Genomic DNA, 144,179 nt, shown 5'->3' with positions numbered 1-144,179 from the left:
TCAGCTTGACGTAAATGCCAGTTGGATTATGCCCTAAGTTCTTTACTGAGGCTGCCCTCATGAGGTTGCCCTCATGACAACAGATGGAATGGAAGCCTTCCCCAAAGGGGCTGGAACACAGGCAGTCCCTCCCAAGTGACATGGCTTTTCTGCTTAGAGACACATGGGAGAGACCTCTTTGCCATAGCTGTATTTTCAGATTTAAATTGGCTGAGTGGTGAAGAGACCTGATTGGCCAGAGAACAGGAAATTGACAGAAATGCCTCTCCAAGTGAACTATGCAAGTTCATAAAAGTATAAAATGTCTGTGGGACAGAAAAAAGTGTGTGGCCTTGAGATTTTGGAGGGAGAGATTAAAAATTGCTTGACATTCTCCTTGAGAGAGCTGTGCCCCAGTAGCTCTAGTGGACCAACTCCACTGATTGACACAATAATAGTCCACTAGTGGGAGATTTATTCTGCTTTACTTTGTTCTGCGATCATTCCTCAATGTTACTGCTGTGTGGAGGGGCTATACTGCAACAAAAGCAGGACAAAAATAAACCAGAACATTTGTGGTAAAAAAAAAGTTACAGGATTTCAACAGTTACAGTATATGCACTGACTGGAAATGAAGCAGTGCAACCACCCCAAAATGTTTGCAGGCACAAGCAGTATTGAAAGTGGGATCATGTGTAACCACCTCAATAGCAGCATGAGCACAAACCATTATGAATGCTCAATAAAAAGGACATCTGGAAGGATCCTGAAAATCAGCAAGAAATGAGGCATTCAGGAGAACAGAACTGAAAAGCATCTTGTTACAAAGAAGAATCCAAAACAGGATATTTTAGAGAAATAATAGTTGTGCTGGTCACAGAGTGTTTATTTTCCTTGATCTGTGTTGTTAACCTTCAGAGTGCTGTGAGGCCTGGCACAGTTTGAAAGAAAGGATATTTTTAAAGCAATTGGTTTTGCATGTAGAACGCCAGACTTTGCTTCAACTGTTTACATAGTGTACACGTTACATGCATGTCCTATGAAGGGCCAGGCACAGTACTGTCTAAGGTATAATAATAATAATAATAATAATTTATTTATTGGTCGCCTATCTGTCCAGGTTAGTGGACACTAGGCGACTTACAATAACAAAAGGTATCTATTTAAGTAGACTAGAAACCCAAATATTGTGTCCATTCCCTAGCAAAGTAAGGGCAAAACTGCATGTTGACAGAAAAACAGAATTCCTGAACCTATATTATCTTTGAGTCAAATGCTGTGGTGGGAATGTTTTTAGGGAAAATCAGTGGGTGGGAGCAAAAGCTCTTTGCCTGTCCTGTGCTGGCCAATTCTCCCCCACAAATCCCCTAGGCCCAAGTTGGACTTACTTTCAGTTTTGAAGCTCAGCTGGAGGGGGGGAGCATTAAAATGGCTTGGGGGTGGAACATGCAAGGAAGAACTGGTGGATAAGGAAAGGGTTATACAACCTCTTCCTTCCTACTAATGCTCTCTTTCTCATTTGCCTAATGAGGAAAACATATACTGAGCACAGTGGCGTCACTAGGGCTGGTGTCACCCGGTGCAGTAACTCCTTGGTGAGCCCCCAAATCTCCTGCTGCGTGTGCGCACTCACAAGGCCAGCCAGCCATGCCCTTGGGAGGGTGCGTGCCGGAGGGTCACCCAGCCGGAGAAGCAGGCCTGGGAACACCGGTGCGCCTCCCTCGCCCCGCCGACGCTGCTCCCAGTCTCACCTGCCTGCCTGCCTGCCTGCCTCTGAGGAGGAGTTGGCTGCTCTGACGCCGACCTGGAGTGCTTCTCGGCTCCTTTGCCGGGCAACGGCACGGGCGCCCTGCCCAGTGACGGGGCGGCTCTGGGTGTCACCCCCCTCATGGTGTCACCTGGGTGTGGTCCGTACCCCCCGTACCCTGCTAGTGACGCCACTGACTGAGCACACTAGTTGCCTACAGCAAAGCGTTTCCATTGGCAACAGGTTGATCTGCCAATCAGTTGTGAAATCTCTTTGAAATGAATTATAAAAAAATGCACTCAAGCTGATCCCACCAGGTTTTACAATAAAAAGAGGCAACGTTTGACTAGTGTCATGTGCCCCCGTTTTTAGAAAAAAGAGGTGGAGACACACTGGAACTGCCAGAACAGTGAGTGTGTACCCACAGTTAGTGGAGAGTAAACAAGTGAGAAAGTGGGATTAAGCACACTAGGACGGTGAGCAGACTAGTCACCTACAGCAAAGTGTTTCCATGGACCACACCTGGCAGGCCAATGGATTGATTTGCTGATCAGTTGCAAAATTTCTTTGAAGTGAATTTTTAAAAAATGTAGTCAAGCTGATCCCACCAGGTTTTACAGTAAAAAGGGACAAGGTTTGACCAGCATTGTGTGCCACCATTTTCAAAAGAGAGAGATGGAGATGCACTGGAACTGGCAGAACAGTAAGTGTGTCTCTGTCCCAGGTCTGCACACCCTCTGCCACTGTTTTCCTCATACTTCAGTTCACAGAAGGTAACTGTCTTCAGCAGCTAGCCTTTTGTATCTGTGGAGGCTCCCCATGCATTTTCGGACCCTGATTCTCCAGGGTTACTGAAATAATTGCACAAACATGCTAAAATTTAAAAAGGGCTTTAGTGCAAAATAAATAGTGTTTTTTTTTTTTTAAAAAAGATCAGATTAAAGAAAAAGTGTATTCAGATGAATTTGTTCCTTCCCTGCCCGCAGAGCTGTGTCATTCTCACTTGCATGGACAGTACATCACAGGATGTACAATAATACCTCAGTTAATAAAGTGGATGCATTCCTGGTCATTATTTCTTTAACAGAAACTTTGGTATAGGAATAATATGAAAAGAATAGGGATAGGTTCTTATACTTGCTCAGAGATGGTGGGAGCAGCTTCAACAGGAACTTTAAAGGATGCCCACTCGGCACCCTTCCCCTCCTCTCCTCTGAATATTATTGGATCCTTTCCTCTCCAGCCCTGGGAGAAAGCAAGAGATCTCTTTAAAGCAAAGCAAACACACAGGCTTCTTAGTTTCACCCTAGAAAAACAAAGGCACAGGCTTATCAGTTTACTGATAGCAAAGGAAAGTCACAGGATGGTCAGTTTCACCTTAAAGCAAAGGCAGGGGCTTGAAAGTTTATCCATAGCAAAGCAAAGCTGGTCAGTTTCACCTTTAAAAAAGCCTTCCTTAAAAGGAGCTTTGTTCCTGGAGGATTCCTTAACTGAGGTATGACTGTACTCAAAACAAACAGAAAGTGCTATGCCCCTGAAGTTTGAAAACTCAGTGTCAATTCTGCATGTAGCAACAATTTGGTAGCACTAGGAGCCACTGGACTAGAATTACTCCAAGCCACAGTCTTTAGGGAAAAGAGACTTCCACAGCTGAGACAATCTCTCTAGTGCCTACTCGCTATCACTCATATTAACAGAATGCCAAGCAGTTACGAATTCTGAGCCAGAGATGTGCCTCATGAGAGACTCTCAAGGTGTTTTTACTAATTTGCCCAACCTACAGTTGCATCCATTGCGTACATTATATATAGGATTTTTAAATCTCTCCCAGGTTTAAAAAGTCACAGGCATTGTTGCATTGCAGGGTGCAGGGAAAGTCAATTTAGAAACAAAACAAAATACCCATTTTGTTTCCATCTCACTTCACTGTCTTGTCCTAAGAAATAATGCTATTCCTTTTCTTCCTTCCTTAAATATTTTCCCCATACTCTGTTTATCCTGCCAGTGTTGTTCTTTAACAAAATGTAATAGGAATTAACATATCGTTAGGATCTGCCAATTGACTTGGAGTCTGAACAATTTTCTGAGATTTGAGGCATGTTTTGCTGGACTGGATATTTCAGTTACAAATATATTTGAAATACCTCCAAAGTGCTTTTTTAAAAAAGCTTATGGGATTTGTGGAAATAGAATACCTTACTAATAATAAGTAAGGCTCCTTACTGGGAGGAAGGATGGGATATAAATCAAATAATAAATAAATAAAATGAAAGGAATTGTGAATTTGCATGCCTGAGCTGAATAATCTATTTTTATTTAGCAGAGAATTCTAATTCTGTAGAGAACACTAGGCACTAGAATGAAAGTTTTTAAAGGTATTTCTTTTAAAAAAATCAATAAAGAATTGCATTTGTTTATTGGAGCTGTGGATGTTCTCCAAGTAATTAGTTACACATGTTTCTGGTTGTGCCCCAGGGTTAGTAAGTCCTGGGATGAGGTAATAAATAGATTGAGTGTGGTTTTGGAAACTGACAACCGCAATACCCACAACATCCAGTAAGAAAGAACATTTTAATCTTTAAGGACTTGGAAGTCCAAAGAAACCACAGTGGAGAAAAGAAAATCCAGTCATAGCTGTTACATGGCTGTTCTGTGAAGGAGCAGTACTATAAAAATGGAAATCAGAACCAAACTTTCTCTCTAAAGATCTGAAAACAAGCAAGTGATTATTTGCCAGTGGCTTTTTACCCCAGCACTTTGGTGTAAATGATTATATGTAGCTATGGCAGCCTAGTTCCTGCTTGGACTTTTTGGGGAGGTAGGGAGACAAATGGTTGTCAACGCTAGGCTAGGTTGCCTAGGTCTCTCCTCCCGAAGCATCTTCCCGACAGCAAGATACCTTGAGGTTATTTGGGTCTGGGGGCTTCCCTGTGGTAGTGAATCTGCAACCATTAGAAAAGGATCAGGGTTCCACTCACTGCTCACCAGATGTGTTTTGCACTGGTAACACTTTGCATCTCAGCATGAATTGCTAGCCATGGGATTAAGCCACAAGGTTTAGAGTGGCTCCTGATTCTTTCTACATGCACTGTATGAGCCAGGCTGCAAGTCCACAGCACACTAAGCAAAGTCTGGGGGAAACTGAACTTCAGCAGGAGCCATCCTATAGCACAGGAGTCACCAATGTGGCACTTGAGGGCACCAGTGTGCCTGCCAGTACCTCTTTTGGCAACCACAAAAGATCTCAGTAAATATCCCCATAAAAATCCACAGTGGATAAACAACTGTTTGCTCTTTCTGCTCAGTTCCAGTTTGCATTGGTTCAGCGTTGTCTACACTAAACACATGTACTTCACCATGCCCAGATTTCATTGGATACCAGAACTGGGACCCACCCTCCCTGGGACTCACCCTCCCTTCCATTCTGAACAGAGGAGAGGTGCAATGAGCTTCTCCCTGTGAGCAAGTGTGGCAGTCAGTGATGTAGGTGCCTGGTTCCCCATGATGTGGTGGGGGGCATGGCTGCACAATTTTTTCTTTTGTTATTTTTGATGTAGCATCCATTTTGTGTTATGCTACTTCCCCACGACAGCCATTTTGTGACTGGCATCCACCGCACTTTCTCAAAATTCCAAATGTGTCCACTGGCCCAAAAAGGTTGGCAAAGATCTGCAGAACTCCTCCGCTACGTCCTTATATTCCATGCAGGACTAGATGACTGCCACAGCCCTGCCCACCAAGCAGACCTTTGGAGATTTAAAAGGGCAAATGGCTCCATTGAATCGCCTGACACTTATGTATTTGTTTATTGGATTTATATTCCTCACGAAGGAGCCCAGGGGGACTGACATAACATCATTTAACACAAAGAAGACATATACTAAAAAAAGGTAAAAACATTCCAAAAACACAATTACAATTGTAATTAACATTCTAAGACACAGTTAAAATATAGTAAAACACATTTAAAAATATTCTAAATACAGCTTAAGAACATAAGAAGAGTCTACTGGATCAGGCCAGTGGCCCATCTAGTCCAGCATCTGGTTCCCACAGTGGCCAAGCAGATGCCCATGGGAAGCCTGCAAGCAGAACCTGAGGACAATAGCACTCCCCACCCCCTGCGATTTTCAGCAAATGATTTTCAGCAAATGGTTTCTGAACATCCTGCCTCTGAGTGTAAAGGCAGAGCATAGCCATCAGGGCCATTAGCCTTTGATACCCTTGTCCTCCACAAATTTGTCTAATCCTCTTTCAAAGCCATCTAAATTGGTGGCCATCCCTGTCTCCTCCGGGAGGGAGTTGCACAGCTAACTATGCACTGTACGAGGAAATATTTTCTTTTATCTGTCCTGAATCTTCCAGCATTCAGCTTCACTGGATTTCTACAAGTTCTATTATGAGAGAGGGAGAAAAACTCTCTCCATGACATGCATAATTTTATAAACTTCTATCATGTAAGCTCTTACTTACCTTTTCTCTAAACTAAAAAGCCTAAAATGCTGTAACCTTTCATCATAAGGGAGTAGCTCCATCCCCTTGATCATCTTGGTTGCCCTTTTTTGAACCTTTTCTAACTCTACAATATCCTTTTTGAGGTGAGACAACCAGAACAGTACACAATATTCCCAATGCGGTCGTACCATAGATTTGTATAATGGCATTATGATATCAGTAGTTTTATTTTCAACACCTTTCCTAATAATCTCTAGCATGGAATTTGCCTTTTTTACAGCTGCCGTACACTTGGTTGACATCTTCAGCGAGCTATCTACTACGAAGCCAAGATCCCGTTCCTGGTCAGTCACTGCCAGCTCTGACCCGATAAGCATATATGTGAAATTAAGATTTACCTTAATTACCTGTTAGCAGAAAACAAACCATGGTTAGTGTGCTATACTTGATTTGCATGTTCATACAAACCATAGTTAGGCTAAACAAACCATGGCTTAGCAATGGGATCACTAAAAAGGTGCCTGTAGGTGCAATAGAACCCTTGAGAACTCCCCCTGGTGCCCACAAAGCCTCTCGCTCCCTCACACCACTACTGTCACCTTCACTGTGAGGTGATGGGGGTGTTCCCCCCCTTGAAAAGTACACTGAAGGAGGGCAGCAATTCTGAAAATGTCAGAGCCATCTTCTGCAGTGAAGACAGTTTCCCTGCAGTTCCTTGTCTTCCGTTAGCATGCCTTTCACTGCTTTGTCACCCAGCTATTTCCTGTTGGTCTTAATGGTTTGAGCTGTTCCTTAAAATATTTTTGTTGCATCCATTATTGGCTGCTTGCATTTCTTCAAGTTTGCATTTCTTTTTTGTTTTCCCTATTTGGGCAAGATTTGCCTTTAGTTGAACCTGTTGAATGGAACGATTCGTTTGCCCAAACTAGATGTTAATGTTTCAGAATCCAGGTGAAGGATTCCATGCCACTGTGCCTATAGCACACCTGCAAAGAGGTAGCCATCAGTATGGACTGAGGTTGCATTTGTCAGTTGAAAAATATGTCCTTGCAGGGGGGTTTTTTCATGAGTGTAAAGGTTGTAAGTGTCTTTGTGGGCTATTTGCCTCCTGCTAAAACAACAGATCATAGTCAATTATCATTTGACTGAATTGCTTTGGCACTGGAAAACATCTATGGGAGATTTTGCTTCCTATATACTCTTTGTAGGTTTACATTTGGGGATTAAAAAGAGGGGCCATCCTCACAAAACACATTCTTTGCTCTCTTTTCTCTCTCTCTTTTGAGACAAATGAATTCACAAGTTTTCTTGCAAGGTGACATGGTATGTTGACATTTCCTGTGAAATGGAATGGAGGGGTGTGTGTGCCCCAGAATGACAAAAAGAAAAACGTAGATAGGAAAATACCAAAAGTTTAATGAGGAGCGTGTATTTTTAAAATGATCTTGTAAAAAGCCCAAATGCAGGTGCACCATAGATTTATACACTGGCATTATGATATCAGCAGTTTTATTTTCAATACCTTTCCGAATGATCCCTAGCATGGAATTTGCCTTTTTCACAGCTGCGGCACACTGGGTTGACATCTTCATCAAGTTATCCAGTACAACAACCCCAAGGTCTCATTCCTGGTCAGTCACCACCAGTTCAGACCCCATGAGCGTACATGTGAACTTAATTTTTTTTGCTCCAAGATGCATAACTTTACACTTGTTTACATTGAATAGCATTTGCTATTTTGCCACCCATTCATTCAGTTTGGAGAGGTCATTTAGGAGCTCTTCACAAACTCTTTTTGTTTTAATGACCTTGAACATTTTAGTATCATCAGCAAACCTGGCCACCTCACTGCTCACCCCTAACTCTTAACCGTTTATATAGAAGATAAACAGCACAGGCCACAATATTGATCCTTGGAGTACTTCACCTTCTACATCCCTCCATTGGCAGAACTGTCCATTTATTCCTCCTCTTTGCTTCCTGCTGCTTAACCAGGTCCTGATCCACAGGAGGACCTCTCCTCTTATTCCATGACTGCTAGGCTTACTCAGGAATCTTTGGTATAGTACTGTGTCAAAACTTTTGTCCAAGTACACCGTCAACCACAACCAAGGACACCATCCAAGTACATCCTGTCAACCACATCACCTCTGTCTATATATGCTTGTTGACACTCTCAAAGAATTCCAATAGTTTGCTGAAACAGGACTCACCCTTGCAGAAACCATGCTGGCTTTGCTTCAGCAAGTGTTGTTCTTCTATATGCCTAGTTATTTTATCTTTAACAATGCTGTCTACCAGTTTTTCTGGAACAGACATTAAGCTAACTGGCCTGTAATTTCTGGGTTCCCCCCGCATCTCTTTTTAAAGATTGGTGTTACATTGGCAACTTTCCAGCCCTCAGGTATGGATCTGAGGGACAAGTTACATATTTTTGATAGTAGATCACCTATTTTATTCCACTAGGGGTACTGGGCCACAGCCCTCACAATAAGAATGTAAAGCAATCCCCCCATCTCAAAGCCACACACTCTTTTCTGCTCCCCACCCACATTTTATACTTCCATGAATTTACAGTAGTGGAGGCATTTCTGTCAATCTCCTGTTCTCTGGCCAATCACCTCTCTGTATCACTCAGCCAATCCTAATCCAAAAGTATTGTTATGGTAAAGATGTCCCTGTGTATCTCTAGGAGGACTGGCAGTTCTTTAGCCCCAGCTGAGGAGCTTCCTCCTCCTTCCTGTTATTATGAGGGCAATCTACATTGATTCAGAAAGACTGAGGCCCTCAACAGCCCTGCCAGAATCATAATCTAGTCTGAGCATGCTCAGAGATGTTTCCCTAAAGGCCAGATTTCCTTTTAGCATGTTCTGGTAGTGCGTCCTACTTTGGGGAGCTTTTGTTTTGCTTTGCTTAATATTTGTTTTGTGACCTTGCTAGACAGAGAGAGCGAGAGAGCAAGCAAGCAACACTGGACACAGTGTGAGTGTTTTTCTATAATAAATATCTGTTTTTTCCTCAATCATTTTGCATTGTTTTTGTGAACTGGATTTGGGACAGCTATGGTGGATGGCTTGTGTATGTGTTGTAACAAACTCTGTACTATTTCCCTGCATATACTCATTAAAAGCTGCAGCAGCTGCTGGCTCAGCAGGTTGATCTGAGCTATGTGCAATTCCAGAGTATTTTCCAGAGTATTTACAGAAAAGGTGTGTGGATCTGTTTCCAACAAGTCCCTCCCCTAGTTTAAGTTCAGAATATCTTGAATGCAGAAGAATGGAAGAAAATATTGTTGCTATTATTTCTAACTTGTTTTTTGTGAGTTTGTCAGTGAATTTCTAACACAAAAGTATGGCTCTAGGCCTGTCTTGGTATTGCACTGACTAACTCTACATCCTTCCCCAAACCTGGAAGATATTCTCACTACTCTCGAAAATAAGAGGCTGATTATGATTAGTCTGTGTTATGTACTCGTCACATGAGCAGAGATTGTTCACATTTTCAGGACTGACCCATGCAATATGTTCTACTGTGCTCTGCAGCACTGGATTAACCATTAAGCAAAATAAGCATGTGCTTAGGGCACCAAGGGAAGGGGGGCACCACAGAGATTTTCCCCTAGCTATCATGCCCTTAACTCTCACCACCTTTTACACAATTGTTGACAAACTAGAAACCCAGATGAGAAGAAGAGGAGAGGTATACAAAGAAATAGCGGACAGATTTTCTTTTCAAAGTGATGTGCCAAATAATGTCACTTCATCTACTGAAACTGAAAGGTACTCTCAGTGTTCTCAAAAGCTAATTGATGCTTACCCAGAGGACTTGGACACTAATCTCTCTGCTGAGCTTGAGCAGTTTCACTCATATGTGCGCCATAAGTTCAGTGCAACAATAACTGTAAAAAACAGATTCAGTCATGCTGAACTTTATAAAATAATTTTAGAAGACAAAATGAAGTGTGTGTTTCCAAATGTAGACATTGCCTTGCATATATTTTTAACATTAATGGTCACAAATTGCACAGCCGAGCGTTCATTTTCTCAGCTCAAGCATATTAAAAATCTCAACAGAACAACTATGTGACAAGACAGGCTGGATGCCTTGTCTCTGCCAAGTATAGAAGCAGATTTGTTATGCCAGACTAGTTTTGAGGACTTGATCAAAGACTTTGCAATTAAAAAATATAGGAGAAAAGTTTTAAAAGTATAAATAAAGTTATAAGTAGGCAACAATGTCAATAAGCATTATTTTGCATCTTTTGATCCATGTATGCTGAAATGCTATGTATCTTCAAGGTCAGAAAGCAATGGAATAAAATGTTTTGTTTTGTACAAATAATGATATTTCTCCATTAGAATATCTTTTTTAAAAATTGTCCACCAACATTGATTTCTGTACAAAGAGGATTTTCAAAATTGAAAAGTATGCTCTTGAGATCACATAATTTCAGTAGAGATAATATCAGATCTTATTTTGCCTTATAATGTTTGGGAGGATGATTAAAAATCATTTTCAATAAATGTTTGTATTTGCATTTTTCCCTTATAACAATTGTATTAAGAAATGCATAAAACAGTGATGAAAAATTGCATTTTTTTCTGTTGCCCTAGTTATAAGTAAATAATTTGCTTAGATTGCTTACTGCTATTTAGTGTTAAATAAAATAAAATAAAAAACAGTTTTTATTTAATATAGTTGTGGGGTCTGGCCTGGAAGAAAACTGAATTTTCAATCTCTTATTTCAGCTTCAGCACTTATTGAATCTTAATGTCTTGTCAGTTAAGCAATGGAAGGGCCGAGGGGGGCACCATTGTTGGGCTGTGCTTAGAGCATCAGTTGGCCTTAATCCAGCCCTGATTCACCTGGCCACTAAAAATCATTGAAGCAAACCATCTGCAAAGACGTGTGGAGCAGAGTGGAGCCGTATTGTTCTAAATTTTTCGTATTATCAGCAGATTGGGTTAGCATGGATTTACAGAGGGAAACTGTGTGACATGTTCTGCCTGTCAGTAACATCATGTGAACCATGCAAATTAAAAGATGTGAATACCATCACACAATAAACCACCAAGTAGATGAGCCCTCTGTTATTATCCATTATATGGCAAGTAAGGAGGGCAGCGGACTAAGGGGAAGAACTAGAACGCCTGTGTTCTTTTTTGCAGTTCTTTCGAGAATCCCCAGGCATCTTGGCCAAGGGAGTTAATAACATATGTCTCTGTTTGCCTAAATGTGCATGGAGATACTTGCATGATAATTCTGCCATTTGTGGGGCTGCTTCTATGACAAGCCTTTAGTTTCATCTCAAGGGAATGTAGAAGTATCATGTAAGCCAGGGGTGGCCAAACCGCGGCTCGCGAGCCACATTCGAAGAATTGTGCTATCCTTACAAATCAACACCTGATGAAGCTAATTCGTACATCCTTGACAACATATCAGCCGGATGTTCAACGACTCACAGCCAAGATGGAGACTCATAAGACCTCTACTAGCAGTAAATAGCCTGATAATTGCAGCAATGTCTGCTTATCATAAAAATATTATGATAAGACTATAATATTGTAAGGTGGTATCTGATTAAAATATCTCTAATTTTATTGGTTTACATATTTTCCTCCATGTTTTGACCAGATATTTACTAAGACAAATAAATATCATTAAAATATCTGTTTTTACCCCTTTTATTTGCATATTTTTCTTAGATGTTTCCGTAGTTCATTACTGTATTAAATATGCTCAATATAGTTAAAACACTATTGTAAATACACTCCCTGATTATGTAAGATGGTGCTGTCTCATGCTAAAGGCTTTTGTATAGCCTGGCACTTGATAGTGGATGATATGCAGAGCTTGGAAAAGTTACTTTTTTCAATTACAACTCCCATCAGCCCAATCCAGTGGCCATGATGGCTGGGGCTGATGGGAGTTGTAGTTCAAAAAAGTAACTTTTCCAAGCTCTGCTAATAGGTTTAATGTCTGGTGGTTACTTCAAGCCTCTGGAATTTGAATCACAGCCTACCTGCCTAGGTGGGGCTGAAAGAAACCATGTTTGCAGTTTGAAGAAAGAAATGGACTGGTTTTGGTGTTTATCGGGAAAATAATGCAATTACTAAGAGCTTTCTGGTTATCAAAAGCAACTTGTAGGCAGAGCTTGGAAAAGTTACTTTTTTAAAACTACAACTCCTATCAGCCCCAGCCAGCATGGCCACTGGATTGGGCTGATGGGAGTTGTAGTTCAAAAAAAGTAACTTTTCCAAGCTCTGCTTGTAGGATAATGGGGAGCTGAGTTAATGCTGGCTGTGGGCAGGCACTGATGGCATGAGTGCTTGTTTCCCATTTGCTCAAATTGTCTACTTGTAAATTACTTTAAAAATTATTTGTATTATTATTTTAAAAAGAACAATATGTCTCCAGTAGTCTGTCCTACCACGGAAGCAGTTCCTGAAAAATCCTGTCCTGGAACTTCCCACCTTTGAGGGCAGGTTGAAGTGAAAAAGTGATTTTCTTCAATTGGGGTTTTTTTTCCCCCTTTTTCTTTTTAAAGAAGACAGGATGTTCAATATGATGAATGCAGGCATGATATGTCAGATATATGACTCACATCAAAGCTGAAAGGGAATTCCAAGAAAAATGACCATAAAATTGAATGACTTTCAGAATGCTGCAGCTTGTTTATGCCTGCAAGAAAACGGAACTGAGGGAACAAGAAAAGTCGCACTGCTGAACATCATAGGATGCATATGCTGATTTTTGTTTATGCCATCTTACAAGCCACTTTGGGAAGGATTTTGCCTTGAAAAGAAAGATAGAAATAAATAATTGTTTTTAGAAATGCAAAGAGAGATATCAAGCCAAGAGCACATTTGAATGTATATTGTCTGAATATAAATCCTTGCACTGGCTCTTAAATAGGTGTCTGCACCAAAGAAAGAGGAATAGCATTGCTTTGCTCCAGATACTAGGCTTGAGAACATGGGATAGTTATGATTGTAGTTTATAAGATATGAACTAGGGATGGGAGGAGAACATCAACTAAATTGGACTTGGTACTGGATTCCGACTGAATTTGACAGTTTGCTATCCTTTCAGACAGGCACCAATTTCTTGCCGTGGGCTGCGGCTGTAAGCAGCATGGATTTTACAGCTGCTATCAGCAAGATTTTTAAAAATTTCCTCTCCTATTTTATGTAATTATCTTCTAAATCAAAGCTGCTGCATTCGTAACTGCAGGTATGGTAATGATTGCCATTTGTCCATTATATATTATGAAAAAAAGTGTGTTATTGCAATATAATGTAAAAAAGATTGGCTGTCTGGTCTGCCCTAGGTTATATATGTCCATGAATGTTAAGAGCTTCAGCTATGGGGCGGTATATAAATGTAATAAATAAATAAATTGCCAAATCATCCTGCAATTTCATGTTTTTCAAACAAGACATCTCAGACATTTTGAATCTCCATCCTCTTGCATGGGAAGCATTAAGATTGTGAGACTGACCCACACTCTCTGCTTTCATGGCTGCTCTCCTGAGCTAACCAAGGGCCCTCCCTCTCTCTTTCTGTGCTAAATGTGTATGTGTGTGCGAATAAAAATACAAGGTGGTACTAGTGGTGGTGGTGGTGATGCCGCTGCAGTACTGCTGACAAACTAATTCAAGAATAGTGAATAGCAAAAGGGAGGGGAATCATTAAGCAGCACATAAGTTAGCCCAAGGAAAGAGACAGACTCAAAGGCAATTATCTGCCTCACTTATATGTAAATACAAAAACAAACACGTGGAACACTCTGATCATTCACATAAGGTACCTAAAAATTACACAATTTCCCCCCCGCCACCAAAACACCACATGGAACACTGTGACCATTCACTTAAGTTACCTAAAAATTACACTATTTTTCCAGCTGCCAAAAAACTATGCCAAATACAGTCATCATTTTCATTATTTACATTAATAATTATGATTTTTTTTTGCCACTGAAAAAAATCCTGCGGATCGCATCACCCAAAACACACACACAGCAGATCAAATCGGCAAGTGCCAGAGCAAGCGGGAACAAAAAAAGGATGGATCAGGATCAATGACGGACTATTGGAATACAAGCGGATCGGAACCATGCAGCACACTCCATCCCTAATATGAACTGCCATTCACCTCTTCCTGCCCACTCAGGAAAGTTGATGTCACCCACCTCAGTGCCCACCCAAATGGGGGCAGCTGTCTTTCCCCCAAAGAATGCTCCTGGTGTCCTTGCTCCCACCAACAGATTCAGATTCAGAACTCTCGGCTTGGTTCTTGCCAATCGCTTTAATCCACAGGTTAGTACATGATTGGAGCATAGATCAAATTACAGTTCATATAGGGTTAAGACCACTGCAAGCCACTACTTGGCATGGCCACACAAGTGAAGATGTCGCAATGCTTGAGAAGCTCCCTGAGTCTGCCTAATAAAAAACAGAGCGGGGATAACTACTTGCACAGGACTTGTCTCCCAGTTTAGGACTGGGCAAGCAAGCAGGCACTCCTATGAGTAGGGATCAATATGTTCACACCTGCGCAACCTCCAGCACATCTGTGGTGACGGAGATCACTCAGCCAGATCTTCCTCCTGCTCCATCTTCAGAATCCTCTCCTGAACTGGAGGTGTGTCAACAACATGTGGCTGGCCAGGAGGTGGAATGACTGCTGGAGGGCCTTCATCTGTGTCGGCCAACACCTTGGAGGAGGAACTGTTGATGGCAGATCGTTTGGCCTCACCCCGGCATCCTCATCCATCACTCTGACCCCTGGATCCTAGACCACCTCCTCCTCAGACCAGTCCTGACAAAAGGGGCTCATGACACCAAGGAACAGAACTATGTCATTATGTAGCACAGAGGATACTAACCTGTTTTGGGTCCATGGGGACATTTACGAAGTGTAGAAACAATCATGGGCATGACACACACATGGCAACCTATTTGATTGGCTGCAATATAATCCTTATTTCAAGCTTAATTTCAGCTGGGAGGTGGAGAGGTTCCTGTGGATTGTAGGATAGGACTCTGTGGATGGAGGGTGCCATATTGGCAACCCCTGATGTAGTGCCATTTCCAGGAGAATTCTGACCACATTTTCAAAAGGAATGGCTGCCAGGCTGCTGAGCGCAGCCAAGATACCACTTGGAGTATCAGGTTAGCTTTCCTTTTACTAATGGGGGATGGCTGGGTGGGAGAGAGAGATCAGCTCGCAGGCATACTGTCCGAGAGTGCTACAACTCCCTACTCCTAATATTAATAAAATCCTATGGTAGAGTTTCCTTCCCTGACCTGAAAGTGCTGAAAAATTCTGGACTAAATACTTCAGCCCAGCACTAAGACCCCTCTGGGGAATTTTAAGTAAAACAATATTGTGTTATTTTTATTATATTATCTCTGTTAGATATTAGGTCCTGGTATAAAAATATTATATTTACTAATAATACAAATGTGTGTGTTTGGTTTAATTGATTGCTTTCATTCTAGTTCTTCTAATTTGAATTGGGGGATGGGGATATAAGATTATAAATAGACAGGGCTGGTGAGAGGTGGGTGCAAGGGGTACTGATGTACCAGGCCACAGCCAGCAGGGCCCCAGAATCTGAGCTTTTTTTTAAAAAAAAAAAGTAAGTCTCTAGCCCTCTTGAAATAAAGTTATGAAACAAAATATGAAAGTATCCTAAGTGATTTCTGTAAGATGAGCCATCCTAACTGTTCCTGCCCTTCAGTGCTTTTAGTCAATGAATGAAGTCAGAACTATGATTGACAAGTGAGTTTTTGGACACCAGGTGGTAGGAATCCTTGAGGTCTTAACAAGCTGCAGTTTTCCACTTCCCTCTAGCACAATTCTCCTGCTTCTGCCTCATTTCCCCCCCAGCAACCAGCATGCATCTTTCCTGTGGTTGTTTTGTTTAAGATCAGGTACTCCCTAGAAGTTGTGTTTTTTTTGCAAATACTACTACACAATAAGTGCAGGGCTGTTTTGCAAATGAAAAAATAATTTTAAAGTGCAGGTGGATGTTAAAGACACAAAGGCAAATGCACAATTTGAAAACATTTCAAAGAGGCTTAGACATATCTCCTGCTGTGCAGGAGTTAAACACCATGCACTGATTAAGAATTCACTGTGTAGTTAACTTACAGTACAATGGCATACATGTCTATTCAGAAGTCTTGTATGTTTATTTGGGCTTATTCCCAGATAGGTGGGTAAGGATTGCAGCATAGGTTTAAGATTACAGTTGGCATTAGAGGAAAGCAATGTTCTTGTTCCTTTAACAGCTGTGCAGGAGGCAGAAATTCAACAAGTTACGCCTTTTCTAGTACTAAGTATGGTAATGCAATTGTGGAAAAAGCTTCATCTGTTCACATCCTGTCAGACATTTTATTGCATGTGTGGCAACTGATTTATTTTTGGGCCTTCCACGTCACCTGCAAAAGAGTACACACATTTGCATAGGACACAAATCACATGCTAATTTTATGCAAATCTATGTCCTTTTTTTGCGAATAGGTCAGAGGGACTAGTCCACATGTTTGCATCTCTGCACGTGGACACACAGTTCCGCTGCCCTACTTCTTTTCCATTGTCCCCTCCTCGTCCCAAACTTCCTATTAAGATAGCAAATGTTGCTTGGTTTGTTTGATTTGAAATTATTTCATAATAAATACAACCAGACACATTCTGGGAATAGCAATTCTACCTGTTCTGTATTACAAAAAACTCTTGTTATGGCCAGTTTACTTCACACACTCTGCTTAAAAGCCAGTGCAAGATAGTCTACTGCTATGTAAATGGAAAAAGCATATAGGAAGCAGAGGAAACCCTTCTGCAATGTGCAATGAGGTGACGGAATCGGGGTGTGAGAGTAGAGCTGTTGCAGCAGGTACACAAGCATGTTTCTGCTTTCAGCTGGGAAATACTGGAGGCTATAAGCTAACAGAATGCCTGTGCCAAGGATCAGCTGTGGTGGCATAGTGGCACTAGCTGAGGGCTGGGTGGAGAGGTAAGGGTAGGATATCAACTATATTACACTTCAGGGAGAGTTTGAAGGCTACAGCCCTCTTCCTCAACTGCTCAACCGAAGCTGCTGCCCCCCAAAATATATAATTCAGATATTTATTTATTTTATTACATTTAAATCCTGTCTGTCTTCATGGGAACCCAAGATGGAATAAATGTGGTTTCTCTGTGCTCACCCATCCAGGCAATGAGCAGACCTAGACCACACCCTGGGACCCTGGAATATTTGCCAGATGTTCATTCATATTTAATATGTTCTTTTGACATCTGGTGATACTTGAATGAAATGCTTAATTGCTGACTGCTCTTGATAGTTGATATGTTTTAGTATACGACAGCTGACATGCAATGTTAAAGAACTTACATTTCTCCTACACTCTTAAACACTGCTAAGCACTTATGAGATTTCATATTTTATACCTGCCAGAAATCAAGATAATCAAGATACGTCAGCAAGTTTAAAGCAATCAAAGCTTAATTCTAAGGTTACATTTTACATTCAGGATTTGAACTGAATTTTACATTTGAGATCTGCCATTCAAAATTTGGATAGGGAAAATTCAAATTTTGGCATATTTGAACATTTGTTAAAATTGCTTTCATCTTCAGTTAGCAATGCATACTCAACTCAGTCGGGAATGAATCCTGTTATGGGTGTTCATACTAACCTTCCTCTTGCATTAATGGGGGCAGCAGTGTTATGCCCAGCAGTCATGTGCCTCTGCCACAAACACGTGCCCCCCACACAGCTGCATGTTTAGTCAGAATGTGAAGTGGCCATATGCATGTATCGGCCTATGCACAAAGAGCACATCCACCTGATGGGAGAATGTGTACCAATCAGAACACCCTCTATGTGCAGAGGTGCTCTTTATGTATATGCCAGTACACACATAGGGCTGCTAAACATGCAGCTGGGGGGGGGATGTCTGCTGGATGCAACCCCATTCTATCAATGCATGAGGAGTGTGCTTCCCTACTGCATTCAAGATAAGTGGGACTGTAGCCGAAAACTCTTTTAAAGTATCTAATTAAGTTGGTGTGGTGTAGTCGATGCAAAGTCAGACTGGATCCAGGAAGATGTAGATGTAAAGCCCCACTTGGTTATAAAGTTCATTATCTCTCAGCCTAATCTACCGCAATAGGTTGTGGTGAGGATAAAATTAGAGACACTCCCACACCATGCTACTCTGAGCTCCTTAAAGAAAGGGTGGGCTGTCAATGCAATAAATCTGCATACTACTGTCATGAACTCTTCTGTTAAAATGACAAACAGATTTGCAAGCTCTGTACCTGTTTATATGGGATTTTCCCTCTGGTTTTCCAAGAAAGCAGCCTCCCTATTAGTCACGATGTACGAACACGAGCCAAGCTGGAAGGAAGACTAAACTCAACTCATAAAAACAGGCAATTCCTTCCTGTAATTTATAATACTTTTAGTCATCAGAGGAAAAAATAGAAATGCAAATGATTTCCAAATGGGTACATTCCCCCATGAGGACTGCATAGGGCCATTTAAATGTGCAATTGGATATAAAGGGTGTTAATGTATTAGTAGTTCTAAAAAAATGCTGCACTCTTAATAATTTTATTCCACCAATTTATTCTATTGTGCATGGCTTGGAATCCATTCAGTCTTTCCAAAGTCTTATTTACTGGGCTTTGTAAAAAGTTTTTGGAAAATGGCAAATATTTTAGACTGTTGATACTAATGAGAGAATATGGCCTTTGATCCTTGAAACACTGTTTAGATTTAAATCGAAATTAAAGCTTCTCCAAAATGCAGTACTGTGGAATTCCAATAAAGACAGAAAAATGTGAGCTGCCATTGGATAAAAGGATGGATTCAGATTTTCCGCACCTGGAAAGAACATTTGGATCATGTGCTCCAGTTCTGGTATTTCCATTTGAAACATAACTTTGAAATAAAAAATGCCATATGTTGCCTTTAGTCTGTCCTGTTCCTGGTACTGTTTGTTCATAGCATCCTGTACAATGCCAATCAGTACAGAATAGGTAGCAGATTGAACATGATGTTAGAACCAGCAGGTGAGTCCTGAACAAAGACAAACATTTCTAACACCCACTTTAGCAAAAAGGACACAAATCACTATGAGTTATGATACTATATCATCTGTAAACTTGTTCTCAGTTTCCTTCTAATAAAGCAGCTGCCCCTAATAAGGGTTATAGTGTAAACTGTAATAAATTTATTCACTAATAGGCAAAAACCTTGCAGTTCAAGAACGTACCTATAGCCCACAGATATTTCTATCAAACTTTAAAAAGCAGGGAAATTGGGCAGCTATAGTGAATGCACCAGGGGAGCAGGAGACCTGACCTCCTCTCTGAGACATTGTACTGCCCTATAAATTTGTCAAAATGCAAACACAATTTGGGTTGGTCTTTCACAGTCCAATCCACTTCCTGTGCAGCTTGGAAGAATTTGGTAACATATGCCTCTGAGCATATGGTGAGTGGTGGCATCACCTGCAATCAGCCCAAATAATAGAAAGAAGACATGTGCTGTGCTGATCTCGTTTTAGCAAGGAGGAAGCAGGGATATTATTAAGACGGTTGATATAGTTGATATGAACTCATTTGAAATGCGATGTTGGAGGAGAGCTTTGCACATACAAGAGATGGATTGATTCCATAAAGGAAGCCACAGACCTGAACTTACAAGATCTGAACAGGGTGGTTCACGACATATGCTCTTGGATGTTGACAATTCATAGGGTCGCCAGAAGTCGTAGCTGACTTGAAGGCACATAACAACAACAACACCTTCAAACATGGTCAGTTGAGCTTACTCCCAGGCAAATGTGCACTGGAATGCAATCTAATACTTGGGAATATGTCTCACACAAAAACCAGTGTGTCATATTTCTGAGTAAACATGCATAGGATTGCTTAACAAATTGCATACCAGGAAGTCATAAGAATATGAGATGAGCCTGCTGGATCAGGCCAGTGGCCCATCTGGTCCAGCATCCTGTTCTCACAGTGGCCAACCAGATGCTCATGGGAAGCCTGCAAGCAGGACCTGAGTGCAAGAGCACTCTGCCCTCCTGCAACCTCTGGCAACTGGTTTTCAGAAACATACTGCCTCTGACTATGGTGGAAGAGCACAGCCATCATGGCTAGTAGTTATTAATAGCCTTATCCCCCATGAATTTGTCTATTCCTCTTTTAAAGCCATCCAGGTTGGTGGCCATCACTGCCTCTTGTGGGAGCGAATTCCACAGTCTAACTATGTGCTGCAAGAAGAGGTACTTTGTTATGTTTGTCAGTTTCATTGTATATCCACGAGTTCTAGTGCTATGCGAGAGGAAGAAAAACTTTTCTCTATCCACTTTCTCCATACCATGCATAATTTTATAATTTCTATCATGTCGCCTCTGACTCACCTTTTCACTAAATTAAAAAGCCCCAAATGCTTCAGCCTTTCTTCATAGGGGAGTTGCTCCATCCCCTTGATCATTCTGGTTTCCCTTTTCCGAACCTCTTCCAACTCTACAATATCCCTTTTGAGGTGAGGCAACCAGAACTATACCCAATATTCCAAATGTAGGTGCACCATAGATTTATACAATGGCATTATCAGCAGTTTTATTTTCAATACCTTTCCAAATGATCCCTAGCATGGAATTTGCCTTTTTCACAGCTGCTGCACACTGGGTTGACATCTTCATCAAGTTATCCACTACGACCCCAAGGTGTCATTCCTGGTCAGTCACCACCAGTTCAGACCCCATGAGCGTATATGTGAACTTAATTTTTTTTTTGCTCCAGGATGCATAACTTTACACTTGTTTACATTGAATTGCATTTGCCATTTTACCTCCCATTCAGTTTATAGAGGTCCTTTTGGAGCTCTTCACAATCCTTTTTTGTTTTAACAACCCTGAACAATTTAGTGTCATCAGCAAACCTGGCCACCTCACTTCTCACCCCTAATTCTATACTATTTATGAACAAGTTAAGAAGCACCGGTCCCAATACCAATCCTTGGGGGAAACCACATTCCACAGCCTTCCACTGGGAGAACTGTCCATTTATTCCTACTCTCTGCTTTCTGCTCTTTAACCAGGTCCTGATCCACATGAGGACCTCTCTTCTTATTCTATGACTACTAAGCTTACTTAGGAATCTTTGGTGAGGTTCCTTGTCGAAAGGTTTTTGAATGTCCAAGTACACTGTGTCCACTGGATCACCTCTATCTATATGCTTGCTGACACTCTCAAAGAACTCCAATGGGTTGGTGAGATGAGACTTACCCTTGCAGAAGCCATGCTGGCTCTGCTTCAGCAAGGCTTGTTCTTCTATATGTTTTGTTATTTTATCTTTAACAATACTCTCTACCAGTTCTCCCAGGACAGACATTAAGCTAACTGGCCTGTAATTTCTGGGTTCCCCCTGGATCCCTTTTTAAAGACTGTGTTACACTGGCCACTTTCCAGTCCTCAGGTATTTTTGTTAGAAGATCAGCAATTTTGCATTTGTGTTCTTTGAGAGATCTCAGGTGGTTGCCATTCGGACCCAGTGATTTGTTGATTTTTATTTTGTCTAATAAGCCTAGAACTTCATCTCTCATAACCACTGATTGCTTCAGTTTCTCAGACTCCCATCCCGCAAAAGTTAGTTCAGGCACAGGTGGTACCTTTCCTGATCTAGAGTATACACTCCAGCTTCTAATGTTGTGTTTTTAAACATCTCCAAAGCATTTTGGAGTGATTTGACCCTCTGGACTTTGCTTTTCAACTTTCTTTTTACCAGTCCCTTCATTTCTGTGAAGTTTCCTCTTTTGAAGACAAATGTGACCAGGTTGGATTTTCTTGTCAATTGGCTACTAGCCATGATGGCTATACATCAATTAATAAGTAGGTCACTACAGAGCCTTATATGTATTTATTTTCTTTTATAATTAGTATTTAAAGCCATTTCTCGCCTCAAGAGCCCTCAAAGCACCTTATAATAAAATAATGAAAACATGAATATTAAGGCAAGAACATAAGATGAGCCTGCTGGATCAGGTCAGTGGTCCATCGAGTCCAGCATCTGGGTTCTCACAGTAGCTAACCACATGCCTATGGGAAGTCTGCAAGCAGGACCTAAGTGCAACAGCCCTCTCCCCTCCTGTGCAAAGAAAATAAAACGCAAACAGTAGGTCATCTCATAGTAAAACACAAACAGTTCTCACAAAGCCTTCCTGGATAGTCCTCTTAGAGATTGCAGGTCTTCTGAATTTCAGTGGAGAGGGAATTCTATGATGCAGATGCTGCCATTGAAAAAGCTCACTTTGCAGGCAAGCATAATCTTGCCACACCATGGTGGCAGTATCCACAGACTGATAGAGCATTGGCTTGAGCAGCAAGGCAATTCTTATGTATTTTAACAGCATATAATGGTGATGCCATGGCAGTAGAAGGAATGTGATATGGCATACTCAATTTTGAGATGTATGTGTGTGCTATCCCAATAAAGATAAATATGAATATATAAACAGAATACTCAAACCCAATGAAGAAGAAGAAGAAATCCTTCCCCTTAAGCCCCAAAACAGCATGAACTCTTTGGAACGCTTTTAAGTTTAAATACAGTAATAGCACTTTAAATAGCACAGAAGCCAAGAGTACACATGTTAACTTACTCAGTATGCTCCTCTTGTTTGTTCAAAAGAGGCAAACACTGTAAGCAGCAGCATAGTGATTCTAAAACAACTGTCAGCATTTGCCAGTGGTCCATGGACCAGATTGCTAGTAGCTGTAGTGTATGTAGAAAACTTAACTGAGGTTTAGTGAGCTTCTATAGTCTTGTGTGGGGAGGGCTTCATTCTTCAAACAGTGAGTTGGGAGCAATCAGCTTGATAATGAATCATTTGGCATCATCGTAAACAGTAAGACATATGGCATGACATATAAGTGTGTATCTTTTCAAACAAAATCCAAGAGAAAGGTAATATTAACATGTGGAATCGGTTTTTGCCCTGATCTAACTTCAGAAAATATGTAGTACCTACTTAGTAAGGTGACATCACATTTACATGAAGAGGTTAGTGTTGGTGTGTGTGGAAATTGCGTGTCCGGTTCTTTACAGGTGAACAGCAAGACGTTCAAGAAATCCACTGGAACAGCTTCCCCCACACTTGGCTGGCAGAGCTGTCCAGCCAAGTGTGGGGGAAGCTGTTCCAGTGGGGGAAGCTGTTCCAGTGGGGAAGGAGTTCTTGAAAGTGAGTTATTGGTGCCGTGAGGGAAAGAGAAAAGCTGTACTGTTTTGCTGACTTTAATGTCCAAAGTAAAGGACTCTTAATCAAGTTCTCTGCTTGTGTTGGATTTCTTGAACATCTTGCTGTTCACCTGTAAAGAGCCAGACACGCAATTTCCACACACACCAACAGTTAGAACTATCAGGTAAGTCCTGAACAAACAGAATATTTTAACGGAGACTGAGAGCCACCTTGGCAAACAGAATGAAAACGGCAATATGATTTTTGATTAGATATACCATCTGTACAGTTGTTCCCAGTTCTTTGTTTGTAAAGCCATTGTCTCTAAATATACAGCCACAAGAGTGGCTGTATACTATAGCCAGCGTGGATTTTTCACATTCCACAGTGTTAAATTGAAAATGCCCCCATGCCATTCTGATGCTTCCCATAAGCTCATTTCAAAACAAAACCTTACAAACCTTATAGTCCTGACCTCAGAAACGCTTGCTTTACAACCCTCTCAATTTTCATGGCAATACACAAAACAGTCAAAGAGAATAGAGAGTTCAAAGTCTAAAAAGAGAGAAAAAAACTCCAGAGCTATATTGGACTTTTTTCTGTCAGAGTTCTCCTAATCTGTTGAAATTCATTAAAAATCATCCTGTTCACAGAGTGCCTGTAATCCTATTACTGACCATGCCCCATACTCTGACCTTCATCTTCTGCACTTTAAAAGTTAAAAAAATGCCTGGCTGATTTAATTTAAGAAATTTTGAACTGAACGATAGTGTCAGGCATACTCTGTAAGAACCAACTGTCAGTGTTCTAAAAGCCAGACTCACAGCTGTTGGGCTTGCCTAATCTGGGCGCCACACCCACACCAGACTTTGATTTCACCTAAGACAGTTATGGCTTCCCCCAAAGAATCCTGGGAAGTGCAGTTTGTGAAGGATGCTGAGAGGAGACTCCTACTGACAGAGCTCCATTGGCCAGAGTGGTTTAACAGTTAGCCACTCCGATTGAAGATCTGTGAGGGGAACAGGGCATCTCCTAGCAACTCTCAGCACCCTTCACTAACTACACTTCCCAGGATTCTTTAAGAAAAGCCATGACTGTCCAAAGTGAAATAAAAGCCTGGTGTGGATGTGGCCAGGGACAGCTTTGGTTTAAATTTGAGTGGGAGGCTACATGTGCCTCCTGTAGAATAAACAGGTGGGGGAAACCTGGAAAAGCAATGATACTGCACACAGTTTTTCTTTTGGACAGTTTTACCTATCCTAAGCATGATTACACAGGAGTAAATCCCACTGAACTCAACAAACATGCAAATGATCAAACTTGTCCTCCTCCCCTCCCCCTCCTGCCTGTTTCCCTCCCCTTCCCCCCTTCTGCCCTTCCTCCCCTCCCTCCTCCTCCTCCCCTCCCTCCTCCTCCTCCCCTCCCCATCCCCTGTGGTCAGTTTCACCTATCCTAAGCATGATTGCAGGAAAGTAAATCCCACTGAACTCAATGAGCATGCAAATGACCAATCCATTCTCAGCAAACTTGCACAGGATCCCATTTCTTACCTCCCATATTAAAAAGCAGAGAAATTCACTAATAGGTAAAAAACCTTGCAATTTAAGAACGTACCTGTAGCCCACAGCTATTTCTATCAAACGTTACAAACAGTGTTCGGTGATACATCTTTGCATTTGAGGACCTTTTCAAGTTCTCTCACAGCTGCCCTCCCCAGTCTTAGCCTTCTTCTGATTTCTTAACTATTGTCTCCATTTTGGTTAAAGACTGTGCCGAGGTATGATAATCCCTGACAAGTTCAATGTCCTCATTGTCAACTGTAAAGTTACATAAATCTTCTGTTGTCATTACTTTAGTCTTTTTGACGTTCAGCTGTAGTCCTGCTTTTGAGCTTTCCTCTTTAACTTTCATCAGCATTCGTTTCAAATGATTACTGGTTTCTGTTAGTAGTATGGTATTGTCTGCATATCTTAAATTATTGATATTTCTTCCTCCAATTTTCACACCTCCTTCATCTTGGTCCAATCCTGCTTTCTGTATGGTATGTTCTGCTTATAGATTAAATAAATAGGGTGACAAAATACACCCCTGACTCACACCCTTTCCGATTGGAAACCAATCGGTTTCTTGATATTCTATCCTTACAGTAGCCCCTTGTCCAGAGTATAGGTTGCACATCAGCACAATGAGATGCTGTGGCACCCCCATTTCTTTTAAAGCATTCCATAGTTTTTCATGATTACACAGTCAAAGGCTTTGCTATAATCTATAAAGCACAGGGTGATTTTCTTCTGAAATTCCTTGCTCCGTTCCATTATCCAACGTATGTTTGCAATATGATCTCTGGTGCCTCTTCCCTTTCTAAATCCAGCTTGGATGTCTGGCATTTCTCACTCCATATATGGTAACAGCCTTTTTTGTAGAATCTTGAGCATTAGTTTACTTGCATGGGATATTATGGCAATAGTTTGATAATTACTGTATTCCCTGGGTTCTCCTTTCTTTGGAATTGGGATGTATATGGAACACTTCCAATCTGTGGGTCATTGTTTAGTTTTCCATATTTCTTGACAAAGTTTTGTCAAATTTTGGACAGATTCAGTCTCAGTAGCTTGTAGCAACTCTATTGGTATGCCATCTGTTCCTGTTGATTTGTTTCTTCCAAGTATTTTAAGAACACCTTTCACCTCACATTCTAGAATTTCTGGTTCTTCATCATACGGTTCCTCCATGAATGAGTCTGTCATCCTTGCATCTCTTTTATAGAGTTCTTCAGTGTATTGCTTCTATCTTTTATTTCATCTTGGTCAGACAGTGTATTCCCCTGTTGATTATTCAACTTCCCTACCCTTGGTTTAAATTTCCCTTTGATTTCTCTAATTTTGGGGAATAGGGCTCTTGTTCTTCCCTTTTTGTTGTCCTCTTCTATTCCTATACAATAACTATTGTAATAGTTCTCTTTGTCCCTATGTACTAGTCGCTGTATTGTTGCACTTAGGGTTCTGACTATATTTCTATCTTTTTTGCTTTGGTTTCCTTCTCTCTTTAACCATTTTAAGAGTTTCGTCAGTCATCCATTGAGGTCTTTCTTTTTAACTAGAGGTTTCGTCTTTTTGCATTCTTCCCTGATAATGTCTCTGACTTCACTCCATAGTTCTTCTGGTTCTCGGTCAACTAAGTTTAAAGCCTCAAACCTGTTCCTTATTTGATCTTTATATTCTTCTGGGATGTTATGTTTGACATTACCTCTGAGAAAACATGCACAGGATCAAGATGTTAGTCTGCGAGCCTATGTACACTTCCCTGGGAGTAAGTCCCACTGAACTCATTTAAGACTTACTTCTGAGTAGATCTGAATAAAATTGCACTGTTAGCCACTATTCTACATTAACTCTAATTCCAGGGAGATTTGGCCATTTAAACATACAGGTATAATTTAAGTTTAACAGCACCACATGTGTGTTTTGTATTTTGAATTTAATATTCAGGTATTTTTATATCTGTGTTTTAAATTCAAAGTGTGACTCATTTCTCAGTGAAGTTAGCAGGTCATAGGAAATGTCAAAGTACTATGTCACCTTGCAAAACTTGTGAATTCATTTGTCTCAAAAGAGAGAGAAAAAAGAGAGCAAAGAATGTGTTTTGTGAGGATGGCCCCTCTTTTAATCCCCAAATGTAAAGACCATAACCTACAAAGAGTATATGGGAAGCAAAATCTCCCATAGATGTTTTCCAGTGCCAAAGCAATTCAGTCAAATGATAACTGACTATAATTCGCTTAGATGATTTGTTGTTTTAGCGAAAGGCAAATGGCCCTCAAAGACCCTTAAAACTTTTACACTCATAAAAAAAAACACCTGCAAAGACATCTTTTTCAATTGACAAATGCAACCTCAGCCCAGACTGATAGCTACCTCTTTGTAGGTGTGCGCTATAGGCACAGCAGCATGGAATCCTTCACCTGGATTCTGAAACATTAACATCTAGTTTCGGCAAATGAATCATTCCACACAACAGGTTCAATTAAAGGGAAATATTGCCCAAATAGGGAAAACAAAAAGGAACACAAACCTGAAGAAATGCAAGCAGCCAATAAGGGATGCAACAAAAATATTTTGAGGAATTGCTCAAAGTGTTAAGACCAACAGTTTTTTAAAAAAATCCAAAACAAGAAACTGGCTGTGGAATAGGTTGCCAGGTTCATGACGTAAGACTGATCCTGTATCTTTAGGAGAAAAGAAAGTCAGCCAAGTGCAGGTGTTCTTGCAACACTGTAATGAGAAAAACCATAAGGTGGAATTCTGCCTTACCCCTGCACAACTTTTAAAGATACAAAAGACCTCTTGGAGGCCAGGCCTGGCAACCAAGAGGTCTTCTGCTTCTTTAAAAGTTGTGCAGGGGGAAGGGAGAATTCCACCTTGTGGTTTTTTCCATTACAGCATTGCAAGAACACCTGCACTTGGCTGACTTTCTCTCTTCCTAAAGATATAGGATCAATCTCAGGCCATGAACTTGGCAATCCTACTAAGGAAATAGCAGGGCGACAAAGTAGTGAAGGGCATGCTAAAGGAGGATAAAGCAACTGCAGAAAAACTGTCTTCACTGCAGAAGATGGCAGTGACATTTTCAGCATTGTCACACTCTTTCAGCTCTATGTACTTTTCAAGAGGGGGAAAACATCCCAACCACCGCACAATGAAGGTGATAGTAGTGGTGTGAGGGAGCAAGAGGCTTTGTGGGCCTAGGGGAAGTTCTCAAGGGCTCTATTACACCCACAGGCACTGTTGCAGTGATTCCACTGCTAAGCCATGGTTTGTTTAGCCTAACTATGGTTTGTATGAACATGCAAATCAAGCACAGCACATTAACCATGGTTTGTTTTCTGCGAACAATCCATGAGGTGGAGGCATGGTTTGTTGTTGGCTTACAAACCATAGCTAGTTTCAATGGTTTGGTGTTATGTCTGAACCCAATAGTCTTGCAAAAGTTGAACCAAAATAATCAAGGGACTCAAGCAACCTCTGCCATGAGAAAAGATAACAATTTCAGGGACTTTTCAATTTAGATAAAGAGGTTGTGAGGGGGACATGATATAAATGTATAAAATTATGCATTGTGTGGAGTAAGTTGATAGGGAGAATTTTAACACAAAATCATAACAAAAAACCCACTGTCATCCAATGAAGCTGAACAGTTGGAGATTCAAGTCAGACACAAGCACATACTTCATAGCTACTGAATATGCTCCTGCTTTATTTTAGTTCATTAAATAAAAATAAATAAACCACCTCCCCCCCCCCCATCTCACTTGGATGAAGAGCTAAGGGGGCATTTTCTCAGAATGAGGCATGAGGCATTCTAGGCATGATACCCAGCATAGCGCCTGTACTGCCGCATGGAATGCTTCATTTTGAGGAAGGACTCCCTTGATCCTTTCTCAGAAAAGACACTGAGGCAGCGAGGAGGAGGTAGCAGAGAAACTGCCAGTACTAATGCAGCAGGAGGAGGAGGAGGAAAGAAAGGAAGAAAAATGGAGGGGAAGGAATGAGGGGGTAGCAGGGGAGAAGGGAAGAACAGGGCTGTCAGAGTGGAGTATAGGAGGCAATAGGAAGAAGAGTGGGTTAGATGCAAAGCTCCCATCTGCATCAGGCACCACAGTCTCTTTCACCAAACCTGCTGCCTGCTTCCCCCGTGTAAAGTTAGTACATGTGTAAATAAACAGTTATTTCAAAAGCATAATACTTTTTCAATACTCCCTCCACACAAAGGAACTGACCCTGTAAATTGCTGCCCCTGATACTTCCTACCCAGTGCAAGGGGTGGGGGAGAGTGGGGACTGTGAAATCATATTTTCCGCAGGAGGATGAATGGGAAGAGCAGTCAAGGAAAGACCAAAAGGAAGGTCTGTTTTGTGTGACTGCTGGAAATCTTCTGCAGTGTTAACCTTTACATTTTGTTCATCTAATAAACATTCCAGTTTTATTCATTTCAGTCTAGAAATGTTCTGAAGCTGTGCATGCCTTAATAGGGCCAGAATTACTCAAGTGATCTATGCTTAGAAGATTCATCATTTCCTATGAAACCTTCACCTCTCACTGATCTTGAAAAGGAAGGAAACACTCTTTATTATTATTTTCCCCAATGGTAAAATTAATGTTAAAATGACTGATCCATTAGGAATCATCAGAATTGTGGTTAAAATATTGCACATTCTTTGGATACAATCCATGTTCATGAATAACAACAGAAATGTTGGCTATTTGACCTAATCTATTAGTTCTGATCCAACTAAAGTTAGGCTGCAATCCAATACATACTTACCTGGGAGTAAGTCCCACTGAACCCAATGGAGCTTACTTCTGAGTAGACATGTATTGGATTGCAGCCTTAGTTCATCAAATGCAGCCATATCCTATGCATATGTATTCAGAAGTGGCGCTGAATTCAGTGGGGCTTACTCTCAAATAAGCATGCACAGGATTGCAACCTAAATTGGGTTAAAAGCCCAAGGATTTAAATTAGTGATGACTAATATGTTCCATTGATTTCAATGGGGCTTAATGAGAACTAATTTTAGTTGGATCAATTGCTCAAGTGTATAAACAGGAAGCAGTCCTTAATAAACCAAAACTAGATCCTAGAGTTTCCACAACACGTACAGAAAGTGCCCTACATTCTTAATAGAATAGGTTGGGGGGAGGCATGGTTGCGTTTTACAAAAAGACACTAGGACAAACTTGAGTATGGCAAAACAATTAATGAAAACAGTTTCTCACAATGAAGAGTTTTTAAAATTCCCATACTGTTTTACAACAATGGGGAGAGGCTGCTTAGAAAAATTAATTGGCTTAGAAGAGACATTCCTTCAGTTCCTTCTGAAAGTTTGTAAAAACCTCTGGATAGGAAAATACTATTCAGCAGCCAAGTCTTTCTGAATTTGGCTGAGCCAGATGCCCAAAATATACAGAATGTGCAAGTTCACTTGGAAAGGGCCCCGGTACTCTTATCTGAATCATCGGAAAGCAAATAAAATAAGACTTAAGCAAATAAACTTGATTGCGCATGGAAACAAATCCAGTACTCCAGTTTGGCCACTGCTGTCTTTTTGTTAGTTTAGGGGCATCACAAGTAAAAAAAAACCCTGACTGGAACCTAATTGCCATTGCCAAAGATCCCCGTGATAGCTCACCCTTATTGCCATGTATACAGAATACTCTTATTCTAGGTTTTCAGTAGGGAGGGATGGCTCAGTCCATGTCATTCGTAAATATGTTCTGTCCCGTTTCCACATCAATCTGAATTAAAGCAACAACAACAACAAAGCATTTTTTTAGTGTATCCCCCTCACCCAAATATGCTTTTTACCCTATAACAGGTATGGGGAGTGTTCCAAATCTCCCTCCACCCTGCAGCCTGAAATATGTATTTGGAGCCTGAAATATGAATTCTTGTATGCAATTTAACTTAAAATATACAAATCCATCTGGCTTGGCATTGTTCCTTTCAGGGCTGGGAAGTTATCTAAAGGGCCTGATATGGGTAGCAGATTGCCACTGGCAAGTTAATGCCAGTGAGGGCAATCTTAAGGCAGTGCCGCATGTCATTTTACAACATGAACTGGAAATTATTTTGGTTTGTTTTCCTGGGTGAGACAGGGTGTGGTTTTTCTTTTCATGTGAGAAGTGAGAAGTGGAGGAAAGGTTCTTGCGTTTGTTGTGATAAGGTGCTGCTATATGATGATCTGTCATTGTTTGAGTGCAGTCTGTGTTGGGCTGTGCTACTGTAATATCTTACTGCCTTTGTACTTTATTGGATTAGCATGCTGTTTTTGATCACTATATGGCTTTACCACCTTCTTGTTTTGGCATTTCACTGCTTAGCTCTTCTTCATCAGTTTAGTTTCTTGTCATTTCCCAACTCTACACTTCACAGTTAACAGTGCATTAAGATCTGTTAATCTGCTGTATTTTTATTTTTAAGATGTTTTCAATTATTTCCCCCACTACAGAAATCCGCAGAAAAAGATCCACAAAAGATCCAAAAGAAAACGAAGGGTTCATACACAAAGCAATACAATAATTACTTATGCATTTGTCTGGTCTCCTGTATTTTACATTGACTCTTTAACTGCAGTCATCCAGTGGTATTGTAAATATGTGCCTGGGTAGGGAGGCTATTGAGAGGGAACGGTGGGACACACCTATTTCAGTAGTCACGAGAGGTAGGCCAAGGGAGGTATGGGTTGGATAAGTCAAGTCAAAAGGAAGGGTGCTGAGTCACCTAAAGGTCCCATCTGCACTATACATTTAAAACAGCCATGGCTTCCCCCAAAGAATCCTGGGAACTGTAGTTTGTAAATGGTGCCAAGAGTTGAGAGTCTCCTATTCCCCTTGCAGAGCTACAATTGTCAGAGTTTCTCAGGAAGAGAGATTGGTTGTTAAAACTAATCTGGGAATTGTAGCTCTGTGAGGGGAATAGGAGTCTCTTCACAACTCTCACCACCCTTAACAAACTATAGTTCCAGGATTCTTTGGGGGAAGCCATGACCATTGAAAGTTGTCTGATACTGTTTTAAATACTGCTTTTTAAAACTATATAAGCCATTGGTGTGTTACATCTATATGAAGCCACTGGGAGTTGTCATTAGGAGTTTTAGGACAAAGTGTCATCAGTGCGCTGATGATATGCTGCTCTATTTCTCCATAACATCTGAGTCAGGAGAGGCTGAGCACAGTCTGAAATGTTGTATGGATTCAGTTGTTGAATGGATGAGGGCTAATAAACTGAGCATGATCTCTAGGAAGATGGAGGCACAGTGGGTAGGTGGTTGCAGTGTCTGGGAGACTGGCCATTTGCCTGGTTCTGGATAGGGTTACTCTCCCTCTGAAAGAACAGGTGCATAGTTTTGGGGTATTCTTGGATCCATCTTTGTCATTTGAGGCTCATGTAGCATTAGTGGCTAGGAGTGCCTTTTACCAACTACGACTGGTATGCTGACTATGGCCATTCTTGGACAGGGGTAGCCTGGCTCCAGTGATTAATGCATTGGTAACCTCAAGACTTGATTACAGTAGGGCCCCGCTTTACGGCGTTCTGCTTTGAGGCGTTCCGCTGATGCGGCGGCTTTCGTTTTTAATTTAAAAGCTATTTTTTTCTTTTGTGCCGTTTTGCGCCGTTTTCGCGTCATTTTTGCACAACGCGGCCCATTAAAGTCAATGGGGTTCCGTTTTACGGCATTTTCCGCTTTACGGTGGGGGTCCGGAATGGAACCTGCCGTATAAGTGGGGCCCTACTGTACTACAATGCACTCTATGTGGGGCTACCCATGAGACTGAACTGGAAGCTCCAGCTCGTGCAAAATGCTGTGGTTAGACTGTTGATGGGGACAGACTACTGCCAGCACATAATGCTGGAACTTAAAAGCTTGCACTGGCTGCCCATATGCAACTGAGCCAGGTTCAAGGTTCCTCTATTAATTTACAAGGCCCTCAACAACCTTGGTCCAAAGTATCTTAAGGACTGCCTGTTCCCTTATATCCCAGCCTAATCACTTAGATCTTTGGGGAGTCTCTGTTGGTGGTTCCCCCATGGGGCAGATGCATGGCTTGCAACTACTAGAAGCTGTCCATTCAGTGTAGAGGACCCAAGCCTGTGGAACCCCCTCCCAAATGAGATTAGACAGACACCCTCCTTGTTGAACTTCAGGCACATGACTAACCCCTAATTAAACACACAGCATGTTTACATAGGATTCAAACCCGATTAAATGTGTGGTTGTCCAACCACTTCCCTTTTTACTAGGGTTGCCATATTCCAATCCCACAAATCTGGGCAGGTTAATTTGCATATTGTGCAAATTATTTGCTGATTATGCAAATCAAGCATATTAAAAGGTTACATTGTCCAGTTGTTTTTTGTGCCTGGTGTTAGGTCCAAACCCAACACGCGAGTCGTCTCTGTCAACCCCAACTCGCTTACACCCGAGAAAAGTGCGGAGTTGAGTGCAAATGAACCCACTATCAGAGATCAAATAAAGACCAGACAATTCCTTTGCAAAGGGGACCCAATACTTACAAGCCGAAGCAGGTCAGCATGGGAACCTCGTTTATTGGTGTCTTAAGGTTTTTATAGGTTCACCCCGAAGTTTACAATATCGGGTTCACGTCATAAAATACAAAGGAAGCAATTGCTAGATATTATAGCCTCAAGGCATGTGTAAGGAGGTAAAGGGGTACCGGGGAAAGGATAAGTAGAAACATTGAGACTATCTCTCAGACTCTATGTCTGCATACTTCGCATGTCCTTGAGATAAGCATTATGCAGCAATAGACAAAGGCAACTATTGAGGGGAGGTCCAGCTGCAACCGGGCGCCCCATAAGTTGGAGACAGACATGAAATTGCTTTGCATACATATCAAAGAGTTTTCACAAGTCAAGGTTTGTGGGGCAGTGGAACAACTTTTAACATTTCTATGTAGAGGCACATTTGCAACAATAAGCAAGGTTATAAGCATAGATGTGATACAAGAGATACATAATAGGGAAGTTTCCAGCTTAAACCGGCTTTTATTATGCGAGCCACTGGAATGTAGGTAAGGGTCAGGTCACCAGGAAATAAACCGACATTTTATATCAAGAGTCATCTAAAGGCCACTTTGGTCTTATTTCCCATGATGCCCAAGCTGGTTCAGGTAAGACAAGTGAAGTATAGATATACAGGCAACCAGGATTCAAATCCAATCCTAACACTGGTAATTACCACCAAAAACTGGGGGAGGGTGTGAGGGTTTTTTTTAAAAAAAATCCTTAAATTTTTATCCTTAAGTGCCTAAATTCTAGTTTTCAACACTGGAGTATTTATTAAGTAAATGCATATCCTGTTAAAAACAGCTCAGGGCAGCTTACAAACAATAAAAATACACAATCAGTGTAAAACATAACAAAACACAAAATGGAAACAAACATAAAACAAGTCAATGCAGTAGTATAAAAATCCAGCAAAGCATCAGTTCAAAGCAATATTGTGACTGAGAGGTTGCCTGTACCAACAATTAGGAAATGTGAAATGAACACAAAACTACAACTTGCAATGCAGATAGAAATCAAGGTCTCAATATTATCAGTTCAAGTCAATCGTTTTATCTAAAGAGAGTGTCTGAGCATCTGGGAAGTGTCTTTAGTACACTGGATCTCATATACCAGATCAGGGAGAGGGGAAACACAGCCTTCTATCATAAAGGCTGGAACTTGATGGAGACTTGAGTGCTGTCGCCTCTTAAAAAAAAAAAGCAACAAATTCTAGAAACCTAGCAAGCTGTGCTAGCATTAGGCATGGCAGCTATTCAATTCCTGTTAGTCTCAAGGGGGGAAAGCCATGACTGTTGGTCTTAAGGGAGGGAAGGTTACAGCCCCCACTGCACTGAATATATATATGTAGTCTGTGTCTGTGTGTATGTAAATATGTACGTGTGTGTATATATATGCACACACATGAACACACACACACACACATCCATTCCCTGGGGAGGAAATTAAGTAAGGTGATCTTTGGTGGGGAGATGCCTGCCCGTCTTTTTGAAGGATATGTATTTTTTGAATTATCCTTTTCTAAATTGCTGAACAGAAGTTCTGTCAGCCAACAGGGTGAGTGAGGCTGCATTCCAATGCAACTTTACTTGGGAATAAGCGCCAATTAACATGGTGCGGGCAGGGCCAAAAATGCAAATGTTAATACCTCAGCCTTTTCTAGACAGAGGTTTGCTTTTATATCTTGTGTTTGTTTGGTGGATTCAAACCCCTTTATTCCATCCTCCATGATGGCAGGCAGACTCTCATTCCATTCACCACTTAACACACACACACCTTGAGACACAGAGGCAATTAAGATGAAGGCTGCTTCTCCTTGCTGACTCAACCAGAAAGTCCATGGATAAAGGGCAGAGCTGAATATGTTGATCAAGTGAGCATGTGCAATTTTCTAAACTGCCTAGATTCTGCATATGCAGCAGACAGGAGATTAAAATTCTTGATTTTCCTATGACAGCTGCGGTGTCTCTTATTGACTAAAAACAATGGAAGGCAGGAGTAAGCCTATTTCTCACAAAATGGGCAGAAAACTGCTTCCACATTTTGCTTTGTATCTCTGAATCCACAAAGTCCAGAGACTTGCCATTTATCAAAAAATGAAAGCTGGGAATCCAGGCCACCTAATGGACTAAGCGGGCAGTGCACTGGGTAAGCACAGCTAGAATCTGGGTAAAACCTGGCTAACTGGGCAGTATGGCAACCCTACTTTTTACAAACCCAGATCCCTCCAGGTGGACTCGACCTGACCCAGGGTGATCTGGGCTCTTAACCTCCTCCAGATAAATCCCAGTCTAGATCAATTGGCCTGATTCAGTTCAGATCAATTGGCCTGATTCATTTCAGGATTCAGGATTTATCCAGACTTGGAGCACAGCATTACTGGGCAGAATGTTTCATGTCAATTTATTCAATTTCTCTTGTAATGTAATCTCAGAATATATTTGACCATAAGATTCCTGATGTATTTTTGCTGAAGATGCCCTTATGGACTTTGAATATGTGAAGACCTCAAAGTACTCAGTTGGGTATATTAAAATTAAATCTGACCATAAAAGAACTGTTCAGCTGCAGGAATTAACTTTTTTTCCTATTAAACATGAATTTACTCAGCTTAAATGCCTACAAAATACAAAATATCTAGCTAGTAAATTCTTTAATAGGCCAACAAATGATTTGATAGATTAGGCCAGATCAAAGACATTGCACAGAATATCCTGTATTGCCCTTTATATAATTCATTTAGGAATGTATCCTTCTATTCATTTCAGAATTTTCTAGGTCAATCAGATTATTTCAAAATTAGGTTGTTGGTTGATGTAGACAAATTTGTTACATGTGTTAGCATTGAGAAAGTTATAGGCTTTTCCCCCCCATCCAAAACAGTGTCAACTCCCACATTTAAAATCTAAATAATTCAGGGAACATTAACATTTTAAAGTCTTGATCATTTGCAGTCCTGAAAATCAGTATGCTTTAACTTTTGTCTTGCCAAATGATAAAAGCCAACTTTTTTATACATGTCTACTCTTAAGTAAGCCTCACTAAGTAAGTGTGCGTAGGTCTGCAGCAGAGCTTGGAAAAGTTGCTTTTTTGAACTACAACTCCCATCAGCCCAATCCAGTGGCCATGCTGGCTGGGGCTGATGGGAGTTGTAGTTTTAAAAAATAACTTTTCCAAGCTCTGGTCTGCAGCCTAACCAAACAAGTTTGTTAAGTGGGATAAATTATAGACATAATATATTTACTAATTATTTAAATATTTTTAACCCGCCCTTCATCACAGAGCAATACCACTGTAACACTGACTATGAATTGGCTTCTGGGCACAAGTCAAGGCGCTGGCTTTTAGCCTTCAAATGGCCAGGGTCCAGCTTGCCTAGGAAACTCCTTTCACCAGATATGTGTTCTGTAAGATCACTGGGAGAGATCCAACTATGAGTCTCTCTGAGAAGTGTTATCTGACTGGGTTAGGAAAAAACCCTTTCTCTGTGGGATGAACTTTCCAGTGACATACCTAAAGATAATAACACCATTTGAAAATATAGAAAATATAAAATTGATTACTTGTTTTCATATTTTGAGCTGTTGTAATGAAGACCTTTGTATATTGTAGACTCTACACCACACAATTGTTTTTGTTCTCAGACCCTCTTTGGGATCCTTCCTCCTTCAAAATCCTACTGGGCAAATAGAGAGGTCGAAGTCCTCGCATGAAAAATTTCAGACGGAAGGAACTATTTCCTACAAGAAGAAATCCATCTCACAACAGTGGAAAAACAGAAAATAATGTTGAGGAAAATGTTTTTAAGACATCTTGCTCTGAGCAAGAACAAGGTTGGCTTTTTTTTAATGGAAAAAGTAAAAAAAAAAAAAAGGCAACCCTCACATGCATCTCGTGGGCAGATGTTTTCCACACAGGTACGACAAAGTAAAATCTTTTTGATTTGGTAAGGAAAGATCAAGGGAAACCACTTGTTTGGGTGGGCAGGCTGACAGGAAAAATGTCACATAGATGGAGTAAGCAGTGTGAAAGCAATTGTCCTCCTAGTATTGATGTGTTGTTTGTAACAGATGGCGAGAAATGTGAGTAAGAAGTTAAAAACACACACCTATGCAGTTGTAAATGAAGTAAGAGTGTCACTTCTGCTAGACAGAAAGGGGAATTCCAGACAGTCCTGAAGGAGGAAGGAAACCAGTATCTTTGACAATGTAATTATGCTGAACCAGAGAGCACTTCATTCCAAGGAAACATGTTTAAATTTGGGCTGTTAGTAGCATCAGTACTAGCAAATACTATTACAAATATAGAGGAGTCCGATTAGCTGGCTCATGGGTAGACTTTCTGTGGCAATAGTGGTCTACAGTGGTGGTTCCCAGTTTTTCCCCCCGTGGACCACTTATTGCTGACGACTTGAATTTTCTGCCTGTTGTAGCAATTTTAATGAAATGTACTAGACACTGTATAACTTTTAATTGTATTTTTTGCTTTTGTTTCTTAGATTGCATTTTATTGTATTACAATTTGCATTTCATCGAAAATACAATTTAAAACAATATGAATATTTAATGTGGACACGCCACAGACCACCTAAATGAAGGTTGCATACCACTGGTGGTCCACAGACCAGTTTGGAAACCTGGGGCCTAAGAGTATACTGAGGGATATACCCACCACTTGGGAAGCTAGCCTTGGCTCCCTTCTCTCTCTCTCTCTCTCTCTCTCTCTCTCTCTCTCTCTCTCTCTCTCTCTCACACACACACACACACACACACACACACACACAGCCAATCTACTCCAAGCCTAATGGCTCAGGAGCACTTGTTTGGTGGTCCCATTTGTAACTAGTACTCAAACGTCCTAGCAAACTTCCTGGAAACCTTCACCTTGCATGTAGCAATTAACACATGAAGTACAAGTCATAAATTCATGATTGTGTTCATTTTTGTAACAGTATGATTACTGGTTTCCCATGGAGCTCTGTTATCTAACGAAACGAAATGAAAACGAAACGAAATTTATTGTTACAGTCATTTGACCATTTCAGACAGACAAGATACAAAAAAAAAATATGTCAATAGAATAAAATGGGTACAAATAATTTCAGTATTTAGTTTGACAATAAAATAGTTAATAATTGATTCACATTAGGAACTAGTATGCAGCTATATGTTTCACCATTGCTTTCCTACGTTGGATAGCAGCAGCACTAAATTTGGCGACTGCAAATGTCACCTCAGGTGAATAGTCTCCTAGTAAATAATCAAGATAAAATGATTCAGGTCTGCCTGGATAAGGCAATAAAATAGGTAAAATCAATTGCTGTCTTAAGTCACAATAATAAGTACATCTAAAAAAGACATGTTCATTGGACTCAATTTCTTCACCAGCACATGGACAAAGTCTCTCAGGATATGGGATTTTATTATATCTGCCCATAAGCACAGCAGACGGCAAGATGTTTAATCTGGCTAACATAAAAGCCCTGCGATAATTAGGTAACTCTAAGGTCAAAAGGTATGACATTAGAGTACAAAACTTCGGGTTGTGTCTTTGTTTTTTAATGAGCAATAGATGGTTCTGGAAGTCAATGTCATTAAGCCGTTGTTTAACTGTCCCACGAGCAGATTCATAACCCAATTGGAGAATATAGGATGACGAGAAACCTAAAGTTAGTAACTTATCATGTATCAGTTTTCCCCAAGGGGAGCGAAAGTTATTGGAAAGGACATGGGGAGCCAACCCAATAGGGTTGAAAATCAGTTTCAGCCATAGAAAAATTCTCAGCTTCCATGCACAGGACTCTATAGATGGAAGTCCACATTCTAACCTCAAAATATGATTAGGGACACAAGTGGGTACACCTAATATAGTTCTTAGCAAGGAGTTTTGAATAGCTTCTAGTTTTGAGAAATTAGTAAATATGGTAGTTTGAACACCATATAGAAGTTGCGGTATAATTTTTGCAACAAATATTTTCTTGGCCGGGAGAATGAATTGGCCCCCTTTCGTGTAAAAAAAAGATATTAAGGCCTTTGTTGTGCGTCTAGCATTCAACAAGCTAGAGGTGATATGCATCTGTTGTGAGCCTGATGATTGGAAGATAATTCCAAGGTATCTGATGGTTTTTACCTGTTCAATGGAATGAGTACCTATCCTCCAAACATGTTTTATTTTTTTTTTAGTAAAGACTAGGGCTTTGGTTTTCTGATGATTGATTGTTAGTTCCTCCTCTAGGCAAAATGATGTTAATGTCGCCAACAGTCTTTTAAGGCCAATAGGTGTCTGCGAGAGCAAGACTATGTCATCTACATATAATAAGCAGGATCTTGGAGCGTGGAACAACATTGGTGGGTGCGATGAAATAGGTGCAAGTTTAGTAACTAACGCATTTATATAAATATTAAATAATAAGGGTGCAAGAACGCATCCTTGTTTTACTCCCTTTGAGGTAAAAATTTGTTTTGTTAAATGGCCTTTGTTGTTACAACGGACTTGTACAGAAGTGTTATGATAGAGCCCTTGGATCAGGGTTAATAATCGCTTATCTAGTCCCAAATTTTCTAGTTTTAGCCAAAGTCTTAATCTAGATATTGAATCAAAAGCCGCTTTTAAGTCAATAAAAGCGGTGTATAAGGAACGGCCATTGATGTTACTATACTTAGTGATTAAATGCTGGAGAACCAGAGCATGATCACCTGGTGATCGTCCTGCTCGAAAGCCTGCTTGCTCTGGTGCTAAGAGGTCAATTTGGTTAACCCAGTCTAAAAGTTTCTTATGAAGGTAAGAGGCATAGAGCTTGCTTATTATATTGAGCAAACTTATTTGTCTATAGTTTGCTGGATCTGAATATGATCCTTTTTTATGGATAGGTATTATAATTGCAGCAGTCCATCCTTCTGGGATGACCATGGAGGTGTTAATGTTGGTAAATAGGCCCCCAAAATAGGAGCCCACCAATTTGCATTTACTTTGAAGACCTCTGAAGGTATATTATCTGGTCCTGGTGCCTTGTTTAATTTAAGAGTGGCTATAAGATCTAGAACTTCATCAATGGTGACAGATGGCCATAAAGGGAATTCCATTTGCGAGCCTATAGAGGCTTTCACCATCGTGGTACTATTATGGTATAAGGTAGCATAGTACTTTTCCCAGACTGCTGGAACAATAGCACAATCCAATTTAGAGTTGGTTTTAGGCCACTGTTGGTCTATTATATGCCAAAACAAGGTTGAGTTTTTTAATCTGGAGGCCTGGATAAGACTATGCCACGTTTGTCTCAGTGTGAGATTCTTTTTTATTTTTATTAGTTGCTTAAAACTTTTCCTAGACTCCCTAAATTTATCTAAGCATTCTTGAGATCCATATAATTTATATATTTGATGCGTGGATTTAACTTGTTTCCTAAGTTCAAAGCATTCCCGGTCAAACCAAGACCTCTGTCTGTAACTAGAGCTGGCTGGTATTTCAGTTGAGTTCCTTTTAATCAAATCTTGGATCTTAGAAATCAGTTGGTAAAAATGGTGGTAGTGAAGAGTGTCATAGGAAGCTGATATAAATTGATTTTTAATGGTCTCTATTTCTAAGGAATTGAGGCCATCTGAGATCCCCTTCTGAACTTTAGGAACCCACTTTGTTATCTAGTTATTCATGCTACACATTACAAAAGTAAGATCTTATAGTGCAATTATGATGTAATCTATTTTTATTATTTTCTTGTAATTTGTGTTTTTTGTACTTGAAGATTATGTTGGAATACCTTTACAGTTATCTTTGTATGAACTGCATGCATGCGACTCTATTTTGATGACATTTTTCCTTTGCTTTGTGTAGTGTGGACTTGTGCACATATCCCCCTCCCTCTTTGTGAGGCTCTTCAGAGCAGATCCATAAGCCATTATTGCCGTGTGCCATTTATTTATTTTATTTAAAAGTTTCTATACCGCTTAATCATTTGCATTTCTAAGTAGTGTCCATCAAAACAAACCATACATAAAATACACAATAAAATCATCAAAAAAAACAAACTGCCTGTCCCAAATCCATGATGCATTTGTACCTAAAAGAAAATGAAATAAGAAACTCATTTTGCTACTATTCCTGGAATTAAATACTGTAATGAGAAGGGGTTTGAGGGCTCTATCTAGTGGACAAAGGAAGAATAACGTTTAAAATGAGATTCTTAATTAAAATATTTCAGGGCAACTTTACAGCAAAGATAGGCTCCTACATGTCTACTTCAGATGGCTGTGGCTTTTCTCAACATTTGAAAGACATTTAGCTTTCTGAAAATATTCGGAACATGCGGAGGTCTTGGCCAATCATAGCACACGGGTCATGTTTGCTTCATGCTTTCAGGATGTAGTTCTTGTTATGTGCCTTCAAGTCGATTACAACTTATGGCGACCCTATGAATAAGCGACCTCCAAGAGCATCTGTTATAATCCACCCTGTTCAGATCTTGTAAGTTCAAGTCTTGGCTTCCTTTATGGAATCAATCCATCTCTTGTTTGGCCTTCCTCTTTTTCTACTCCCTTCTGTTTTTCCCAGCATTATGGTCTTTTCTAGGGTATCATTGTGTCCAAAGTACAATAACCTCAGTTTCATCATTTTAGCTTCTAGTGATAGTTATGGTTTAATTTGTTCTAACACCCAATTATTTGTCTTTTTTGCGGTCCATAATATCCGCAAAGCTCTCCTCCAACACCACATTTCAAATGAGTGGATTTTTCTCCTATCTGCTTTTTTCACTGTCCAACTTTCACATCCATACATAGAGATCGGGAATACCATGGTCTGAATGATCCTGACTTTAGTGTTGAGTGATACATCTTTGCATTTGAGGACCTTTTCTAGTTCTCTCATAGCTACCCTCCCCAGTCATCTTCTGATTTCTTGTCTCCATTTTGGTTAATGACTGTGCCAAGGTATTGATAATCTTTGACAAGTTCAATGTCCTCGTTATCAACTGTAAAGTTACATAAATCTTCTGTTGTCATTACTTTAGTCTTCTTGACATTTAGCTGTAGTCCTGCTTTTGTGCTTTCCTCTTTAACTTTCATCAGAATTCGTTACAAATTATCACTGGTTTCTGCTAGTAGTTTGGTATTGTCTGCGTATCTTAAATTGATATTTCTCGCTCCAATTTTCACATCTTCTTCATCCTGATCCAATCCTGCTTTCTGTATATGTTCTGCATATAGATTAAACAAACAGGGTGATAAAATACACCATTGACTCACACCCTTTCTCATGGGGAACCAATCGGTTTCTCCATATTCTGTCTTTACAGTAGCCTCTTGACCAGAGTATAGGTTGCACATGAGAACAATCAGATGCTGTGGCACCCCTTTTGTTTAAAGCATTCCATAGTTTTTCCATGATCTACACAGTCAAAGGCTTTGCTGTAACCTATAAAGCACAGGGAGATTTTCTTCTGAAATTCCTTGCTCCATTCCATTATCCAACGGACGCTTTCAGTATGATCTCTGATACCTCTTCCCTTTCTAAATCCAGCTTGGACGTCTGGCATTTATTGTTTCATATATGGTAAGAGCCTTTGTTGTAGAATCTTGAGCATCAGTTTACTTGCATGGAATATTAAGGCAATAGTTCAATAATTACTGCATTCCCTGGGTTCCCCTTTCTTTGGAATTGGGATGTACATTGACCGCTTCTAGTCTGTAGGCCATTGTTTTATTTTCCATATTTATTGACAAATGTTTTGTTAAAATTTGGACAGATTCAGTCTCAGTAACTTGTAGCAACTTTACTGGTATGCCATCTGTTCCTAGTGATTTGTTTTTCCAAAGTATTTTAAGAGCAGCTTCCACCTTCTAAAATTTCTGGTTCTTCATCATATGGTTCCTCCATGAATGAATGTCATCCTTGCATCTCTTTTATAGATTTTTTCAGAGTATTGCTTCCATCTTCCTTTTATTTTATCTCAGTCAGTGTCTGTTCCCGTTGATTATTCAATATCCCTGCTCTTGGCTTAAATTTCCCTTTAATTTCCCTAATCTTTTGGAATAGGGCTTTTGTTCTACCTTTTTTGTTGTCTTCTTTTATTTCTATACAATAACTATTGTAATACTTCTCTTTGTCCCAACATACTGTATTATTGCATTTAGAGTTCTAACCGTGTTTTTATCTCCTTTTGTTTTTGCTTTCCTTCTCTTTAACCATTTTAAGTTTCATCAGTCATCCATTGAAGTCTTTCTCTCTTTTTAACTAGAGGTATTTTTGCATTCTTTCCTGATAATGTCTCTGACTTCAATTCATAGTTCTTCTGGTTGTCTCTGAACTAAGTTTAAAGCCTCAAACCTGTTCCTTATTTGATCTTTATATGCTTCTGGGATGTTATTTAAATTGTAATTTGGCATTATGATTGCTTTGTTCTTCTTCTTTAGCTTTACTCTGATTTTCAATACGACCAGTTCATGATCTGTACCGCAGTCTGCTCCTGGTCTTGTTTTCACAGAAAGTATGGAACTTCTCCATCTGTTGCTACCAGTTATATAATCAATTTGATTCCTATATTGATCATTTGGTGATGTCTTGGATGCAACGTAGGAAGTGGCCCCTGAGCTTGAATTCATTTTATTTCAGAGATATTTGAACTTTAATGTATATGCAAGCATCTTCTTGAACACAGGAAAGTATGCTGGGCTATACTGGGTCATAAATATTATTCACCCATGTCAAAAGCAGGGAAACTTTTAACACTCTTTTCAGTTACAGCAAGACAAAGGAGGGCTTACCAGACCAAGCCAGCTAACTAAATGTCTGAGTTTGGAGATTAAATCTTCTATCAATTACTGTCATGGTACAACACCATTTCTTCCTAACTCAGCCCAATGTGTATTCGGCACCACAGTCTGCTGTATTCCTAAAAAGCTTAGAAATACAAATTTCTCAATAATGTGTGACCTTGCTTTAGCAAAACATGTTATTGCACTCTGCTGTCGCACAGCAGAGGCCAAATACAGCTGCTTTTGGTTTATGTCTGCCTGGGCAGCAGCATAATTGATGTCAGACTGACTGTACACAGTTCTTGGAAAAATGGCAGTTAATCATTGCTGGAGTGCAATGCAATAAACCTCACAAGTGGTTCTGGGATAAAAAACAAATACAAGCTACGTAAGTGGTTTATTTTCAGTTTTAAGTCTGTCAAACTGAACACATCTAGGCCAAACCTGTTTATCTTATTCCTCAGATGTACTACTGTGTATCAGACTCAGCAACTGAACACCCACAATCGCTACATACATTCTCATGCAAAGGTCTGGGCTCATGGCTCTCCATGAAAGCACTTTTTTCCGGAAATTTATTTGTGGAAGGTTACAAAAGCACACCACTGTGTCCTTGTCACATAGCAGTGTAGGAGAAATACCATATTGTGGATGACTCACTCACATAAAAAAATTCTCTGCTACAGTAATGAACATGCCTGAGAAATCTGGCAAGTAGTGATTCTACAGTTGAAGAGATCTTCCTTCTAAATCACCTACAAATAAGAGTGGCTACAAAATGGTAAAGCTATATATGTGTATATATAGTATCCAGTTAGAACTATTATGATCAAAAGAGAACATTTTTCACCAGCTTTTAACTTTGACACCTCTGCATTTTCTTCTGTTAAGCTCAAAGGGGATGACAAAGGTAGTTACAATGATATTTGCTTTTATGTTCCATTCAATGTGTGTCTGCTTAACTTTTTATAAGTTGTTTCATCCTTCCCTCACCCTATATCCTATTGGGAGGAAGGGCGGGATATAAATCTAATAATAAAACAAACAAACAAATAAAAATTTTTTCACACAAATGATACGACGTTTAAGGAAAGTTTTAAGGAAATCTTTAGGTACAGGTAGTACTTGTTGGCAATTTGTATCCTTTATTAGTTTGTTTTTTTCAAGTGAGAACTTATCAAAGTCACTGAAAGACACTGGTAATTAGCTGAAGAAAGCTTCACATCCAGGAATACAGACATACAATTGAAGAGCTGAGTATTTTCAACTCAGTCCATGCACAGGCAGCGCAACGTTTGAAGAGCACTAACGGGATAATGTAAATTGGAAAGCAAGAAAGATGACATTGGGGCCTGCTCCACTTGTAGTATCTCTCATCCCCTGGCTACCTGACACCAACTGAACTCTGAGAAGTATTCTGACAAGTTATTATGGTTCAATACTGTCTTTGTGTTTTTATTACTGGGTTTTGATTTTGCTTGAAATGAAATATATTCTTAAATGCAGGAATTTGGGGAAGTGACATAACTCAGTAGTATAGCACCTGCTTTGCATGTAAAAGGTCTTAATGTCCAGGCAGGGCTGAGACAGACTATAGACCAATGGTCTGGCTTTGTATACGGCAGCTTCCTATGTTGCTGATTAATTAATTCATGAAATTAGTACTTAGACCACGAATGGTCAACTAGCAATATACAGGTCATACTTAGCCTCCTAAGCAATTCTGGCTAGCTACGGGTAACCATACTAAATATTAAGTCAAGGTTTGGGGAAATAAATGCTTTCAAACAACAACAAATAACTGGTTTTCACATTTTAATATTGCATTTCATTTGAATGCTGTATGTAATTGTTTCCATATTTTAAAGCACATATAGTCTATGGAAGCAAAACCTGTATTATTACAAGCTGCCAGCTGACATTTAGATGTCAGCTAAATGTAAATGTACTGCCTTCAAGTAGATTCCGACTTATGGCGACCCTATGAATAGGGTTTTCATGAGGCTGAGAGGCAGCAACTGGTCCAAGGTCACCCAGTGAGCTTCATGGCTATGTGGGGATTTGAACCCTGGTCTCCCAGGTCGTAGTCCAACACCTTAACCACTACACCACACTGGCTCTCACGGATGTCAGCTAGTGGAGCAAAATATCCTTACAGCATATGGACCACTGTCTGGACATTAGAGTGACCTTTGAGAATACAACAGTTGGCCATTTCGTCTGCTTTAAATTGAATCCAGGCTGTGGAACAACAACAACAAAAGCACTGCCAAGTTTTATTTATGATTTATCTATAAAAAAATACTGCAAGAAGTTCCAAGAAAAGACAAAAAGCTCTGTAATGTCATTCAAAAGCTTAGTACACTTAGAGTACTAGAAAGCTTATTATACTAGAAATTCAAATGCATTCAAATAATTATTTTTGAACAGTTTTGCCCATTAAGAAGTTTTCTCAAATAAGAGTTGCTCTCTTAACAAAAATTAAATCCACAAAAACAAAACTTCAGATACTGCAGTTTATTTCTACATAAAATATAATTGATGTACATAATTCAAAACACCCACATACATGGAAACAAAGCAAATAATGGTTTGCCTTTTCACTGGGAAAAAACTCTCCTCTCTGTTAAAGTTAGGCACTACAATATATTTACTTGAAAGTTATTGGTGGAAGAACACTCTCAATAATTTCAATAGGACTTACATTCAAGTAAGCCATCTTTGCATCAGAAGCAGATTCATATTTGTATGATCCATTCTGCCCTCATTAATAAAAGAGATAAATAGCAGGGCTCTACATTCTATTTGAATTAAGATACAATGTATAGATATACAATGGTACCATTTTCCAAATTCTTAGTCCTGGTTAACTGTTTTTAAGACTTTATTATTCAATACACATTTATAGAAAAACAGTTGCATCATCTACACTGGTCATGTCCAATCGATATTCACCAAATCAATTCTCTTCCATTCTTTCAATGAAGAAAAACACAATTATTCTATTTGCTTAATTAGAAAACATACAGTGCAGTTTTGTTTTTACTACTAGGTCACTGGGGGGAAAGCAGGCTTTAACCCTTGACAGCCAGCAGCCTCTACTGTTCTGTAAACTGATACTGATAAACAAACTAACATGCAGAGTCCTTTTTCTGCATTATCTTAGTTAACCTGGAGAATCACTGATGGAACAAAGGAAAATACATTCTTTCTTGAAATCACAAGCAGAGAAGTCTTCACTTTCTTCCAAATGGATCAGACCACACTTTTAATCCTTTGGATAAAACAGATGGGAAAAACATTTTAGAAGGTTGTCAGAATGCTCCAAATGACACATAAGTCCTTTCATTTATCAGTAAGTGTGTGTATTTTCTACAACCTAGCTTCTCTCAATGAAGTTATACAATTGAGTACATGAAGATATCAAATCTTTTGAAAAACTGGACCAGCACTTTGTCTGCAGAGATTATGAAACCTGGGCTGCAATCCTGCTGGTCCCACATGCATAGGACAGTATATGGACGTTATCAGAAGCCACTGAGAGAAAAACCAACAGTGTTACACTCCCCTTGTGTCTCTCGTAACAGAAGTCATCCATCAGGGCAATCAAAGCTGTTTCTGCACCAAAACCGGGGCTGAAGCCAGACTGAAATGGGTCTCAAATTGTCTCATCTGAATAATCTCAACAGCCACCACTAGTTTGATCACCTTGCTCAAGAAAGGGATATTTGTGACTAGGTGACAGTTGTTGCAATCATCCAGCTCTAGAGGGACCTTCTTAAGGAGCTGCCACAGCAGCAGCTTGAATTCCCTCCCTTTAAATATTAGACAGGTGCTCTCTGTTATCTTTTTGACACCTACTGAAGACCTTCCTCTTTCAACAAGCCTTTAAGTGTAGATGTGTCTGTGTTGGAACTGCTTTTTAAGATGTTTTTAAGTTTTTTTTAAAAAAGATGTTTTAATATATTAAAAAGTCTGTTTTTATGATGTTTTAGAGTGTTTTTACTGTTTTTGTTTGCCACCCTGGGAGGCAGGGCAGGATATAAATGTAATAAATAAATAAATGTTATTAATTCAAAGTGATATTAACATTTTGCATGCACCTGACTATTTTACCAGAACTATATGAAGGCAAGAGGAGGAGTAAGGGCTGGATATCAATCAATCAATCAATCAATCAATCAATCAATCAATCAATCAATCAATCAATCAATCAAAGAAAGAAAGAAAGAAAGAAAGAAAGAAAGAAAGAAAGAAAGAAAGAAAGAAAGAAAGAAACAGTTTCATCACAGTTCTTCAGGGACCAAAGCAAGGGCCAGGTCTCACAAAATCTCTTGTACTTGAATATAAATACCTTAGTAGAGAATATACATGTTCTGTGCTTTCTATGAAGGGTATTTTTGTGCTTCCCATTAAAATACTTACAACAGTGCAATCTCTGTACAATTGCTGTTTGCTTGTTTTTGAAAGGTGGAACAGCAAAAAATACATACAGCTCCTTGACCCACATCTTGCACACTTTGCCTTGAGACGTTCATATTTATGTACATTTCTTTTTGTACAAAACAAATTCAATTTGTATTTGGCTAAGTAATCATTTTAGAAAGGTACTACAGGCCATTTGGATTAAGTCCAAATGAACTCATACAAACCCCAGGTTATTTGGTACTGGAATATTAACCCATACGTAATTCACACAAACATATCTCAGCTTAGCATTTAGAGACATACCTGTGGGCTGAATGTCTTCTTGTATAACACCAGCTCGATTTATTGCTTGCTGCTTTTCTGGTAAACACAAATGTTACAATAGATCATTTTACTCTAATTTCAGAATGTGAAAGGGTGAGAATTATTTTACCCTCAAAGGAGCTGATTCCCATGTTTCTGTAACCTTCTTCAGACATGCATCTCCCCTTGCAATTACTGTTGTATACAGGAGGAAGGGGAGACACACATACTCACACACTGTCCCCTGTCCCATCATCCTGCACAAATTGAAGGGTGACTATCTGCAGTGTGGAGCCTGCTCTACTTGTGTAAAAAGGTAAAGGTGTCCCCGCACTTATAGTGTGAGTCGTTTCCGACTCTTAGGGTGACTTCTTGCGACGTTTACTAGGCAGACCATATATATGGGGTGGGATTGCCAGTTCCTTCCCCGGTCTTTCTTTACCCCCCAGCGTATGCCAGGTACTCATTTTACCGACCACAGATGAATGGAAGGCTGAGTGGACCTCAACCCCTTTTACTGGAGATTCGACTTCCTCCTTCCGTTGGAATCGAACTCCGGCCATGAGCAGAGCTTCGGCTGCATTACCGCCACTTACCACTCTGCGCCACGGAGGGTCTTCTACTTGTGTAGGACCCTCTCAAATTTGAGGACCCTGTTCTGGATGTGCTTCCTCTGAAGGCATGTAATAGTGCTGTGTTTAGAATGACTGAATGATCCAATCACACATGATGCAGAAACAGCAGAATAACCAGAATAACAACTGAGACTCAATCCTGACAAGACTGAGATGCTGTTGGTGGGGGGGCTCTCTGCCCAGATGGTTGATGTCCGACCTGCCCTAGATGGGGTTACACTCCCCCTAAAGGAGCAGGTCCGTAGTTTGGGGGTCTTATTAGATCCGCTCCTGTCACTGGAGGCTCAAGTAGCCTCGGTGGCACGGAATGCGTTCTACCAGCTTCGGCTGGTAGCCCAACTACGACCCTATCTGGACAGGGAGAACCTCGCCACAGTTATCCATGCTCTGGTAACCTCAAGATTGGACTACTGTAATGCACTCTACGTAGGGTTACCTTTGAAGACGGTTCGGAAACTTCAGCTGGTGCAGAATGCTGCGGCCAGAGTTCTTACTTGGACTAAAAAATCTGACCATATAACACCTGTCCTGGCCCAGCTGCACTGGCTACTAATATGTTTCCGGGCCAGATTCAAAGTGTTGGTTCTTACCTATAAAGCCCTTAACGGCATCGGACCGCAATACCTGGCAGAACGCCTCTCCCGCTATGTACCTACCCGGTCGCTGCGCTCAACGTCGAAGGCCCTCTCCGGGTTCCAACGCATAGGGAGGCCCGGAGAGCAACAACTAGAGCTAGGTCCTTCTCAGTGGTGGCCCCCGAATTATGGAACGCCCTACCTGACGAGATACGCCTGGCGCCTTCTCTGCTATCTTTTCAGTGCCGGGTAAAGACCTACCTCTTTGCCCAGGCATTTTAAATTTTAAATCCTAAATTTTAAAGTTAATTTATTTTAATGTTATTTTTTTGTCTTAATTTGGTTTTTAAATATGTTTTCTATAGTGTATTGTACCCACACCCACCTGTATTTTAATATGTTTTTATTTTGTTGTACACCGCCCTGAGAGCTTGTCGCTATAGGGCGGTCAAAAAGTGCAATAAATAAATAAAAAAATTATTTATTTATTTACTATTTGATTTATATCCCGCCCATCCTCCCAGCAGGAGCCCAGGGCAGCAAACAAAAGCACTAAAAACACTTTAAAACATCATAAAAACAGACTTAAAATACATTAAAACAAAAAATCTTTAAACATTTTTTTTAAAAAAGCTTTAAAAACATTTTTTAAAAAGCTTTGAAGACATCTTAAAAAAAGGTTAAAAATGTGTGTTCTTTTTTAAAAAGGGTTAAAAACATATTAAAAAGCAATTCCAACACAGAAACAGACTGGGATAAGATCTCAACTTAAAAGGCTTGTTGAAAGAGGAAGGTCTTCAATAGGCGCTGAAAAAATAAGAGTCTAATATTTAAGGGTAGGAAGTTGCACAGGGTAGGTGCCGCCACAGTAAAGGTCCGTTTCCTAGGTTGTACAGAACGGACCTCCTGATAAGATGGTATCTGCAAGAGGCCCTCACCTGCAGAGCGCAGTGATAGACTGGGTATATAAGGGATAAGATGATCTTTCAGGTATTCTGGTCCCAAGCTGTATAGGGCTTTGTACACCAAAACCAGAACCTTGAACTTTGCCTGGTACCAAATAGGCAGCCAGTGCAATTCTTTCAGCAGCAGGGTGACATGTTGGCGATACCCTGCCCTGGTGAGCAGTCTTGCCACCGCATTTTGCACCAGCTGCAGCTTCTGGACCAACCTCAAGGGCAGCCCCACACAGAGCACATTACAGTAATCCAGGCTGGAGGTTACCAGTGCATGGACAACAGTGATCAGGCTATCCCAGTCCAGAAATGGCCACAGCTGTCTTACCAGCTGAAGCTGGAAAAAGGCACCCCCAGTCACTGAGGTCACCTGGGCCTCTAGCAACAAAGATGGATCCACGAGCACCCCCAGACTACGGACCTGCTCTTTCAGAGGGAGTATGACCCCATCCAAAGCAGGGAACTGACCAATTATCCAAACTCAGGAACCACCAACCCACAGCACCTCCGTCTTGCTAGGATTCAGATTCAGTTTATTGGCCCTCATCCAGCCCACCACCGAGTCCAGACATTGGTCCAGGGCTTGCACAGCCTTCTCCCTTGAAACAAGTGGAAGCTGATTGGAAATAGATAAGGGCAGAGCAGTAAGTCATTCAGGACTGCAGCCTCCTTTATAGATAGGTATTTTGGATGCACATTAATCTTTTATTATTTAAAGTTTATTTCTTGCCGCACACAGTGTGAGAATCACTGTAAGTACTAACAAATACTGGATTTTTACTAAGGTGGGCAGGAAACATTCCCAGCATAGTGAATGAAAACGCTGGAAAAAATTTTTAAATCAAGTAACAAGTAAGATGGAAAAATGGGCCTTCCAAAGAGCCTGAACTGTGTACTAGTGTTGCTCTGGCCACGTTCAACAACAATTTGTTAATTTTGCACTGTATTCTGAATATTTCTTTTTGTGATGCTTTCAGTTTTGCTCTCTCCAGAAATTGTTCAGTGTATGATTTTTCTGCAGCTTAATTTGTTTTTTTAAGAGAAGTTGTTATATTCTTTTTAAATTGTGATAGTTTGCCTTTTAGTTTGAAAAACCACCTTGAGCACACAGCAAGAAGGAAAGGCGTGGAACAAACCTTAAAGTAAAACTAAACAATTATTTCCTTAGTGGCCAAGAATTGGCTTCAGGCAGACAGGGGCAGAATTTTTTAAATAAAAATGCATTATTTATTAATTGCTTCCCATAAAACATCCCAAAGCAAATGAAGACTAAAAACATATACAAAACCAATTTCAGGTCCATACAGACAGCGACAGGATAAAAATCTCCATTTAAAGGGCTTATTGGAAAAGATAAGGAAAAGATAATAGAGACAGCACCTGTCTGATATGTGATGGTAAATGGAAATGGACTGCCTTCAAGTCGATCCCAACTTATGGCGACCCTATGAATAGTTTTCATGGTAAGCAGTATTCAGAGGGGGTTTACCATTGCCTCCCTCTGAGGCTGAGAGGCAGTGACTGGCCCAAGGTCACCCAATGAGCTTCATGGCTGTGTGGGGATTCGAACCCTGGTCTCCCAGGTCACAGTCCAACACCTTAACCACTACACCACACTGGCTCTCAATGTAATTGGAGGGAGTTCCAAACAGTAGGCACCACCATAATAAAAACCCAAGCTTTTTATCTGAATCCATTTTCAACTCTTTCAGTGATTGGGTCTGAGAAAAAAGCTCATGCCTTTGTATTACTTGCCATTCTCTCTCACCCTCTTTCTAATTCATTTTTTTTTTCTTTGGGATTTTTCCTCAAATTAGGGAGTGGGGGAGAGTGAAGACTGTATTGCGTATCACACATTTTACGAAGTTAGTATACCGAAGCCTCTGGAAACAGACTAAGAGTCATTGCTCCCTCTACTGGTGTTATAATAGAAAGCACTGTGTATATAGTTGTACACCGCCCTGAGAGCTTTCTGCTATAGGGCGGTCTAGAAATGTAATTAAATAATATATATATATATATATATATATATATATATATATATATATATATATATATATATATATATATATATATAATCATCACTTCTAGAACTGTCCCAATATACCATTGGCCCAACACATGTAGCAGGGCATACTCTAGACTTGGTTTCTGCAACTGGACATGGAGATGCTGATCTGAATGAGGGGGGGCCTTACATCAGTTCCTCTCTCATGGACAGATCATTGCTTGCTGAAGTTTAGACTTACAGCGGCTTTTCCCCTCTGCAAGGGTGGGGGACCTATTAAGTTGGTCCACCCCCAGAGACTAATGGATCTGGATGCTTTCCAAAGGGCTCTGAAGAGTCTTCTGGCTGATAGGGCTGGTGCTCCTGTCGAAACCCTGGATGAACCGTGGAATACAGAAATGACCCGGGCAGTTGACATGATTGCTCCTGGGCGCCCTCTCATGCCTATGGTAAGCTGTAATTAGGGGCAGTGAGGGCAGCAAAAAAACAGTATTTTACTCCCACTATCAAATCATCAATCTGCCACCCAGAGGAGCTCTTCAGAATTGTCCGGGGCCTATTACACTCTGGCCCCAAGGACATGATAGAACTATCTGAGGCCCGCTGTAATGAATTTGCTAGGCACTTCCAGGATAAAATCTTTAGCATCCGTCAGGACTTAGACTCCAGTGTTGTAGCAGGTGAATCAAGCGGAGTATCCAGAACACAGCCTTGTCCCGATTTCTTGGATGCGTTTCAGTTGGTACAGCTTGAGGATGTTGACACAGTGCTTGGACAGCTTCATGCAACCACTTCTGTGCTGGATCCTTGCCCTTCTTGGCTAATAAAAGCTAGCAGGGATGGAACAGCCAACTGGGCCAGGGAAGTGATTAATGCCTCTCTGCGAGAGGGGGTGGTCCCTGGCTGCCTGAAAGAGGCGGTAGTGGGACCACTCCTGAAGAGACCCTCCCTGGACCCAGGACATCTAAATCACTATAGGCCGGTAGCAAATGTTCCATTCCTGGGCAAGGTCCTTGAACGAGTGGTGGCAGGCCAGCGCCAGATGCTCTTGGATGAGACCGATTATCTGGATCCATTTCAGTTGGGTTTCAGGCCTGGTTTTGGCACGGAAACAGCCTTGGTCGCCCTGTACGATTACCTCTGTTTCCGAGCTTGATTCAAGGTGCTGGTTTTAACCTATAAAGCCTTACACGGCTTAGGACCACAATACCTAATGGAACGCCTCTCCCAACACGAACCCACCTGTACACTACGCTCAACATCCAAGGTCCTCCTCCGGGTGCCTACTGCGAGGGAAGCTGTGAGGCTGGCAACAAGGGAGAGGGCCTTCTCAGTGGTGGCCCCCAAAATATGGAATGATCTCCCTGATGAGGTGCTGTTATCTTTTCGGTGCCAGGTCAAGACTTTCCTCTTCTCCCAGGCATTTTAGCATGTGTTTTTAAATTGCTTTTTAAAAATGTATTTTTAAATCTGTATATTTGTTTTTAATGTTTTTAATTGTTGTAAACTGCCCAGAGAGCTTCAGCTCTGGGGCGGTATACAAATGGAATAAATAAATAAAATAAACTACATTTTTCAATCATCATAGATATACAATTGGCTGTATAGGAGACTATGCACAAACCAAGTGTGTAGTGCTATCAGTGAATTTCAATCCTTCCCTCCACTCACATACATTTTTATAGAAAATGGAATGATTAATATGGGTATCTGTCATAAAAGTTGCTACTGATGTGTATTTCATCCATGGGAATCAGTTCCTTAAAACAAAAATGGTCCACAGTTACAGAAACCTAGTAGAACATCATCCAAAAGAAATACTGTGTGACGTGTGTCTGCATGCCAGCTAGCAGGAGGGGTGTCCCACCCCTTCAGAAAGAATAACAACATGGATTGAAATTGTACTCGCACCTCCAATCATTAATTCAAGGCTCACTCCCACCATCGTACATGAAGAATGCACAAGCATTGCACTTGTTATTTACACATTAGAAAGGAAATAATCATAGCAAAACAAACACCTGCATGATTTTCCTTGTATGACAATAGACATGACTTTTCATACATAGAGATTGTGCCTGTTCTGGGCTGACACACACGTACACATTCATTCTTTAATGACTACAACGTTAAAGTGATGAATTTCATATGGGAATGAACTTCTTCACATAGGGCATAGTAAAACTATGGAATTCACTCCCACAAAAGGCAGTGATGGCCACCAACTTGGATGGCTTTAAAAGAGGATTAAACAAATTCCTGGAGGAGATGGTTATCAATGGCTACTAGCTGTGATGGCTATGCTCTGCCTCCACAGTCAAGAGGAGGTATGCAAATGATCCACATAATTATCAAGGCCTGGTTTACACTGGCACAGTGGATCACTTCTTTTTAATCTCTGCACTTGATGACTAAAGGCAGGCTCAAAAGAAAAACATTGCATCTGAGTTGACAAGACACTGCTCTCTGTGGTATTACATCCGAGATGAAGGCACACAAATAATAGTTTAACCCTAAGAAGCGTGGTTCAAAATACTACCTAGGGAATTGACTTTTCATTACAGAATTTACACAGAAGTAGATCTATAGCATAGTTCTAGGTTCTTGTTTATGTTACCCAAGTTACTATTTACAGGTTCCCCCCTACCTATAACTAAAGAGCACCTGGGTCATAAAATATCCCCGTCCCATCCAACTGATTGCTAGCCAATGTGTTGCAATAAAAACACTCCAACAAAAATAGAGAAGCTATTTAAGTTCAGTTTTCTTTGCAAAGACCAAAAAGACACTTGAAATGTAAATTATTCCATCCAAATAAGTCATGTTCAAAGACTTATTGAAATGGACATGACTGACTTAGGTCTACTTATTTCAGAGGATAGACTCTGAGTATGATTTACTCAGATACAACCCAATGACTTTTGCCAGTAGGGTGCTTTTTTGTCTCAACCAATGGAAAGCATGGCAATTTTAAAAAAATGTCCCTAGGAGATTGATGTATCCGACATACCACCACACATGGATTTGTTTGGGGAGTTCTTACTACCTCGTGTGGAACTTGGCTTGGGGAAAGTAAAACGGCCCCAAATAAGTTTGTGTTCGTTTTTCCGCCCTAAAATCCAATGCTTGTGCATGCAAGCGCAAATACGCCCCTCACGAACTTACTGTACTCCTCGACGTGCTCCAGGGGCCAGAAGTAGATGGGATACAACGTCGCCCCCACTAGGGCGGCAAACCCACCAAAGATTAGGAAGGCGCGGGACACGCTAGCCATGAAGAGATGCTATAAGCCAAACTCTCCCCCTCCGTTTTAGGCGCTGCAACAATCGTTAAGGGAGCTCTCTTTCCGCTTCCGGGGCAAGGGGTTGGAGCCGATGGACTGTGGGTCACGTAGAGCCCCTCCTACTCGAAAGAAAGCAACAGCATCAGGCGCCACAACGTCGTTTTTTCCTGGATAGCCGCCTGTGCCTGCCACCTTGTGGCTGCGGCTGGAAACAATCCAAGCATTACGGCCGGAGAAAAAAAGTAAAACGAAATGCAGACTGCAGCGCAGCCCACGGGATCGTTCCGCTCCCTACACATCTTCTGCATTTGTCCAACAACTCCGTGACAATTTTAATTGTAGGAGAACCTGCATCGTTTGGAAGTTCTCCTTTTGATGCATTTCCAGAGGTTAATTTTGATAATGACCAGAGGAGCAGCCATGTTAGTCTATGGAACAAGAATAAGAATTTTGTGGCACCTTAATACCAATGTATATATGGTATATTTCATCACCATATGCCTGGTTAAGTGGACTGTCGTCTATGAAAATCTGTAGCATAATAAACGTGATAATCTTTAACTCTTGTTCTTGTGTGACAGAAACCTGCACCTTTTAAGGGTGGCATTGCAGAAATTATACACAACATTTCCCTACTACATTCACTCTTGCAAGATTCTGTTTTAAAAAGGCAGAATGTGATTCCCAGCATACAGGAAGGGTACTTTGTACATGCTCAACGGTACACAGTCCAGAGTAGCAAAATTCTTGATTTCAAATGTTGGCAACACTGTTACAGATATAATAGTCCCTCTGGAGTTCACAAGACTGAACTCTCAGGATTTTAGTGTATTTAAACCAGGGGTGGGGAATCTTGTGCCCATGAGCCAAACTCCCCATTTGGCCCACAAGGGTATTTTTGGGAAGCCCCACCTTACCTGCCCCACACCTAAAAGGAACAATGGGGAGCTTAAATTGGCACTCCCACCAGCCCATCAGCTGATGAGTGCCTTGCTCAAGGAGAGGGAGGCAGTTTCCATTCAATGGAACTTCCATTTAAGGTTGCATTGGTCTTTTTGCTACCTAAATAAAATGTGCAATTACTTTTGACTTCTTGTGAATCAAATTTTACTACAGGTTTAAATTTTAAATTACAGACCAGTCCTAAGCCAAGGGTGATTTAGTTCCACAAAACTGTGTTTAGGATTGCAGCCTTAAATAAACGTTCTGTTTAAATAAGTGCAGGCCATGAGACATTACTATGTTTAGAATATGGATGAGATGCTCTCCACACTTACGCCTATATTCTGCAGATCAGAGACTAATTTATTTATTTACTTCCGCCAGAAAAGAAGCCTCCCAGAATGGCTTACGATGACCAATAACATCTTTTACTACAACATGGTGTAACATAAGGAGACGCGATCTAGGACAGGATGTTAGGGCAGTGTTAGTTACCAGCTGATGGGACTAGAAAGGAATACCACGCGGTCTGAAATTTGCTCTCTGGATTTCTGCCATCCTCTTAGCAATCCTATAATGCTGATGCCCCAGCTGGGGTGGTTTATTCATTTATTTAGTCCCAGCTGTGACATATCTATCAAAGGGCACTTCAGTTATCAGGCAGGATCCTTATATGTAAGGGAGTTGAGGGTGGGCTCCCCATTCCTTCACACAGCTCTGTAAGGAGGCACTGGGGTGTAAGCATAGACTATCCCATTGCAAGGGGGGCAACAGTGCTATGCCCTGCCCTGTTTGTGCCTACTTCTAGAATGATGTGAGCTGTCAAGCGCTGTTGCTACTTATCAGTGTGACACAGCACTCTGGGCTGAACCAAGCCCCCAGGCTAAATGGGTTTTCCTCCCCAAAGAAATAGGACCCTGTGCCATACCATTTGCTTCTATCAAGTTATGGCCATTATATTTCCCACTTGGTGTCCGGTGTGTTTCTTCACCTCGGCTCCACTATAGTCCCGCATGTGGGGCACAAGCATTATCAGGATAAAGTCTGTCTTCAGCACAAAGTAGGAACTGATGGTAATGTCCCTGAGGTAAATGGTTAAAAAAAAAACATAAACTTTAAATCTCTTCTATTTTGTTCTAGTTCAAACTTTTGACCCTCAGAACACTTGCCATACCAACAACTGATGAGGAACTCCTGCATATCTGCAGACTGCAGCAGATACTGGGTCATGTCCTCTAGCACACAGGGCTGGCGCCAGGCGTGACTGGGCCCTTTGGTGCCAGCCTGCCCCGGGGTCCTGCTCCCAGCCCCCCCAGACCATGTGGGACCACTCCACCTACATCTTCTCTCTTTCTATGAGTGCCCTACCTGCTGCCATCAACCAAGATGGTGGAGGAGGCTTCTCTAAGGGCTCATACCCCCTCCACCATCTTTGATGATGGCACGCATGTGTGTTATGCTGTGCATGCACATGCCTGCCATCAATCAAGATGGCAGTAGGGGCATCAGCACCTTAAAGAAGCCTCTGCTGCCATCTTGGTTGATGGCAGGTGCTTGTGCAGTGCGCAGGGCATTCGCAGAAAGGGAGGAGGGGTAGGTGGAGCAGGCAGGCGCTGTGGGCCTGCATGGTCTGCAGGGTGGGCTGGGAGCTCCATCTCTGCAATCTGCGGCAGGATTGGGAGTTGAGCCTGCCAAGGATTGCGGAAGGGGAGCACTACCCTCACACCCTAAGGCCCTTCAGGGGCCCTTGGCCAGGGCCTGATCTGGCTGCCCTTTGGAGCCAGCCCTGCTAGCACACACTTAATTCATGTGAGGCATCAGCCAGTCCTAATAAATGTCAGCATCATCACACATGAACAACTGTACGTGTGTCGTAGAATAGGGGTGGGCAGATGTCAGACTTCTAGGGACCTACTTTGTATTTCACTAAAACCCCAATGTCCACCAGCTGGAACCAGATGCAAGATCATTGCATAGGGGTCAAAGCCTACTACATCTCATGAGCTATGCATTGGGATAATGTACATCTGAATAAGTGCAGATCAGGGATTCTTACTTTAAAACTGTCTAGGAGAGCTGCACAAAGACCTGATCAAAGGCAGCCAATTAATACTCATATTTTACATTTGAGGAACACTGAGGCTCAAAGATACACAATCAACGCTATTGCTAAACAATCTGGAACACCAAGAGAGCTATTAATTAATTAATTAATCTACTGCTTGCATGCTAAAATGGTCTCTTAAGCAGTTTACAAGTATAAAATAAAATCCTTACATAATTAAAACATACAATAAAATCATTCTGTCAACACATTAAAAACAACCATAATTAAAATATATGATAAAGCAAGCCAGTTAAGAAGTCTAACAATTAAAACAGTATATCCTGATTTACCTTCTTCCTTTCTTCACCAACTGAACATACCCAACCAGTGGCAGCTGGGGGCGCCATGTCAGTGGGGTAGTAGAATCCACTCTGGGTTTTAGTCTGAACTTTCAAGAAGCTGTCCAAGGTGGTGAAACCTATTCCCACATTAGGTTAAGCACCTTGGATAGCTCCTTGAAAGTTTGGACTAAAACCCAGAGTGGATTCCACTGTCCCATTGACATGGAATCACCAGCCGCCACTGTATCCAACACACATTGCAAGGGGAAACTGAAGAGCAAACTGTCTTTCAGTGAAGCTGGTCTGCCATTATCCATTTTCTCACTGAGGGACCACAACTGATAGTATTTTGAGGACTCCCAGGATATGCCAGAATACTTAGAAAAACCACTGTCCTATGCTATTTTTAAAAATGTACATTTCACTGTGTTAAATGTTTGGAGGATAATTTAGTATTTTACTATGCTACATTTAGTATGCTACATGCACTTGAACAGTTATAAACATGATTTTTTGTGTGTGTTGGCAGGGCTGCTTGAAGGTCATGAGGCCAAGAGTATGAGAAGATTGCACCTGCAGTGGAATATGAACCTGCTTATCCTGCTCAACTGGATCAAGCCTATTATGAAGTCAGCTCAGGATTGATTAAATATTTGCAAGGGAAAAACCATTTCCCTTTACTGCTTCCCTTCACATGATAGTGATTTTAAAAAACTTTTCCTCTTTAGTTACAGACTTGTCTTCAATTTGATAAACAAACTAAACATAGAAAAACCTAATAAATGTACCAGATATGGCACATTATTCTTTACACTTAGGGCTAAATTAGATTTGGCATGAACAAGATCTCCTGCTTTTAATTTTTTTCTAAAAGCAGCAGAGAGATAATTCAGAAACCCATTGTTGGGAGGGGGGGCTTTAACTCTTGCTTTCTTGGAGGACAAATATGGTCCACCAAAGCACAATAGTCATAGAATCTGGATCAGTTTGTTTTGCTTAAGACTTATGTAAACCGGAGTTTGTCCCTAATTAAAGAGTTGCAGATCTCTGATTGGACAAAAGCACAGCATCTCTCTTTCTGATCAGTAGCAAGTTAATCCCTCCTTCAGCTGGGGAATATTCAAGGGAATATATATTCCCATCATTTGTGAGTCTTTCACTAGCAAATGTATTGTGAGTAGGGTTGCCAGGTTCAATCCCTGAGACTGATCCTGTATTTTTAGAAGAAAAGAAAGTCAGCCAAGTGCAGGTGTTCTTGCAACCCTGTAATGGGAAAAACCACAAGGTGGAATTCTCCCTCCCCCCTGCACAACTTTTAAAGATACAGAAGACCTCTTGGAGGCCGGGCCTGGCAACCAAGAGGTCTTCTGTATCTTTAAAAGTTGTGCAGGGGGAAGGGAGAATTCCACATTGTGGTTTTTCCCATTACAATGTTGCAAGAACACCTGCACTTGGCTGACTTTCTCTTCTCCTAAAGATACAGGATCAGTCTCAGGCCATGAACCTGGCAACCCTAATTGTGAGATCCTTTAACTAAAGGTGCCAGATACTGATAGGACTTTCTGTATGTAAAGCATGTGCTGTAGCACTGAAAAGTTGTAACCCTCCGTTATAGTTCTTTGGGATTCATCCCCTTCCTCTGGATCTCTAAAAACATTAAATCCCCAAGTAGTGGACAGATGCATCTTACTCTAGTACACATGTGTGTTAAGTACAAACCCAGGCAATACATTGCTTTCCTTTGATAACTACACCATCAGTGCCTGTCCACTAGAATTCATATGGTGGCATGCATACTGATTTTAAGGCAGTAGCAGCTATCTTATTGTAAGATCAGTATTTAAGACCAATCTGTAAGCATTCGTGTGTGTGTGTTTGTTGTGCTTTAAACAATAAGAAAGGAGCTGTCAATTTACCAACACCGTTTGCTTCAGAAGCCAGGCCTGGACAAACTGTTCCAGAATTCATAGGGAAGCTGCCTCATACCAAGCCAGAACATCTAGCTCAGTATTGTCTGCACTGACTGGCAGTTGCTCTCCAGGATTTTAAACAGGGGCTTTTCCCAGCCCTACCTGGAGATGGAGGGAATTGAACCTGGGACCTTCGGCAGCCAAGGTGGCTGATCTATCTACCGTTGAGCTACGGCCCTTCCTCCGTTATTTCATATTCACGGCAGTAATACAGGAGGCCGATAAACACCCTTATCCATTTGTTACAGGGGTGGCACCGTGTCTTAGGCAGTTCTTTTTCAAGCCAGCCCCAACCTATTGCTACGTGGGCACGAGTCTTCGTATGTTCATTTCACGAAGGCGGAGGAGTATGGGGCTTTGCAGCTCTTGCACGCCCCGGGCTGCCTCTCGCGGCGCACCTCAGGGACCTGCCTGGAAATCGCAACTTTGGCCCTGAAAGTTCCGCCATCGGGGAGGAGGGAAAGATACCGCAAAGGCCTTCTGCCATGATGGGCGGGGGAGCCGACTTTCCCTTCCTCTTATGGCTTCGCGGGCCCCACGTGGCGGCGGGGGCGCGAGGAAACAGCGCCCACTCCACGTGTCTGAGCCTGGCCAGCGGCGCACCTGCTGCGCCCGGGCGGCTCTTCCGGCTTCCTCCTCGCTCTCGTAGCGCAGCCTAAGGCATCGCCAGGGAGGAAGCCGGATCCGTTTCACCCCCGTGGCAGGATTTCCCTGCTTGGGCCAAGGCACGGAGGAGGAGGAAGCGGGCACAGCTATGGAGAGCAGCGTGGAACTCCCTGGGCGCCGTCGGGGGAGCAGCGGCTTCCTCTGCGTTCCCCTGCTTTGGCTAGTGCTGGTGAGTTGCCCACGCTCTGCCCTTCCTCCGCTTGTTGGACTGCTCCTGGTCTCCTGCCACGGGAGGGGTGCTGTGTCCGCTCTGCAAAACGGTCAGCCCTAGCATCGGGTCTTGTGGCGCTTCCAAGGATCTCTGATTTATTTTGGCATAAACTTTGGTAGCCTAGAGCTCACTGCATCAGAGGCATGAAGTGATTTCCCTTCCGTTGAGAGATAAATACTAAATATAATGGGCCTGTGTGTGTGTGTGTAAACTCTGGACCCATAGCTCACCAAAAACCTGGTAGTCTTTAAAGTGCCGCAGGGCTCTTTTGCTGTTTTTACTGCACAAATGGTCACAGCTACCCCTCTGAAATAATCTGGACTGGAGTGAAAAAGATCCTTTCTGCAGAACAGGCATTCTGTGTACCTTAAGTAGGGATGCAGAAGAGTTTCAAGAAGTACATCTCTCCACTGCATGCTTTTTCCAAAATTTCTTCTCCTACCAAAAAATAGTTCTCTTTTTGCAGCTCATCATTCCTACCAATTTGGCATCAGTTATCTACTGACCTTGCTTGGACTACTGGGGAGTTCATTCTCTGTACTCTTAAGAGTTGTTTCTGCCGCCTCCCATCAACTTGATCCTGTGCCTTTAATAAGAAAATTACAAATAAAAACTAAAATTTTCTGACCATGGAGATGACAGTGGAAAGTTCTGTTGATTTCTGTCTGCCAGGCTGCTGTTCACCCAGGACACCAGTAAGGAACAGCCTTAGATATTTCCTTCCAAATCACACCTCCTTACCATCCCATATATCTTTGTTTGCCCATCGTAGTGTTTTCACTTGGCATCACGTTTTATACATCCCTCTTTCCCTATTCCAAACCAATCCAGTGCTTGTGGGCTTCCCATAGGCACCTGGTTGGACACTGTCAGAACAGAATACTTTTAGCCTGATCCAGCAGGACTTTTCTCATGTTCTCAGTTAATAACTTTTCTTTTACCCATAGCGGAAGATGTTTAATGGAGTTGATTTCCCCACCAATCCTGTTTCATTTTGTGTTTGTATGAACTAATCTTTCTAATTTACAGTATCCATTGTGACTACATAAATGGAGTGGATACTCAGGAATCTGTGATAAAAGAGTACACTCAGGTTTGCATGAATCCAGTTTTTACCAACTTTGCCATATAACATGAAATATTACAAAAGTTGTATAGAGTGTAAAGTAACAGCACAATTGTTCTGCACAGTATGTGCTGAAAATTGTCATAACTTTACAAAGCATCCTTATGTATGTGATCCAAGAAAATATATGCATGTTGTTCAGTTCACAGTTCAACATTTGTTCCATTCTCAGTTTCTCATTCAGCCCTCTACTTGACCATCTTATTCATTCAGGAAATTCAGGCTAGAATCCCTTAGGGTTGTATCCAGCTGTGTCCTACTCAGAGTAGACCCACTGAAATTAATGAACCGAAGTTAGTCATCTGTATTAACCAGGGCTGTGGAGTTGGAGTCGGAGTCGGGAGCAATTTTGGGTGGAGTCGGAGTCGGTAGAAATGTACCAACTCCGGCTTCAAAATAAATTTTGATTGACAATTTTTTTAAAATATAAATTCAAAATGTCAAAGAAGTTTCCCATGAAGTCAGCTGTAGTTTCACCATAACTCAAGATGGAAAACATTTTGTGTGTCAGTGTATGACACAGGACCCAGATGAAGACAAATGCTGTGATGCCAAGATCAGCGCATATTCAGGCAGCGATAAAAATGCTCCTATGAGAGCTTCCAATTTAAAAAGACATTTACAGCCCTTTCCAAGGCTGTGAAGCAATTTTGGGTGGAGTCGGACAGTAGAAAAATAGAGGAGTCGGAGTTGAAGGTTTGACGTACCGACTCCACAGCCCTGGTATTAACTCCAATAGGTCTCCTCTGACTAAGCATTGAATATTACCCATATACGCTTACCTGAGAGTTAGTTCCATTGAATCCAATGGGATTTTCTTCTGAGGATTGTGCTATTAGCGTCCCTTAAATTGTACTGATTTCAGTGGGACTTTACAGTGTTTTCTTAACTTGGTTACACAGAAATCCTGACTGAAATCATGGAACTTAGTGCTGAGTAATCATGGTCAGGACAGGTAGTCAGATTCCACTCATGGAAAATAGAGCTATATAACAGATGCAAAGCATTGTCATGTTCTGTGTTCATAGAGAGCATATCGGACTGCCATGTGCTGGAGAGTGACAACCAGAAGGAGGATATCATCATTACACCCAGCTTCTGTACTTCTCTACAGTCCCAGGCTATGGTCTGAAGGCACGTAAGGCCGGCTCCCTAATGAAGCTAAGCAGGGTCAGGTCTGGTCAGTGCCTGGATGGGAGACCGCGTGGGAACCATATTTATTTATTTATTAAATTTCTATACCGCCCCATAGCCGAAGCTCTCTGGGCGGTTCACAACAAACAAGCAAAACATCAAAATACAATTAAAACCAATATTAAACAATTTAAACACATTAAAAATACCAATATACTAGCATACTAAATAGTAGAATGTAATAGGATGTTAAAATGTTAAAATGCTTAAAATGCCTGGGAGAAGAGGAATGTTTTAATGTGGCATATGTAAGCCGCCTTGGGTTTCAATCATGAAAAAAGGGCGGGGTATAAATGTAAGAAATAAATAATAATAATAATAATACAGTCGCTTGCTAGGCTTTATCAGCTAAACAGATCATGGCCCCAATCCTGTGTTGTGGTTACTGAAACTTTGGGCCATATTGGAATCTCTTGTGAGCTGGAGGGTTGCAGCTAACCTATACAATTTTCTCATTATATCTATTTTGCAAATACCTGATGTTAGCAACTCATATTTGTGGAGCACTCCAAGCTACATTTGATGGACATGTGCTTATTCTACATTATACTTAGTTGGAAATGTATGCGCTTACATTCCTGAAACAGCTGGGCATTTACGGATCTAGAAATGACACAATTCCAGAAAGACGATAAATTTAGGTTTATTTTTAATTGTTTCCTCATTCGTGGTAATTGCCATCAGACTTTCTAATTCTGTTACCATGAGGATTAGAAACTTTTTTAAAACCTAAGATTGGTAAGATTCTGTGAAAGCCTGTGGGCCACCAAAATGATGCCTCATGTTCCTCTTGGTACCTATGAAGATGGTAAAGCATTTGGGGACAGAACCATCTGAAAACTATGTTAATTTAGATGAATTCAAGCGCTCACACATTCTATTGAAATTACCACCAACACCTTGAATAGCATGCATCTTATCACAAATAACCATTTGGTTTACAATTCTGAAAAAGACTAAATGAGAAAAATCTTAATGAACATAATTAAAGCTAATTTTTGTATCAGTTGTCCTGAAATATTAAAAAAACTAATATTTTGTATCTTTTCCGCCTAGGAAAGTATACCATCTTTTGGAAAGGAAACATTACTGACGACACCTGTCATTCCACAGCCTGAACAGAACGTATTTTATGAAGATTTCATTCATCTGAATGTTTTAAACAAAAGAGTTCTCAATGATACTGAAATTTCAGTTGACTATTTATGCTCAAAACCTTGCATTGTTACTATAGAAGCCATAGCTGCATTGGAATTCAGAGCTGGTGTGTCTGTGTATAAGAAGAGGTGGGAGAATGATAACTACCTCCACACCAATAGGAATAGAATTGTGAACTTGAAATTTCCAGACAGCATGGTTTACAGAGATGATTATTTTATCAGACATTCTATAATAGTACAAACAGTGATGCTACATGCATGGATTATTCATAAACAAACAAGGAGCCACTATGATAAACAAAGGGAAGAGTACCTGCAAGCGATTGCAAGGGATTATACTTTGTTGGAATCTGTTCCACCTTTTGAACGTTCGTACAAAGAACACCAGGTGTGTTTGAAATGGAGCATGGAATACACATGGAGAATCCAGGCAAACAGAATACGTTGGTGTCCCCATGAGGATGGTACGTATTCTTCTTACTGAGGAGAGCCATTGTTACACCAAAACAGCACATTGTATGAGAAGCTGACCCAGTGGGTGATACTTGAAATCTGCAGGCTGGACCAGCTTGACATGTTGAGGGTGGAATTTTCAAGCATGCAAGGAGAGGAGGGGGAATAGAGAGTGGATTGGTCTGCTGGCCAGTGGTATCACAAAGCTCCTTAACTGCATATTCAGAGAGCCTTTTCCTTACTGCTTTTCTTAGGGAGTGGGACATCTGGAAGCCTCTCTCTGAGGTGAAAGACCACAGATAGCCCCAACAGGATTATCATCTTCTCCGTTTTATGAAGGTATCTGTCCTGCCCACAAGAAATGCTTAAAGAGGAGGAGATGTACAGGGAAAAAATAACTCACAATATTATGAGATTTCAAACACCATCTTTCAAATATTTTTCCCCAATATTGTACCATGTTATAAATTAGGGAGATGTTTAGACATTCTCACCCTAACCTCTATTATTTACAAAACAATTAGTTTATAACTTCGCATGTTGCAAAGTAATTATTCAACTGTGCATTGGTAAGGAAATAGGAGTTGTACATGGTAATAGAACATATGGCTCCAGCCTTCCCCAATGTGGTACCCTCAGATATTTTGGACTACACCTCCCACCATCCTCAGCTGCTCCTGGCAAATTAAGAATAATTGCATTTTGCAGATGTTGTTGAGATCCTCAGCTTTCCATACGCATCCAGTGGAGAGATGGCAGGAATTGTGAAGAAGTTTCAGAAATTTAAGAACAGAGAGCTTGAAACAATCAGAAAACACCAGACTGATTACCCAACGTAAGCACATAAAAACACTAAAGATAATTGTGTTTGCTTTTTCAAGCATGCATTCTTTTTTCTCCCAGTTGTCTTCCTTTTCTGACTGTCTTTCTGTTTGTTAGGGAGATGTTTAGACATTCTGTCTTGGAGAATGTCTTAAATGATAAGGAGACTGTGGGCTTGCTGCTTATGCGGTTCCCCCCACGAGAATCCTCAGTCTTTTTCCTGTGGGGTTTGCACATTATGTTCCTGAATCTAGTTCCTGGTGGAGTTTGTGATTCACAAACTTTAATGCCAGATTGTTCTGTGTATGTGTGTGCTTGTGTGTGTAGTTGCAGCTATTCAATTGACAGAAAGTATACAGTTCCTCAAAGGGCGAAAGTTTTGGTGGGAGGCTAGATGTTGGCCTGAAAGTATAATTCATAAGAATGAATTGCCTTGCTGGACCAGACAGAATATCCATCTCGTCCATCAAATCTGCTTGAAACAGTGTCCAGATAGATGCCTTGGGGAAGCTCACAAACAGGATATAAAGGCAGCCAGTTTCTTTGTAGTTAATTCCAGAGCCAATAGCCAGTGTTAAATGCATCCCTGTGAATTGCTATTGATACAAATATGGGATTGAAACTATTCCAACACATCAAACAAACACTTCTTTTTTTAAAAAAAATCTACCCTAGCTGTCAAATTCTATATTCTGAAAACCACCAGAGATATACATTACGGTGCCAGGTAGTAGATAACTTTTGCTTACATCCTTTCCTTTCTGCAGTCTCTCCAAGCTGCACCCTTATTTGTCCTGTGACAATTTTGCAAGGGCTGCGCAGCCTGATTGACCAATGATGGAGCTTGATTTTGCAAATAAATTGCTTCTCAAGGAGGCATAACTGTGTGGTGCAGGATGCAGAAGCTCATTTCTTCCCTGGTGGACCATAATGATAAATCTATGCACCGTGGGATCCCCACTACCACCTGACAATCTATTTGAAAAGGAGAGCAGAGCTGTCAGTTTGGAATTAAGTGGCAGGAATATGGAGGCCCCTAAACTTTCACTGAAATACATTTTGGCAATCTGCCTCCTCCAGACATAACCAAGGCAGTGCCCGATAACAGTGTTCTAATCTTCATGCTGCATTGAATGGCACATGAACCAGGACTTTCTGCTTTGGCACAATCCATAGCGTTTGTTGATCTGTGGTTTTTGTCTTTAATGCTGTCATAATATAAAAATAAAAATTACCCAAACTAAAGTATTTGTATGTATATGTATGTGAGTGTGTACATGTGTATATGGATGCGTGGGAAAAAGTTGTAGTTGAGATCTACTTTTAAATAGAAGGGTATCTGTTCTCAGGATGCATACTTTTATACTTTAGAAAGATACCAGCTTTGCGGGTGGAAGGAAGGCAGAAGCTGTGAACCTGTTTTCTTTTTGGTTCCTATCTTTTTTGTAGCTTTCCTGTTAGCATACAGATTGAGGTGGGGGGTAGCAGGAGAGAAGAAGCTGCTGTTGGGGATTGGAAGTTTATTTTGCCACACAGCCTGGTCCCTTCATAGGCTATTATGTACAAAACATAGGAGGCAATAACATTGAAGCACAGAATATTTTCACATAGTTTTGGAACACAATTTTCTTTTCCTTGCAGCTAGCAAAGTTGTTGGCAAAAACGTTGACCACACTTTGCTTAAATGTATTGGGGCCATTTCTGTCCCATAGTTTTCCAGTTGATTGGTTATCCTTATTCTGTTGATCAATGGGGAAAAATGGAATATGATCTAAACACATTTGGAACTAATCACCCTTCCTTGGAAAGAGCCTTGGGCAATGTACGTCACATATATATACTGAACACTAAACATTTAGTGGCAAGTCATGAAAACAGAAATGCATACATTTTCTGGTCTTCTTTGCCAGAGTTCAGACTGTGCACAGTATTGCTTTGGGCTGATCCTGATGACTGTGGTACCCAACTGGGATTATGGGAAATCTGCCAAAGAAAGTCCCTTGTAACATCCTGGTGCTCAAGTTGGGAAGTCAGTGATGTGGGTTGCAGAGTGTAGATTCCATGGTAGTCTGTTGGCCATTTTGTCTGGCAAAACCTCACATGGGATTCAAGTGCACCACCACTCTGCACTTTACAGTCCATTAGCAGTGACACTCATCTTCCAGTCCTTACTGGTCTACACACTTTAAAAAAAATCAAATGGAAGATTGTATCATTACATTAGCCTTTGCCAACCTGGTGCCCTCCAGATGTTTTGGACTACAGCTCCCATGAGCCCTAGCCATCACAGCACCAACTTGGTGAGGGTGCACTAGACAATGCAGTTGGGGGCTCTCCTATTTTGATGTTCTCCCATTTCCCAAATTCCTTACAGTGAAAAGCTAGCATGTCAGGGTAAGGTCCTAGCCTAGCATTCTTCCTGACTAGTAGGGTTTTTTTGTCTGAGCAGACCATAGGAGAGCATTTAAACCTGGAACCCAACACCAGCAATCTCAAGTGATATAAGCCCAAGGATGACTATGCCACGCACTTTTTCTGGTTACTTAGACCAGCCCTTAAAGCTGCCAAAGAGTCACCTGCTGCCATCCGTCTTCCCGTAGGCTGTTGATAGAAATGTTGTCTCTGCTTCTTTGGCACCTATGTTCCAGCCTCAGTTCCTCTGCAGGCCTGGGGCTCTGGGACACAATCCAGCATTTCAGAGACTGACTCCTCCCTCCCCCCCATTTTATTCCATGGTGGCCAACAAGCCAGGGCACTATTTGTATTGAGAGCTTTCTCTGAAAGATGCAATCCCTGGCCACGTGATACCAGCCCATCTAAGCTCTGCTTCTTCAGTAGGGTTGCCTGTGTCCCCTTGTGTGTAGCCCTGGCTTTCTCTGCTGAACTCTTTTCTGCTCTATCACTGGGTGCAAGTAACTTCCCTGTCTCTCTTACTCCATCATGTCTTACTAAGCATGGCCTGAATTGGCTTCTTTTATTTCCTTACCAGCTTACAGTAACTCTTCTACTGCTTTGAAGGCCAGTGAACTGAATAATGTTAAAGTTGTACCTATGGTCAATAAACTATTTCTCATCAGAGTTTTGTGCTTGCACAGCTTTACTGTTTCAGCCTGGCTTTATTTACTTCATTACTGCAAACACCCCTTGTGTGGAATACTGTATTTCATTGATTCCGAAGAAATGTACAGTACCCCTGCTGTGTTTTTAACTAATGAAGGTAAGTTGGGGGAAAACTCTAGGCAGAATTAATTTTATGTGTTATCCATTCACCAAAGTAAATTTCATTCATGTCATTTTTTGGAATCCTATCTAATCTTCAAATAAGGGCAGTCAGATGAATGGAAAAGGGAGGGAACAGGGCCATATGATTACATGGGGGTTAGGAAGTACAGTACAATATGTGCAAAAGAAGTAGTGGCTTCTGTGGCTTCTGAGCATTCAAACAGATACAAAGAGTGGAGAGCATGAGGCTCTTGTTTTATACAAAATAGGGAGACTGAATGGGCAGTGGGTGGGTGAGAACTCAAGTAATGTCTTAATCTAAACACACAAGGGAGAAAGGAGACAGCGTACAGCATTATAGGAGAGCTCACCTCCTGCTCTTGCGGTATCTACCATCTAGACTTAAATTGATGCCTTTCCTCTGGGAACTGGTTCTGTGAAGGATGACTACAGATCTCTTAACAGATTTTTTACCACATTAAAATTCTCAGGGGGGGTAAGCTATGATGTTAAAGAGGTATAGAACTTATACAGTACACTAATGTAGACATGCCCTTGGAGAAACACTCGTCTAGACAATTTTATTAGTGCGTAATCAGAGACATTAGGCTATTTTGTATATGAGGTGCTGTCCACACAATCCTCACTGAAGTATCTGTTGTTGCCAATAAGCTCACACCAAGGCCATCATTTGTGTGAAGAAGCAGATCCTTTGTGAGCAGTCTTTGTGCAGCCATCCCAGTTCTCATAATGGTAGCTGCCCACAAAGGGGCTACCATCATCATGAGAAATTGGGCCAATTGCATAGAAACCATCAATGCAGAAGTACCACTTCACTGAAATTGTGCTTTGTATGAGCTCCAGGCTTTCCTGAGGCAATTATGTGTGTGGGGGGGGTCATCTTGTGTGAACTGACCCTACATGGTTGTAAATAATGGGTCAATTTGGGATCCTGTGAATATTCTGGAGACAGCTGATGTCTGTGACGTTGCTCAAGCTAAGCAGATGTGGACCCTAATCAGTCAATATATTTGTTGTCTTCACTTAACTGACTAAGTTCTTGTATGGGGTTGTATTTCAGGTTATGTTCATATCCAGATGCACCTCGTCACAGGAGAAGACATTGCAGTAAAAACAACCTTCAGCCTTCCCCTGAAGCATTGGCTTCGCCTTGACCTCTCTGTTAACGGAGGACAGGTATATATGTCATCCTAGCTGCCCTCTCATAGCTCAGTGTGAGGAGAATGTGTTGATGGATGTGTGAATGAAGATGTGCAAGCAGTGTTATCAGAACTGTTATTAGAACAATCTGGAAGTGCCCTCCCACTGCATGCAATCCAAATATATCTCTGGAAGTAACAATACTGGACATTTGAAGCAGCGCAAAGCACTGACTTGGCTGCCCCCTCTCTCCATGACAGTGCAGGCTGGACCATTAGGGCAAATGGGACCCTACCACACCAAACACAGTCTGCCCTCAGCCAGACCCCATTTGCTTGCTTCCTTACATACAACCAGTCTAGGAGGTGGCACTGTTGTCAGCCACCTCCTTCTTATTTTCAGTGTTGCCTTTGTAGAATTCAGCAGGGAGGAGGATGGGGCTGAGACCAGAATTAGACTGCAATCCAATACTTATTTCCTCAGAAGTAAGCTCCATTGGGTTCAATGAGACTTACTTCCAGGCAAGTGTGTATTGGATTGCAGCCTTAGTTCTGCCTGTTACTGGTTCTGCCTCTGCCATTGAGTCTGGTTCTGCCTACTGTCAGCCTCCCTGCCTTCCGTCCTACCAATCCCAATGGGAAGCTTAAGCTGCTGGGGGTGAGTGGTGAGGCTAATGAAGCTGAATATGGAACACAGAAACCACTAGGAAACATGTCAGAAAGACTGCACATTCAAATAAAGACAGGCTCATTTGTTTACTAATATCCGTAAGAAGGGCAAGGCAGGGAACACATGAGCCCAAGGCCTGCTCCTGATCTCCTTTTCTGGTCCAGGTAGAATCCATCTGAACAGGCCCTTAGAATTTTCAGAGAGAAAAAGTCAATTTAATATAATTTTGTGAAAACTGAGTGGTGAATATCCATATATAAAGATACTAAATTTTGGGGATCCTTCTTAGGGGTCAGCTGAACGTCCTGGCAAGGATTTGTTACATTTTGCAAGCCAAGAGTAAATACACATATATTTCATCGATTTGTAACGTGTGTGTTTTCATAACTAACACTTCATGATTTTCCTTCTAGATAGATGTTACCAGTGTTGGGAAAAATCTGGTAATTCATCAGCATCAAACTTTTAGGTAAGACCAACCTGCCCTCCATTCTAACTAGTACTATGTATCAGTATATAACTAAGATTTCCCCTTTCTGATACATTTCATCCTACAATCCTAACTTGTTCATGCCTTACAGCACGTGGGTGTTGTTGAAAAAGCAACAACCTGATAACATTTTACATTTTGACATGTCTGTAACTTGTTACCATGGAGGTATGATATTTAAAAATCATGGGCCCAGAATTGTGGCATATCATAGGGAAGTTGCACTGAACTCCTATTACTGGGGGGAAATAGCAAGAACCACTGAGTTCCAATTTCAGTCCAGAAGAAATGTGTTTATTATTGTAAGCACCAAAATAGCCTAGAGGAGTAAAATAATTGTGCAGCCTGAATTGACAACATGCAATACTTACAGAGAGTAATCTAGTTAATTTGACAAAAATCATACACAAGCTTCACAAACCTCACACTGCTGGGACCAATACAACGTGTTCTATGATAGAGATAGACAGAGGTGAGGAATCTAACTGTTGCCATATAAGGAGTGGGGAGTTGTGCTACAGATCTGTCAGACTGGAATGAGTCTTAGATGGACCAAGGAAAGTTTGAATACAAATGTCAGGGGTTTAGACTACGCAAGTTAGAAAAGACTGATATCTGGGAAAATGGAAGAGACAGAGAGAGAGAGAAACAGAAGGACTAAAACACTGATAGTTAACTGTTCCAAGGAGAGGAGAATGAGCAGGTCTCTTGTGGATCCCAGTGATCCCAGAGACATGGCTATATATCTGGAAAGGCTGAACACAAATCCTTGGGTGCACACCACTGTTTGCCTTAAAGTGCTTGCAGGCCGTGCTTCACCCTGTAATATCCTGATGTCAAACTAAATTTCTAAACACAACCCTGTGTCTGTAGAACCCTTACCAGATGCTTCTAAAAACAGTGAAAGTGCCTAAGAGAGAACATGCGGCTTGTGTTCCAGACTATTCCATGGCAGAGCCCTCTGCCTGCCAGAGGTTTTATTTGCTTCACAGTGTTAACTTTTCTAGTTTTAGGGAGGATTTCTATTATGATGACACTTCTGGTTACTTGGTTCTTGGAGGTAGTGGATATTCATCAAGTATTGAAGGATACTTTGGGTCAGTGAAATACTATCGTCTTCATGGCCTAGAGACCAGTAAGGTGAGTGTACAGAAGGTAATAAATATGTTGATATGGATCTAGAGCTATCTGTGTCTGACTCTAACATTCCTTTTAAATGCAGAACTATCACTAAGTTCCCCTGTAACTTTTATGGGCTGTCAGTTACGATGCATGAAGGAGAAAACTTGTTCTCACTATTCTTCCTTCTTGTGTAGTTTTGTGGCTGGACAAAAGTAAGCAACTGTTTCTTTTCATTCAGGCCATCATACAGGATTATTAAAGCTGAAGGTTTTTGCTGCAGAGAACTGTGCCGTATTCCTTGTCTTGTTAGAAACTGGTGGGTTTAAAACTTAACTTCTGACACTAAGTACTGGGCTGGGACCAGGCATGACTGAGCCCTTGGATACCAAACTACCCCAGCCCTGCATCATCATGCTCCCCAACAGCCCCTCCTGATGTAGGCAGTGTGGGCTTAAATAGGCTCCCCTGCCCCATTTACTTTCCCCCTAAGCACACTAGTATGCTGTGCATGTGTGCCTGCCATCACCCCTTAGGGATGCCCATGCCGCTATTTTGGGTGATGGTAGGCATGTGTGCAGACAGCAACACAGGAGTTAGGTAGGGTGGGCTTATTTAAGCTTACACCGACTGACTGGGGGGTGTTTCCTGGGAGCTCCTTGATCCATGGCACATTGCGTTGCTGGGCCCCGTGACAATGTGGATCACAGAGTGGAAACTCCACCCTCCCATCCTAAGAAGGGACCTCAGGGGCCCTTGGCCAGTGCCTGTCCTGGCTACCCTCTGGAGCCAGGCCTGACCAAGTAATGGAAGGTTTAGAAGGCTTAGAACAACAGGAAAATCATGTCTCTACCTAGACACAACTAAATCCAGTGCCACCTAGTGACTTTTTTGCTTATACCATGCATCATAACAGTATTTTGATAAACAATATACAGTATATACAGGTATCAAAATCTATATCCTCATTGAATAAAACAATCACATTTACAGGGAGGGAAAAAATCTTTGACATACACACTCCACTTCAAAGGCATATAAAACAATCTTTTCTGTTATTTATCGATTACTGTTGGTTAATACAAATTCAGTTGGTTTGACCAAAAATAAGTGGCAACAAAAAGCTGTTCCAGATATCGACATCTTTCTTCCTTATTGATAAGGCAACTCGGCAACTGGTGTGATAGGACCTCCAGTATACATCTTCCCCCCTCCTTTCTGAAAAAGTAGAATATCTTAAAGTATAATGTTCCTGTAATAACCATCTAAAACAGGGATGGAGAATCTGTGGCCCTCCAGATGTTGTACTCCAACTTCTATCACTCCTGGCTAATGGCTATGGAAAAGCTCTTTACTTGAAAACTCTGTTATAAACAAGTGGGACTTGCAATGAAATCCTCCAGTGTAAAAAGCTCCTGTTCGGTATCCCAGCCAGCCATGTTCTTTCCCAGGATGCCCCATTCCATTCTCCCTGTCCTTAGGTTTTCTTCTTTCCCTCCCTGCCCAAACAGAACTCAGAATTTTGTGGTTGTACCGGTAAGCATACTTGGTTCTTATTGTGTTGTTTTTGGCGTTGTTTTGCTCCCTTAGGGTATTTTTTTCTCTAAAGGTTTTTTCTACAAACCTTGGGGTTCCTCTGATACTCCCCTCTTGTTTGTCAGTAGCTCTGTTTTGGCTACAAGGCTTAAGGTTGTTATTGACATATATCATGACTTCATATAAATCTAAACGTTATAAATCTGATCAGACTTATTCCAAGACTGAGTGTTGATGAGGCTAACTTACCTCTTTCCACTTTTCTTAACATCCCTGGCAAAGAATGTCATAGTCTGAAACGCATTGGGATCTGATTCTTTTAAATGTACTTTATGCTGCTTTCAGGCAGAGGGAGACGGTCTCATCACATACAAATATGCAGTTAAAAAGAAAAAAATGCTAATGCTTAAGTTGACAAAATATAAAATGGAGTTTTTCTATATTATACCGATCTCCAAATGGTGGTGATCGCTTAGCTATGGCATGTAACTATTGATCTGCGGTGGGAATTAAAAAAAGATGCACCTGTATTTCAACAATTTCTTAAAATATCTGCAAAGGTTTTCTAGAAAATGCATACAGTTACTACTGTCTTAGTTACAAGTGTTGCTAAAGAAGACGACATTGTATTTCCCCCCCAGATTTCTAACTCTTTCTACAACAAAGACATTTTGGAAAGAATTGACCTGTACTATAAAAAATGTGTAGATATCCAGAGCATACCACTTAAGTATGGATTCATGCTGAAACAAATTGAAGAAGAGCAAAAGTGTAAGTAGTGAAGGTCGAACTAAACAGAATGTAGGAGATCCATGAACAAGATTGCCTATCATTTGTGGTTTTTTAAATTTAAAAGCAGCTGTAGAGAGGTGCAATTCAGGTGGAGGATGTGAAAATAAGGGCAGGGGTAATCCTTCCCTGCCCCATGCTGTTTTTCTGATTGAAGGTACCTCCCCAAAATGCTGCTAGTTGCTCCACAGAGAACAACATAGAGCATCCCTATGGCTTGGTCCTAAGCTACATTTTGTTTTAATCATCTTTCTCCCTCACTTGTATTATATATAAACTGTATATCATTTTCTTTCATATGGGGCTTGACGCAATATCTGAGAAAGGATATTCATTTACTGATTAGGTATCTCTACACTGCAAATGTTTATTTTATGCAACTTTAGCTGTCGTCATTGCCCTGAAGAACACTGGGAATCATATTTTGATAATAGAATTCTCTGTTAGAGGTCTTAGATTCCCTTCACAGAAAGAGGGAATGATTTGTAAACCAATTTAGGGCTGCCATTCTAAGCACACTAAGTGTAAGGAGAGTAAGCTTTGTTTAATTCAGTAGAACTTTATATTTGAAGATGCTTGTGTGTGGAATAGATCATGGTGTATGTGTGTAGTGTACTTATGCCTATGATCTTATCCTCACACACATCCTGAAAAACAACCCAAAACAGCACCATCTAAAATCAGAAGGGAGCTATCTTCAGGTGATTTTCTGACATCATTAAGTAATTCTGAAGGGGAAAAATCACTCCTGTTTATGAGAGCTTTCACAGATACAGCTGGGATTATTCACTTTCATTTTCTTCAGGCCTTTATGAAAATTATTATTTGGAAATGATGAACAAATATAGAGGGAACCCTAAGTGTGCAGCCTTCAGCTGGGAAAAAGCTCTATACCACGACATGGTTAAACAGTTGCAAGAGTCAGATCTACAGTTGTCAGAAGGTAATTTGAGATTTTAATTTTGTTTTCTTTCCATTTGCAATCATTGCACTTTTGCAAGAAATCCCTGGTTCTTCAGCTTTTTCTTTTTTTTGCTTTCATTGTGGTCTCAGAGTCCCCTTGAATGCCCCAAGAATTATTTTGGGAATAAGGTGTTACTCGTATGCTTACCACTGTGGGTAGATGTAGCTACTTTCCTCACCAACCAACCAACCCCCCCCCCTTGAGATGTATAGCAGTGGCACAGGGAGTAAGGGCTGATTCACACGGGAGCTGAACTCCGTTTTAAAGGTGAAGCTTTTCTCATCGCAATGGAGTTTAAAGGTTCACACTTCTTCTTGCAGCTTCCTAATGACCACACCCTCTTAAGGTCAAACTATCTCTTCCTCTGGTTACCTTGGCAACCAAGCATGCTCAGTTTGTTCCAGAGTAAAAAAAAATACAAAGGGAGGAGGAGGGAGTGGGCATGGACTCACCAAAGCATCGGAGCTAAGTGTCTACAAGCCCCTAGAGATGAGAAGCACAGACGTTTTTTCCTTCCCTTTTCGGATTAAAATTGGATTGATTTGCATCAGATTTAAGGGAGAAAGCATTGCCTTCCCATGGGCTGAAACGTCATGTAAACTCAGCTAATTTAACAGGCATGCGAGTAGCACCGATCTTGGAGTAAGTCCCCATGTTTACAAGCCCTAAATTGCATCAAATGCCAGACCCAAAGGGATCTCTTTTGGCTGCTTCTACACTCTTTGCAGGGCTTTCTCATGCATTCTGGCAGATACTGGCATATGCCCTTTGTGCAGCAAGAGTGCAGCTTTCAATAAGAGGGCCCAAAGTCACAGAGAAATGGAGGCTGAACTGCCTGCAAGTGCAAGAGAGCTTCAGCTCATAAAGGCATAGGCCGCTACCGGATGTCAGAGTGCTCATCTGAGGACTAAACTCTCCCCAGGAGTAACTGGGAGGAATGCTGCTCCTTGTGAGTAAACCACTTATTCAGTCAAGCCCATACAATTGGCAGATTGCTGAGGGTGGGGCTCAAAAGGATCTTGGCTAAAAGCATTCCATCCCTGATGAAGGATGTTGGATCAACATCTGTCCTCCAGTTCCTTGACATGCTACCTAGCTACATAGAGCTCTGTTCTGTGTCTGACTCAGGACTGCTGTTGAACTTTGCTTCTCTCTTGTTGCCCTTGTAACTGACCCCAGACTGTGATCAGACCTTGATGTGTAGATTTCCCTGTGAGTAACTAACAAACCCATAGCATTGGTGCCCCAGGAAGCAGGACAGTTATTCTTTAGAATGTCTGATAATGTATTACCAAACTCAAACCCACTCTACTTGGATGATGACCGCTAAATGAAGAGAACATGTCATTTGATTGATTGTATTACATGTGAATTCCAGTAAATATGCAACAGCAGTAAACACAACAATAGGACAGCTACAGCACAAAACATCACAATCACAATGCCTGGACCATTAAAAACTGACTCTACCAAATCATATAATATCACAGAGAGATCAATAATAAATTATAAGCAATTACAATCTATAAAGTAGGCTTCCTATAGACATCTGGTTGGCCATTGTGAGAAGAGGATGCTGGACTAGATGGACCTTTGGCCTGATCTAGTAGGGCTCATTTTATGCACTTATATTCTTAATACTAATTCACTAACAGGCAAAAAACCCTTGCTATTTAAGAATGTACCTATAGCCAACCAATCTTCCTATCAAACTTTAAAAAGCAGGAGAATTGGGCAGCTATAGTGAATGCACCAGGGGAGCAGGAGACCTGACCTCCTCTCTGAGATATTGTACTGCCCTACAAATTTGTAAAACTGCAAACACAATTTGGGTTGGTCTTTCATAGTCCAATCCACTTTCTATGTAGCGTGGAAGAATGTGGGGAGAGGCAGGGATGGGGGAAGAGGAGGGGGGGGAGGGAAAGAGATTGGGTGGATGGGCACTGAGCAGAGAAGCCCAGGAAAAAGAAAACATTGGGAACAGTATCATTCTTTTTCAGCGTTTCCCACACCTTTTTATTTTACAGCAGGCACCCAAATTTAAACTAAAGCTGTCCCTGGCCACATCCACACCAGACCTTTATTTCATTTTAGACAGTCACGGCTTCTCACAAAGAATCCTGGGGGAAGCCATGACTATCTAAAGTGAAATAAAAGTCTGCCATGAGTGTGGCCCCCTGATTAACCAAGCCAAAGAGCTGCGAGTCTGACTTTTAGAACACTGACGGTTGCTTCTTACTAAGCATGCCCCAGCTTATCATAGACTTCAATGCTAAATTTCTTAAATTAATTAAAAATCAGCTAGGCATTTTTTAAAACTTTTAAACTGCAGAAGATGAAGGTTGGAGTATGGGGCAAGATCAGTAATAGGATTACAGGTACTCTGTGAACATGGCTGATTTTTAATTAATTTCAACAATTTATGAGAACGCTGACAGAAAAAAGTCCAACAAGGGTCTGGTTTCCTCCCCCCTTTTTACATTTTGAACTCTCGATTCTCTCTGACTCTTTTGTGTATTGCCATGAAAATTTAGAGGGTTGTTAAGCAAGCATTTCTGAGTTCAGGACTGTAAGTTTTGTAAGGTTTTCTTTTGAAATGGGCGTATGGGAAGCATCAGAATGGCTGGGGGGGGTATTTTCAATTTAACATTGCAGAATGCAAAAAAATCCATGCTGGCTGTAGTATACAGCCACTCTTGTGGCTGTATAATAAAACAGCAGCTAAAAAGGCTAAACATTATTACGTTCATTCACACCCACCACACAGTACCTCAATAATTATATACTCTTCTCCATTCATTAAAATACACAGTCCAGCATCCGAAAGGATCCCAATTAATAGAGCTGCCTACAAGCAGAACCATGCTATAATCAGCATCCAGTCTTCCACATGCCAATCGCATAGATGTGTGTTTGTGGGCAGTTGCCATACTACCATCTAGACTGCAACCCCCCAAACTGAAGCCTCACCAAGAGATTGGGATAAACTCCACATCCCTCTTTGGGAACTCTTTCCTCTCACTTGAATAGTATCCTTATTTGATCAGCATAGGCAATAGCAATCCAAAAACAATCAATTTGGGCAAACCCTTGTATAGGTATGTCGGCTAGGTGTCCACCAGTTGGCAGCAGGCCTTTTCCAGCAGTTCTCTTCCCAATAGTTAGTTCTTCTACAGCTCCACAACGCCCAGGCTAGTGGAGCTGCCAGGGAATTGGTTGGGCTGATGGAATCAGTTGCCTTTCCCCCATCCCCATTCTCATACTGCCTGGTTTGACAGTCACTTGTTGTCTTCTCTATCTCATGCTCCATAAGCATCTCCTCCATCAACATCTGATGTTCCAGCCGCTTAACCTGAGCTGAAAGCTGCAGGATGAGAGCAGCTGTGCTCTTGCCAAAGGCTTGCACACTTGTCTGGCACAAGTGTTTAAATACAGTAGGGCCCCACTCATACGGCAGGTTATGTTCAAGGCCCCCATCGAAAAGCAAAAAACGCCTGAAAGTGGGCCCCTAGTATATTCCAGCCACTGTGCTCCAGCTGACAGCGATCAGCTGTAGCGTGTGAGCTGCCACGCTCCAACTGATCGCGCACTACAACTCATCAGCTCCCCACGCTACAGCTAATTGCCCCGCTGCCGCTGCTGTATTATCGGAATACTGAAAAGCAGGACGCCGAAAAGCGGGGCCCTACTGTAGTACCTGGAGAAGTAGGAGAGAAAAAACAAACATCCAGTCTTAGGGTAGGAACATACTGTTGTGCTGGTTCCAGTGTGTCTCTCCCTCTGTTTTATTTATTTATTTATTGCATTTGTATACCGCCCCATAGCTGAAGCTCTCTGGGCAGTTTACAACATTGTTTTATTTATTTATTTATTTATTTATTTATTAATTAATTAATTGTGCTTTTATACCGCCCTTTAGCAATAAGCTCTCAGGACGGTGTACAACAATAAAAACAGGTTAAAATACAAGTGAGTATAAATAAAATGCACTATAAAACATATGTGAAAACAAGATTGCAACAAAAAAAAAAATTAAAATTAACATTTGAAATTTAAAATTTAAATTTAAAAAGCCTGGGCAAAGAGGTAGGTCTTTACCTGGCGCCGAAAAGATAACAAAGAAGGCGCCAGGCGTATCTCGTCAGGGAGGGCGTTCCATAATTCGGGGGCCACTACTGAGAAGGCCCTAGTTCTAGTTATTGCTCTCCGGGCCTCGCTATGTGTTGGAACCCGGAGAAGGGCCTTCGACGTCAAGCGCAGCGAGCGGGTAGATACATAGCGGGAGAGGCGTTCCACCAGGTATTGCGGTCCGATGCCGTTAAGGGCTTTATAGGTAAGAACCAACACTTTGAATCTGGCCCGGAAACATATTAGTAGCCAGTGCAGTTGGGTGTTGTGTAGTAGTTATATATGATACAGGATTTAATAAAATGAAATAATATTTTTAATTATAACTGTATTTTAGAAAGGTTTTTACTGTTTTTAAAATGCTTTTCTTTTTCTGGTTAAACTGTTTTGTTGATATGTTTACCATCCCGGCCTCCTTCGGGAGGAAGGGCAGGGTATAAATTTAATTAATAATTATAGTGGTGGTAATAATAATAACTCTGCCCAAAGAATAGTGCTCTTGCTCAACAAATCCACCCCACCCCCCATTTACCAACTTTTTGTACTAAGAAAAGAGACTGAAAACTTCATTGAAAAGTGCAGGATAACAAAGTCACTTTATGGTGATGTTGTACATAGAACTTCTGTGCATTTTTTGTGTGAAAACAAATCAGGACAATTGCACAATATACACTTTGTCAGGAAGCAACCTATGTTACAATGCTATTGGCATGGCCTGCAACCCAATCACGTGGAAGCAACAATTGCTCTATTGTAGTAACATCTATTCAGTAGCAAGTCTGGGGGGAAATTAATGCTCCCTAATTAGAACCTATATGTTGTCACAGCAAGCAGTTTAATTGTACGTTGTATCTTACTATTTTAGCACCTGAAGGCCAAAAGGACACCATTTTAGAAATTGGACGCAGGTTATTTGAGAAGGCTGCTCAGACTCTAACCAGGTCTGATGGCCTACAATATATAAACTCTGTTGTGTTGTCCCTGATGGATTCCAGTTGTTGTGGATATCACAGAGCTTCCTATGCTCTTGGCGTTATCTTTGAAATAGGACTGGGTATGCCTGCAGACCCAGCACAGGTAAGAATACAGATATCTCACTTTTGCCTGAGAATTACTTGAAAAAGTATATTGACAATATTTGCCATCTCATCACCGATATCTCTTAGACTGGAGGCAGACAGTTTTTCAGAGTGAAAGGTGGTTTGGAAGAGGGATCACTGTCTGTGGTGTTTCCACTCTTCCAACTTTTGCCTCTAATCAACACGTTTGCCACGCTTTTCTGTTTGTGATGTTCTCCATGAGGCTGCAGCCCCTCAAAGTATCCCCAGAGTCCTTTTGCTCCTTTAGAGCCATCTTGGTCTCTGGTGTCAGTCCTAAGTGTTCCCACTCACCATTGAGTAGGTTTGCAGACAGCCTTCCTACAAGCACACTAACTATTCTCACGATCTCGCTTTGATATTTCTTTCTACTCCTCTCATCAGTCTGTCTTCCATCTGTGTGTTTTCCTCTGCTTTTGCACTACTTATAAAGCAGAAACAGCCCCTTCCATGCCTCTATTCCTCCACCCACACACTCCTTCAGTACACCTTGGCTTGATTCAAAATAACTGATGTGGCTGGAGAGTGGCAACCTGTCTTGGCGTCTCCTCCAGCCTCATCACAGTGTGTTTGTCCAGAGCGGACAGGGGAGCAAAGAAATGTTTGTATATACATTGGGAAGCAAAGCCTCCTATCACTCTTGGCTGTCTTAAAAAAATATTGCTGCTTCACTTCTGTCTCTCTCTCGCCTCATTCCTTTCACTAAATAAGACAATGCGCCAACTGAGGCCATCCTCCTCCTCTCCTGCTTCAGCATTGCACCTTCCTGTTCCCAACAGAGTGATGGCACGGGCACTCTATGCCTCGTTATGAGAAAAGGGGTCTTCTTTAGAATGAAGCCTTGCAGGCAAGGTCACCAAGAGAGCACCTGTGCTGCGTCGTTGCTCAAACAGTGGCAAATTACTTTTTGAAGTTAGTTTAAAAGTGTAAAGTTTTACACTAACTTGAAATAACAAGCTGTAACAGTGGCAACAGCCAGCCATAGCTATGGTGGTGGTGCGTAGCTCTGGAGGCAGCAGACTGAACATCTCTCCTCCCTCATCCTTCAGCACCTCAGGCACATGCCTCATGATAGGGCCAGCTCTGAACTAAGGCTACACAAAAAACCCTCAGAGCTCACAATTGTATTTCTAAGGTTATTCTTATTTATTGAACTTGATCTATCATTTAAAGTGCATTCATTGTCTCATCTCTCTTTTTTAATGCAAGACTTTATTGGCCGTTATTAATCTGACACTCCTGTTTGTTCATTGTTACCAGGGGCTGCTGTACAGTTTGCTTGCAGCTCAAGGAGGTGATAGGCTGGCATTGATGAACCTTGGATATAAGCATTACCAAGGCATTAATAGTTACCCTCGAGATCTGGAGGTGTCATATGCTTACTATAGTGATGTTGCTAGAAAAACACAACATGATCAACATACTGTAGAAGGAGACCAGGTAAAAGAAATGTATAATTGTGATTTTTCCCCATCTGAGCATTTTAATGCATTAATAAAACATACTACATTTGGAACTCTTTTGTATTTAGAGTGTTGCATATACATAAATACCCAATAATATAAATAAAACCTTATAAAATATTCATATACAAAACACCCAAAGCCAGCTGAATTTTTAAAAAGTCTTATACTATTTGCAGAAGATGCCTAGCTAGATCAGCCAGAGATGCCATTTAGGGAAGAGGAGGAGTTCCCTGCTCCCCATGTTTCAGACTGCATGTGACTATTTCTGTCTTTGGCCAGCTTACTGTTTTTTTACACCAAGTGACTATTGCTAAGCAATTAAATGGGGCCTATGTAGTAAATGTGAATGCCAAAGGCACGTCCCATTACTTTTTTAAAAAAAGGATGCCTGACTGTTGTATTGATAGTATAATAACGAAGATAACCACAGCAAACACTCTTAAAACATCTGCTTTTGCAGTTTAATTTTGAGATATCTATAGCATGCTTTTGAACTAGTGATAAGGGTTTTCCAGAAAATTCTGAATTGGAAAATTGTCTGGAAACCTGACACTGCAGAAAACTGATGGGGATGTGGTTTAGTGTGTTTATTTGACTTGTAGTCTTTTTTAACCCTTTAAAAATAATGCTAATCTTACATGACGTGTAAATATCTGGAAAAAAATTTTTGAATAGCCTAAAGCAGTTGAGCTGAAGATCAATAAAGTGCACTTAGTGTGTTTTAAATGTTATATCCAAATAGTTTTACCGGAATTGTTTTACCAGGAATTGTTTTTATTAGAATGTTTTAAGATATGACAACTCAGTAGTATACATTTTTCTTAAATGATTACAAATTTTTAAGGTTTTAAGAGAAAAAAAAAAAGAAGGCGCTGAAAACTTAATATACTTATTTCAGCATGCCTGAAGAGCTATCCACATAATAAATATGTCTTTCCCAGTGACACCTATCTGAAAAAAGTTTACAACTTTGATTGGGCTGACTAACATTATATCTATTCTAGTTTCCCAATTATGTTTTGTTACTAATTAAATTTATGAAAAAATGTATGGAAAAATTTCCATGGAAAAATATAGCACTGGAAAAGTTTCTGCTGCATCACTGCTCTGAATCCCCCCCCTCCTGACCAAAATCTTCAGTGGCACTGTTGATACAGTATTAAATTCAACTTGGAACATATAAGCTGCTTTAGCCCATGTCAAAACTTCTGTCCGTTTAGCCAGTATTTTCTGTTCTGACAGTGAGCAGTCTCAGAGAAAAGTCCTTCTCATCCTTGCTTCCTGTGATCCTGTCGGGGGGGGGCAGTGAGTGCACAAAAAAATCCCTCTTAGGGAGGCCAGATGTGACCTGCAGGCCACAGGTTAGCCACTGCTACTTGAAATGTCAGGAAACAAACTTGGGGCTTTTTGCATACCACACATTGTTGTACAAGGTAGCAAAAGTTGACTGACTCCTAGGCAAACTTAAGAACTCTGAGTGCAAGAACAGAGCAGAAGGACACTAAACAACACCTAATATTTTAGCCTCCAATTTGTTTAATGTTTTCTTTCTTTTAGGCATTTGTAGAAGCAATAAGGCTGAAGGATGATGAACTGTTGAAAGCTCAAACCAAAGAAAATGGCGACATCTTCATGTGGTTGAAACATGAAGCAACAAGAGGAAATGCAGCTGCACAGGTGGAACTTGCATTAGTACATTTCAACAATCGCATTCTTTCCCTATAAACTGAATAGAAGGGGAACTTAGGCTGCAAGCCAGTAAATCTCTACTCAGGAGTAAGCTCCATTGGGTTCAGTGGGACTTACTGCCAGGTAAGTGTATTTTGGATTGCAGCCTTAGTTTCACTTAGCCAAAATCAATCCAGGACTGGGCCCAAACAGGAGCAATGTTGTAGCGCACAAAACCACCTGTTCAGCCCATGACAGTTGTTGGGAATATATATTCCCACCCAAACCACACAGAAGGGATTCAAAAATACCGAGTCCCTTCAAGAGCATAGTAACATAGGAACTAGCCAGTCAAACAGTCCTCTTTACATTTGGCTATGTGGTTGTATTTTCTGAATTACTTAAAGCATCTCTCTTGGACTTATTAAAACTTGCATGAAAATCCGAAATTGATCTTTACAGTTCACATTTGAGATTTATTAACATTTTTGTTTTGTTTTAGCAACGTCTTGGGCAGATGCTTTTCTGGGGCCAGCAAGGAGTGGGGAAAAATACCAAAGCAGCTGTAGAGTGGTATGCAAAGGGTGCCTTGGAAACTGGAGACCTAGTATCCATATATGATTATTCCATTGTGTTATTCAAGGTAAAATGAGCTCTTAAGAATTCAGATAAACAGAAGAATGTTCCTTTTTTAGAATGTTATAGCATCAGAGAAAAATACTCCTTTCAAACCTTACATAAGCAAAATAAATATTCCGATATAAAATGAATGATCCCCATCCTCCCCTCCCCTAGTTCAGCCTAACCCCTCTATTAATTTCTTTTGTCTATCTTGTCCATAAATACTGTATTCAGACTGGATATCAGAGACTTCCTTTTCACATCATATGGAAAACTTTTTTTTAAAAAAAAAGTTGTATTTGGACAGGCAGATCAATTTAAGACTGGTTTGTGTCCCTTTCTCAATTGTTTACAACTGGGTCACCAACGCGGCACCTGTGAACACAGTGGCACCCTTGATTGAGGACTTCCCTTGGGGTCCACAAAGTTCCTCCTCTCACTATCTCCTTCATCATGAGATGATGATGGTGTTTCCCTCCATTGAAAAGTACATAGAACTGAAGGAGGAAGCTGGAGAGCAGTGGTGAAAATGTCAGTTCAGGCAGAAGTATCTCCCCACAATTCCTGTAATGCTTCCTTGCATGTCTTTCACCCCTTTTGTCGTCCAACAGTCCAACTGCTTCTTTAGCTGGGTTCCTCGTTCTGATGTAATTGAAATTTACTATTATGAGCAATATGCTCCTCAAAATCCTTCTTTTGCATCCCTGATTGTCTGCTTGCATTTCTTATGTACAAGTTTGTGTTCCTTTTTGTGTTCCCTATTTGGGCAAGACTCCCATTTAATTGAACTGATTGTGTGGAACAATGTATTTGCCTAAATTAGATGTTAATATTTCAGAATCCAGGTGAAGGATTCCTTGCCACCATGCCTACAGCACACCTGCAAAGAAGGAGCCATCAGTGTGGGCTGAGGCTGCATTTGTCAATTGAAAAAGATGTCTTTGATGTTTTCATGAGTGTAAAAGATTCGAGTCTTTGAGGGCCATTTGCCTCCTGGTAAACAACATCATCTAAGCTAGTTATAGTGAATTATCATTGACTGAATTGATTTGGCACTAGAAACTATCTGTGGGAGATTTTGCTTCCCATATACACTTTGTAAGTTATGGTCCTTACATTTGCAGATTAAAAAGAGGAGATATCCTTACAAAGTTCTTAAGGAGTTCTTTAGGAGTTCTCTCTGTCTCCACAAGTTTACTTGCATGGTGGCATGGTATGCTGACATTTCATGTGACTATGCATATTTTCAGGTTATTCATTCGACTTAAAAGCTTTTCAGTGAGAAATGAGTCACACCAGATTTGAAACAGATATGAAAAATACCTGGACTTAAAGGACAAAATACACAGGTGGTGCTGTTAAACTTAAGTTGCACCTGAGTGTTTAAATGGCCAGATCTCCCTGGCTAAGCTCAGGAGTTGTTATGGATTTGAGTTCTGTTGCTGCTAAAAACAAGTTTAATTTAATGTATTATGTTTATAGTAATCATGTTAGCAAGTTAAAACTTTATTTTAAAAGCCTTTCTTAGCACTGTCCAAATTGGTGTTATTGATTTGAGATTAGTTGTTTTTTTTTTTAAATAAATATTATTCTGTGAGGGATTGGCTTTATTCATTGTTTGGCTGGTTGTGTTAGATTATAATAACTTGTGTTCTAAGGAACTTGTTATATTTTAATTACTGTTTGTTACTTCAAGTGTCCTTTGTTCCATTATATGTAAGTATCCTCAACAGAGCAGGATCGCACATCTGCTCTGTTCAGGATCTTTACGTATAATGGTACAAAAGCAAGAAGAAAAAAGATTTGTTTCACAGTTTGCATCATGCATTTAAGAAACAGATTGCTCTTCTAAGTAGAATCAAGCCTGTCCAAACTGGAAGGAACAAGGATGCCTTAGAAGTTACATTCCCATTTTTGTGGATGTGTCCCCAGAAAGTAATGTTGCTTTTCAGTAAAAAGCAAATAATAAGAAAGGCTTTGTATAACCCTGACATTTGTCATTGCTTAGGGTCAAGGTGTGAAAAAGAACAGAACGTTTGCTTTACATCTGATGAGAAAAGCTGCATCAAAGGTAACTTCTACCAAAACAGTTTATTTAGGGGATTTTGTACTGGCCAACTGCAACTTTTCTTTCGCTGTTTGGGCTCTGGTCCACCAAAGCTAATGCCACAATAAATCTGTTAGTTTTTAAGTTTCTGCAAGACTGTTTTTCCTGCAGCAGACTAAGACAGCTACCGCTCTGGAAGTTTTTCAGCTCTACAGCTCTCTGAAAGTTCAGTTCCTGAAAGTTCCATGTATTTCATTTACAAGTCTGCTTCTGTGTTGGAATTGCTTTTTAATATGTTTTTTAACCTTTTTAAAAGATGTCTTCAAAGCTTTTAAAAATGTTTTTAAAGTTGTTTTGTTTTAATGTATTTCTGTTTTTATGATGTTTTAAAGTGTTTTTAGCACTTTTGTTTGCTGCCCTGGGCTCCTGCTGGGAGGAAGGGTGGGATATAAATCAAATAATAAATAAATAAATGTATGTCCTTCAAAGGAATGCTTTTTAAAAGAGCTGTTTAACTTACTGTCTTTATAGATGATAAAGATTTGATTGTGGTCTGTCTTGTTTTCCATCCTAAAATATATATGAAGTCATCTCAAGCTCTATTCAGGCCTCTCACTTCATGTAAATAACAGCTACTTGGGTAAAACAGTGGGGTGCACCCGCTGGCTCTGCTCCAGCATCACTGCTGGCCAGGGATATCATATCAGGGGGAAGTGAGGGAGCATTCACATGACCCATCTGTTGTATAGTCTGCAGGGAAGTTCTCTTTCTGCATGTTTGAATTGATTCTTCAAGTCTTGGCTGGAAGTGTGTGAAATGTCCAGGCGGCACCACCATGCTTGGCATAGGAAGTCAGCCTTGTGGCCTGTGTAGCTTTTGCTTAGCACTGTGTCTCTCCATAACCTGTTGCGTCTTCCAGCAAAGGAGATCAGGGACTGAAACACGCTGTACAACCTGAATGATCTTAAGATTACCCTTTTTGCTCCCTTTCTATCTACAGGGATTGCCTCAAGCAGTGAATGGCCTGGGCTGGTATTACCATAACTTTAAAAGAGACTATGCAAAAGCAGCCAAATACTGGTTAAAAGCTGAAGCTATGGGCAATTCCGATGCATCCTTCAATCTTGGTGTCTTGCATTTAGATGGAGTTTATCCAGGAGTAACTGGTAGAAATCATGTGAGTACAACTAACTTATTTATTTATTTAATTAAAACGGTATATGTATCCAAAGCAAATGACAGCATCAGTTAAAAATACAATCTATAAAACAATAAACTAAAAACCAGGTATTAGCATCACAGAAAAGGGGCTGGGGGACAAAACCAAACCAAAGTCATGCCTGAACAAAAAAAAATTTTGCAGCGTGGTGAAACTCCACTAGAGAGAAGGCCAATTGGGGTTCCCCAGATTAGGGAGTTCTCCAGTGTGGACACTACAACTGAAAGGCCCAGTAATTAAATATTGGGTGTTCTGATTTGGTAGATTCCTCTGTCAAAATTGTCTTGGGCTAGGGAGGATCTCCATCCTTAGCTGATGTGCTCAATGTGTTAGTCAGGCTATAACAGAGTGGCCAGTGTGGTAATGGGGCACTAAATCTGAGGCTCTTTCCTACGCAGTTATCAAATAAGAAAATGACACTTTTTGGCTACAGATAGTTTTTTCAGAGATGAAGGCTGTATGAAAGAGTATGATTTACACTGCTGCCGATGCAAATCAGGGCTAGGGGACCTTTGGCCTTCCAGATGTTGCTGGACTGCAACTTGCATCATCCTTGATCACTAGCCATGTTAGCTGGGTCTGATAGGAATTGGAGTCCAATAACATCTGAAGAGCCAAAGGTTCCCCAACTCTTGTGTAAATGATAACATCACTTTCACCTCTGGCCAAACAGGTTTTTGGATTATTTTTAAAACCCTGCAAAATCTATGTAGCCAGAAGTCACAAGGGCAAAATAAATATGTATGTAGACACTATGGGAAGCAACGCCTCTCTCAAACCACTTTCAACCTTATGGTGAACAGGTTCAGAGGAGGGCAGCAAGGATGATCAGGGGATTGGAAACATAGCCCTGTGAGGGGAGACTGAAAGAACTGTAGGAAAAAAAACTATATTAAAATTATAGAAAGAGTAAACAAACAAAATTTCTATATTTCTACCTCTTTTCTTTGCAGACTGTTGCTGCTGACTATTTTTATAAGGCAGCAGAAAGTGGTCACATGGAAGGGACGTTACGCTGTTCTCAATATTATATTACAGGAAACTTAGCAAGCTTTCCCAGGGATCCTAACAAAGCTGTAATGTAAGTGATTCTAAGACACTTATTGAGAATAAAAATCTAATTTCTTAAACCAGGAATTACTGTGATTGCAAAATATATATTTTTTTCCAGTGACCTTGATGTATATTATCTATACTGGATTTTTCCTTTTGTTACCCTGCTTGTTGTATCACTTCGTGGGCTGAGCGGATTTACACTTGCAAAGCTTTAATTGTATGCTTCATAAAATCAGCATCAGCTGAGATATTCCTTACATTTAACATTTAAATGCCTAAGAGAGTAGTTTTCAGAATGTGTTCTACGGATCCTTGGGTCTCTTGGAAGCTTCCCAGGAATTCCTCAATGAGAAGATCAGTAATGGCAAACAAGCTTCCATAAAAGACAGCTTGCCTGCCACTATTTTCTCCATGCGATGTGCAGTTGCAGGAGGAGCTTTGAGTGCTCTCGGAACCATCCTGCACTCAGTGTGTTGTTCCACAGAATCCTTTGTGATGCATGGGCTTTCTTTGGCAAGCAAGTCACTTGGGGAAAATAGTTTCCTGAAGGTCAGTAGAAGGTCAAGCCCTAATTCTTACATTGGCAGTGAAGGCAACTACCCTCCTTCCTTTCTCTTCCTGTCCAAGAATGTGTGAGTTGGCATCTCCTCCACCGTGTCACCTGCTCATGCAGAAGCCCATCTCAAGCCATTTTGGAGATACATAATGGGGGTGAGGACCATCCACACACTTCTTCACTATCTGAGGGCTACTGTCAAGTGTCAACCTTTGCAGAAATAGAAAAAGCCCACACTGGGATTTTGAGTCCAAAATTTCTGGGCATTGTTCACTTGATGTTGCCCTCATATAAAAGCCACCCAACCCCTTTTTGTTGAGTGAATTCGGATTTCCCCAATCGTGGGAAAATCTGAAAAGAACAGAAAAATCCAAACCCAATCTGCTGTTGCCTAGCTGCCAGGGTGGCTACTACCGTTTGCATTCTCTTCAGTAAAGGTAGCCCCAGAAAAATCTATGTGATCTGAGGAAAGTGGGGGTGGGGGAACCAGAGTTTGTGTATACTCGCTTGTTTGTACAGTGGAAAATTCCAGCTACTCACTGAAGATTGGAAAAGGGACCTACATAAGAATATTACGGGCTAGGGGGCGGGGGGAGGCATGGTTTTGTTTTTGAGGGAAGATGGAGATTCGTTTCTGGGTGCACTTTAAGCCTTGCCAGCCTGTTGGATGTCAGAATGCCTTCATGAAGCAGGGGTTAGGGACTTAAAGGAGCAATGTTGAGTTCACTGTTTGAAGCCAACTCAAACTGAGAAACTGTGGATGTAATTCAGATTAAACAGGTGTGGACCTTCCCATAGGCAAGAAGGTAGGGAGTGAGGCAAATGAGAGAAACAGCATGCTAGGAAGGAGGCAATTTTCTCATAGTTTGTTGATTTGGAGTGGGGTGTGTGGAGGTATTTGTCAGTCATAAAGTTGGCTGTAGTCATCTAGTTTAATATTAAAGTTACTGTTTTTATTTTCAGCTGGGCAAAATATGTTGCAGAAAAGAATGGCTATTTAGGCCATGTCATCCAAAAAGCACTCAATGCTTATCTGGAATTTTCTTGGTAGGTTTGGTGCTCCTTTTCTGTTTTATGAATGTGAATTTTGTATATGTGTGGTGTATTTTAACTGGTAATGTGAATTAACACAGTGACTTCCCTGTACCTCATTCTTGTCATGTAATTCAGTACTTCAGTACTGGGAATTCAGTACTTTTATGCTATGAACTGACCACCTAATAGTAACCAAATTAAAATAAGTAACTGATTTATCCTTCTTCTAACTCTACTCCCAAGAGAGCTATCATAGCTAATTAGCTCAATATGACCTACTCAGGGACAAATTAGATGAGACATTTGATATCTGTTATTAGATCTCCAGCCTCTTGTAGATATTTACAAATAGCACCCGTGGATGGGGAGGATATGTGCTAAGTTTCCTCTAAATGTGGCAAGTAGCCACTGTGGGTGAGGAATCTCCATTTGGAAAACAGTGCAGGGTGGGAAGGAAACCCTCTTCCCTTCCCCTGTACTGCAATCCCAATTAGAATTTAGGGGAGGAAAAACCCTTGGGATCTGCTATTTGCTAAACCTTAAAGAGATGTGAGATCTGATCATGAATCACCATAATCACCTCTAGCTTGGCCCTCACATGGCCTAAGGCAATTTGGTGTTCAAAGCAGAAAATCGTAAAGGCCCCTTCCACGATAATACAAATATAATAATAAACACCGCCATTAACAACTTTCTGCCCTTTTATGATAACCTTAATGTAGTGTGTTGTGTTGTAATCCACATGGCTACATGTAGAAGAGTTGGGTACAGTCTGTAAGGAGGTTGTATGAAATTCTATATGCAAGGGGTCCACATGGAAGCTGGAGGGAGATTGCCAAAAGTTAAACATTCATACTTGTTTTAAAATTTAACCAGTAGATGTAGCTGTTGCTTTGGAGTGCCAACCTTTCTTTCCCAGTTCTGCATAAAAACCACAAACTATTTGAAATTGGAGGGGAACACCAATGGAAGATTCCCTCCCCGGGTAATAGCTTTGGGGGCAGGGGAAGTTTTCATAAGAACCCTGGTGCTAGAGGAAAGGGTAAAATCTTCCACTGTGCATGGCACAGTCTTTACCTTGACCGGTGGCAGGAAGCAGCAGCTAGTTACAAGTATTTTTTTAAAAAAGATTAATGCACCTAAAGGTGATGCAATCATCATCATTATTAATTAATTAAATTTTGACCCCGCCCTCCCTCCCAGAAGGAGCCCAGGGCAGCAAACAAGGGGCAAAACACTAAAAGCCTCTTCAAACCTCTTAAAGCAAAACATCTTAAAAACATCTTTTTTTAAAAAAACTATAAAAACATATTAAAAAGCAATTCCAACACAGATGCAGACTGGGATAAAGTCTCTATTTAAAAGGCATGTTGAAAGAGGAAGGTCTTCAGTAGGCACTGAAAAGATAACAGAAGAGATGGTGCCAGTCTAATATTTAAGGGGAGTGAATTCCCAAGGGAAGGTGCCACAACACTAAACGACCACTTCCTGTGTTGGGTGGAACGGACTTCCTGATAAAAAGATATCTGCAGGAGGCCCTCACCTGCAGAGCATAGAGATCGACTGAGTATATAAGGCAGCCTTTCCCAACCAGTGTGCCTCCAGATGTTGTTGGACCACAACTCCCATCAGCCTCAGCCATTGGCAATGCTGGCTGAGGCTGATGGGAGTTGTGGTCCAACAACATTTGGAGGCACACTGGTTTGGAAAGGCTGATATAAGGGGTAAGACAATCTTTCATGTGTCCTGGTCCCAAGCTGTGTAGGGTTCTGTACACCAAAACCAGCACCTTGGACTTAGTCCAGTAGCTAATGGGCAGCCAGTGTAATTCTTTCAGAGTGAGGTAACATATTGGCGATATCCTGCCCCAGTGAGCAGTTATGTGCCACATTTTGCACCAACTCTAACTTCTAGACCAATCTTGAGGTCAACCCCACATAGAGCACATTACAGTAACCCCACCTGGAGGTTACTAGTGCATGGGCAACAGAAATGACCACAGCTGTCTTACCAGCCAAAGCTGGTAGAAGGCACTCCTACCCACTGAGGTCACCTGGGACAAAGATGGATCCAGGAGTACAAACCTGCTCTTTCAGAGGGAGTACAACCCCATTCAAAGCAGGAAATTATCCCAACTCAGGAACCACCTACCCACAGCAGCTCCATTGTGCTAGGATTCAGTGTCAGTTTATTGGCCCTCATGCAGCCCTCAGGATTCAGAGTCATTTTATAGGCCCTCATCCAGTTTGTGTGAAACTCTTAGGGCCTAACAAGACATGATGGTAGTAGACTTGTGTATCAGAATCAGGTCATTTCCAAATTTGTATGAAGCAAGGCAGGATAGGGTTATAAAAGCACAGTAAGGGCTTGTGGGAGGAGAGAGTTCCTGAAACTGCGCCTACGTAGGAAAGTTTTTTTCTGTCAATAGAGCTCTGAGACAAGAAGTAACCCCCACCAGGCAAATAGGAAAAAATAGGAGAAAAGGTTTTCTAAGGAGAGTTTTTTTTCTTTTGCATGGGTATTGAAGGGCTTCAGCTGCCACCTTCTGCACAGCCCTGTTGCATTTTAAAAGGTCCCCATCCCACTTTATATTAATTTTGCATGACCTGAATGCAATTATACATTGTCATGTCTGATTTGTCCTTTAATTTAAACCTTTAATTTAAATTTTCTGCCTTCATAGAGCCCTGTGGTCCCCCTGTTCTAAAGCCAATCCTCTGATTTGCCAGGCCTTTGCCTTCCCAACAGGCTGCGCTTACCAACCACCACTTGGTTTGTTGTCACTGAGACCTTTATCTTAGATCCAGAACACCTTAGGTATGTGAGGAAGTATGTGCGAATACCACTGTTATGTTACTTTTCTCTCTTAGCAAAGTAACCGAGTCTCAGGCGTAGGATGATGAAGAAAAAACAGTTACATATTAAAACAGTAAATGAAAATAATAAGAATCTATTAATCCCGCTTTATCCTGTCTAAATAACTAAAATACCCAGTCTCTCACTATCATTAATACTAAGCCCTATTCTCTAAATCACCATCAAATCCCACCACTAAACAAACCCTGTTCTCTCACAAACTCTGCCCTATCTAACTCTGTATCAATTCCCTATCTATCTCTACTCAGATCCATATCCCTATCTAACTGACACACTGCCACACACTCAAATATGAATATTTAGGGCCATATCACATTGTACATTTATTCCACTAGTATTCCACTTTAAACAGCCATGGCTTCCCCCAAAGAATCCTGGGAAGTGTAATTTGTGAAGGATGCTGAGAATTGTTAGGAAAGCTATATTCCCCTTACAGACCTGCAATTCCAAGAGTTCTCTGGGAAGCAGGACTGACTGTTGAACCACTCAGGGAATTGTAGCTCTGTGAAGAAAATACGGATCCCCTAACAACTTTCAGGTACTGGGTGACCTTGGTCTAGTTCCTGTCTCTCAGGCTAACCTACTTCACAGGGTTGTTGTGAGGATAAAAGGAAGGGAAAAGAATGTGCACTTCCTTGAGCTCCTTGGAAGAAAGGCTCAATATAAAGGTAATAAGAGTGCTGGCTGGACTTCATTGTTACCCTGCGTGAATGGAGAATGTGCACTAAAATATACCCAAGACTCTGCTGCAGTGGCACATTCTAAGGGAATATCAGTAGTGCTGAACAAACTGTCTGTCAGAAGACCTCATCTACCACAATTGTTTTCCCTGGATGATGGTCCATCAAATGGGTGTCCAGGTGTCCACAGGCAGGAATTGCAGTTGATTTCTGAGGGGAGTAGGTCACCTCGGTTACATGACCCCTCAGTTCATTTCCTGCCGCCTTGTCCCGCAGGCAGGGGCGTCACAACCGGGGTGTGGAGGGTGCGGACCGCACCCAGGTGACACCCTGAGGGGGGTGACACCCAGAGCCGCCCCGCCCCCCACCGTTGCCCGGCAAGGCTGCGCCCTCCTCGGAGGCGAGCGGGCGAGATCAGGAGCAGCGTCAGCGGGGCGAGGGAGGCACGCCGGCGTTCCCAGGCCTCCGGCTGGGTGCCCCTCCGTCGCGCGCCCTCCCAGGAGCATGGACGGGGGTGGCTGGCCTCGAGTGTGTGCGCGCGCATGAACACAGGCCCAGCCACCTCGTCCATGCCCCTGGGAGGGCGCGCGATGGAGGTCTGCACCCCCCTGCACTCCTGCTAGTGACGCCGCTGCCCAGTGGTTGCTTTTTTCCTTAGCTCCATTAAGATGAGTTGTCTTTTCAAGTTTCATGAGGCTTCAGCTGTTACCTATTTCAACGGCATAGTTGCTGGGTTTTTTTACCAGGGTTTTAGTTTATTAGCTAAAGGAACTCCTGGAATGTGGTTGTTTATTTAATACCACCCTTCACCAGCAGGTCCCTGGTAGTCTTACAACAGTTAAAAATTCAGTATTAAAATAGTTAAAACAAATTAACCTCTGGCAGGACTTACTTCTCTGTACAATTTGTGTAACTTGGCTAAGGTTTGCATATGTTGGTAGATACGTGCTGAGATGATATTCTTCTCTATCTACATCTATGCAGTTCAGTAGCAAAAGAAACTTATGCTTTAAACGTAAGTTAATTTGACTTTGTTCCTTTCTTTGACAGGTAGTCCTTCTTGATAGTTTTGAGGTGTCAATAGAATTGAAAGATTCACAGATTCTTTTTTCTGTATTCCCTAATTAAATGGAAAGAAGGCTTCCAGGCCCTTTGTTGCACCTTTCTGTTCGTGTAAAGAGCAGTTTAAGATTACTGGCACTCTGCAGGTTCTCATAGCATGGCAATATTCTGTAATTGCTTGGAGATTCGTGAAGTTTCACCTAGCTGGAGCAGCTTCCTTCTCTGCCTGCTTTTGAAGCATTCAGGGTGTTTGGTTGCCTAAATTTTCTAGTGTCCTTTAGTGATGTTCTTTCTCCTCTGATCATGGAATGCTGAGCAGATATCTTTATCCCAGCATTCTGGTTGGTGCGCAGGTGCTTAGCCAGAAAATGTTCTTGGATATTTATTTCCTTGTTGTTTAAATATGTACATAAGAACATAGGAACATAATAAGAGTCTGCTGGATCAGGCCAGTAGCCCATCTATTCCAGCATCCACTTCTCACAGTGTCCAACCATATGTTCATGGGAAGCCTGCAAGCAGGACCTAAGTGCAACAGCACTCTCCTCGCCTGTGGTTTCCAGTAACTTGTATTCAGAAACATACTGACTCTATGGAGTCAGAGCATAACCATCAGGGCTTATCCTCCATGAATTTGTCTAATCCTTTAAAGCCATCCAAGTAACTACATGGAAGCTTCAAGACAATAGTAAAAGCTATTAAGCAAGGGAACTCCCTAGTCTTTGCGGATTCCATGGAAGTGTATTGTCTTTCTCCTTTTGCCAGAAGCTCCACGGGGAATTCTGATTGGCTTCTGAAGACATTCAAGGATTCATCAAGTTTAACTTTCAGAGTTTTCTGCCAAGTCCTTTCTTTTTAATTCAAACCTCCATCTGTAGGCAGTGTCTAATCAGTGCAACTGGTTTATTCTTTCAATAGGAATTTGAATGTTTCTAGGCAACGATATGATGCAGTGCTCGTGGGTTCTTAGCAAAGCAGTTTAGTATTTGTCAGGCTCCATGTCCCTTGTTAGGGATGTGAGGTCTTAACTGTTGATTGCAAAGGGTTTGATCTTATACAGTTACTGTAGCCTAACACTGTCTAGGCAGGCACCATTATAGACTTCTGCTCTGCACTCATCATAGCTGTCAGGTCTCCTGTTCACCTTTCCACCAATGTTTCCACAGTCATGGGTGATGGAAAAGATATGGTAAAAACACACTATAGTGGTATTTCCCCCCTATTCTGACCAGGTTGGCTATGATAGTTTGAAATAAGTAACTTGGCAATTACTCCACCATGGCATCATCTAGTGTGTCTAACCATGCTGTCTCAAGGCCCTCTTCTCTATCCTAGTCTGGATTGGCTGAACATCCCAGGGGTCAGTGAACCATCTAAACCTGGTCTGGTTGAGGTTAACAGCCTGGCTATTGAGTGGTGCTATCTGAAGAAGGCTGGTCTCTTGCAGGACATGATTGACACCATCTTAGCGTGATTGGCACCATCTTAGCATCTTGTCAGCCTTCCATGAAACACATCTGCAAGTCTACTTGGTGCAGTTTTGTTGTATGGTGTTCTTGAAATAAAGTTTACCTGCTTGGACCATTCCTCAATTCCTTGGGTTTTTACAGAATGGGCTTCAGTTGGGCCTCAAGCTTAACACATTGCGCAGACAACTAGCTGCTCTCTCATTGGTGCTCTCTCTTCAGCCATCCCAGTCAATCAGGTCTCATCCCTTGGCTAAGCAATTTCTAAAGGGAGCAGTGGCAACTTGTCACCCTTGTTGTGCACAGGTTTCCATCATGTAATCTTCATAAAGTGTTGTCCACTCTTCAGTGTCCTTCATTTGAACTGCTGTGTTCTGTGCCTATCCGGGTTCTGTCCTTTGAAGTTCCTTTCTTGGTAGCAATTATGTTGGCCCAATACATCTCAAAGTTGGACACATTATCTGTGGCAAAACATCTTTGCATCCTGCCTTCAGACAAAGTCATCTTGCATACACACTCCTCTTTTATACAAATGGTGAACTCAGCTTTCCTTAGGGAGCAAGAGATTGTTCTACCTACATTTTGCAAGAATCTGGTTCATCCTCGAGAAAAGGTGTGGCATTCTCTTGACATGAGGAGGGCCTTAAAGGTTTATATCAATTGTATTAGAGACATCAGGCAGACTGATTCTTTGTTTCTTTTCATCCAAGTTTGCTAGGGAAGAAGTTGTTCATTCAACACTGGTTTGTTAAGAGCCTGTATTAAGTTAGCTTATGAAAGTTTACACTTAACTGTTCCTGATGTTACTGCACATTCCGAAAGGTCTTCTGTGACCGCTGCTGTTTTTGTTGTTGTTAATGCTGCTTTTCTGGAGATCTACAGATCCACGATTTGGGCGTCATTCAGTTATTTCATTTTCCATTGTAAAATTGATGTTTACACCTCGGTTGAGCTGGCCTTTGGCAGACAAACGCTACAACATATGGTCATGCCTTGTGTATAGTTGATCCATGTAGCTCTCCCTATATGTTTGTTGATTGGGACTGCTTGGATACATCCCACTTGATGGACTATCATCCAGGGAGAAGAGGACTTTGGTCCTAATCTGAAAGAAATTTCTCCTGGATGATAGTCCATCAAGGCTCATCCTTGTATCTTTGGGATTGACTCAGCTGAGTTTGCCATGCTAATATGGCATTTGGGTGTCACATTTTCTATGGGCCCTCAACATTCATTGGAAACAGAATAGTTCTGTAGTTCAACAGATAACACTTGTGTCATGTAAGGAATTATTAAAATACATGTTATAACTTACTTTTTGTGCTTCTATGATTTGCAGATGTGTCTTTTTAGGGGAGTAGGTCTCTGTTCTCTTGTGGGTTGGACATTTTTCTTTGATTTTTTTTTCTGTGAGTGTTTGTCATAGTTCCAGGTATTACCTTCTTCTTGACTTGTCATGAAATGAACTGAGGGGTCATGTGACCAAGGCAACTTACTCAGAAATTAACTGCAATTCCTGCTTGTGGATGCCTAGTGGCACACAAGACCCACTTGATGGACTATCATCCAGGAGAAATTTCTTTTCAGGTAAGGACCAAAGTTCTCATCTCATTGAAGTACCCCTGATGGAACTCCAAGGTTGTCTGGAAACACAGCTTGAAAACCACTATACTGAGCTACTTCTGAAGTTTTCCTGTGTTCAGTTGCACTTTCTCTCACTCCCCTTGGATTTTAGGCATGAAGCCCTGCTATATTGCATTCTTTCTGCAGAGACCGGAATTGAGGTGTCACAGACAAATCTGGCACATCTCTGTGAAGAGAGACCAGTAAGTAAATGCTTTCACCACCTATTGTAATTTTACATTTTTAAATATTTTGCCTGGAAACCTGCTGAGCCATTCTTTCTCCTTGCACCCCAGGATTTGGCAAAAAGATACTTCGCTGCTGACTGCATTTGGAGATACTATAATTTCTCAGTTTCTCAAAGCAATGCTCCCTCATTTGGTATGTAGAAAAACTTGTTATAGATAATGTTGTGTGCATGCTTTTTAGTGATGCAATATGACTTCCTTTTGGCTTGCTTGTCATTAATCAATTACAGTAGGGCCCCGCTTTGCAGTGCTTCACTAATGCAGTGGTCTCAATTAGATGCAATTAGACTAAAGCCCCACTCATACGGCACTTGTTCCGCTTTTACAGCAGTTTTCGGGCGTCATGCACCATTCTATTCAATGAGTTCCGCTTTGGGGCAGTTTTCGCTTTTCAGCGGGGGTCTGGAATGTAACCCTCCCTATGAGTGGGGCCCTACTGTACTGTCTTTTGCTAATTTATCCAAGCCACTGGAACCTGTCATAACCTGAGTTCCGTATGAAAGGAATCATTTTAAGAGGTTTTAATGTACCTGCTTTTTTCCATAGCTTATTTAAAGGTGGGAGATTTCTACTACTATGGATATCAGAATCAATCCAGAAACTTGGATATGTCAGTACAGATGTATGCACAAGCAGCATTATATGGAGATCCACAGGTAGGTTGTTAGTTAGGACATAAAAGCAGTGTTTATATCTGCAGAAAATCTGAGGTCTCTTTGGAGGACTCCAGAGATCTGCAGTGTGTCCCACAAATCCCTATCACGTTCCATATGACTGTACTATCTACAGTGCTTGAAAGCTGATGCCCTTGAAGTGTTGTATGCCATAGCTACTGTGATATAGTGGTTAGAGTGACCTGGGAAACCAGAATTCAAATCCCCTCTCAACCATGAAGCTCTCAACCTAATCAACACAGAGTTGTTGTGAGGATAAAATGGGGAGGGGGAGGACTACATATGCCACTTTGAGCTCCTTGGGGGAAAGGTGAGATGTAAATGTTAAAAAAATAAAGGACATGGTGACACACTCAGTTCACACACAGACACGCTTGCCCTATCTAAGGTGGTAAAGAAAAGTCAGCTGGTTCTGATTCTAGTTTCCCCTGCTTTGATTCTGCCTATTACATCTGAGCCCACAGACGGACTGGAGAAAACACAGATCTAGCAAGTAGTCTAAGGTGGATAGAGATAACAGGAAGCAAACAAGCAAGGGGCAGTGTTCAATCCCAAACCAAGAGCCCAGAAAATGAGGGTGGCCAGAGACTGAACTTTCAGAGCTCTGGACCAGCCATACTGTGCAGACAGTTTGTACCAGTAAGCACTTAACCTGAGCCCTTCTGTACTAACTACCCTTCTCAGGTATTGTCCCTTTGCTAAGTATGAGTCAAAGCCTAGCACTCCATCACTTCTCTGCTATTTCTTGCTGGTTACATGGCCTGCATTGGCAAGTGTGCTCTGTAGAGCACGAAACCCTTGTGAATGCGGATGCTGGCCCCACAGTGTTATCTTGCTGAAGGGCTGCATTCTCTGTTTTGGTGAGTTCTAGCTGTCAAGGTTGGTGTTGAGGCCCAGTGCCTCTGCTGTCTGTACCTCTAGCCTTCCTGGCTCCCCTCCCTCTTTCTTGGTATCCAGGCTACTGCTTGAAATTGGGGTCAGGACGTTGTGCTTTTTGATAAGTGTACCACCTACGTGCTGATAAAAGAAAGATACCAAACACAAGCAATGCTGCCCTTACATCACAGAGCAGTAGATTGTTATTTGTTTGAATAGAAATGTTGTGAAGGCAAATTGTTCATGTTTCAAGTCTAAGCCAGAAGTGCTATAAAACTAATCATTCATTTTACATGTTGTAGGGATTCTTTAATTTGGCTCTTCTTCTGGAAGAAGGTTATTTGATCCCTCGTCACATTTTAGATAATTTAGGAATTGACAAGACCATCGATTCCAGTAGTACAAGCCTTCTTCAAGAGCTTTATGAAAGGTGAGGCTGTTCTTGTTTATTAGTGCCATGTTTACAACATTCAAAGTATGTTGGGATTTTCCCATTGGGGTAAAAAGACTTCAATGTCTATTTTATTATACCCATCTGTTTTATTTTATAAATTGCTTATTGCTTTTCATCAAAATGATGTACAATGTACAGATTGAAAATGATATAAAATCAGCAACAGCTGAGATATTCCTTACATCTAACATTTAAATGCCTAAGAGAGTAGTTTTCAGAATGTGTTCTATGGATCCTGGGGTCCCTTGGAAGCTTCCCAGGAATTCCTCAATGAGAAGATCAGTAATGGCAAACAAGCTTCCATAAAAGACAGCTTGCCTGCCACTATTTTCTCCATGCAATGTGCAGTTGCAGGAGGAGCTTTGAGTGCTCTCGGAACCATCCTGCACTCAGTGTGTTGTTCCACAGAATCCTTTGTGATGCATGGGCTTTCTTTGGCAAGCAAGTCACTTGGGGAAAATAGTTTCCTGAAGGTCAATAGTTTGAAAAGCTCTGGTCTTGGAGATTGAAAATTTCCACAAGCCATCGAAAACAGCAAAACATGGTGGGTTGTTGGGCCTCTTTCTTCCAAACAAATTCTAGACTTCAAGTGTTCTCCACACAGTTGCAGTTGCCTTGAAGGAACAGAGTAGAATCACACCTTTTGATACCACCCATATTGCCATGTGCCTGCTGGCCCTGCCCCCTTGCCACCTACTTGTTGAGGGGACGATCTGAAGAGGAGAGCCCTGCGGATTCCCCCCCCAACCCCATGACTTAGGGTACTAATCATGAGAGGAGTCCACATGCGCAGAGCAGGCTTTCCTCTCCAGATCTTCCCCTCCAACACATGGATGACAGGGATGGGGCCTGTGGACAGTCTTTTCTTCACATTACTGTAATCCTATAGAGGAGAACGCCTGAAGGAGGCTTTAGCTGTGGTGCTGCCACTGTGAAGATCTTACTCCAAGCATCCCAAGATCTAACTTTTCAAAAGGGCAGAACCTAAAACACGAGCCTTATTAATAAGCATGGTTGTTCAAAGTTAAGTGTTGAGAAGTTCACCAAAGTTAAGTAAGTAGGTTTCGCATCAAAGTAAGTAGGTTTAGGATTGCAGCATTAAGTGCTAGATTGGTGAGATCTTCCTCAATTGTCGTGTGAGCAGCATCCATTTCCTGAAACGTCCTGAACTGCTTCCATTCCAGCTTGTTATAATTTTAATCACAATAGCTCTATTGATAAATTAGAACATTTCCATAAGTTGGTGGTGTGAGACCGTACAAGAAGGGCCTGCATATTACAAATATCCCAGGACAGATAATGCCTTGCTGTTCCTTCCCCCAAGTTTGGCCCTCAGAGTAGGAATAAATGGCAGCATGGTAAGGGAGACACTGTTGATGTGAGGACGAAGCCTGTTCCCGATTACTAATGGCCCCCATGAAGACTCAAGCCTCCTCTTATCTGCAAAGGTCTGCCTCTTCATCTGCATGATGCTTGTCTTGGATTCTGTTCCTTGGTGACCCTAGAATGTGACAGAATGTTGAGAACCACCTTTTATATGTGTTCATGAATGCCTTTTTATTATTGTGCATAGGTGCTGGAACCATAGCAACCAAGAATCAATTGGTCCATGCACATTAGCTTTGCTAAATCTTCACCTGAGGATTTTCTTGAAGACTGTTTTGCATTCTGGTTTGGTGCGTACATCTCTTTTGTTCTTAGAGCACAAAATGCCAGGCAGTTACTCAGACTAATACCATCTTCTGAATTCACTGCAGATTTACTTCCTGGGTGCCCTGTTTGTCTCTGCAATGGTTGTATTTGTCATACAGTGCTTTCGGGCTCTGTTGGGTAAGTATCTAGCAGCAAGTACAAAACTGAAAAATGGGGGAGATAAAATCACAAGGCTAAATTTTCACGGCATTCCTTGCTTATTATTACTTGACCTGGTGCTCTATCTCAATTTTTTTCTTTACAGAAAAAGAATCAAATTAGATTTTCTCAATACTGTAGGCAATAAACAGTTGACAAAGTCTAGTTGGGTTTTTGCACTATAGAGGGGAAAAATGGAGACAAGAGCACAAAAACATGGAATATCCTGAAAATTTAGCCTTGCACACCTCTGATCAAATGTTTTTTTCAGTTTGATCCACACTTTGCTATGAGCCAAGGACCTGACTGTTGAAACAGTAGTTCTCTAAAAATGGACCACATATATCCAACCCAAAAGCCTCCAGTTTCAAGTTACTAACATATATATTCACTAATAGGCAAAAAATCTTGCAGTTTAAGTACATACCTAGGAAACTTCACTAAAATTGCACAGTAAATCAAACATATTTAAAGTGATTATCTGAACTATATCAACTGTTTTAATATTGTTGCTTCCTCCCTGCTAAAACAAGATCAGCATAGCATATGTCTTGTTTCTGTTATTTGGGCTGATTTCCGGTGTTGCCACCACTCACCAATTCTTCCAAGCTATACAGGAAGTGGATTGGCCTGTGAAAGACCAATCCAAATTGTGTTTGCATTTTGACAAATTTGTAGGGCAGTATAATATTTCAGAGAGAAGTTCAGGTCTTGTGTTCCCCTGGTGCATTCACTATAGCTGCCCAATTTCCCTGCTTTTTAAAGTTTGATAGAGATGTCTGTTGGCAATAGGTACGTTCTTAAACCGCAAGGGTTTTTTGCCTGTTAGTCAATTTCTCTGCTTTTTAATCTGGGAGGTAAGAAATGGGATCCTGTGCAAGTTTGCTGAGAATGGATTGATCATTTGCATGCTTATTGAGTTCAGTGGGATTTGCTCCCTTGCAATCATGCTTAGGATAGGTGAAACTGACCACAAGGGGATGGGGAGGAGGGGAGGAGGTTGGGAGCAGGCAGGAGAGGGAGGAGGAGGGCAGGTTTGATTATTTGCATGTTTATTGAGTTCAGTGGAATTTATTCCTGTGCAGTCATGCTTAGGATAGGTAAAACTGACCATGGGGAGGGAGGCCTGGAGTGTGCAGGAGAGGAGGAGGAAGGAAGAGGGGAGGGGAGGAAAGGCAGGTCTGATACATTTGCATGCTTAATGAGTTCAGTGGAATTTACTCCCTGCAGTCATGGCTAGGATATGTAAAACTGACTATGGACGAGGAGAAAGGGGAGGGGAGAGTAGAGGGAAGGAGGAAGGAGGGGGGAGCAGAAAGAGGGGGAGGGGGAAGGAGGGGGTTAGAAGGGAAGGGGGAGGGGTGAAGGAAAGGGGAGGGAAGGGGCAAAAGTGAGATGATGGGAGGGAGGAGGAGGGGAGGACAGGTATGATCATTTGCTTGCTTGTTGAGTTCAGTGGGATTTACTCCTGTGCAATCATGCTTAGGATAGGCGAAACTGACCTGGGGGAGGGGCAGGAAGGTGGAGGGGAGGTTGACGAGAGGATATTGGATGGTATGACTATAGTATACAGCCACTCTTGTGGCTGTATAATATATGAGGCTCTACATCTGTGTTTCCTAAGTGGAGGCACAGGGTTTATTTGTCATTTCATTTTGTTTCCATAATTAAACTATGTAACAGTTTACATAGTGTTAAGAATGATTTAGCCTCAAGGGCATCCATCCCCTTAATTTTCTTCAGGAATCTACTCCCCACCCCTTCAAAAGAGGCTGTCCGTTGGTATCTTTTCGTGAGTCACGGACCTGAGCGTGTCTGCTGATTGGAAGGAGGCATGCTCAGGTAGATGATTCATGCAGAGATGCCAGTGAGCAGCCTCCTCTGAGAGTGGGTAGTTCTGCAGCATTTCAGCACTGTAAGTGACTGAACCCAATTTCTCCTTTTGTGGAAACACACTAGCTCCCTTCATGTGTTACTTCCGTGAAGAGGCATCATCTTAATAAAAGGGCTGCGAGGCTATGACTCTGGCCCTAGCAACACACAGTTCCTCTTGCCATCTACTTATCAGGATGGAAGTCTGAGGTGGGGACACAAGTAGGCTTCTATGTTTGTAAGCATCCTAGGATCCTGGAATCCTAATCACATAGGCTTTTAGAACCTGGGGGAGTCTACGTGTATAGCAGTCTACATGTATACATCTGACCCGTCTGTCCACATAGTGGGGGAGCTGTGTGCCATCAGAGGTGGGGCTAGTGGATGGAGCCTCAGCCCTTTTATGAGTGATGTGTGAAGAGATGGGATCTTTATAAAGAAGTTTTGTCCGAATATGTTTTAGTGTTTTTGTTTGCCACCCTTGACTCCTTCTGGGAGGAAGGGCGGGATACAAATTTAATCAATAAATAAATGGGGGAGAAATTTGATTCAGTTCCCATGTAAAGCTGAATATATCAAATTTGCACTTTCCAAAACAATATGAGAATCGAAACACAGCCACTCTTGGAAATCTACACTTATTCAAATTTGGTATGCACATCTCCAACCAAACAGTGTTTATAAAAACGCATATATTAGGGGAAAGTGTACATAAAAATGAATATCTTAGTGAAAGTAACATACAAAAATGCATTATGTTAGGAGAAATTGCTTGCAAAAATGTATGCATTAGTCAAAGCTGCATACAAAATGTGTTAGGAAAAATTGCATTAAAATGCTGAAGAATATTCATGAGGATTTTTTAAAACATAAATTCTCAAATTGCTGCCAAAATGCAGAGAACCAAATTTTAGATAGGAATAATGCAAAACTGAGAATGGAAATGGACAGATCCTTCCACCTTAAAAAGAATTCGTAGATGCACCTTTTTGTAACAGATGCAGTCTACCTAATGCCTGAAACTCGTACCATAATAAACCAGCAGCAGCATAACTCTGTGCCTAGAGACAGGCAAGAGTTTTTAATATAACTGAAAGTGGTTTGAGAAGCTACACTATTGTAGTGTTGCACACATTGCCTCAATGGAGAAAGCAGGACTTGCTTATGTACCACAGCTGCTATCCTTATTCAAATCACTTTTAACTTCCGTAATTGTTTTTTCCTGGCTTGAAAACAGCATCTTCCCTTTTCACTGATACAAGCATGACACAAGATTGCCAATATTGGTGTGTGTAAAAATTCTGTGCAGTTATATTTGCAACTGGTATAAAATTATGCATGGCATTGAGAAAGTGGATAGAGAAAAGTTCTTCTCCCTCTCTCATAATACTAGAACTCGTGGACATTCAAAGAAGCTGAATGTTGGAAGATTCAGGACAGACAAAAGGAAGTACTTCTTTACTCAGCGCGTAGTTAAACTATGGAATTTGCTCCCACAAGATGCAGTTATGGCCACCAGCTTGGATGGCTTTAAAAGAAGATTAGACAAATTCATGGAGGACAGGGCTATCAATGGCTACTAGCCATGATGGCTGTGCTGTGCCACCCTAGTCAGAGACAGCATGCTTCTGAAAACCAGTTGCCGGAAGCCTCAGGAGGGGAGAGTGTTCTTGCACTCGGGTCCTGCTTGCGGGCTTCCCCCAGGCACCTGGTTGGCCACTGTGAGAACAGGATGCTGGACTAGATGGGCCACTGGCCTGATCCAGCAGGCTCTTCTTATGCTCTTATGTTCTTATTTAACATTTATTTTCAACCTAACTTGTGGCTAAGGTTCTCTGTGAGTATGAGAAATCCAAATACCATTATCAACCGGTTTCAACCTGTCTTTAGGCAGTACCTAACTAAAGCATTCCACAAGGTTAAAAAAGGGGATTCTGAGTAGAATATTAACAAGGCAAGATAATGGATAGCAGGAAGAGATAATTTCCTGTACAGCGCTCATGTTTCTCACCAGCTGGAACTGTTTGAATAGCAATTTGATTGAGTTGATGATTTTACAGTGTTATATTAAGGTTAACTACCATTCAGGCCAATGGAGCTCACTCCAGAATTGCTCTGAAATGCAAGAGAAGACACAGCATCTTCATCTCCACACTCCCACCCAACATTAGAAGTCAGAACCCAATCAGTAATTTAATGGTTACTTTGCCATGTAGAGTTTAATTCTACAGTGCAGCGGGGAATCCCTAACTAGTTCAGAGAGGGAAATTATTTCATACTAAGAGAAGAAGCATCAATCCCCAAAAGAGGTGGGAAGGGATGGAAAATCAAAGTACGCAAAGCTAAAAACAAACATTGATAAAAAGACTGGAATTAGTCAAGGTGTTTGGGCAGGCAACTGAACAAAGTAAATATGTGACCATATTACAGTAGATGTTTTAACCACAGTGGCAAGTCTGGAAGGCAATAAAAGTATGCAGCTCGTTTTTGGAGACCAGATAGGCGACAATCCAACACTAAGACTAAAATCCAGTGGATGCCAGACTTTACAATGAATTACAATGGAACTTATGTTTTGAGAAAACATGCATAGGATCACTCTGCATGTTATCTGCACTTTACTGATTGATTTCAGTAGGAGTCACAACTTCACTCTCATTCCATAGATTTCAGTGAAACATGAGTTGTGCCTAGGATTTGCTATATTTTGCCATTTGTTTAGCTTTTGTTACTCCAGTGGGCAAAGTAGAAAAAGTACACCACCAAAGGAATGACTTGAATATCACACAAATGCTGAACCTGGGGGGGGAGGGTCTGTGTGTGTGCATCTAAGCTCAGTGTTAGAGCAAAAGCCTTTTGTGCAGGAAGCCCAAGGCTCAATCCTTTATTACAAGCCATTCAAACAAATGTGATAATACTGTCAATGTTGTTAGTTAGATTCTGTGGATATAATGGCATCTCTAGAGAAGCTCTTGGAAGTCTCATCCCTGGTAGAACAAGCTGTGTTTTGTAAATATAGGGAACTATATTAATACCAATTTTAAATCAAACTATATTAATATCGATTTTAAATCAAACTAAGAGTCACCATAATAAATATTTGAAAAGGAATCCAGAAGGGCAGTTCCGCTGTACAAGGCATTGTTAAACAAATGGATGCTATGCAAGTACTCTTCTGGAGTAGTCTATGACCAAGAGTTACATCAGTCTTGGTGCTGCACAACATAACACAGCAAGGGCAGTCTGTATACGGAATGAAGGAGAGTGCTATACAAAGTCAGATTAATGTGGTTAGGAACCCTGATGTACTTCTCCAAATAAGCCCCCTTTCTCCCTAAAAGAAACACATGAAATAAGGTACCACAAATAAGCCTTGTAGTATCTTAAATACTAAAAAAATTATTATGACAAAAGCTTTCATAGGCAACAAAAAATACTCTGAACAAGTGTACTTCCACAACTCTTAGCAAAGCATGAACAAAAAGTATTTTGCCATCCTTAATAAACAAAAGGAAAATACTCTGAGCGTCCACAGTTTCACATTTTAAACTCACTTAATTCATCATTGTTTTTGCTCATTTACCAACTCTCAGCTTACATCTATCTCATGTGGCTGTTGTAAAGACACAGAAGGTATTATAAAATGGCTCAACAGGGACTTAGTCCTGGGAGTAAACCCCATTAAACATAAAGAGACTTTCTTCTAAGTAGACATGTTGTTGTGCCCCATGCACAAGAGATGTTAGCTCCTTAGGGAGAGGAGTCAGATGAGGACGAGGTCCCTGAGAGCGTTGAGGGAAGGGGGAGCGCTGCCAGTCTGCAGACTTTCTTGGCCAGCCCCCCCCCATCGAGGCAGATTCTGCTCTGCCTGCAAGCTCCCCGCCTGAGCTGTTGGGAAGCGACCACTTGCGTGGGCCAACCCCACCCCCACAAGAATCCCCACCTGGCACTTCAAACGCTTCCCTGCCAACCAGCTTCCCACTCCCTGAAGCCAAGCCATCACCTAGCGAAGCCCCACTGTCAGATGGGCTGCCAGAGGCTCACCTCTGCTCACCCTGCGCGAGATGAGGGACTTTCACAGGGTGGAACTTTGGAAGAGCCATTGTTTACGAGCGAAGACCTTCTCTACTTAAGCAGGTGCCCACCCAGACTTTAGTGCTGAGTCAGCTCTCCCCACATGCTGCAGAGACTGTTTAGGTAGCTTACCTAGGGAAAGTAGTGAGCTAGAGTACACAGGTTTATGAAGTGCACTGCTTTGGATGTAACCATCACCCTAATAACACGGGAATTAAACCAAGCCTCACCTCCGTCTCGTGTCTTGGGCTCTGCGCAGGACAGCTTGACTCAGCCAGCACCTCCCTTCACTGATGCTCCCATGACCGACACCATGGAGGCTAGTGCTGCCGCCAAAGGGGGACTTCAAGGAACTGTTGAAACCTTGTATGCCGAAGTCCAGAATCTCCAGGCAGTAACCCAGAATCTCCAACTCGAGAATCAAAACCTTCGAGCCCTGATTGCCCAAGAAGGCACAGCACCGGTGGCCGTGCCACCCATCAGAGTTAAACCACAGTGGGACTATCTCCTTGCTATGGTGGCCAGAGTGACTAGTTTGCCACATTCCTTGTCCTGTGTGAACTATACATATGTGTGCGTCAAGCTGAGTTTCCGAATGATGATGCGAAGGTGGCGTTTATCATCAGCCTCTTGGAAGGGGAAGCAGCCAAGTGGGCTACCCCGTATCTCGTGAGAAATGACCCTGTCTTGGGTCAATATACTGCCTTCGTCACAGCCATGACCGAGATGTTTTGTGACCCTCAGCATAAAAAGACTGTCGCCCGCCAGCTAGGAACCTTGAAATAGGGGAAGGGCTCCGTGGGGGCCTATACTAACATGTTTCGCGTCTTAGCCCAGGAGGTGGAATACAGTGACCTGGCTCTGATGTACTTCTACCGGAATGGGCTTAGTCCGGAAGTGCTGGACAAATTGGCATGCATCTCCCTGCCCGGCAGCCTGGTGGAGCTAATCCAGTTATATCTGCAAATAGATTGAAGGTTGCCGCTTGGAGTGCAGGGTGGAATTTCTACGTTCTCAGGTCCCCACACCTCTCCCCCACATCCGTTTCCCGCCTAGCATGCCAACCGTGGAAGAAGCCTCCCCCCAACGTTACAGCTGGAATCGTACTGCAGGATTGAGTCGTCCTGCCTGACAAGTACGAAGAGTACCAGGATGTGTTTGACAAAAAGGAAGCCAATCAGTTCCCTCCCCCCCATCAACCCTACGACCACACCATAAATCTGATGCCCGGGGCGTGCATCCCTGCAGGGTGGATTTACTCCCTGTCGGAACTGGAGCTGGCGGCGCTAACATGACACTAACCTGAAGAGGGGCTTCATTGAACCCTCCCAGTCTCCAGCCGGGGCCCCTTTGCTGTTTGTTTATTTATTTATTTATTTATTTATTACATTTATATACCGCCCCATAGCCGAAGCTCTCTGGGCGGTTTACAGCAATTAAAAGCATTAAAAAGAAATATTTTAAAACACAAAAAACAATTTAAAAACACAATTTAAAAAATTTAAAAACAATTTTAAAACACATACTAAAATGCCTGGGAGAAGGGGAAAGTCTTGACCTGGCGCTGAAAAGATAACAGTGTTGGCACCAGGCACACCTCGTCCGGGAGATCATTCCATAATTTACTGAGAAGGCCCTCTCCCTTGTTGCCAGACTCCCAGCTGCCCTCGGAGGAAGCACCCGGAGGAGGGCCTTTGATGTTGAGCATAGTGTACAGGTGGGTTCGTGTCGGTAGAGGCGTTCCATCAGATATTGTGGTCCTAAGCCATGTAAGACTTTATAGGTTAAAACCAGCACCTTGAATCAAGCTCGGAAACATACAGGCAGCCAATGCAAGTGGGCCAGAATCGGTTTTATGTGTTCAAACCGTCTGGTCCCTGTTACCAATCTGGCAGCTGCATTTTGCACAAGCTGCAGTTTCCGAACCATCTTCAAAGGCACCCCACGTAGAGCACATTGCAGTAATCTAACTTGGAGGTTACCAGAGCATGGACAACTGAAGCCCGGTTCTCCCTGTCCAGATAGGGGCATAGCTGGGCCACCAACCAAAGTTGGTAGAAGGCACTCCATGCCACCGAGGCTACTTGAGCCTCAAGTGACAGAGATGGTTCTAGGAGAGCCACCAGGCTACAAACCTGCTCCTTCAAGGGGAGTGCGACCCCATCCAGGACAGGTTGGACATCCACCATCCGGTCAGAAGAACCACCCACTAGCAGCATCTCAGTCTTATCTGAATTGAGCCTCAGTTTATTAGCCCTCATCCAGTCCATTGTCGCAGCCAGGCACTAGTTCAGCACATTGACAGCCTGGCCTGAAGAAGATGAAAAAGAGAAATAGAGCTGTGTGTCAATAGCATACTGATGGCAACACACTCCAAATCTCTGGATGACCGCACCCAGCAGTTTCATGTAGACGTTGAACAGCATGGGGGACAGAACTGACCCCTGCAGAACCCCATACTGGAGAGTCCAGGGTGCCGAGCAATGTTCCCCAAGCACCACCTTCTGGTGCCAACCCGCCAAGTAGGAGTGGAACCACCACCATGCAGTCCCTCCCATTTCCAACTCAGTCAGTCTTCCCAGAAGGATACCATGGCCATATCGAAAGCCACTGAGAGATCAAGGAAAATCAACAGAGTCACACTCCCCGTCTCTCCTGACAGAGGTCATCATTCAGGGCGACCAAGGCTGTCTCCGTGCCAAAACCAGGCCTGAAACCTGACTTGAAATGGATCCAGATAATCGGTCTCATCCAAGAGTGTCTGGAGCTGGCCTGTTGAGAAGAACAACAGAGAGTTTTGCCTGAGTAATGACTACCGAGAGCTGAACAAGATCACCATTCCCAATAGCTACTCCCTGCCGCTCATCACGGAGATGCTGGAGTGACTGCAGTCGGCCAAGATTTATACCAAGCTGGATTTGAGGGGAGTTTACAATCTGGTACGAATGAAGGAGGGGGATGAGTGGAAGACAGCGTTCAAGACACGATATGGACAGTTTGAGTACTTGGTCATGCCTTTCGGACTATCCAATAACTAAGGGGTCTTCTAAAACTTCATGAATGACATATTTAGGGACTATTTGGACTGGTTCATGATTGGGTATCTCGATGATATCCTAATCTATTCGGACTCCCCAGCTGAACACGTTGTAGCATTGCCCGCATGTGTCTCTTGTGTCAGGGAGCATCGTCTCTATGCCAAGCTGGAGAAGTGCGGCTTTGACCTGACCATGCTGGACTTTTTGGGGTATCTCATTTCTCCCACCGGGGTGGAGATGGACCCAGGCAAGTTTCACTGCATCCTCACGTAGTAGCCTCCCGAAACAAAGAAGGATCTTCAGCGGTTCCTGGGGTTCTGCAACTACCACCACCGGTTCATTGCTAATTACTCTGACAAGACTGCGCCCCTCATGGACTGCCTCAAAGGCCCGGGTCCATTTCACTGGACTGACGCTGTGCAAAGAGCCTTTGAGGAGTTGAAGGTTCGGTTCGCCTCGGAACTCATACTGCAACATGCGAACCCAGCACGCCCCTTTGTGGTGGAAATGGATGTGTCGGACATGGCCATTGGAGCGGTGCTTTTACAACCAGCATGGGGGGGGAGGGTCTGAGACCATGCACTAACTTTTTGTGGAAGTTGACAAGTTCAGAGCAAAATTACACCATATGGGGAAAAGAGTTGCTGACCATTCGCGATGCGTTTGAAACTTGGTTAAAATTCCTTGGCCAGCCCCCCCATTGAGGCAGATTCTGCTCTGCCTGCAAGCTCCCCACCTGAGCCGTTGGGAAGCGACTACTTGCGCGCACCAACCCCGCCCCCACAGGAATCCCCACCTGGCACTTCAAATGCTTCCCTGCCAACCAGCTCCCTGCTCCCTGAAGCCAAGCCATCACCACGTGAAGCCCCACTGTCAGATGGGCTGCGGAAGGCTTGCTCATCCCACGTGAGATGAGGGACTTACAGAGGGTGGAACTTCGGAGGAGCCATTGTTTATGAGCAAAGACCTTCCCTACTTAAGCAGGTGCCCACCCAGACTCTAGTGCTGAGTCAGCTCCCCCACATGCTGCAGAGACTGTTTAAGTAGCTTAGCTAGGGAAAGTAGTGAGCTAGAGTAGACAGGTTTATAAAGCGCACTGCTTTGGATGTAACCATCACCCTAATAACACAGGGATTAAACCAAGCCTTGCCTCCGTTTCGTATCTCGGGCTTAGGGCAGGACACATGTATACCATTGTATTGTAAGTTAATTATCTAGTGAGTTCTTAATGAGTGTCTTCGCAAGGTTTTCACATGTTAAATTTGGATGGGAGGAGGGGGAGGTCTTTAACATCCACCCACACTTGTGTAGTAGGATTTGCAGAAACTTACACAGCCACGAGAGTGGTTGTATACTATAGCCAGCATGGATTTTTTGCATTCCGCAATGTTAAATTTAAAATACCCCCACCCCATGCCATTCTGGTTCCCATAAGCTCATTTCAAAACAAAACCTTACAAAATTTATAGTCCTGAACTCAAACACTTGCTTAACCATCTAAATTTTTAAGTCGATATACAAAATAGTCAGAGAATCGAGAGTTCAAAATGTAAAAAGAGAGGAAAAAACAGACCCTTTTTGGACTTCTTTCTGTCAGAGTTCTCATAATTTGTTGAAATTAATTAAAAATCAGCCATGTTCACAGAGTACCTGTAATCCTATTACTGATCTTGCCCTATACTCTGACCTTAATCTTCTGCAGTTTAAAAGTTAAAAAAAAAACCTAGCTGATTTTTAATTAAAGAAATTTAGCATTGAAGTCCAGGCATGCTCAGTAAAAACCAACTGTCAGTGTGTTCCAAAAGCCAGACTCACAGCTGCTTGGCTTGCCTAATCAGGGGGCCACACCCACGCCAAAGCTTTATTTCACTTTAGACAGTCATGGCTTCCCCAAAAGTATCTTGGGAAGTGTAGTTTGTGAAGGATTCTTAGAGGAGACCCCTGTTCCCCTGATAGAGCTCCAGTGGCCAGAGTGGTTTAACAGTCAGCCGCTCTGATTAAAGCTCTGTAAGGGGAACAGGATGTCTCCTAGCAACTTTCAGCACTCTTCACTAACTACACTTCCCAGGATTCTTTGGGGGAAGCCATGACTGTCTAAAGTGAAATAAATAAATAAGTGAAATAAAGGTCTGGTTTGATTGTGGCCAGTGACAGCTTTGGTTTAAATTTGGGTGGGAGACTACATGTGCCTGCTGTAGAATAAAAAGGTGGAGGAAATGCTGAAAAATGATACTGTTCACAATGTTTTCCTTTTGGGAAGGAAAGGGGCTTTCACTCCCAGTTTTAAACCACCCAATCACTTCCCTCCTCTCCCCCTTCCTCCCTCCCCCTTCCCTCACTCCCTTCCTCCCTTCCTCCCTGCCCCTCCCCCAGGTCAGTTTCACTTATCCTAAGCATGATTGCACAGGAGTAAATCCCATTGAACACAAAAAGCATGCAAATGATCAAACCTGCTCTCCCCTCCACCTTCCTCCTATCCCCTCCATCATGCCTCTTCCGTCCCACTCCCCTCTCCCCTTCCAATCCCCTCCCTCCTCCTCCTTCCCCTCCCCTCCCTTTCCTCCTTCCCCATGGTCATCTTTATCTCTCCTAACCATGATTGCACAGGAGTAAATCCTATTGAAAATAAGCATGTACATGATCAAACCTGCCTTTCCCTTCCTTCCCCTCTCCTCTCCCTTCCTCCTCCCTTCTTCCTCCCCTCCCCTCTTCCTTCCTCCTCTCCTGCCCATTTCAGCCCTCCCTCTCTATTCTCCTCCTCCCTGCCCATGGTCAGTTACACCTATCTTAAGCATGATTGCACAGGAGCAAATCCCACTGAACTGAATAAACATGCAAATAATGAAACCTGCCCCCTCCCCCTTCCGCCTGCTCCCATTCCCCTCCTCCCCTCTGCCCTTCCTCCTCTACCCCTGCCTGTTCTCCTCCCCCCCTCCCCATCCCCTTGTGGTCAGTTTTGTCTATCCTAAGCATGATTGCAGAGGAGTAAATTCCACTGAACTCAATAAGCATGCAAATGATCAAACTATTCTCACCTAACTTGCACAGGATCCCATTTCTTACCTCCCAGATTAAAAAGCAGAGAAATTCACTAATAGGCAGAGAAATTCACTAATAGGCAAAAAACCTTGCGGTTTCAGAATGTACCTATAGCCCACAGATATTTCTATCCAACTTTAAAAAGCAGGGAAATTGGGCAGCTATAATGAATGCACCAGGGGAGCAGGAGACCTCACCTCCTCTCTGAGATATTGTACTGCCCTACAAATTTGTCAAAATGCAAACACAATTTGGGTTGGTCTTTCACAGTCCAATCCACTTCCTGTGTAGCTTGGAAGAATTTGGCAATATGTGCCTCTGAGCATATGGTGAGTGGTGGCAACACCTGCAATCAGCCCAAATAACAGAAACAAGACATGCTGTACTGATTTTGTTTTAGCAGGGAGGAAGCAACAATATTAAAACAGTTGATATAGTTCAGATACGCACTTTAAATATGTTTGATTTACAGTGTAATTTTAGTCAAGTTTCCTATAGTAAATCACTTTCTTTTGCTTCTGTTTCTGTGAATATGTGATGTACAACAACACTTGGCAACACTAAAAAAACTCCAAAAACAATTGTGGATTAATGGCACTGACATGAGGAACGTCTCAGTTTGCACAAGATAAAACAGTGGCAAGTGAAATATATTCTAGCAAAATTCTAGGTGTGCTCTATATTTTTAGTTGACCATGCCCACCTTTTCTTAAGTGGAGTGGTTTAAGAGGCACATGTTACCAAATTCTTCCAAGCTACACAGCAAGTGGATTGGACTGTGAAAGACCAACCCAAATTGTGTTTGCATTTTGACAAATTTGTAGGGCAGTCCAATATCTCAGAGAGGAGGTCAGGTCTCCTGCTCCCCTGGTGCATTCAGTATAGCTGCCCAGTTTCCCTGCTTTTAAAAGTTTGATAGAAATATCTGTGGGCTATAGCTACATTCTTAAAACGCAAGGGTTTTTTGCCTATGAGTGAATAACTTCTAAGGAGGGCCTGCTTTTAACAAACCCACCACATGGAAGATGCATTCCAAGGGTTAGAAAATGAGTCACAAGTAGGGGGGAAATCTGCACTTAAAGTGAAGAGAAAAACATCAGCTCTTTAGGACCCCAGGAATTCATATGGTCTGGTATTCAAAAAAAGCTCAGAATCTGGGTCCTCTAGTGGAGTGGGCCCTGGTGCAGTTGTTCACCATTGTAATCTGGCCATGGTTTTATGTGGGAATCTCGTTGCTGGATCAGGTTTCATATTAATAAGAAGGTGCATTCTGGATCTGTGGCTGTTCATGCAGTCTTCCATGTTGGATATGACCTGCATATGCATCTGTACTAATCAACCATTTCTGGCAAGGAGAACTAAATTCAAGACCTGCATTTCCTCTGGTGTGAAAGCTTGTGTTGCAACAGGCATGTCTGTTCAGTATATATGTACATGGAAATGGACTGTCTTCAAGTTGATTCTGACTTATGTTGACCCTATGAATAGGGTTTTCATGGTGACAGGATTCAGAGGGGGTTTACCATTGCCTTCCTCTGAGGCTGAGAGGCAGTGACTGGCCCAAGGTCAGCCAGTGAGCTTCATGGCTGTGTAGGGATTCGAACCCTGGTCTCCCAGGTCGTAGTCCAACACCTTAACCACTATACCACACTAGCTCTCGCACATATGAAATCCTTATATACAGTACCATATATGCAGCCCACCTGTGTGCATTGGCATAAATGCTGTATGTCTTGTTTTTTGAAGCGAAAAAAATATTCTGTGACTGTGCAAGTTCAAAGCCTTGTGCTGCTACAAAGCTGGAAGCTTGTGCAGAAGTGATTGTTATTGACAAGTTCTGACAAAGTTGAGCATGACGATTGTTTTGAGAATTTAGTAGGCAGGGCCTGGTTCACGTAAATTCATTTTGATTGGCCTGTGTGACAGCAGACTCTGATTGGCTGGAGGTAAGGTTCCAGTTAGTTGAGAGTTAACTGTCAGTGAGGGGGAGACAGTTTCCGTTTTTTTCAGCTCAGAGTTGAGTTTAGTTAGTTGAGAAGGGAGTTGATGAGGGAGTTGTTAGAAAAAAGACCAGAGAGAAGAACTGTGAATAAGAAGGCCTGAATATTAACACCCCTGTGTGCTATGAATTCTTGTCTGGGGCAGATCAGAAGAAGGGAGCCTGTGATTCAGTTGATCTAAGAGGCTGCCTTTGTAAAGGTTTTACCAGAGGAAGGTTACACAAGTGGGTTTTTAAAGTTGGCTAAATTATCCAAGCAACCGAAAGTATAATAGAGAAGCTTTGGAGTACAGAGGCAGATTGTCCGCAGTAGCTGGACTGGATTGTGGGAGTATTTGGCTGGGGTGGAGGTTTAGGGAATTTGGCCTGAGGTAAACACCACAGATCCTCCGTAGCGCAGAGTGGTAAGCGGCGGTAACGCAGCCGAAGCTCTGCTCACGGCCGGAGTTCGATTCCAATGGAAGGAGGAAGTAGAATCTCCGGTAAAAGGGGTCGAGGTCCACTCAGCCTTCCATCCATCCGTGGTCGGTAAAATGAGTACCCGGCATATGCTGGGGGGTAAAGAAAGGCTGGGGAAGGAACTGGCAATCCCACCCCATATATACGGTCTGCCTAGTAAACATCGCAAGACGTCACCCTAAGAGTCGGAAACAACTCGCACTATAAGTGCGGGGACACCTTTACCTTTTTTAAACACCACAGAGGCTGGTGTCAGCAACAGTGTCTCTTGATTCTTCAGAAAGTGTCAGCACGCACCTTGATGACCTCAGTGTAAATATTGGTATTCCCTTATGTACATATGTCCCCTTAATAAACCAACACACTTAGTTTAAAGATCATCCTGTCTCTAGTATTGATGTTCATCTTACATCTAATACCATCTACTAGGAGGTTTTGAAAGTATTCTGAGTGAATTGGTGGCAGCAAAAATGTAAGGAAGCACAGATACCTAAATCTGTGTTTATACCAAGTGAGCCGAGGGAACTAGATATCCCTGACAGGGCCCCAATTCAAATAATCTTTATAGATTATAATCTTTGAACTGTAAACTCTTTAAAGTAAGAGTCCAGGTTCCACTTCCACATGCAGCCCTTTATATATTTGGTACTTTACTTTTATCTACTATATTTTATTGTGTCTTCCAACAGTTTTTCATCCACATATACCATTAGTGCCAGAACAGGCTCTAGCTGAACTTTCTCCCACAGAAGAAAATACTAATGAGACCACATCAACAGACCCTACTCTTACAAATAATTCAGAAGAGAATGGTTTAAATCCTCAGCATCCCTGTTCCAGCAGTTGAGATGTGCATTTCCTCAGTGCGATATTCTGATGCCATTGGAAGACCGACACCTGCCCCTTCTGCACCAGTTGCAAAATGTCACCTTTGGGGGGGGGGCTATTCCCTTTCACCCTAGGGTAGGATCTGCTACTGTTGAAGCATGAAGCTCAAGTCTTGCTTGAGCTTGGAGCATCCTCGAAGGTTTCATCTTGATTCTAGGAGAAAGGACCTTCAAATATAGGGAAGTCTCTTGCACAAATGGAAGTATTTTTAAATTCAGAAATGTGAACTAGAATATAATCAGACTTATTGTATTATTGGGGAAAGGATTTCTGTTCTTAATTTCTGTAATTAATCACGGCTTTTCCCCCCGGTTAAGAGCACTGATTGACCTAGTTTTGGGAATAAGGACTTAACCAGACAATCTGTCAAAGTGTAGTCCAGATTCCAGAATAATTTTAGACTTTGTGGGCTAAGCCTCCCAAATGTAGTTTCAAAGATATCCATTATAGCATCCATTACTACAGGAAGATTCTATTGACCTGCAAAAAAATATCCAGACCACTGGTGTTCAAGGCATTTCAGCACTGGAGATGTAGTTGAGTTTAGGAAAGCCATCATCATCCATCTCATTTGCAATGTAGGGGTGATGGTGATAATATGAATGCTGTACTTTATAAGGTTGTTTTAATGATTATGAAGATAATTTATATGAAGCACTTTGAAGATTTTCTAAAGCACTATTGAGGTCTACACATTATCATTAACATGTAGATCTACATATTGTATATTGCTTCAGTAGTTTCTGACTGTGAAGTGGTTTACAAATCTATAAACTAATTTAAATAAAAATATTACTGAGAAGAAGCTGCTCCTACAAATTCATGCATTTTCTCTTAAAATTGGACCATTACTGTGCTGCTTCGACCCTCCACCAAGCAAAATGTTCACTCCTCTGCTTATATGTGACGAGTTCATTATTTTTACCCATCACCTGATTATGAGATAGGCTCCCCTTGCTCTGCTTTCAACACAGTAATAAATAAAATTATTTTTCTATTGATATAAATTAACTGCCTCACTTGTATTTTTGTTTTCTTTTGCTTACTATAATTGGACTTTCATCCCAAGTTTTTCTGTTGGAGCTAATCATCCTGTTGTCCAGGAAAGTGTGGTATTTTTATGCTGATGATTATAAACTACTCAACATTTGATTAAAATGCCAGCACTAGAGAAAGGAAGGAAAGACTTCTTTTCTTCCCTTTTCATATTATCAGTGGATTGAGTTAATTTGGATTTTCAAGAGGAAAACTGTGATAGGTCCTGTTTGCTGGTAATGTCATGTGAACCATGCAAATTTAAAGGAGATGTGAGTAGCACCAAACACACAGTAAACCCTGGGTAGATGAGCCCTACGACTCTGTCCCACAAAAAGGGATTTAAAAGGACTTACTGAAAAACAGAGCAGGATTTTCTGACAAGGAACACCTTGACTTGTTGCTGGACCATCATGGAAGAAAATAGTCATTAAGGCTGCAATCCAATACATGTCTACTCAGAAATAAGCTCCATTCGGTTTAATGGGACTTACTCCCAGGTGAATGTGTACTGGATTGCAGCCGTGATTACCAAGAATTTACTGGGATAAAGTTTGTTTTCTTTTTTAACGGCTGTTACTTTATTTCCTCCCCTTTACAACAATGCCCTGGGTAAATGATAAGAGGTCAGAAGGCTTAAATGCAAGGGATATAAACCTGTTGTAAAGTTGCTAACTTATCTGTTTACCTCCTCCAAAAGGGCAGGCAACAACTCTCTCTTGTAGGGCATTTACATAGTGGAGGTATACGCTCATGGGGTTTGTCTGTATGGTGGACCTAGTCCTGTTTTACGGAGTACCCAGAGCCATTTTTCTTGCATGTGCATCAGTACAGCTGTTACTCTAGCCAAACTGTTAAGTAGCTATGCACCTTACAGAAGAAAGGTTACAGAGAAGGAGCCCTTCTTCCTTTGAGATTGTCACCGTGACAAGAGAAAACTAAGTAGGTTTCCTATTGCTATAGCCTGTATATAACCAAGAGCTAGTTAACATCTATATTCTGAGGGTTAGGACCAGAAGTGCATTTAGTCATACATTCTGTCCTGTTTTTGTTTCCGCCAAGATTTTACAGTTATTGTGCATATGTAGAAAGCCCGGGCAGGAGTGTTACATACAAAAACAACAAAGGCATGTAACAAAAGTATCTCTCTCACAACTGTAGGCATTTTTTTCCTTACTGGTGAAACTGGCCAAAGTTTTGCAGGTCTATGTGAGCCTGCACTTGAATGGCATACTGTGGCATGCAGTAGCTAGACTTCAGAAGTACTATTGGAAATTGCATTTCTCCTTTTCGCAGAGCTGCCTCAATAACAGCATTCATTATTACAAAAAGCCTGGGCTTTCAGGCATAATTAATTAATTAAAAGTTCAACAGATTAAATTTACCAGGTTGGAAGAATTTTGGAGCAACGCTGATACATTTTTGAAAGTTACAACTGTCATTTAGACTATACCAGCCTTTCCCAACTGGTGTGCCTCCAGATGTTGTTGGACCACAACTCCCATCAGCCTCAGCTATTGGCAATGCTGGCTGAGGCTGATGGGAGTTGTGGTCCAACAACATCTGGAGGCACACTGGTTGCGAAAGGCTGGACTATGCTGTTCAACATTTCACAGAGGGAAATAGAGACATTCTGTTGTGTACTGGTAATACAGCAGTTCTCACCAGTCTGAACCTCTGCCCTCCAACCCTATTAAATATTGCCAAAGGCTCATCTCCACATGCTTTTCATTTACTCACTATATTCAGCAACATTTATTATCTGGACAGGCAGTGGATAGTGTAATCCAGTCCAAGTTTTATGTGACCCAGTTCACCAGAATCTCAAGCTGTTCCAGTGCAGGTTTTACACAAAAGCTTTAGAAGCTGGGCCTTGAGGCAATTGAAGAGGTATATTTCAGTTGGGCTTTTTTTCTTGTCTAATGTATGTTGGAGTTCGTTACCAATAAATTGGTTTGGTTGCCATCCTTTTGTGTAAAGATTACATCTTGTGGGTGGGTAGGAAATAGTGTATTGGCATATTGTGTCTGCATGTGTGTATTTACATGAATGTGCACTAAATCAAGATTTCATTCCATTCCATTCCCTTGCTTTAATTTCCAGAGGTCTAGGGAGAGGCTAAAACCTAAAGAATGGGAAATTTAGCAAGTCCTACTATTTTTTAAAAGCCATTTTCAGATGACAAAACAGGGACCAAGGAGGGCCCAATACCTACTAGGCCAAAACATAAGGAGTAGGAAAGGAAGACAGTTGGAGCAGATGTAATATGCTTTATTTCCTTTGAGGCAAAACTTTATACTCCTAGATAGAATTTTATTTTTGGTCTTAGAACATCTATCCTGCAATCTAGAATGGATGTTTGACTTTGAGCCACGTTGCCATGTATATAAATTGGATATTTTAAAGAATTTACATTTTATTCATTTGAATTATTGCTTGCCTTCTCAACTTGAAAACATTCAATTTACTATCTGTAATTTATTATTTATTTGTTAAATTTTGATACCGCCCCACTAGCATAGCTCTCTGGGCGGTGTACAACAGAGATATGTTTTGCTTTTTCTTACTCAAGAAAACAGCTATTTCCTATAGCTACCGGTTAACAGTTATCTTTTGTTTATTACTTACTAATTTTTTAATTGATTTTATTAGCATTTTAAACTTAGAGATCCATTAATACAATTCACATCTTCCAAAATATCATTCACAGAGTGGAAAATCCACATTTCAATATATCAAGAAAAAGAAAACATGGAATTATTCCCTTATTAGAAATGACATATTGGTTTCCAAATTCAAAACAAAAAAGAATAATTGCCCCCCAAACCCCTTCCTTTCCTGGCAATAGCATATAAGTGAGAAAGAGTATAGCCGAACAAATGCATTCTCAAAAAAGAAAGATATATTACTTACTAATTATTACCTCAAAGAGCCCTTACAAATCTGGTAGATTTCATGCCATATGATGGAACTATATACAGCAAACCGGAATGGTTCAATAATATTGAATGAACATGGATTTCATAGTTCGGGAGCTGCTGCGCTGGCATAACATTGGCTCAACCAGGAGTCGTGCGCATATACAGAAAAGAAAAAAACAGCTCTTACAATACCCCTACTGGTGAGTAAGTGCTCCCTATTGACTTCCATTATAATTATTTTCTTAGCCCAACCTTTTTCTCAGCGTAACTTTGGCCCAGATCGGGACCCATAGGAACAATGGGAATTGGATGTTGCATAAGTCCCCCTCGGTCTCTCCTCCAACATGCCCCCCAAACGCCCTTTCTTGGGCCTTACACCAGCTTCCACTGGGCTGGACTTCCCCGGTGGACCCCCAGCTGAACCAGGGCAAGGGGCTTCTGCTGGTGGAGTTGTGACCCTGTCAGCTCTGCCAAGGGTCCACCACAGCCTGATGTAAATACAATTGGATTCCGCCCTTAATATGCCTCTTACAAAGTTCACGTCTTAACATTTATTATTTATTTATTTATTATTTATTTATTTTATTACATTTTTAGACCGCCCTATAGCAATAAGCTCCCAGGGTGGTGTACAGCATAATAAAACAGGTTAAAATACAAGTGGATGTAGATACACAATACATGGCTAGTTCAGTGATTTAAATTGGAAATAAAATATTATAGACCCATGGAACAAGTTTCAATCAAAACAAACATACACAGCCTTCTGTGGGTGTCTAGAAATAGCAGGGAAAAGGCTTATAAAGGGGAGAGTTATAACTGTTTAAAAGTATGGGACAAATAAAAACTGCCCCCAAAACCTCTCTTATAGCCTTGATAATAGAGGATGGTAGATTTAATATACAAGATCAGTTAGGTAATTTTCAAATGTGAAAAGAAAATCACCTGGGCCCACATCATGACAGGGTTAAAATTGAGATATGAACAAACAAGAAGAAAATGAAGAAAACACTCTCAATATTTACAAATAAGATCACACCTGAATCAACCGGAAATGGAACATGGTTTAAGAAAAGAGACAACCAATTTTAATCTTGGATAGTTTTCTAAAATATACCAGGTACTGAAATTAGAATTTTTTAATGCATAGTTTATTCTTTTTCAAAATATTCTGTAACGATACATGTAAAAGCATGACCCATAAAAGGGGCAGGGGGAAGAGCAGCAAAACAGGTCAATTCATAATACCATTAAGAAAATCAAATGTATATTTTTAAAAAGCAAGAGAGAAAATCAAGAAAAAAGGAAAAATAAGATGAGGAGTTGGATAGGGAAGAGGAAGGGATGGGAGGGAATAGGCTCCGATAGAGCTCCAAGTAGGAGTCCCAGAGCTCAGAGTTATTTGTGCCTCCAAGTAAAAGTAGCTCTTTCATAGACTGCAAGGGAAGAAAGGTTCTCTGACCAATTTGAGGGATATGGCGTATGGTACAATGGAATAGATATTTACAGGAAGATATACTGAGAAATGTTTGAGATTTTCTCTTCAAGAAGGGCTCAACTTTTTCAGTAGCAATAAACTAAACAATTATATCATAATGGCAATGCAGTGGCATTGGACCCATTTGGAAAGGTAGGATGGTAAGACGGGATGGCAAATGCTGCTTCTGCCAGGAAGTAAAAGACGTTTTGTGCATATCTAGTTGTTGTCATTATGTGCCTTCAAGTCGATTACGACTTATGGCTACCCTACGAATCAGCAACCTCCAATAGCATCTGTCATGGACCACCCTGTTCAGATCTTGTAAGTTCAGGTCTGTGGCTTCCTTTGTGGAATCAATCCATCTCTTGTTTGCCCTTCCTCTTTTTCTACTCCCTTCTGTTTTTCCCAGCATTATGGTCTTTTCTAGTGAATCCTGTCTTCTCATTATGTGTCCAAAGTATAACCTCAGTTTCATCATTTTAGCTTCTAGTGACAGTTCTGGTTTAATTTGTTCTAACACCCAATTATTTGTCTTTTTCTCAGTCCATGGTATGCGCAAAGCTCTCCTCCAACACCACATTTCAAAGAAGTTGATTTTTCTCTTATCCCCTTTTTTCACTGTCCAAATTTCACCTCCGTACATAGAGACCGGGAATACCATGGTCTGAATGATCCTGACTTTAATGTTCAGTGACATCTTTGCATTTGAGGACCTTTTCTAGTTCTCTCATAGCTGCCCTCCCCAGTCCTAGCCGTCTTCTGATTTCTTGACTATTGTGTCCCTTTTGGTTAATGACTGTGCCGAGGTATTGATAATCCTTGACAAGTTCAATATCCTCATTGTCAACTGTAAAGTTACATAAATCTTCTGTTGTCATTTTCAGCTGTATTCCTGCTTTTGTGCTTTCCTCTTTAACTTTCATCAGCATTCGTTTTAAATCATTACTGGTTTCTGCTAGTAGTATGGTATTGTCTGCATATCTTAAATTATTGATATTTCTCCCTCCAATTTTCACACCTCCTTCATATTGGTCCAATCCCACTTTTCGTATGATATGTTCTGCATATAGATTAAAGAAATAGGGTGATAAAATACACCCCTGTCTCACACCCTTTCCAATTGGGAACCAGTCGGTTTCTCCATATTCTGTCCTTAGCGTAGCCTCTTGGATAGGTTGCGCATCAGGACAATCAGATGCTATGGTACCCCCATTTCTTTTAAAGCATTCCATAGTTTTTCATGATTACACAGTCAAAAGCTTTGCAGTAATCTATAAAGCACAGGGTGATTTTCTTCTGAAATTCCTTGCTCCGTTCCATTATCCAACGTATGTTTGCGATATGATCTCTGGTGCCTCTTCCCTTTCTAAATCCAGCTTGGACATCTGGCATTTCTTGCTCCATATATGGTAAGAGCCTTTGTTGTAGAATCTTGAGCATTGCTTTACTTGCCTGGGATATTAAGGCAATAGTTCGATAATTACTGCATTCCCTGGGATCCCCTTTCTTTGGAATTGGGATATATATTGAATGCTTCCAGTCTGTGGGCCATTGTTTAGTTTTCCATATTTCTTGACAAATGCAGTCTCAGTAGCTTGTAGCAACTCTATTGGTATGTCATTTGTTCCTGGTGATTTGTTTATTCCAAGTATTTTAAGAGCAGCTTTCACCTCACATTCTAAAATTTCTGGTTCTTCATCATACAGTTCCTCCGTGAATGAATCTGTCATCCTGGCTTCTCTTTTATAGAGCTCTTCAGTGTATTGCTTCCATCTTCCTTTTATTTCATCACAATCAATCAGTGTGTTCCCCTGTTGATTATTCAACATCTCTACTCTTAGTTTAAATTTCCCTTTCATTTTGCTGATCTTTTGGAATAGGGCTCTTGTTCTACCCTTTTTGTTGTTCTCTTCTATTTCTATGCAATAACTATTGTAATAGTTCTCTTTGTCCCTACATACTAGTCACTGTATTGTTGCATTTAGGGTTCTGACCGTGTTTCTACCTCCTCTTGCTTTTGCTTTCCTTCTCTCTTTAACCATTTTAAGAGTTTCTTCAGTCATCCATTGAGGTCTTTCTCTCTTTTTAACTAGAGGTATTGTCTTTTTGCATTCTTTCCTGATAATGTCTCTGAATTCAATCCATAGTTCTTCTGGTTCTCTATCAGCTAAGTTTAAAGCCTCACTTCTGTTCCTTATTTGATCTTTATATTCTTCTGGGATGTTATTTAAATTGTATTTTGGCATTGTGATTGCTTTGTTGTTCTACTTTAGCTTACTCTGATTTTCGATATGACCAGTTCATGATCTGTACCACAGTCTGCTCCTGGTCTTATTTTCAGAGAAAGTATGGAACTTCTCCATCTTCTGCTACCAATTATATAATCAATTTGATTCCTGTATTGACCATCTGGTGATGTCGACATGTACAGTCATCTTTTTGGTTGCTCAAAAAATGTGTTTGCAAGAAACAAATTATTGGCTTCACATGCGCATCTCTGCCATCAACCAAGATGGCGGCAGGGGCTTCAGCACCTTAGGGAAACCTCGGCCACCATCTTCATTAAGGGCAACGCTAAAAGGCAGGAGACAGGTAGGTGGGGTGAGGGAATGGTGGGCTGGCGGAAGCTCCTGCCCTGCGATCTGCGGCTGTGGCTGCGGATTGTGGAAAGGGAGCAGAGAGCCCCTGTACCTCCAGGGGCCCTCGGGCCAGTGCCTCACCTGGCCGCCCTTTAGAACTGGCCCTGAGTGTTATCATGTAAGAACTGTACTAGCAGAATAGGAAAAAAATAGAGATCACATTGTGGTCACTGTAATGTGTGAATGGGTACTACAGGTAACAAATGTATAATGGGTAACTGCAGACAGTGAATGAACAAACAGCTCTCTATAAACTTCAGGTATTCCTGGGCTTCTGGCCTATAACATATGAACTAGTGTCATACAATTGGGAATGAATATAAATGAACCATGGTTACCCTTCATAAGAGCAGAGATGAGGTCCCAGAGATCAAAACAGCCAGGTAATCTTCTATTTTATTGTGCCTATTATGCACTCACGTGGCATCTCCATATTATTATCAAATATTGTTTCCACTGAAATATTCAAGATGCTGGGTCTTTTAAGGGCATGTTTACACTCAGGTGAAATGGAATGTAGACTATAGAAATTGCCATAATAAACACCTGCAGATGATTGGAAGGCCACTGTGACGACAATGGTGATGTCAAATTGTAGATATTAGAGGAGGAAAACACTGTGCAAGCAGTTTATTGATTGGACTGAAGTAATAAAAAGAGGATAGTCAGATAAACTTATAAACCTATAACTTAAGTGCCCCTGTTTCTAGTGGATTATTACTAAACAGGAGGATGCTAAGGTTCCAGCCCATCCCTGCTGATCTGCAGGCCCTTCTTATTTAAGATATGCGCAGGTTGGCTACAGTTACCAGATGGCATACAAAAGTGTGCTCTGAATGTGCACAAATTCAGAATATTATTTATCTCTTGTCATAGTCTGGTTCAAACATACATTGGCATGCCCGTCACCACCTTTCCTTTACTATTGTCTTTTGCCTTTTCCCAGCGTCTTACAGATCACTGGAGAGCCTTCCCCTTCACCTGCAACAGTCAGCTCAGTTTTGCTCACTACTGTTTGCATGATTTAGTGCTAAATCAGAAGAATAGAAAAGAAAGTGGCTCCTGCTTTGAGGTGGTCCTGGACATTGTCTTCTGGTGAATTCCCTGTTTTGTCAGCAACCCCAGGGGGGCTTATTGATCATTTAGAACATTTATAAACCACTGGTTAAAAAAATCCAAAGTGGTGTACAAATAAAATTATATAAAAACATTAATAAAATCCAGAAACCAATAAAAAACAAACGTAAAACCAATAAAAAACAAACGTAAAACCCATAATTAAAAACAAAGATAAAATCTATCTTTAAAAAAGGTAAAGTGGCAGTGCTCCACATTCGACTGGGTAGCTGGATCTAGCCACCCTTTAAATTTCCCACAATGTTCCAAAGCAATACTAGGTCAAGAGGCATTGTGGGATATTAAAAGGGTACTAGATCCAGTCACTTGGTGCTACTCAGAGGGCAAGACCACACAAAATAAAATATGGCCCTGTGCCCATATAGACCTATCTGTTAAGATTGGATGAGGAGACTTTCTTGATGGCGCTGCCATGAGCTGAGGCATAGTAGGCAGCAATCCTAGGACAGATCTTTTCTGTAGTGGCATTATGGAACTCCCTTTTAAAATAAGGTAGGCACTGCCTCTGAAAAACTTTCACCTGTTTAAGATCTACCTGTTTACCCTGGCCTTTGGTGGCTGCTAATTCCCAACCTGGAATAATATTAATTGCTGGTTACAATGAGTGGAATTCTATAATATTTTGACCATTGGATCCTCCTTTGGTTTCCCCCCTCCCCATGCGTAGGGCTACCTTATCATACCTACTTTGTTCCACCAATGCAAGTATTGTCAGCTGTTTAAAAAAAAAAAAAGCTCTACAACTGTACTTATTGAAGTATATATGTGAATCCCCAAAATGCTAATTTTGGAAGAAAAATAAAATTCTTTAAAGCCCAGTAAGCCGTATTATGTTTTGGAGGTCAATCCCTATTGAATAACGGACAAAAAGAAGTGGAGTTCCTTTCTATATAGCCATTAAACTGACATACAGTTGGCCTTTTCTCTGTATTTTGTATTTGGCCTGGGCTTGGAAAGATATGAGTCAATGCATGTGATCACAGCACGGATACTGCAAGAAAAGTAGGATGTTCCTCTGAACTTAGTTTGGGGTCAGGGTAGGAATCAGTATGTACCTTCAGGTGTCTGTGTGTAGAGGGAGAAGATAAGAGAAAATCATTCTTGTTTGAAAAAACAAGCTTAGTTTTCAGGTGACTGAGACATTCTGGGAAGGAAGATTATATGACAAGGGTTGTGCTCTGGCCACACTATTGCTCCTAGCTCTATTTGCTAAACTAGAAGTGCCACGGTTGTTGGGTAAACAGAGGTCTGTGCTGAAGTCTGAGCCAGAAGTTCAAGAATAATCCCCACAGTGAACTGCTGGGGAAGTTCAATGGGTGCATGGGATTGCAGTGTGTAAAAAGCAAGCCCCACTGAATACAGTGGATCCCACTGTAAGACTGCAATCCTATGTACAATAGTGGGAAACATTTCTGTTGAACACAATGGAGTGGTGCCGATCAAGGCTGGTCTGTGGTGCAGAAGCCCATGGCCCCACTCAGCAGAATGAGCAGGAGGATCTCCAAGTACAGCAGGGCTGGCTTACCACATTTTGAAGTATGTGAAGTAATACACATTATCATCTTAAAAAGGGAGGAGGTGGGTAAGACCATTAAGTCCAGAGTCTAAAATTACCTAACTGCATCACTGACACAATGTCTGAGTAAATATATTTAGGATCACAGCTCACAGCCATATTTCCCAGGTGTAATAAATGTAGAAAAAGGGCAATCTCCAGGAAATCTTTGTTTTTCAGCATTTAAACTCCTATTATTGGAAAACTGCTATTCTTGTTCCATCAAATGTCATGCCTGTTCTGCTTTGAAGATGGTGCTTGATTATTTAAATATGAATTTCTGCAAATTTATACAGAAAGTGACATACAAAACATGCATTCAAAAGCAATAATATTTTTAATAATTGCAGATATCACATAAACATAAAAAGAAGCATCTTCCAACTCTGTCGACACTACCACTAAAAAAGCCTAATCTATACATCTTAAAGAATGAGGAGAAATGCATTAGAGAGAAGATGCTTTCTAAAGTTATCTAATGCCTTGGTTGCATAGAATTATAATAACATAAGAGCCTGCTGGATCAAGCCAGTGGCCCATCTAGTCCAGCATCCTATTCTCATAGTGGCCAACCAGATGCCTGTGGGAAGCCCGCAAGCAGGGCCTGAGCGCCAGAGCACTCTCTCTTCCTGCGGTTTCCATTAGCTGGTATTCAGAAGCATAGCGCCTCTGACCATGGAAGCAGAGCATAGCTATCATGGCTAGTAGCCAGCTTCTGAGACAGCAAGGATGGCTGTTTGTTTTGTAAAATGTTGATGATGACAACAATTATCAAGGCAGCCACGATGGGAACAGCAGTGTCCGTGAGACACTGCCAGCCAGCCATGGACAGGGCAAAGACAGCCAAAGGAATCAGGAGGAAGCAGAGAAGATAAAAATGGCAAACCATCTATACTTGGCTGCTGTGTTCCTGTTCTGGCCTCAACATGTTTTGAGCTGTGTGTCTATCCAGGCAGATACAAACTCATGTCCAATCCACGCTTTATGTATCTTGAATCTTCTATTTTATTCATAAGCAATCTTGAACTGCAACTAAACTTTTTTTGCAAGAAAACACTTAATTGCAACAAGATTGTGAGTGGAGAAACAACAGTTGAATAAAGAACATGGAATGGATGCATAACGAAAAGGTAATGCACAGCCAAGCTCTCCAAGCTGTGGAGAACTAGGCCTGAGGGATGTTGTCTTCCTTCTAGAAAGAGACCACTCCAAACACAGAACTAAAGACTCTTTCCAGAAGCAGCCAATTGAGGCATGATAACAGACATCAGACCTAGACAGTTGCTAACAGATTTCTTAGAAATCTGTACCTCTAAACATCAAAAGGACTTACAGGCTGTGGAAGGGGAGTTGGGAAAATTGATACTGCTCTGCTTGGCCTATGCTTTTAGGTAACTGATGTGTATGCCTGCAACTGCTTTGAATTGCCTGCTTGGTTCCAGGAGGGCAGCAACCAGATCAACCATCATTAGCGCATTGTTGGCTGCATGAAGACTCAGTAGATGCTCTTCACCTTTACTCGGTAACCCTGGATGTTTTGGTTTCTTTTAAGGGATATAGCTAATAGTTCTAGGGAGAGCACAAAGAACAGCAGGGAAAGAGGACATCCGAATCAGATTGGAGATGAGTCCTGTCCATTGGTCCTAATGGTGGTAGCGTTGCAGTGGTAGAGCTGATCAAGGATCTGGTTGAAATACTCACCCATTTTATGTTTCCATCGCATTGAATAGGAACCTCCATTCCAGGCTGATGAAGACCTTGTAGGCATCCAACAATGTAATCACGATGCTTGATGTGCTTGCTATGATAATTTGACTCATTGGGTTGGAAATTTGGAAGCCTGGGATGAATCCCATTTGGTTTGTATTAATAAATGAGGGAATAATATGGCTTAGTTGAACAGCTATTATGAAGTAATTTTTTAAATTCTGATTCAACAATGTAATGGAATGTTATGAACCTAGATCTTGGAGGCTCTGACTTGGGGATGGCACTTATGTGATTAAGGCCTCTGAAAGTTTGCATAAGGTCATTTTTAAGTGTATACTGATCAAAGCAATATCACTTGGATTTTCTTTTTCTTTTGGCTTGGGGCATAATGCCTTATGTAATCAATATTTTCCACTTGAATGTTAAGATCAGGGAACACAGTTTTAATCCAAGGTATAAAAGAGGAAGAGAGGTCCACTTCCCCCAAATATTATGGGAGACCATTTGCCCTTATATGACATCTGTGCTCCTGATCCTCTCAGACTTCAAGTAATAAACAGAAATCTGCTTCAGAGTGCTTAAGATACCTTACTGCAGTTTTATTTTTAAGCCTTGGGTTCATCACTACATTTACAATGGCTGTAATATTTGTAAGGGTAGGATAATTTAGCAACATCATCCCTTAAGGACTGAAGTGCCTTAGCCAACTCCTGGGATAGAACTTTTTTGTTGTCCCTAGAGAAAAAACAACTGGTTATCTTTTCCAGCAAGTAACTCATGCACAGTATAGATGAATTATAAACAAAGGCCAGCCTGGTTCATTGTGTAGACTGATTCTAATCAACCAACAATTGATAACATAGTCATCAGACTAGTTAGTACGTTTGAGCTTCAGTAGTAATAATAATAATGACCAATCTTAGAATTGTTTTATGATATGGATTGTAAAGCACTATTACTGTACAAAGTGCTATAAATGATAGGTATTAATGGGTTAAGGAGATTTATTTATATGTCAGTTTCCCAGACTCAGGAAGACACAATATAACAACAAGCAGCAATGATGAGAAGATCATGAAAGGAGCATTTGCTCCTGTACACAACATGTAGCAGTAACACTGACCCAGAAACAACACAACTAGTTCATTTATTTGAAAACTTCACACTTATACACTTTCCCCTAAAAGTAACTGATTCAGGTCAGATACAAAAAGGGTGCTTTCACTACTCATGTTAGTAGATTTCTGAGACCATGTAATTCTTTAACATAGAAGAGCTTGTTAAGAAATACTATCATCTGTTTGAAGGAAGCAGGGGTCACCAAACTTTTTGGGCCGGTGTGGACATCTGGAATTTTGAGTAAGTGCCATAGGCTCCAGTCACAAAACCACTGCTGCGGTGTGTATGGCACAACCCAAAATGGCTATAATATCTAAAAGAGAGGACCATGCACCCCATCAATGGAAAAAAAGACATGTACATCACCACTCCCACACTTGTTCATAGAAAGAAGCTCTTTGTACCTCTCCTCTGTTCAGAGGAGAGGATGGGTGTCTAGTTCTGGCATCCAACAAAATGTGGGCATGTCTAAGGGGATATGTTCAGTGTGAGAAATGCCAAACTAGTGCAAACAGAAACTGATCAGGAACAGCTAATAGGCTCTTGTGCATTGTGGATTTTTGATGTGATATTTTACTAAGATGGGTGTCATAGGAGGTACTGGCAGTATACTGTTGCCCATGTTGGTGCTATGTTGGTGACCCCCAATTTAAGACAATCACTTTTAATCTAATCAAAGATCTTTTCAGTCATATTACTGTATGCTTATGGCTGTTTTCTGTTTCTCATGATGGTATATGACAAAAGAACAAAGGTAATTCATAGTATCTGCAAAAAGGATAAGTATTGTGATAGATAATAGTGGAGGATGGCTGATAAATCAGTCAGACGTCATGGCTTAAGGTTTATAAAGTATTATACAAAGGGGCACCAATGATGCAAATATTTCTGTGTTTATAATAATGTTCACTAAATATTCAAAAATATTATTGCATGCATTGTTGGACCTTTTACAGACCAATGGGTGGTTTTCAATGCTTGTCCTAGTCAGAAAGGATCCATTGAAATTAATGGACATGACTAACTTAGGTTCATCCTACTATTCTGAGTAGAATTTAGTTGAATACCATCCCCAATCATGACCTGTTCCTGAGTTCAGTTTAAGATTAAAGCACTGGTACTTTTGAAATTAGTTCCTGTCTCCAGCCTGCATGAGTGCTACAATGGTGGTTTTTTAAAATTAAATTGATTCTCAAACCATAAAAATCAAACATACTCCCATTGAGTCACCAGGGGACATGTGGACACAATGCACAGGTCAGAAAATCATACCATACAGAACTCTAAGCCAGACATGACATAACAAAACTAATACATGTGGAGGAAGTGTTAATTGTAAAACTGTTTTGTTCTTCCCTACAGATATGAGACCTGTTTATACAGTAAAAATTAAATGCAGAGAAATGTATTCCTAGCTTCAAACCATTATCACAGATGTGTAAACCTTTGGAACTAACTTCCCATTATTCTGTTCATTAGTGTTAGGTCCAAACCCAACATGCAAGCCATCACTGTCTACTCAGCTCACATCCACCCGGGAAGGTGCGGAGTTTAGAGCAATAGCCCACTGCCAGAGATCAGGAAATAAGTTGCCAAAATTACCTTTGCAAAGGGGTCCCAAAACCTGCCAGCAAGTTGCCTTTCAGAAGTGGGAACCCCGTTTATTGAAATACAGTAGATTATATAGATTCCCCAGTGGTTACAAAAATGGGGAGCAGACGTCACAAACTACAAGAAAAATAACTGTAGACAAAGTAACTTTTAGATATGTAAAGAGGGGTGCTTAAAGTAACAAAGCTAGGAACATCTTGCTTCTTTTGCAGACATTCACTTGCATAGTTTGTGCAACCTTGAGATAAGCGCTAGGAGCCAAATGAACAAAGTACAGATGGGAAAAGGGGAGTATTGAAACAAGAGAGGCCCTTCAGTGGGGGATACATTCAGGTTACATTTCTGCATTTACAAACAGATATGTGTAGAAATCTATAGACATGTTAAAAGAAACATTAGCTTTCTTTGTGCTCAGGGTCAGCAATATGATACAATCTATAGGGTATTGATATTGAATGCATAAGGAAGGAAGGGAGTCATCTCCAGTTTATTCAGGCTTTTATTTACCCAGCCACCTGGAGTGTGGGGTCAGGTCAGGGGGAAATAAACCGATATCATGTTTATATCAACCTTCATTTTCTTAACCCAACATTAGTATAATCAATGAAATTAAACCATGCTAAGAAAAAAATGATTCTGTTTTACCAAACCTCTCATTACTTTCACTTTATGACTCATTTTTTCTAAAATAGCTGCCAACCCTTCTGATACCAACAATTTATGTAAGTTATCTGAAAATCTTTCAATTTTTTAACAGTAGTGGCCTAAGCTGCAAAAAGTAGATGTAAAATTAGTTTCTTACCTAGAAAGTCAATTTGTAGCTCTGAAATAAGTTAAGCAAGGCTAAACCAGAAGTAGGCTGAACATTTTGCTTCATGATGCAGGAGATTTTTTCAAATACCTTTGTCCAGAATTCCCACCCACCCCCCACAATCCCACCACATATGCTGGTAGGTGCCAGTGACCTCACACCCTCTATAGCCCATATGGGAGCTCCCTAGTTGCACCAGTGACAGCAAACGAGGTGCCAAGTTCCAACCATACAAGAGCTTAAACAATAATTCCCTTGTATGAGCTGAAATGGATTTATGTAGTGCTTTATTCCATAAAGAATTCCACTCTTTCTCTGATATCTGAAGCTGAAATCCCCACCACCACCACCAGATGCTTAAACTGGTATTGAGGCCAAAGTCTGCTTCTATTAACATTTAATATAATGTTGAAATTACTTCCTTCGAATTGCTAGCATTCTTAAGAAGTTTTTCAAACTGAGAGAGATTTCCGGTGGCTTGTTCACACTGATGTTTGTGACCGAAGCACCAGTACTGGCTCCTATTATTATTTAGAATGCTGTGATGAACAGTCAATACTGCAAGATATTTAGAAAAAATAGGAGATGCAAAATGGAAAGTGCCTTACAGTTCATTGAACTATTAAGTGCTGGCATTTACAGAACATTAGGATCGCCCTTTGTCCTTGGGACACAACAGTAACTAACTTAAGGAACAGAAAGACTAATGAATTTATTTTACAAAAAGCAGTAATCAGAATATTGTTGTGAGTTTGGGTGTTGGAATGGATGATTCCTGTAGGTCCCCTTCCAGCCTGTGATTTGGAACCCTGTGCCTTGGGGTGAAGGGCTGGCTTTGCTGGCCAGATGAGTTTCTTTTGTTAAGCTAATAGAGTGGCCAGATTGTTAATGGGTCTATCAGGTGCCCAGAAACTGGTGAAAGGGCCAGGAAGATCCTTTTGTCATTGAAACTCCTCAGGAGAGCCTTCCTCCCCCTCCTGGCAGCTAGAAGAGGTCTGTGTTTTTAGTGTGTGTAGAGTGTGTCTAGAGTATGGCTGGGGAATGGAGGCAGCTAGAGAGGCTATCTCTCTGCATCATGGCTTTAGGATGCCTCCTGTAACACTGATGGGAAAGCTGGATATTGGACTGCTGATGCCTTGAACCCCTCCATCCTAAGCTCAGATTGGAATGCATGTAAATAAATTAACCATATTTCATAAAGACACCACAGTCTCCGCTGACCTTCTTCCCAAGGAAACCAAACCCTGGAGAAGCATCGGGACCTCTGGAATCTCACCGCTCGGAGATTGGGGAGGCGTGCACCAATATGATTTCTAGTTACTGTATGGACTTTTTCTTCATCTGTATTGTTGCTGCTTTTCCAGAACTCAACAGAATCAGGTTAAGTAAAAATATATCAACAGAAAACTCAATTTAAGATGTTTTAAACCAGGACAATAAACATTAAAGCTAAAGGTGCCATTACTAGTTGTGACCCCCCGCTCCAAATGCTAATTTCAAAAGAGAAAGGTGCAGAGTCAGCTATATTGTGCTTCTGAGGCGAAGCCCATTAGATAATGGACAAAAAGCAGGGACTCTTTTTTTCTATATAGCCATGAAATTGAAATGCTTTTCTCAACATGCATTTATCTAGTAACACTGTCTCTTGCTTTTGTTCTGGGCTTGGGAAGATACAAGTCAAGGCATATGTTCACAGCATGGAAACTGCAATATGAGTAGGTTGTTCCTCCAATGTAGTATGGAGTCAAGAAAAGAATCAAGAAAAAAAGATAAGAGAAAATCAATCTCTTTTGTAGGAAAGAATAAGCTTAGTTTTCAGTTGACTGAAACATTCTGGGAAGGAAGATTATATGATAAGGTGTGTGCTCTGACCACATTATTGCTCCTAGCTCTATTTGCGAAGCCATAAGTGCCAAGGTTGTTGGGTAAACAGAGGTCTGTGCTGAAGAGAAGTTCAAGAATAATCCCCACAGCGAACTGCTGGGGAAGTTCAATGGGTGCATGGGAATGCAGCATGTAAAAAGCAATCCCCACTGAATACAGTGGGTCACACTGTAATCCTGTGTACAATAGTGGGGGAAATTCCTTTTGACCAGAATGCAGTGGTGCCAATCAGGGCAGGACTTTGACACAGAAGCCCAGGGCCCCACTCAGCAGAATGAATGAGCAGGAGGGTCTCCAAAACACTGAAGTATGTGAAGTAATATGTATTACCATCTTAAAGGGGGAAGAGGTGGGTAAGATCATTAAGTTCAGAGCCTAAAACTACCTAACTTCATCACTGACTCAATGTCTGAGTAAATATGTTTAGGATCACAGCTCACAGCCATACCTCCCAGGTATTATAAATGCAGAAAAAGTTCAATTTCTAAGAAATTTTGCTTTTCAGCATTCAAACTCCTATTATTGGAAAATTGCTACTCTGCTTCCCTACATTTTCCACCCATTGATTCTTGTAAGAAAGAACAAGTCTGCTCCTTCCTCGGCATGTCAGCCCGTCAGATATTTTGTGACCTCTTTCATGTACTCCCTTAATCTTCTATTCTCCAGACTAAACATACCCATGCTAAAACTGTGGTGGCTGGAACAATGCAGCCAGGCACACCACAAGACCCTCCTCTCGCCATCTGCACCATGCTGAGTGCTATTGCTGTATCAATATACAGCTGCTTTTCTTCTTGCTTGCTTTCCTTCTTTCATCTCTTGCAATTTATTTGCTCCCTTTATCTGCTGCTTGTTTACGGCTTTTAACTGTTTTAATTGATTCTATTTTATCTCAATGGCTTTTTAAGCTAAAGGCGCAGTATAAAGTGTGTTACTTAAGTACACTGGAGTCTGCTGCATGGGTCCTCTCTACTATTTGAACTCAAACCTGCCTCTGAGGTACCTAGCTAGCTATCCCCCAGAGCAAAGCTAACCTTGTGAGGATGCTTCTTCCTATTTTTGATACTAAGCGAGGGAAGCCTTATCTTCAAAAGGAAAGTACTCATAATCGTTCTATTCATAGTAGTTCTTTCAGTTAATTTGCTGTTGGCAAGAAAGATAATTGTTTGCATACTTAACATTTCCCTCTAATGGAACAAAAGCCAAACTGGATCTTTTACAACCATTTAATTACAATAATAGTCTCTGCCAAAGGAGTTTCAGCTTTGTGAACAAACACTGTTCCCAGATATGCATGCCTACTTATTTAAATAGAAATTATAGTCATTTGTTTTGAGAAATCTGATGGCTTAGAATTTTACATATAACTGTTGCATTTGTGCAAACATTTTAATATTATTTGAATCTCTAATTTTGGTCTCTGTTTAATCTGGCGAATACCTCTAGCTTGCCTTTGGGGGGGTCTTTTTATGTGATTGTGCTAGTGTTTATTTATTTAATTTAATTTATATACCGCCCTAAGCCCAAAGGCTGTCTGGGCGGTGTACATAAAAGGTAAAAGCAGGCACAATATATAAATACAATAAATATAATAACTCAAAAAAACAAAAACACACAAACAATACGAGAACCAAACAACATCCAGAATAGAACATAGTAATAAAATACTGTAAAAATACACTTTAAAATGCCTGGGAGTATAAAAAGGTTTTCACCTGGCGCCGAAAAGATAGCGTCGGCGCCAGGCGCACCTCATCAGAAAGACCATTCCACAGTTCGGGAGCCACAACCGAAAAGGCCCTATTTCTAGTCACCATCCTCTGAGCTTCTTGATGGGATGGTACTCGGAGGAGGGCCTTAGATGTTGAGCGCACTGTCCGGGTAGTTTCATATTGGGAGAGGCGTTCCACCAGGTATTGCGGTCCCATGCCGTGTAAGGCTTTATAGGTCAAAACCAGCACTTTGAATTTAGCCCGGAAACAAATAGGAAGCCAGTGCAGACGGGCCAAAACAGGTGTTATATGAGCGGACCTTCTGGTCCGCATCAACAATCTGGCCGCTGCATTCTGGACTGTTGATAGTTGTTTTTCTTGTTGATTGTGTTATTTTCAATTGTTTGTATTTTGTATGTTTTAATGCTTTATGTTTTATTGTAAGTCACCTAGAGGCTCTTTACATGGTTTTCTTCAAGATTTACCTTGGCTGCACTGTTTTCCTACCAAATTATCTTTGGGTGCCTATAATATTACATTGCACAGTAATACTAATACTTGGATTTATATAGTATTTTTTTCTAATAATTTGATTTATTTAATACACTTGTATACAACCTTTCAAGAAGAATTTTTCCCCAGAGCGGTTTAGAAGCCACATATTAAATATACAGTAAAAAATCATAAAACACCACAAAAATCTCAGAAGCATTATTAAAGGCCAAGAGGGCTAGTACAAATCCAGCATTATATAAAATTATCAAAATCAAGCATAAATCCACAGATAATGTGTGTATGTGTTGTGTGGTATTTCTTTATGTATTCTTCTTTCAAATGATTAGCAGTATATTTCAGAAGTTTATTTGGGATAATTCTCCACCTCAGCTCTCACTTGAGGGTATGTAGCTGCCAATATCAGGAGGATTTAGTTTTCTTGTCATTATTTGATGCCACCAGGAGTATCTTTTAGGCCGCACAATTGGCAAGTTTCTTCTTCTATGAATACCCCAGCATGAGTAATTTTAGAGATGATTTATATAGCACCCCTTCTAGGATGGGTAGCTTTGGGGTCTAATATGTAAAAAGAAAAGGAGCTATACCACCTACAATTTTAGCAACTAGAGACATGGCATATATTTTTACATTTTAACCCATATGCTCATAGCAAATTAACGTTATGTGGTAATCCAGATGTGAAGATAGAGAGGCAGACTTTTTTTATGTAAGAAGTTGATTGTGGGATTTATACATTAGGTCAGCTGATAGGTAGAGATGGACTATTTTTTGTTGTTTTCTACGTTGCGGTTGAAATGTGATTTACTGGTGACTGCTGAATAGCAATATCTTAAATTTGGTGTCTATTTATGGACCATCTGCTTTGAGCACTTTGGCATTTCCCAAATTGTGGGAGGGAATTATTGGATTTTCTCAGAAAGCTAAATCCACGACTACTGTTTACAAATGCTGATTGGATTTTTGCAGAGTAGATGTTCAGGAATTTAGAGAGATGTGGAATAGGGAATTAGAATGGGCTATACAACCTAAACAAGCATTAGAATCTATATGAAAAGTTCCTCTAGATTTGAAATTGAGACTCATTCAGCAAAATAAAATGCTGTTTTGGGTACGTCTGTATAGGAAGGCTCTGTCTAAGGCCATAATCCAACTCATTGGAGGTAAATACTAAAAAGGCCTCATTAGGGCAAATGATGTGTGTAGGGAATGGGATATATTCTTTTTCATCTGAAGTTCTCTGTATTAATTTTGTACAGGCAAAATCTTTGATATTATATTCCTGTAGTATAGGGATTAATAGCAGGACAACAGAGATAGATTTTGCAAGCTCCTGTGATTGTTAAGAGACTTATACTTTGAGCCTGGCAGGATAAGCACCTGCTGTCAATTATGCCGTGAACTGAGGATCTCTCTGCCCTTGCAACATTTGAACATGTTTTTGATAAATGCTAGTCTTGTGTGGACACCTGTTTGGACATTTGGAGGGCTTACATCTATTTATATGTTTAATTTTAGATGGAAGTACTGATGGCTATTGTATTCTTAATGTGACCTGACGGTATTTACTGGCATTGTATATTTTTCCCTTCCCCTTTTTCATCCTTTCTTTTTTTTTTCTTTGTTAAATTTGTCATTTTTTCAAAAAAATCCGGCATAAACTGAGGAGTTCTGTAACTCAAGACTAAAGGCAATGGTAAAGAGGTAGGTTTTTAAGACCAACTTAAAACCTGCAAGCCATGGGGCTTGTCTGATGTCCTATGGAATGGATGTATATTATCTCAGTAATATTCATTCAACAGTCTTCTAAATTCAGCCAGTAGTTTTACCAGCTGTGACGCCCTTCCCTGGTTCTCCCTGTCAGGTTTCCACCTGCTTGTGGCTACTGCCTTTCACTAGGCACCACCAGGGATACCACCAGGGATACCACCAGTCCGGACCATCCTTTATATGGTTTCTCACTCCGCTCTAGCACAGATCTCACTAGATCCCCCTGCTAGGCAGCACCACCAGTCACGTCCTATAACCAATACTCCCAGAGACTTTGCCTGAGTCTCTCTCTAGCTGGTTACTTTTGTGACTGCATGCTTATGCTGTTCCCAACCCCATTGTATCTTTATAGATAACGCATACAACTCTGGGTTGCTCTGGATACTTGAATTGTTATTATTCCTCCCTTCACCGCTGCCACCATTAGATACTGTTTCTGTTCAGCCTTGGTAATTACCTTGCCCTCCCTTCTGGTATGTATATCCCCCAGCCAAGGATCAGGCCTGTGGTAAACCAAATAAGTATTTATTAAATATCAAAAATAACAAGATTAGTTTTAGAATGTTTCACAAGCGTATGGTTTCATCTATTCCTGTTTTGTACTTGACTTATTATTAATCAGAACTCCAACTCCCTCTTTCTCCACACTCCTGACCTCCACCCTCAAACACCTCTTTCTCCACACTCCCAACATCCACCCAGATTCAACTGTCATTCTTCCATTTATACTCCCAGCCATTCAAACGCTCAGCCAATCATCCAGCATTCTACTGCTCATGTACTCCCCCCTCCTCTTTCACTGCACTTACCATATGTCTTCTATATAAGAACATAAGAAGAGCCTGCTGGATCAGGCCAGTGGCCCATCTAGTCCAGCATCCTGTTCTCACAGTGGCCAACCAGGTGCCTGGGGGAAGCCCACAAGCAGGACCCGAGTGCAAGAACACTCTCCCCTCCTGAGGCTTCCGGCAACTGGTTTTCAGAAGCATGCTGCCTCTGACTAGGGTGGCAGAGCACAGCCATCACGGCTAGTAGCCATTGATAGCCCTGTCCTCTATGAACTAGTATAATCTTCTTTTAAAGCCATCCAAGCTGGTGGCCATTACTGCATCTTGTGGGAGCAAATTCCATAGTTTAACTATGCGCTGAGTAAAGAAGTACTTCCTTTTGTCTGTCCTGGATCTTCCAACATTCAGCTTCTCTGAATGTCCATGAGTTCTGGTATTATGAGAGAGGGAGAAGAACTTTTCTCTATCCACTTTCTCAATGCCATGCATAATTTTATACACTTCTATCATGTCTCCTCTGACCCGCCTTTTCTCTAAACTAAAAAGCCCCAAATGCTGCAACCTTTCCTTGTAAGGGAGTCGCTCCATCCCCTTGATCATTCTGGTTGCCCTCTTCTGAACCTTTTCAACTCTATAATATCCTTTTTGAGATGAGGCGACCAGAACTGTACACAGTATTCCAAATGTGGCCGCACCATAGATTTATACAACGGCATTATGATATTGGCTGTTTTATTTTCAATACCTTTCCTAATTATCCCTAGCATGGAATTTGCCTTTTTCACAGCTGCCGCACACTGGGTCGACATTTTCATCGTGCTGTCCACTACAACCCCGAGTTGGAGTTACATTTGCCACTTTCCAGTCCTCAGGTGCGGAGGAGGACCCGAGGGACAAGTTACATATTTTAGTTAGTAGATCAGCAATTTCACCTTTGAGTTCTTTGAGAACTCTCGGGTGGATGCCATCCGGGCCCGGTGATTTGTCAGTTTTTATATTGTCCATTAAGCCTAGAACTTCCTCTCTCGTTACCACTATTTGTCTCAGTTCCTCAGAATCCCTTCCTGCAAATGTTAGTTCAGGTTCAGGGATCTGCCCTATATCTTCCACTGTGAAGACAGATGCAAAGAATTCATTTAGCTTCTCTGCAATCTCCTTATCGTTCTTTAGGACACCTTTGACTCCCTTATCATCCAAGGGTCCAATTGTCTCCCTAGATGGCTCCTGCTTTGAATGTATTTATAGAATTTTTTGTTGTTGGTTTTTATGTTCTTAGCAATGTGCTCCTCAAATTCTTTTTTAGCATTCCTTATTGTCTTCTTGCATTTCTTTTGCCAGAGTTTGTGTTCTTTTTTATTTTCTTCATTCGGACAAGACTTCCATTTTCTGAAGGAAGACTTTTTGCCTCTAAGAGCTTCCTTGACTTTGCTCGTTAACCATGCTGGCATCTTCTTGGCCCTGGCGGTACCTTTTCTGATCTGCGGTATGCACTCCAGTTGAGCTTCTAATAGAGTGTTTTTAAACAACTTCCAAGCATTTTCGAGTGATGTGGCCCTCTGGACTTTGTTTTTCAGCTTTCTTTTTACCAATGCCCTCATTTTTGTGAAGTTTCCTATTTTGAAGTCAAATGTGACCGTGTTGGATTTTCTTGGCAATTGGCCATTTACATTTATGTTTAATTTAATAGCACTGTGGTCACTGCTCCCAATCAGTTCAACAACACTTACATCTCGCACCAGGTCCCGGTCCCCACTGAGGATTAAGTCCAGGGTTGCCGTCCCTCTGGTCGGTTCCATGACCAACTGGTCTAGGGAATAGTCATTTAGAATATCTAGAAACTTTGCTTCTTTGTCATGACTGAAACACATATGCGGCCAGTCTATGTCCGGGTAGTTGAAGTCACCCATTACTACCACCTTTCCTAGTTTGGATGCTTCCTCAATTTCATATCTCATCTCCAGGTCTCCCTGAGCATTTTGATCAGGGGGACGATAGATCGTTCCCAGTATTAAGTCCCTAGTGGGGCACGGTATCACCACCCACAACGATTCTGTGGAGGAGTCC

The 144,179-nt window shown here is 41.4% G+C and overlaps 2 protein-coding genes across 5 annotated transcripts; one reads left to right on the top strand and one right to left on the bottom strand.

Annotated features, from left to right (window-relative positions):
* Positions 1–46,789: 46,789 nt before the first annotated feature.
* Positions 46,790–56,615, bottom strand: SMIM20 (small integral membrane protein 20). Its single transcript, XM_061584414.1, has 3 exons — positions 56,358–56,615; positions 49,019–49,075; positions 46,790–47,561 (listed from the first exon to the last, which is right to left on the bottom strand). The coding sequence occupies exons 1-3, from the start codon at positions 56,464–56,466 to the stop codon at positions 47,524–47,526; spliced, it is 204 nt and encodes a 67-aa protein (XP_061440398.1). The 5' UTR covers positions 56,467–56,615; the 3' UTR covers positions 46,790–47,523.
* A 5,676-nt stretch (positions 56,616–62,291) lies between these two features.
* SEL1L3 (SEL1L family member 3) lies at positions 62,292–120,399 on the top strand. 4 transcript variants are annotated; one of them, XM_061584329.1, is made up of 24 exons: positions 62,292–62,610; positions 66,029–66,596; positions 67,294–67,420; positions 70,503–70,624; positions 71,711–71,826; positions 72,873–72,928; positions 73,957–74,089; positions 76,246–76,375; positions 77,199–77,336; positions 82,351–82,562; positions 83,843–84,022; positions 85,606–85,725; positions 86,219–86,359; positions 88,346–88,408; positions 89,385–89,561; positions 90,557–90,684; positions 92,179–92,262; positions 100,071–100,161; positions 100,255–100,339; positions 100,753–100,862; positions 102,059–102,186; positions 103,784–103,886; positions 103,968–104,040; positions 119,232–120,399. In XM_061584329.1, exons 1-24 carry the CDS (start codon positions 62,530–62,532, stop codon positions 119,387–119,389), a joined length of 3,324 nt encoding a protein of 1,107 aa, XP_061440313.1. In that variant the 5' UTR covers positions 62,292–62,529; the 3' UTR covers positions 119,390–120,399. The 4 variants fall into 4 exon arrangements, with proteins under 4 accessions (XP_061440313.1, XP_061440315.1, XP_061440314.1 ...); XM_061584331.1 differs by lacking the exon at positions 62,292–62,610 and having other exon boundaries at positions 66,504–66,924; XM_061584330.1 differs by lacking the exon at positions 62,292–62,610 and having other exon boundaries at positions 66,508–66,596; positions 66,840–67,420.
* Positions 120,400–144,179: the final 23,780 nt, after the last annotated feature.

The sequence above is a fragment of the Rhineura floridana genome, chromosome 9, assembly GCF_030035675.1.
Source record: "Rhineura floridana isolate rRhiFlo1 chromosome 9, rRhiFlo1.hap2, whole genome shotgun sequence".
NCBI lineage: Eukaryota > Metazoa > Chordata > Lepidosauria > Squamata > Rhineuridae > Rhineura > Rhineura floridana.
Note: the sequence above shows the minus strand (reverse complement) of the source record. Positions and strands in the feature narration are given on the sequence as shown.

What these genes read in the sequence shown, in the direction of transcription:
- SMIM20 (XM_061584414.1), bottom strand. Translation starts at nt 56,466, where the DNA reads ATGGCTAGCGTGTCCCGCGCCTTCCTAATCTTTGGTGGGTTTGCCGCC. An exon ending in GGAGCACGTCGAGGAGTACA is followed by an intron (nt 49,076 to 56,357) that starts GTAAGTTCGTGA and finishes TGTGTTTACCAG; the next exon opens with AAAAGCAGCAAGCAATAAAT. An exon ending in AGAAGACATTCAGCCCACAG is followed by an intron (nt 47,562 to 49,018) that starts GTATGTCTCTAA and finishes TTTTATCCAAAG; the next exon opens with GATTAAAAGTGTGGTCTGAT.
- SEL1L3 (XM_061584329.1), top strand. Translation starts at nt 62,530, where the DNA reads ATGGAGAGCAGCGTGGAACTCCCTGGGCGCCGTCGGGGGAGCAGCGGC. An exon ending in TGTGTTTTTAACTAATGAAG is followed by an intron (nt 70,625 to 71,710) that starts GTAAGTTGGGGG and finishes GTTGTATTTCAG; the next exon opens with GTTATGTTCATATCCAGATG. An exon ending in GTGCTTTCGGGCTCTGTTGG is followed by an intron (nt 104,041 to 119,231) that starts GTAAGTATCTAG and finishes GTCTTCCAACAG; the next exon opens with TTTTTCATCCACATATACCA.